This window comes from Ammospiza caudacuta, chromosome 10 (genome assembly GCF_027887145.1).
Source record: "Ammospiza caudacuta isolate bAmmCau1 chromosome 10, bAmmCau1.pri, whole genome shotgun sequence".
Taxonomy (NCBI): Eukaryota; Metazoa; Chordata; class Aves; order Passeriformes; family Passerellidae; genus Ammospiza; species Ammospiza caudacuta.
Genome location: NC_080602.1, coordinates 19759055 through 19877478, shown reverse-complemented (window position 1 = coordinate 19877478; position 118424 = coordinate 19759055). Strand labels below are relative to the sequence as shown.

At 43.3% G+C, this 118424-nt stretch overlaps 2 protein-coding genes and 2 long non-coding RNA genes across 4 annotated transcripts; 3 read left to right on the top strand and 1 right to left on the bottom strand.

The window, feature by feature from the left end:
• Window positions 1-951: 951 nt before the first annotated feature.
• LOC131561983 (uncharacterized) lies at window positions 952-7649 on the top strand. Its single transcript, XR_009275118.1, has 5 exons — window positions 952-1073; window positions 1386-1545; window positions 2364-2547; window positions 6770-6839; window positions 7536-7649. It is a non-coding gene; the product is annotated as an uncharacterized LOC131561983 (long non-coding RNA).
• Window positions 7650-8499: 850 nt separating this feature from the next.
• On the top strand, window positions 8500-10290 carry LOC131561984 (uncharacterized). The gene is made up of 3 exons (XR_009275119.1): window positions 8500-8703; window positions 10013-10144; window positions 10255-10290. It is a non-coding gene; the product is annotated as an uncharacterized LOC131561984 (long non-coding RNA).
• Window positions 10291-22691: 12401 nt separating this feature from the next.
• CEMIP (cell migration inducing hyaluronidase 1) lies at window positions 22692-99603 on the top strand. The gene is made up of 30 exons (XM_058811175.1): window positions 22692-22845; window positions 38049-38204; window positions 48911-49018; window positions 51894-52046; window positions 52678-52816; window positions 53581-53817; window positions 54173-54352; window positions 58293-58363; window positions 59110-59205; window positions 59832-59953; window positions 62145-62286; window positions 63113-63304; window positions 71216-71391; window positions 71958-72167; window positions 77272-77477; window positions 79568-79637; window positions 80509-80637; window positions 81314-81399; window positions 84041-84172; window positions 86044-86079; window positions 86286-86441; window positions 87708-87888; window positions 89738-89953; window positions 90873-91084; window positions 91539-91724; window positions 92417-92621; window positions 93380-93466; window positions 93775-93932; window positions 95375-95475; window positions 96088-99603. Exons 3-30 carry the CDS (start codon window positions 48943-48945, stop codon window positions 96213-96215), a joined length of 4083 nt encoding a protein of 1360 aa, XP_058667158.1. The 5' UTR covers window positions 22692-22845; window positions 38049-38204; window positions 48911-48942; the 3' UTR covers window positions 96216-99603.
• A 4409-nt stretch (window positions 99604-104012) lies between these two features.
• Window positions 104013-112868, bottom strand: MESD (mesoderm development LRP chaperone). The gene is given in 3 exon segments (XM_058811535.1): window positions 104013-107476; window positions 108189-108421; window positions 112674-112868. Coding segments are annotated over 3 exon segments (693 nt in total). The 3' UTR covers window positions 104013-107211.
• Between the last annotated feature and the right edge of the window lie 5556 nt (window positions 112869-118424).

Sequence of the window (118424 nt, the reverse complement as noted above, 5' to 3'; positions counted from 1 at the left end):
CCTGGGCAGCAGCGGCACCGTCCGCCCGCGCTCCAGGTGAGGCGGGGGCGGGAGCGGAGCCACCATGGACAGCTCCGCAACGCCGGGGGCTCGGCCCGACCCGGGGCGGAGCGGGGCTCGGACAGGCGGGGGGCGGAGGGGACCCGGGGGGATGCGGTGGTACCCGGGGAGATGCAGTGTGGTACCCGCGGGGATGCGATGGAGTACCCGGGGAGATGCAGTGGTACCCGGGGGGATGTGGAGGGTGCTCCGGGGGATGAATATGTACCGGGCCACCCATGCCAGAGGGAGGGGAGCTGAGCCATGCTGCACGCTTCCTCCTACCCAAGTTTTCTGCGGGGTGGAGGGCTTGGAATGTCACCGGTTTGCTCCTTCCCTGTCTCCTTCAGGCAATCCTGGGCACTGTTGGTGGGGATTCTCGGAGGGGGTCGGCTTCCCAGAACAGAAAAAATAAGCAGGAGTATCATGGGAATGGAACAACAGGGTTAGCCATGGCCCAAAGTGATTTCCTCACACAGGATGGCACCTGTTTTACTGTTTCTGCTTTCAGTGGATGGATAAAAGGTTCAGTCTTCCCTGAGAATTGCTCATCTCCTGTTGCTTTGCCCTGCTTTTCAGTGTGGCTGCTGTGAATCTGAACGGTGCAATGATAATCATACCACAGTCTTTGGCTCATGTGGACGTTAACAAAACTAACAAAAGTACTCTCTCTCAAAGTAAAGTTTTAGCTTTCTACCAAGAGCTGACACTAACACCTTTAATGGCCAGAGCACTTCTATCATGCAAAGGGTTATCTAGATCAAAATTAAATCAGCATGCTCTTCATCTAATTGCATGATTCTGCCACGTGCAGCTGTAAAAATAATTGATTGCTTCATTTTTCAGGTGTGCCTCATAGTGGATTTAAAGTGGAAATGTCCAAAGGAATAATTCTTCATCTGGTGGATGAGGTTACAAGTTGGTTACCTGGTGACCTGGTGCTGTCACTGCCAGCACAGATTATTTTATGCATCAGGCTGAAGAGTTTAATCTCCTTTCTTGCCCAAGGGAAAAATGTCAAGTGAAAATTGATGGTATGAAATATTTATTTATAAAATATATTTTTCTTGTCTTTTACATTTTACATTTATTTGTCTTTTTAAGTAGTTTTTGTCCCATAAACATAAGAGCATATATGAGAGATGAAGGCCCTAATTTTATTTTGGGGCTTGAAAGTTTCACCAGAGGCAGCAGTCCTTTGTAGCAGAATCTGGGATCAGATACTAACAACTGGCATGTCCCCAGACTTGGTGATTGCTTAAAGGAAAGGTGTGCACTTGGCCAGAATAATTCAATAATAAAAATGCTGTGTTCATCCTGAATAATAAGTTTTCTTGTTTCTACAGGCAGCCTACTTTGTCTTCACATTGGAGAAGTCATAGATGGTGTTGATATGAGGGCAGAGGTTTTCTTACCAGAAAAATACTTATTCAAGGAGAAATGCAAAATTCCTGTAATGGATGATATTAACACCAGTTTTTTGATACATTCGGAGGGCACATTAAAGTGAGTAATTTTTAATTTGCTTGTAGGTGGTTTCAGATAGTTCCTTTCCTAGTTTGTAAAAAAGTGATATAAAGCATCAAATTACCATTGTATGTATGGGAAAAAGTATATTTGTCTGTGAAAAAGGGGGGAATCTGTTAGACTGTCTTGCAAAACTAGACTTGCAATGAGACATTTTCCTCACTATGTCTCAAAAACAAGGGGATTCCCTTGGAGGGGATCCTTTGGCAGCACTGCTGTCAGTAGGGCCCATGCAGAGCTGGCTCATGAGGTGTCACTGGAGGAATTGTGGCTCCTGCAGAGCAAACCTGCTGCCTCCCTGGCTCACACAAGCGCTGGCTCTCACCCTGCTGTGCTTTGCCTCTCGGTTGTCTCACGTGTCCCAAGTGCAGCCCTGCTCCTGCAGGGGCTCTGTGCAAAGTTCCTCCTGCACCAGGTGGTGGGAGCTGAGGAGCTGTTCCAGCAGGTCTGGGCTGAAATCACTCGGCAGCAGGAGCTGCCAGGAAATGCAGCCTGGTGGCAAACGCTCCCCCTCTCTGCAGTTGGCAGGAGCACCGTGTCTGTCGCTGCTCCTGCTAAACTCTGCACATGCTGCCTGGCAGCTGCTCCCTGGCAGCCCCTGGCCGAGGTGTGCAGCTGCTGGCACACGGCTCTGCGGGCCCCGAGCTGCAAGCAGGGAGCTCACACTTCCTCCTGGGACCATCCTTCACCCTGCTGAAGTAATGCCTAATGAGAGAGGAAAAAAGCCCAAACCTGTTTTTCTCTCTGTGTGTGTTTCTATTGTAATGCCTTACCTGGGTCTGCATTTGTCTCAACAGATCCTAAGGAATTTTAGCTCTGTTCACGTGTCAGCAATGGAACTGAAAAAACATGGGGCAAAAAGTCCTGGGCAGTTATCCTGTGCATTTTCACCTGGCTGAGGATGTGGATGAGAGAGGAGGGTGTGAACATCCAATGCACCTCAATAACCTGGCTATCACCACTGCCTCTCATGGCCTTCTGGTAAGACACCTATTTTATTAGTAGCAAGTTCTGTTCTTTGCATAGCCAGGACTAAATAGCAAGAGCCATCTGTGACACAAAGATAAATCAGAATATTGAAATAAGGCATATTTTCCCCAAGAAATGTCCTGATTTCACCTCTGTTTGAGGTAGGACTGTTCCTCTGGTAGTGCAGCTGTTTGAAATAAATGTCAGGTTCTCAGCACAGCCTAATTAATATGATCAGATAGATACAGTGTGATCAGATACAGGGAAATCTTTGCCATGGTAATTCTGGACAGTTTGTGATAATGGGAACTTTCATTTAAAATTAAAGAAGTTAAGTATAAATGGGGCTGACTGAAGCAATGGACCTCTAATTTGCAATGAGATAAAAAAGACAGGGCTTGTTCAAGTCAGGATAAAATGAAATATATCCCAAAATGTTCATGTGACAAAGGGAATAAAATATGAACAGAACAGACCCAAATGGTCCCTTCAGTGCCAGGAAAGTCCTCAGGAGCTTGGCTTTGACCTAGATCCTCACAAGGGCATTCTGAACCTAGAATAAAAGGTCACAACAAAAGCCACACATGTCCCAGCTGGAAAAGAGAGATTCCTGCTCCAGTCCCAACATGTGCAGTTGCTGTGTGCTCTGCAGGACCCTGAGTGATATTTTGGTGTCTGTGAGCATTTCCTCATTCACTGGGTGGCTCAGGCTGACACTCCCTGACCTCCTGTGTTTTTCCTGGCAACTTTTCCTCAGTCCTTCAGTAAGGACTGAAAAAGCTGTGTAAAACACAAAATAGAGATGTGAAAGGGTCCCCTGAAAGAATGCATTAATGAAAATGCAATATAGAACCTGTACAGCACAGGAACACTCTTTGTGTATTCTAAACTTGGTTTATATTGTTCAGATCACTCACAATTTTTTATTGCCTTGTCATATTTGTGATTTTCTGTCTGTAGAGCCTAATTTTGTGTACAGAGTCCTTAAGTTGACGGGAGGCTTGTCCAGTATGTGGGGATGTAGTTTAACTTGCTTTCTTCTGCTTGGGTATTAAAGCTCTGGAATTGAAGTAATGTGTCTGGGATGAAAAAAAAAAAGAAAAAAAAAGCCTTATGCTAATAATGGTCCTTAGAAGAATGGTGCATGGCCTTGCTCTTTATCAGAAGGGAGGCACTCAAGGGTTTATCTGCATGTGTGGGGTGCAATAGAGCAATCAATAATCCAAGTGAGATCCAGCCCATGGTCATGTGGCCCTGAGGGCTTGGAGTACTTGAATCAGTGAGACGATTTTACAGTAAAGATTAAATATGTGATTCTTTGAAAGACTCACGTGGCTTTGATCTGTAGTCATTAAAATGAAGAGTAGTTAAAATGTAATAAGCAGCTCTGCTTTAAAAGAATTTAAAATAATTTGCAGTTCCAGAGAGCAGCATGTGTATCAGAGCAAGGCAGTTAAATAACACAGACAGGCACCTGCTTCAGCATCAGATCATGAAATTCCAGCCCTTGAGGCAGAGTGAACCAGAGAGGAGGTTTCCCCCCCTCCCATCCCGAGGTTTTAGAGCCTGTATGTAATTTTAGATGCGCATTGCCAGAGTGGTTTGTGCTTCTCTGTGTGTGGGTCATGCCTGCACTCCCTTCTCCATCTGCTGCTCTGTGCCAGGCTTGGCGAGCCAGCAGCAGCTGGGGTTCCTGGGGAGCTGGGAGCAGGCTGGGCTGTGCCAGGGCTGGGCACGTGTCAGGCGTGTGCAGCCTGTCCTGGCCAATGTGCGGGGCAGAAGGGTCACCAATATCGTGTTGCTGGACTATTTATAATTCAGTGTTTAGAGGTGCCTTGATCATCTGGTGTTGGCCACAGTGTTTCGTGTGCCAGCATGAAGCGCTGGTGCTGGGGACAGTGTCTCATGCTGGCACACACAGTAAAATGCCACTGTGACAGTGCTGCAGGTGGGTGCCTTTCCAGGCTTGGGTTTCCTATCAGTGATATGCTGGAATTGATCAGTTATTGGGGTTTTGTTCTGATGGCATGGACCCTTATCTCTGAGTGCTAATGGAAGTGATCTTTAAATCACATTAGTCCTGGTCACGAGAGTGATCTCTTGAAAGTGATCTCTGCAGTTTTGTGTGTGTGACTTTGCAGGGCTGCCCTGCAAGCCTGAAGCTGGGACTGGTCATATTAATTGAAGCTAAGATCTGGTTTTGGATACAAATCTGGTTTTTCATGCAGCCCTTTGAAGCACAATTAGCCAAACTGCAGCTAAATGCAGAAGAATGAAACCCTACAATTGAAATGCTGTTTAAAACAACGAGCAGTTTGTTGCTGCGCTTTTCTGTCCAGAGTTACTCTTCCATGGCCTCCTCCTGCCCTGCCCATCATTTGGGAGGCTGGAAGTGGCCAGGCTCACTGATCTTAGCAGGCTGGCAGGCACACTTGCATTTTTGTCTAAATCCGTTTCCAGTTTGTGATTCCAAGCCCCAGCTGGCTGGGAGGGACAGCTCGGTGTCAGCTCTCTGTTTCCCAACCTGCGGCTCACTCCAAGGCGCTGCTGCACCCCTCTGTAGGGTCCTGCTGGATTCCAACTCTCACTCAGGGGGAACTGGGTACCCGTGCGCCTCGATTTGTTGTGCCTCATGTTTAACTCTCTTTTGGACACCTCACTGAGGCAGAAACAAGAGCAGCAGATGACAAGTTTGAGGGGGGACTGCCAGGAAAACGATGAAATCCAGCAGAGCCGTACCTATGGGGACTGTAGTGTTTGTGACTCCAGATGTTGTGTAGAGTTGCAGCCCATCAAGGGGAAATTACAGGATATGATTCCATGAAATGGATTTATTTCAAGTGTCCCTCTGTATAACAAAAATAACCAAGCAGGTTAATATTAGTTAATCTTGCAGTCTTGCACAGACACAACTGACGTCAACAGGAATTTTGTATGCCTGAAGAGGGAATGTAAATGCTGGCAGGGATCATTTGAGTACAAAGTTAAGGTTTCTGGAAGATTTAGTAACAAATAGCTGGTATTTTAACTAGCCTGATTTAGTATTTACATTTAAAAGAAGGATTTCTGAATTTATCTTCATAAGACTGTACATCAAAGGAGGCTTGTGCTAAGCCCTTTTGGTCAAATTAGGGTTTAATGCAATATCCCTGGGCATGTCAATTAATATTAAATAGACTGAAATAGTAAAATACCATCTGTACCCAAGATGATCATTACAGGAAAGAAGTGGCCCTGCACTTTCTGAGAAAGTGAATCTCGTTAATATAAATGACTTTGCATGGTGCATTTTAAATAATATCTTATTTAATTTTGGAAATGTTGCAGTCATAAAGATTTCTAGATTAACCATGCTGATTTGTTGGTTTATCATATGAGACACATTTATCTTTATGCATCTTTGATATTTACTCCATGAGACTGAATCAAATATTCTCTCTGAGAGCTGAGGGTGTTTTTAAATCCAGTATTTTGCAATTTCCCCTTAATTATGCATGTAATCTTCCTCAGAGTAGTGTTAAGGTCAGTCCACAGTGGTGCACACTGCCTGTAGCTCCAGTCAGCTCCAGGACTGATGGAGGCACCTCTCAGTGATAGAGGGTTAGCAGTGTTTTTATACACGATCTTTATTAATTACTTGCAAAAGACGCTATCCAATGAAGTAAGACAACAGATGAAAATGCTTTCATAGTTATATCTGGCTTCTGTGTGTACCACTACTAAGCTTCCCTCTGAAGAAAAACTCCTTACTGGGACAAACATCAACATTACATCTCCCTAATCTTCTTCTTAATGGGCCACTTGGGTCTTGCAAGTATATTTGGGTTGTTTTTTCATGTAGAAGCTTCATAAATTCATAGAGAATCCCTAACTCCTGCCATTGCCCCTAAAGTTCAAAAAACAGACCAGAAGTTTCATTTTCAGACATTTTACAAATCTTCTTAACTTTAAAAAAAACCCTCAACCCTTGGATTTCCTTCAGCTGCATTGAACAGAGCTTGGATTTTGTGTTAATGCTCCCATATAATTCACAATAGGTTCAGCATGTGGCTCCATAGATGACCATGTCTGACATTACTAGATGGTTTATTTTCCTTAAAGAGTGTCATTAAAAGGTTGTGTGGAGTTTTAAAGTCAATAGGAGAGTTGTGGCTCAAGTCCAGGGCAGTGCTATGAAAATGTATCCCTTCCTGTTTGGTAACTGCTTAGGATCATTTTGATTTTGATTTTTCAGGGCTGTCAGCGCGTTCTGGATTGCAAATCCAAACAACAACTTAATAGAGAATGCAGTGGCTGCTGCTCAGGTAAAACCATTTAATGGCAGAGCTGTGCTTTGCCTCCACTTCCCAAATATTCTACATTTATTTATTGATGTCAGGAGCAATACGTTTTTACTAAGACATAGAATTTGGATATGTATTTCTGCACCCTTTGTTTCTGTTACGAACAAATATTTGCCTACACTTCTCCACTGATTTCTCTTACAATTATGCCTGGAAATGGTGTGTGATATCTCTTAGAAAATATTGACTTTTATTTATAGTTAATAGTTAAATTATTAACTATTAGCTAATTAACTATTAAATAACTAACTAAATAACTATTAAATTATTAACTAATAATAAAATTTTATATTTCTATATATGAATACATACTCTCTCCTTATTATTATCTCTTATGTTTACCCAAAACATGTTTGTGCTTTATATACCTGTACAGACCAGTTTTCTATAAACCACCTGAATTTCACCCACAATAAATGATTTTATAACTCTTGTGTGTGCCCTGGGGATGCACTATACCTGCCAAAGGCTAAGCTGGGAGGAGCAGGAGCTGTGGCTGCTGGTGTCCCCCAGGAGCCACAAGTTGGACAGGCTCAGGTTGGAAATCTGGCCAGCACAGTGTGGAAAGCATGAAAAATAAAAATTTTCTAGCACTCCGGGGTAGCCTGTATCACTGATGGCAGTGCCCCATGTCTCACACTTCCCTCTGTATTTTAGGATGTTGGGATATGGTGTCTCTTCCCCTGGGTCCTCACCAGGCCGTCTGAGGGGGAATATCCAGAGGGACAGGCTGAACACATCCCCTACAGCAGAGCCCACTCCAGTTTCAAGGCAAGTGATGGTTTTTATGTCTCTGTCAATATAATTGCATGGCACTGACTGTGTGTGCTGCTCTGTGATGCTTGTGGGTGTCTCACATTTTGATTTTTTTAACACTGTATTAAGACACAATCAATTTTTGAGGGCCCTGTTTGTTCTAAATATTGAAGATGGAGCTGGGGGAGTGCAAGTCCCATTCTAGGAGCTTCAGCTGGGTGGCTGTGTTAGAGGGAACATCCCAGGCTATGGGCACACCTACTCTACGTGGGGTTTCAGGACAGACAGGCAGCACTCTCAGCACTGCTGTTGGCCACAGTGATGCCAGGATCTAAGGGGATGAGGGAAAGTCATTTGTGCCAACAACTGCTCATCACCTCTGGAAAATGAGACCAAAATTTCAAGGGTAGTTCCGAGAAAAACACTTTCCCCCAAACATACTGTTGACGTGAAAACATAACCTGTAAGGCATAAAAAGCATTGTAAACTTATTTCTCAATATTCTCGATAGAAATGGGTTTTGTTTGCTGTGCTTTGTATGTTTTACCTCTTGGTCCATGCTGCTGTAGCCCAAAGCCTGTGAGTTGGCTGCAGCAGCTCATGTTCTCTTTGGCCTGTCGGGGGACTCATCACTTGTTATTTAAAGCTTTAATTCTTAACAACACTCTTTTTCCAAAAAGTTATCAAGAGCTTGGCAGGGCCCCTCATTGCTTTCTGCGAGGGAGGGAGGGAGAGTGGGAGTTCAGAGCCTTGCTTGGGTCAGAAGAGAGCCCAAGATGCTGATGGATAACATCTGGCATTGTGTCCCGAATTCAGCGTGCTACATCCTGTGCTCGTGTCCTGCTGAGCAGTGCCAGGAGCCCCAGAGGGAAGGGAGAGCCTGGCTGCTGCTGCTCCTGTGCCTGCACGCTCTGCCTGCCCACAGCCATTGATAAAATCCATCATCTTTGGTCCCTGTTCAAGTAATCGGAGGCGTGTGCATTTCCAGGCTGGGTTGTTTATTGGAAAAGGAGTAAAGACAACCAGAGCCTGAAGATCCCAGGGAGGATCTCACTGTGGATGATGCCAGGTGAGCACACGCTGCATGGCTCGGTGTTTTGGATACTTGTACTGCATCTTGGCTCCTGCACTGCATTTAGCAGATCATTAATGCCTCATTACGGCTGGAGCCTCTGAAAAAAACACACAAGCTTTCTCTGATGTGCAGAGGCAACTATTCCATAGCCATGCACTGGACTGTTTGTGTTACTGCTGGCCAAAAAGGACACCCATGCACTTGGAGTTGTGAGGACTAAGCAGTGAAGCATGTGGAAAGGATCCAGATCCTATTAGTGCATTAGTGGGTTTGTAAACGCTAATATTTATCACTAATTGCTTAGGAGAACTTCCATCTGAAAGGTGATGTGAGAGGCTGCTGAGACTGGCCTGGGATTAATGAGGAAAATAAATAGCCTCAAAGGTTTTGGTCAGCTGCCTTTTGCAGAGTGGAAGCAGGTAAATTAAGGCCAGTTTGGGTCTGTGTGAGGAAGATGAGAGAAATCAGCTGCTGCTCCTGCTCAAGCCTTGGGTTTTTCTTTCCTCCATCATACCCTATCCATATGATGTTCCCATAAGGCTGGAAGGAAAGGATGGCTGTGTGTCCTTTGTGACAGCCAGGGTCACCCCCTTGGGCACCAAGGAGAAATGTGCCTTTGTACCTCAGCTGGGAGAAGCAGGAGGTGAGGGCAGACTCAGAAAAAGTAATGGTCATTTCTCCCCAAACACAGCACAAATCTACCACTAACAGCCACTGTGACAAGAAATAGCAATTTGAATGCATCCTGTGAGCAATTTAGGTGCACCCAGTTCCCAGGGAGAAGCTTTTGGCTTTCAGCAGCCACAGAAGCATTTGGGGGTTTGGCTGTACATGCAAGAAGAGCAGCTCCAATTTCTCTGTTAGCTTTGTTGAATGAGATTCCTGAAAGTGGCTAATTGATTTTCCAACATCAACAGAGGGATTCTCAATGGGCCCTCTAGGGACATCCACAAAAGGATCTGAGTGATGGGTGCCTTGGGAAAAATGTTTTCTATGCCTCTAAATCACATTGAATCAAATTAAAGAGCAGCTCTGGGCCCATTGGTGTCTAGTGAGAAATCACCTGCTCCTTCACCTGGGCTAGAATTTAGTCCTTATGAATGTTTCTTGTTTTCTGCTTTACACCAAAGCTCAGAAGTGAAATCAGGCTAATATCCTGACTCTGATTCAGGACATATCACCTCTTTAGACTCATCATGCCAATGACTGGAAGACAAAAAAGATCTCTACAGGGCATTACAGCCTCTGTCTGAGGTTGATTCCTGCATCCCTTGTGGTGCATTAACTAAGATTCTTTCTTCAGGTTTTGCACACATCAAGATGCTGATCCTGAAAAGCCTCAAGTTCCTGCCATGATTGCTGGTCTTAGTGCTCTTAAAAAAAATCACCACAGGGCCTGGGCCAGTGATGGTGACATTATTATCTGCAGCTCAGGGTAGGTTACTGTTATATCATTCCCCCCTCAACAGGCATAAATAGGTCTGTGGGCCAAATTCACTGCAGACATTCCTCATCATTTGCACCCTTGTGTTTCCTCTGTCCCAGGTTTTCAGACAATGGAATTGGACTCACTCTGGCAAGGTAATTTCTTAAAATGGGTCTTCTATCCCTTTTTTCCCCCCAGTGTAACATGCTCAAGAGTGGAAATTGAGACATTCCCCTGTCAATTAGTGTAAGGCAGGAGAAAAGCTTCCATTTCCCCTCTGGACCACATCAACTCTTCCCTGGGCAGCCATAAATACAAGGGGCAATTTAGCCTTTCATTCTCTTAGCCTCAGCATGCCTGGGGAATACATGATAATTGCTGAACATTTCCTGCTGAACAGGAGCTCCTGGACAGCAGGTTCTGATGCTCAAGCACAAAGCTGCCCTGTCACTAACTTGGTTTAGAAATTAACTGGTTTCTAAACATACTTTAGAGCAGGCTCTTATAAAGCTGGATGCACTTCTTTCCAAATTAAAGACACAAATTCTACTGTGTTTGGGGTGCAATTAAAAGTGTTAATTAATTGGTGTGCTGTGCTGCATATTTACATGGTGTTTCTTTGCTTGCAGTGATGGGACTTCCCCAACAGACAGCAGCTCCAGCCTGGAGGTTACATATTCCATTTTTGTTGGAGAAACCAGCAACTTTGGTTCCCAGGGAGGCCAAAACAGCTACTGGGGAAAAGGGGCAAATGGAGAACACAGAACACTGCCCAGAAACAAGTGAGTTATTCTTCTGCCATTTCTTCTTGGCGTTAGCTTAAGGTAGAAGAAAAGCCCCAGGAATTAATGTGGCTACCAATGAGTAATTTATACCAGGTGCTTAAATTATTGTTCAGGCCAGAAATAATAAGCATCCAAATAAACTCACTCTTCTGGCCAGCAGCTTGAGAGCATTCTTGACTGAATGTGCTTGATTTAGTTTTCTCCTTGGTGTATTAGTCAGTGGAGAATGGATTAGGGAATCTGACTGGTGCCAAATGGCTCTTGTGTGGTGCTTCAGTGGTGCAGCATCAAGGTGCTTGTGTTTGAATCTCCCAGGACATTCTCTATCCATGGATTCCAGATTTATCATGGGTCTGTCAGGATGGCAAATTGACAGATACTGAAAGGTTTTTCATGAAAAATCCCCTATGAAATTTCAGCCCCCAGAACAATGTGTCACAGACCCTGATGGAGAAAAGTGTGAGTGAGAGAAGCAGAAATGTTTGCTGTTAGGTGTGATAGGTTCTGAAGTTTTTAGCAGTGGTGAGAGATCTATCCTAGAGCAGGATTTCCAGGCAGAGGTGTGTGTTGCATTGGTGCAATGCCATCAATTAATTTTGAAACCCTTTTCTTCTTAGTAATGAAGGTTATTTATAAGCAAGTAAAATTTGATATCCTATGCCTGGGCAGATGTACACAAAGAACCCTGCATTGGAGAAAGGTTTCACCTTGTAATCAGAACACCCAGAGCACAAGTCAGGGAGTGCAGCATTGCCAGCTGCTGAGGACCTGGTAGGGACCTGGTCTCAGAGGCTGAGAGGGTCACACAGAAGATATCAGGAGCCAATAAGCAGCAAAACAATTCTACAGAAATGGCAAATGCACTGAGAAGCAAAACCCAGTTTCTAAGATCAGCTGTGAAATTGCTGTTGTGCACAACAGGGACTTCCCTTGAACTGTGACAACAGAATGGGGCTCTGCATCTCTGCCCTGGCAGAAGCTGGAGAATGCTGAGCAATTCCAGTCCTTGTCCTGGATTCCTGTAGGGTTCATGACCCTGCACACTTGGCTTTGGAAATGATGGATTGCACCTGGCTCTCTCCAGGATTCAGGACCTCCTGAGCTTTTTTCAGATGAGGTCCATAGCTGTTGGGATGTCCATGAACTGCAGTAACTTTGGCCTGAGGTTTGCCTTTACCTTGAGGAAAATTTCCATTGCTCTGAGATTGACCAATATCACTCCCTCTGGCAAGCAGAGAGTTTATCTGTCTCCTCTCTGGTGCACTTTAGACCAGAAGATTTCCTAAATAATTCTGCAAAGCAAATTAAACCAGTGCAGTGTAAGCCTATTACAAAAAAAAACCCCAGAAACCAAAAAACCCAAACAAACCCTAATGACATGATCTCAACAATTACTTAATAATTTAATTGTTAATAATAATTAATTATTATTTGTATGTTTCCAAGAAAATATCAGCTTCTGAAGCTGGCACTTTGCCATCTATGTTTGTAAGCACTTGCATTCCAGCAATTTTCACTTTGATTCTATTTTATCTGGATTGAATCCAGATGTGCTACATCTGATTTTATACTTGTGGGATCACACACAGTTTATTTTTTTTGTTGTTGTTGGTGCTCGTTGCTATATGGGGTAATATATCTTTACCTAGTTAAGATAGAGCCTGTCAACCATTTGAATTAATTTTCCATCTCCAGGCTTCTTAGTTTTATTAGCCATTTTATTAGTTTTTAAAGGATGGCTAAGTACTAATTCCCTAAAGTACAATCATTTTACTGTTGTTCTTTAAGAAGAAATTAAGCATTACTGCAAGTTGTACAGTGATGACAAAACTATTAGTCATGCTGAAGGATAATTGTGTAATTAATCAACTAATCAGCAGATTGCTTAGACAACAAAATAATAAAGCCAGTCAGGTCTTGTTTAATTCCAGCATAAAAATAACAGTGAAGCAGAACAGAAGACCTAAACATCACACTCCACACAAAGGATTCTAATTGTCTATCCATTGACAAAGCTGAATCTCACATATTATCTATCCATTTACCCATTGCAATATTATTGCTGGGCTGGTTTGTTTGTTTTGAGGAGTGCTTTCAAAAAGTTGTTCCAAAGCAGTGAAGCAGCAGCTGGCTGTGGCCCAGCTGAGGGATCACTGATGGCTCTGGTCTCCTGTATCTCTGTCAGTCAGCAGGATGTGGAGAGCCCAAGGAGGGTGCCATAACCCAGAACCAAGCCATGCCCACACATGGTGCACCACTGCTTGAGAAGAGCTGACATATCTCTTTTTAGTCCCAAAACAGCCACCCATTCACCCCCTGTCCCTCTGAGGCACAGAGTGAGGTGAGGAGCAGGAACAACCACCTGAAACAGGGGCAGGACTCCCAAATTGCCCCAGCTCACACCCACTGCTGAACGTCCCTCTGGTCACTTTGTCCCTGCAGCCAGGAGTTCAGGGTGGATTCCATCCTATCCCATACCTGTGCCAACCCTACCTCATCTCAGGAGTTATTGCTGCCAAAGAAACCCCAGTGGGCTGTGTAGGGTGGGTTTGTGGTGCCCAGGAGAGCTCACAGGGGCTGCTCTGACCCCTGGCTATGGACTGGCAGCTCCCATGGGACTGCAGGCCAGCCTAGCTGGGAGATGGGCACCTCCTCTTGTTGACTTTGCTGTGTTTAGCCTGTGTTGTTTCAGTGCTGGGTTCCTGTGTCACATTTGCAAACAGCTCATGATGGGAAAAAGAAAAGCAGACAGTTAGCTGAAGTCTGTTATTTCCTGAAATAGAGAGGAGAAAAAAAACAGTCCCAGCCCTAAAGAGACTCCTGACCAAAGGGACTTGGCAGGGAGAGGGTTTGCATCATTCCAGCAGAGGAAAAGCCATGGGGACAGAGACCTTGGGGGGAAAATGAGAGGAAGATTGCTGCTGGATGAAAATGGTTTTATTAAAATTATAGTGAGATGTCTTTTGTTGGCAGCATGTGCAAACACTTGAGTGTTACAAGTCACTAATTATTGCAATGATTTCCAGCCCCTTATTGTTTTTTAACATAGAAAGTGCAGCCATCAGGGTTCCCTGCAGCTGTGCTAGGTGTGCTGCCTTTGGACAGGTTGAGTTAGCACATTCTTAAGAGATTACAAACTCTGTCAGCCTTCAGACAGGTAACTCAAGTATCCTTTATATGTGTCTCTCAGAGGTGGCCACACCTAGTGAAAATTAGGTGTCTGAATAGCAGTGTGGTATCCAGACATGACCTGTCTCTGCACCTTCTTCTCAATCATTCCTAGCTCCATGTGAACAAACCTAGGAGCAGAGTCTCTGTTTCTGTGTGCTCACTTAGGAAAAATTGTAAAAAACCACTGTCACAGCTGTAATTGCAAACTCAGTAGCACTCCTGCCCACAGTGTACCAAAGTAAGGTAACCTTGAGGCTTGCACAACAAGTGACACTGCTCATTAAAATTCCCACTTTAATTCTGACTTTCAGACTTTTTAGAGGAGAATGTTAGAGATAAGAATAAAATTAGCACCCAAAGTGTCTGGTGCTGGATGGAAACACCGAGAGTGCTGATCAAGTGTAGGATGTACTGGCTGTGCCTTGCTTTGGTTTGAAGTGCAGCTGGCTTTGTTCTCCTCCCCAGTGCAGGGCCTGTTCTCATGTGCAACTCCAGAAGTGCCATCATTGAGCATTTGTAAAGGAGTTTTGGGCTGCTGCAAGGTGTTTATATTTTTTAATATCTCATCTTTCATAAATTAAAATGAAGGAAAAATAACCCCACAATAAGTTTTGGGATCCTCCTAGGCCAAGGCTAGGCAGCCTTTTGGGGGAAAACTTCCTCTGGTGCAGCGAGAAAAGATTTTAAAAACCTCATAAATGCACCTTAAACTTCCAAGTGTTTGAGCCTCCTTTAAAGGAGACTGCCTCAGGTATTTGTTTATGAGATTCATACTTAGACAAGAAGGTGGCAGAAAATGGTTCTGGGCTTTAATTTCATTTTAAAGGCATAAAGACTTTTATTCTGCAAGTAGTTCTTGCTGCAGGGTTTGGTTTTTTTTTAAGGCAATGGACTTCCCAACCAACTCAGAGTCACAATAACCCTCCTATTCTCCTAAGCCCTTCTGTTTATTATTGTTAAAATAAAGCCTTTAAAGCCCTTAATAAACTTTCAGCCTAATCCTGCTGACCCTGATTCTTATTCATGTGCACAGTCCAATTAAAATGAGTTGGGGTAAATGGAACAAATGACACTCCTTTGGGTTGGCACTTTCCTGTGGTTATTTATGCTGTCTGCTTTGATATTCATTGCCAGCAGATTCATTCAGAGTGCTTGACCTGGAGTAATTACTTTCTTGATTACTTCGGAACTTAATCTTCACACCCTGTAATAATTTCATCTGCAGACATTAAAATATTCCACACTTTTTTTGCTGAACATCTGCAGTTTCCTTGTTTTGATGTATTTTCATATCAGGACAGATATTTTTACTTAGCTGCTGAAGAATCTTGAGAGCAGAGCTATGCACAATGAGGATAAAGCTTCTTCCTGTTATTTCTCTTTCCTAAAAATATTTTAAAAATCATGGGATATATTAGAATTTGCATGAGAGTCAATTCTGAGAATTCAAAACTTTTATAAGTTTTATGGGGGTTTAGGAAGAACAATTAGAAAAATAATGGCACTGACAGAACCACTTAAAAGGGACATTGAAAAGATATGAGAAAATTCCCCACATAGCTAGGTTTTTCTTTCTTTATTAACAGCTGTGATATTCCTCAGTAAATTTCATAATCATTCAGTATTTTCCTACACTCTCAGTCATCCTCTTCTTTTACCACTGTTTAGTTTATTGCTGTGTGATTTCAAACAACACATGATGGTGTGGGTGCACTTCAAAGAACCAAAATCTAATTTTTGTGGAAATATCTCCTGGGATTAAGAAATTAGAGGGAGAACCAACATGGCTGGCATATTTTCTAAACAGAAGAGGCAAACCAAAACCCTGCTCAGACAATGGAGCTTCCTAGTTCCAACCCTATCACCGTCAAAACAGAGTTTTGCAAAGTTGAATCCTTATTTTGAGCCAAGCAGTGATTTTTCACCTTATTTTCTTCTCTAGGTTGGACTGGAAGTGTTTTTTGGCAGACCAGGCCAGTGGTTGGGAAACAATGGCGATGGAAATGTGCATCTTCCATGGTGTGGGTAGCTGGGTGAGGGCATCCAGACACCTCAGAGGCGCAGCAGACCCTGCTGGAACGGGGTGATCTCTCCTGGGAATCTCACAGGTAATGGGGCAGCCCAGCCCGCACGAGGCATTCTGCTCAGGGGGGAGACTCAGCACCTCTCACACCAAGGGTGAACAATAAATTTGGTACAATTTTGTGTGACCGTGTTCACAGGCGTTTTCAGGTGAGGGAAGAGATGAGAATGTTGACTCCATGTTCAGAAGGCTTGATTTATTATTTTATGATATACATTACATTAAAAAAATACTAAAAAGAATAGAAGGAAAGGTTTCATCTCAGAAGGCTAGCTAAGCTAAGAATAGAAAAGACAGGAATGATAACAAAGGCAGCTGCCTCAGACTCTCTGTCTGAGTCAGCTCTGCTGTGTCTGCCCATTAATTACAAACAACCAAATGAGACCAATCACAGATCCACCTGTTGCATTCCACAGCAGCAGATAATCAATGTTTACATTTTGTTCCTGAAGCCTCTCAGCTTCTCAGGAAGAAAAAATCTCAAGGAAAGATTTTTAATGAAAAGATGTGTGCGACAATTCTGCTGCAAGTTGAAATCCAGTTGAGGGGAAGTTTGGTGTTTTCTCGTTCTGGGCATTTGTTCACTCTATCATTGGGGATCTAGTGGATTGTGCTGGTGAACCAGGTTTCAGTCATGGAAGATGTTTCTTCTCTGCTACATCCTACTTGTGTTCAGGGTGGTTGAGATGCAGACTCACACCAATTTCTCATTTCCCATGCAGAAATCACAGGCTCAGAGATGGCCTTGCCATCCTTGACATTCCCTTGCCAGCAGTGAATGTCACAGTCAAACACAGAGTATTCATGTCTTCTTAAGCTAAAAGAGCTGGATGCATTTGCTTTAGCTGCACAGCAGAGAGCAGGAGCTGCTATTTAAGTATCTAAACACTGGAATTAAAAACCCTGGTGTGTTTTGGCTGGGCAGAAACAGGATTGGGCTCCTATGAAACAGTCCCTTTGAAATAGGATTTTATCCTTGGCACTTTATTTGGCTCTGTGTCTCTGGAGAAATAATTGTCCTTGCTCTGGCAACCTAACAGTTAAATTCAGAGTTGCAAACAAGTAGGCATTTATATTTTTATTTCTATTAATATCCTCCTGGTTATGGCACTCTCCATGGTGAGACAGTTTTTCCACCATAGAAAATTTCCTTGGCTAGGTTTAGGCAAGCATAAACATTTACTTCTCTGGGATCCATTACTTACCAGCATTTTTCAACTAAAAAGCATCCAGCAGGATGAGTAAAGGTCATATTAAATGCTTCACTTTATGGCTTTTGGGGAGGGAAATATATGTATGTGCAGGGTAGAAGAAATTGGTCTTGTGCTGCAGGGTTTGATTAATTTGAAGAGGATAACTCTTAGAATATTTCAACCTCACTCTGATTCTCAGCACCCTTTCTGACTGGTGGCTTGTTTGTCTGCTAAATTCTGAGTGTCATACTTCAGAGCAAAAGCCCAAAAGAGTGAATCCAATTATGGAGAAAGATGGTTTGCTTTGATCTTAACAACTTTATTACAAAATCTGTTTTTCTGTTCTTTTTCAAGTAGCTCTGGCAGACAAGAACTTGTATTCTCCCCTAGTGCAAGCAGGTGAAAATATCCTTTCAGCTGAAGGAAATAGTGACTCCTGTGTTCCTGCTGAATGCAGCCCAAGACAGTCACTCCAGGGATGGGCTACTTGGCATGGAAAACTCAGATCCAAGTCCTTCAGCTAACATTGCAGGCAAATCCTTTCTGAGCTAAGTGCCTGGAGTACAGTTAATTCCTTTCTGCTTGGTTTCTTTCAGTCCCATTTCATGCTCCTCTTCTCCTGGATGTAATTCGCCCAAGGAAGGGAACGCCTGGGGAAAAACAATTCCTCTGGCAGTGTTTCTGGATCCAAAAATCCTGGGGATGGGCTTTCCTGGGGCGTTCTAATCTGGCTGCTCAGGCTGACATTCCCACCCTCTGTGGTGGGTTCGTGGTGCTGCCTCCTCAGTATCTCCAAGGAGCATCAAATCTCATTTTCCCTGTGGTGGCCAAGGGCTTCCTTCAGCAGGGAGCACTCAGAAATGCCTTAGTTTGGTTTGGGGGCCACCTTAACCTCATGAAATTCACTAAGCAAGAATTACCAGGTCTTCTAGTCCTCCCTGTTTGGTTCTGCAGTCTGTGGGGTTGTTGTTGTCCAAATAAGACCAACCCTTTTGCGCTTTAATGACAGCTGAAACTCTCATGTTGTAATGTAAATAAAGCAAGGCTTATTTAAAGGAGGAACACTAAATAGAGGGAAAGTCACAGGGAAATCACAAGAGCTGTCAGCACCACATCTTCTGGCAGTCTCTGAGTCACTCAGACTTCATCCCATTAACCTGATTCCCAGCTGTTGTAAAGGCCAATAAAGAAAGAAAAATGTAGAGAGAGGCTCCACAGTTCTCCCCATGCAGGTGTGTGAGATTTCAGTGGCACACAACTGGAGACTCCTTGACACTTGCAATACTTGTTACAATGCAAATGAGACTCCTAAACCTTTTCTGATTTATATATAAATTGTAAGACAGGCACCTTGGTTACCCCCAGGCAGTTGAAGCTGTGCATTTACTGTTTGCCTGCAGATTTCACAGCAGCACATCAGGGGAGACCGAAACTTCTCTTTTTTGGTATTAGTCTTTATTAAAATAAGTAGAGTTTTTGGCAGTAGGTGCTGTTTTCTTTAAGAAGCTTAAAAAGGTGTTAGACAGTCATAAGAGACTGCCGCACAGCCAAATTAGTGCCAGTTCTGAATTAAAAAAAAAAAAAATTGATGCCTTGCAATTCTAAAATACTGTAGGAAATGCTGTTGATTTTACACCTTGGCTTGAAGTAGAAATGATTCCATTTTTGTTAACTCTCTTCTTGCAGTGAATGTTTGCACTTGTGCTGATCCTGCATCTCTGGGTTTCACATCTTCAGCTGGTTCTGTGGCCTCAGGCAGTGCCTCTGTGCCTGCCTTTGGCACTGATGCTCTTAAATGTAAAGCAAGCAAGAGATGCAGCAGGTAGTGAGGTGAGCAGGGGCTTTCCAGCCACAGGAAACTGCAGGATATCTGTACCAGGATATCTGTGGTGCTTGAGGATTATCACACTGGGAAGAAGGAAAAGCCTGTGAGATGTGTTTCAGTTCATGATGTCTCTATTTGGATAAAGAGATTTAGTTCAAATGATGCACATCAGTTGAAAATCAAAGTAGTTTTCCTGATGCCAGTGACATCCCAGCATGTCTTAGAGAAAGAGAGACACATTTTTTTCTTTCTGCAAGAATTTTAAAGCCTTCACTTGGAAATTTCATCGAGAAAATGTTTTTCCCTGAGATGTTAACATTTTTTGAGCAGTCAGTCAACCAGAAAGGGAGAAGGTATGTTTTGATCTTCTCATTTTTAAGGTTTTTTGCCCCAACATGACAGCTGACAGCATGACAGGACAAAAGCAAGAGTAATGAAACAAGAAAGCAAGAAATCTTTTCTCAGAAATCAAGATTGTCATTCCAATACTTAGCATGTTGCTTATCTTCATACTCATTCTCCAGCTGAATAGCAGATCCCCCTGAATTGTAAAGAACTTACCTTCTCAATTTCACAATCTACTTGGGAAAATTGCCATGTCAGCATGGGGGACTCTGACACATCTCTTCAGCATGAAGTGTCAAGCAGCTAAAATGACAACAATGTCCATTAAACCACCCAAGCAATTAGAAGCCTCACATTTTATAATGTTTTAACCAGCTCTTCTTCTCCTACCACATTAATCTGTCATCATTTCTCTTATTTTAAAGTCTCTTTGTGACCCATTTTCTTTTAAAAAATTTGATAGAAGTAACCAAAAATTATGGAGATGGTTCTAAGGAAGGTGGATTTTTCATTCTAGAAAGTGGATGAATTTTTCATTCCTGTTGACTTAGTGATGCTCCGCATGGGCAAAACAGTCTCTACACATAGGATCTGAATTTCTTGATTGGGGCTGTAACCTCCTTTAGTAAGAAACACGTTCAGAGATCTGTCAGATGTACTGTTGTATTTCTATGGGACTGAAAATCACACTCTTGCTGTTTTGTACTTCTGGAGAGCATTCACTCAGTGGCCACTGTCACTGCAGGACACTAAATGACACTCTACAAGTCATTTACAAGTAAATTTGCAATGTTTGTATAATGCATATGTGGCATTTTCCTTGTTCTAATTATGACCATTTCATTCTCCAAACATCTGTGATCATTATCCTTAATGTCAGACTTGTGTCTTGGTCCTGTGACTGGAGGAAAGTGCTACCAATAAATCTCTGACCTCCTTTCCTCATCACCTTACTGAAGAATTCTGTAAACTATTCCAGCACTTTGGACTCATTCATAACAGCAAGCTGCTTAAGCCATGCATAGCTCTCTCACTCCATTTTTTTTTTTAATCTTTACACAAATAGCTTAAAGCACATAGGAATCTTTTTTTCTTGGTAGCCTGTAATCTAGGAATCATTGGGACTCATTGAGTGAATCTCCTTCCTTTCTTGGCTTTTCATTGGTGCATTTAATTTTGTAGTAAGTGCAATATAAGTGTTCATTCCAACTGGTTTTCATTAGAAAATGCTGTTTGGAGTGAGAACAATTAATATATTGATGGGATTTCAGGTCTGAATGTATCTGATGGATCCCCTGCTCCGACCTCATCACTATCCCATCCTGATGGGCCAAGTGAGATTGAAATGAGAGTTATTGTGTTGTGTTTTATTGGCGTTCCAACCATGGTTTGAATGTGAATGCAAAATAGGTTTTTCTTCTTGGTTTCATAGACAAAAAGGCTTTTTTTATCAGACTGTAAAATAATTTACTCTTTCTTGATCCATCAAGAATGAGCAAATGCATTACTGCCCAGAGACGTTGTTTGGGGTGAATTATTTGATCAATGGTTTCAGGCATCAGGAAAAATTTATGTTAATGTCATTCTGGGATCCACTTTAATCTTCCAGTATCTGCAGACACCACTCAGAATAGCTTCTCATCACTGAAGTGTAATGTTGTGAAAGGAGGAGTGGACTGAATATCTGAGAAACTTTCACAACCACTTTTGGACTGTTCCTTTGGCATGAGACCCAAATGTTTAATTTAAGCATTCAGCACGAGGCTGCTGGATCCAGGGATGGGAGGAGGGGTAGGCAAATGTGGTCCATCTATTGGAGATCCTTAGGAGCTCAAAATCAACACAGGAGCAGGAACAACTGCAAGATCCTTCTGGAACTAGGGCTGAACTCACTTGAATCCATAACTGAAATAAACTCACATACAAAGCAATGAGGGATAGTCTGGTTTTGCAGAGCTTTCAGTTTCTGCAGACAAGAGAAGGAAAAGTAGATCTGGAGATGTGAGTGCCCTGCATTAGCAGGCAGATGTCCTGATAGATGGAGTCTTAGCCTCTCTGCTAGTCTTGGCTGCACTTGTATCCTTGTGAAATCAAAATCTGATAAAAAAAAAAAAAACTGATTCCATTTAGATCTACCTCAAAGGCACAAATTGAGTTTAAAAATAATTTTGATGGATGGATGCTCATGTGGAAGCTTAGACATTTGTGAGCTACCATGGATTTCTATGTTGGATGTTTCAAGTTCTTGATGCAAAGAGTGTTATTCCACACTGTAGGAGAGTGAAGGCAGCAGGATTATAGATGTCCTCATCTGTCCTTTGTGCATCTGAAACCCTTCAGGGAAGATGACAAGCTGCCTGAAACAGCCCTGCATGCAGAGACAGATTTGTATGACTAGCTGTGCATCCTCCTTCTGCACTGGAATTTCACATGGGGGAAAGCAGGGCACTGTCAAACATTCAGCCTTAAAAAGCATGTTTGCCACACGAATTTGCCTTTGAGTGATGGCAGGGCAGAAAAAGCACACAGCTGGCATGTGGATTTGTAATTTTTCTGTAGAGTTGAGCTACAGGTCAGAGGCATCTCTTGGTCCCTGCAAGAAGAGCTTTGCTGAAGCCTTGGACTTCGGTATTTAGTCTATAAGGTCATGCAGTCAGGACATCAAGTTTTAGCCCCCAAAATTTCAGCCTAGTCTGCTACTTGAGAGCAAAGATGTGGATTCTATTAGATAACTGGGCCTAGTCCAAAGTCCATTGAAATAACTTCAGTTTTCTCTATTTTCAATGGAATAAGCCTGTTGTAAAGTGCAGTTATTTGAATTAATAAAAAAAGAGTTCCTTTGTGATGCTTCCTTGATTACCCTTCTCCCTGAAGATTTTGAATAGTGAGCATTTTTACGGCATTGTACATCTCATATCTCACTTCATGGTGTCCCTGTGGATGGCTGCAGATGCTATTTCTGGTTTACCTTTTTACTTGAACTGGAAACATTTCAGTGACTTTCCAAATGTTCGGAACTCCTCATTGGCAGAAACCATTTACAGGCAGCGATGATCAAATGCACATGTTAGGCTGTGCCTGGCTGGTTTACTGGATGTGTTTGTCATTTTCCTTTCACTCTCAGCTTTACATCCAGGCCAGATGCCCCAGGATCCTGACCTTGTCCTCTGCCAGAGCAGCATTCCCTTCCCATCCTGTGTGGCTGCAGGGAGTGCCAGCAGTGCCAGCCTGTTGTCCTGCTCCAGCATGATTAAATCCTCCACTGGAATGGCAGAAAATGTCATCCTGGACCCTAGCAACTTCAACAGGTACGGCCCTATGTTGATAGAAAATGTTCTGTTTTGCAAAGCTTTATAATTTTATCAAAATATTCATAAGTGACCTTTTGATGGTCTCAGCAATTTCTGAGAGTGTGGAAGCAAGGTTTTATACTTTGACACTAACTGATGCACAGAGATGCTTCTGCTTTCACTCTAGTCCAGCTTTTCTGATGTGCAGAGAGGTTTCTCTTTCCAGAAAGTTTTGAAATAGAATCCAAGTAAGTCCTGGCCTGCTGTCCCTGAAATCCCTCCAGAAGAGCTCTGGCTCTGGTTCATTTATTTGTACTAGTCACTGCTCACATAATTTATCTCCCATATATATAAAGTGCAGAAATGCATCAGAATGTGCACAAAACTTTGCATCTTCTGTAATTCAAACAGCACTGGAATTATTGTGTTAGAAAAACAGGTTTAAAATGTTAGGTCTGAGCACAGCAAGATTGCAGGCTGTGCTGTATTTTATTTCCCATGTTTTCTTTTCTTAGCATTGTATAAAGATGAGGAATATCCATTTTAGATGCTGCTTTTTCCCTTGTAATTTTCTTCATTTTGCTTGATTTCATTTATGGTTTTTAGTGCTGTTCTTACTTCAGCAAAATTACTTGTGCTCTGCACTGGTTCCAGTTCGGAGAGAGATCAGCAGGGGTGGGCATTGCCATGGAGCACAGAGATGCTGCAAGGGATGAGCGCCACAAAAAGCCTGGCCACACCACAAAACACCACAAAAAACCTTGGCTTCTGAGGCTTGTCTGAGCCCTCAGTTATTGTTCAAAACACACTGTGGTAAAGAACCAGAGGTATGCAAGTGAAACCTGACCCGATTACACACAACAGAGGCTCGGGTTGCCAGAGCAGGTTTGAGATAGTTGGCACGAAAGGAGGCAGAGGCACTGGGGACGTGAAGCAGCACGTTCTGCTGGAAACCCTGGAGGGCTCCCAGGTCCCTCCAGTAGGATCCAAACCCCACACCCATCACTGCTCCTCTGGCAGAGTGTCCCTGCTGGGGCTTGGGGTAGGAGAGCTTTGGCCAAAGCTTGAGCTCTGTTTAGTTCCCCTGATTTTTGGAGCTGAAAAAAAATCTAAAGATCTTGTCCTTTGATGCCCATGGGAATGCACCTGAGAATGGCAGTGTTTCCTCTTTATCCATGCCCATTCCAGAGTGACACACACCTGGGCCTCTTGATTTAAACATCTTGTAGCTGTAGGGCCATGACTGATCCTGCATGATCAGTGTCTGGACACTCCTGTCACAGGGGAATTATCAGAATTAAATCACTTTTATCTGTATTATTACATCTTTGTGCACTTTAAGGAAGAGGAAAAGCCACTAGTAGCTCATGGACAACCTGAGTTTTGCAATTATTATCTGTCTTAAATGGTGAGCTCTATTGCAGAGCTAAATCCTCTGCCAGGTCACTGATGGCCAGCTCACACTTGCCAAAGCTTTGGCCCACAGTCTTCAGGCATGAATTTAAATTTGAAGGCAGTACCAGGGCTTTGGTAAAGTTCAGCTTTAGCTCTTGTTCAAGCATCCATTTAACTGCATTTTACTATTGGAAACCACAATGTGGTTGTGGTTCCTTTTGTCTTGTACGAAACCAGTTATTTGAACTGGGCAAAGGTTTGTAGAGTTTTCTGATCCAGAAATTGCTGGCAAGGTAGCTGTTTTGAAGAATCACAAGCAAGAAATAAACTGTAACAAAGGAAAACCACAATTTGACTTTATTTCATTTGGGGCATCTTGCTAAAAAGTAATTGGGAATGAATTGAGTGGCTGCTCTGTCTACACCTCAAGTATGCTGGATGCTCACTGGTGTGAGACTTAAGGCTGATGCAACAGTGAAATCTCCAGACTGCCTGGAAAAATATGGAAAAATGAGATTTCTGTGGAAGGGTGAAGGAATTAAGGAGAAAAAGTGGTTTTTGGAGTTTGAAGGAAAGTAAGTGCCTGCCTAAGCAATTTCATGTATGACCCCTACTAAGAATTGTATTCCAATGATTTCTGGAATGAAAGAAATCTCAGATTGTGGAGCCCAGAGCAATCAGAGATAGAAAACCAGACTTTTACCTGTTTCAAGGGGCTTGATGTTTTATCTGTTCCTTTAAAATTCAAAATACTGCATAACCTCCAAAAAATCTTCTCTTAAAATAGTAGCATCTGTGCCAAACATGAGATGCAAATGAAATCACATTTGGATGAACTTTAACAGCAGTCTTCTAGGGTTAATAATTTCAGAAATAACCTGAGTGAACAGTTGAAGTGTTTTCAGTCCTGTCACTGTAAGTTGATGGATGGCTGGGTCCAGGATGCTGCCTTTGCAGGCTGCCCTCACACTTCCAGAGTGATCTGCACTGGGCTGGCTAAAGGAAGGCCAGAGGGGAAATAAGGAATTTATTTAATTCATTATTTATTTAATTTATTTAAGATACGTACCAGGATTTGGGTATCATCAATGTTGGATGCTTGCATGATTAACACTTTCTCTGCATCTGAGGCATGGCAGAAAGACCCAGCAGATCTTGTGCCAGTGCAGACATCTGTGAGAAGGCTGGAATACCCAGATTCCTGGGGTGGGCAGGAGCTGCTGGGGATGAATTCACATGACTCAGCTGAAATTGGCAGCACTGAGAGCTGGGAATCTTGTCCAGTGAGCTCAGAGGCACTGCTGGGGTGGGTTTGCTCAGGGAGGAGGACACCAGCTACAGCACAGCCAGCAGATCCTTATCCTAATCCTTCTGTTGTGCCCTTCCTTCCTTCCTTCCTTCCTTCCTTCCTTCCTTCCTTCCTTCCTTCCTTCCTTCCTTCCTTCCTTCCTTCCTTCCTTCCTTCCTTCCTTCCTTCCTTCCTTCCTTCCTTCCTTCCTTCCTTCCTTCCTTCCTTCCTTCCTTCCTTCCTTCCTTCCTTCCTTCCTTCCTTCCTTCCTTCCTTCCTTCCTTCCTTCCTTCCTTCCTTCCTTCCTTCCTTCCTTCCTTCCTTCCTTCCTTCCTTCCTTCCTTCCTTCCTTCCTTCCTTCCTTCCTTCCTTCCTTCCTTCCTTCCTTCCTTCCTTCCTTCCTTCCTTCCTTCCTTCCTTCCTTCCTTCCTTCCTTCCTTCCTTCCTTCCTTCCTTCCTTCCTTCCTTCCTTCCTTCCTTCCTTCCTTCCTTCCTTCCTTCCTTTTCCTTCCTTTTCCTTCCTCCCTAAATTCCTTCATTCCTAAATTCTATCCTAAACTCCTTCCTTTCTAAATTCCTTCCCTCCTTCCTCCCACTGATTCAAACCAACTTTAGAGTGATTCAAACCAACTTTAGAGTAATCCATCACTTTCTTTGCCTCCATCAAACTAGAATTCCAGTGTCTCCAGGTGCTGCAGAGTGGCTGCTCCATGGCTGCCAGCCTTGTTCCCAGGGAGAGAGGGACTGGTTTGTGTCTCTCAGGGGAATCTGTCTCTCACTGACTGATGGGCAAACACAAAGCCCTGGTGGAGACCTGCAGGTTGTGTTTTCAGGCTACTGGGGAACATTGCAGGCTCAGCAGAAATGCCTGATGAAGCTGCAGATAAGAGTTGTCTGTCTCATGCCTGGGAGCTTCTGTGTGAGGATGAGGAGGATGGGTATTGGTGCTTCTGCAAAGGGATGTGCAGGGCAAGGAACTCTTGAGTGTTTTGGCAAGTGAACAGGAGAGCACAGGCTGGAATTCTAATGCCTAGCAATGAAGCGTGCTCCAGAATCAGTCCAGATCCGCTGGGGGTTTCTTTCAGGGCAGAAAAAGTGTCTGCAAAACCTTTATGCAGCTTCAGATCTCCAAGGGTTTTGTCTTTTTGTTGGAGCGGTTTCCATGACTCCACCCTCTCCAAGCTGTTTGTATTTTTCCTTTCCTTGGGTGGTTGATTTGGTTTGCTTTCTTTTTTTTTTTTTTTTTTTTTTTTTTTAATTTTGGGGGGCAGTGTTGGCTGTGAGGTAGTTTTTTTTTTTGGTGGGAGTGGGGTGTTGGTATTTTTTTCTGCTTCACAAAAGTTTGAGAATTATCTGTAAGACTTATTAAGGCTTTCCTCAAAATTATTGTCCTGAAGCACAAAGGTCCATAGAGAACATCAGGCTTGTTACAAGATGGAGGAGAGGCTGGTAAGCCTGGAGGAGAGGATGCAAAACATTAATTGGTTGTAAGTGCCTACTTTTGGGTGCTGGAGAGCAGTGCAAAGGTTGGTATTTCATACAGTAATCAAAGTCAGAAATTTAATCCTTCAATTTAATGACCCAGGCATTGTGCCTGTGCAAATTTTCTAAGCAAAGGCAAATACTATTATCAAAGGCACAGGGCTGTTCAGTAAGTCAGCCAGGCTTCTTTGTGCTATCAGCACATCTAAAGATAAGAATTATATCTCCTCAAAGCACATATCTGAAGTATAGTGTAATAAGTCATGTTGGTGAGGCAGCCTGAAAGCAGTGGCAGTTAGATGAAGCATTCCTTGCTTTTAATGAGAACAGGGAAATACCTTCACACGTGCTCTGCTGAGGCTCAGAGGGAAGGGTTCTCCCTTGTTGGGGCTCTCTGCCGTGGTTTGACAGGGAGAATCCAGGGAAATGTGCCTGGAGGTGTACAGTGAGGTGCACAGTGCTCTTGATGAAGCAGTTGGATCCTTATGAGAGACTCATAAAAAAAAAAAAAAAAAAACCAAAAAAAAAAAAAACAGGGAGGGGAGAGCCAAATTTTGTGTCAACAGCAAACAAGAGGGCAGATGCCCATGTGAGTGCCCGGGCATGTGTTCAGCCTTCCTCCTGCTGTGCTGTTTGTGCGGGGATGGGCACAGGTTCACTGCTCAGCTCTATTTCATGGGCTAAAAACCTGTGCAGGGGCTTGTTATCAAGTTCACCAGTGAGCAATCTTAATTATCTGCAAATTCAAGAGCCCAGAATGAGCTTGTGTCTTAGCTTTTCTTTAAATATCCTGGACCTTTTTGACTTTGGGTGACACAAAGCCTCCAGGAGGCTGCAACCCATCCAGAGATGGAGATTTCAGTGCAGGGAAACTTCCACAGCCCAAGTCTGCACTCAGGCTCTGGGGGACTCATTATATTTGTATTGCTGTGTAGGTAGATCTTTTCCTATGGCTGATTATTCAGTGCCAGTCTGATTCATACTTTCAGCTACTTGTCATTTTTGCGATTAAATTCCTTAGCGGTGATAAGGTCTGGAGAAAAACAAAGATAACAAGACAAGGCTAGAATGTGCTTGTTGCAGTCTTGCCCAGTTTAGAGATATTTCCTAAATTGTTTCTTTTTCAGATTAGCTTTTCCTCTTGCTTCCCAGATTGATAAATGCTCAGGAATAATTAGTATTTCAAAGCAGAGTTCACAGTTTAAAGCTGTGAATGCTTTCTTGTTCTTGTACATGCATGAGTTCTGACCCCTCCATCCCCTAGATCTGGATGCAATACAAGGAACACCACCACTACTTCCAATAATAATAGTAAAGTGCTACTTGGGTTTCATAACCTGCCCCTCCTGATAACATCTGTGATTCAGAGTTAATCATCCACACAACACAGAAGTCAGCAGATCTATTTGAATTCCCTCCTGCCTATTTAAATCCCTTAAACTACCCACAGATCAACCCATGGATGAAAGCCACAAGATTTATGTACATTTGTTTTTATAATTGGAAAGAAGCTAGAGCACATGCCAGAACACCAGGCTGCAGATTGCAGCACTCAGTGCAGCTGGGTGAAGCCCGTGCTGGCATTGCCATGTCCAAGTGATCCGAAAGCCCTGAGGTTTTCCCTCCTTGCCTGCTCCCTTGCTGGTCTCTGCCCTCTGAATTACCAAGGACACTCTGAGGAGACACATCCTTCCCGAGATGATCACATTACAGCAGGAATTAGAGCAATCTGAGCATCAAACAGCCCCAGGTGCTGTGGCAAACCAGGCTGCTTGGCACTTTGCAGCCTGGCTTATGAAACCTGAGGGTTTTCCCTGCTTTCACCCTTCTCCTGGCCCAGGGAGTGGGGCTTGGGGGTCTTGAGGGAGCATCTGATGTGCATCCAAGGCACAGCAGCAGGAAAATGCAAAATACACAATAGCCTGTGATAGAGAGCTTGGGAAGACTTTAAAGAGATAGGAAACGAACTGGCATGGGATTCCTCCCATGAAACATGTAGGGTGGGAACAGAGATGATAGAATGATGTACTGTGCTTAAATGCAGGAAGTTCTTATTTTTGCTTGAATACATTTGTCTGCAAGCCAAAAGCTGTCTGAGTCAGACCTTGGTTTCATGAGGATCAGCAGATCTGTACCTCAGGGCAGGATCCCTCCTGTAATTTGTTGAGCTTCACAAAACCAAAATCCATTCTTTTTGCCTAAGGAGATGTGGATAAAAAATATTTAATTTGTATTAAGATATGGCCTATGCTTTTGAATTTTTAATGGCATTTCCTGAACAGCAGTATTTAGAAAAGGCATTTAAGTCTCAGCACACCTGACTCTAGTTAGCTAAACACACACCTGAATTGTTACAGTCCCTGCAAAAAGCAGTCCTCCAGAAGAGGCTAACAAGGCCCTGGGAAAATTGGCTGGGTGTTCATTCAATAGCCATATTTGTCATTGTGGAGGTTGGATGTGTTTACTGGGCTTGAGCTGAAGGCAGAAAACTTTAAAAGAGCCAAAATCTAAGGAAAGAGGAGTGAGTGACAGCTGCAGGGAGCTGGTGGGGAATGGGGGCTCGAGGAAAGCAGCTGGAGCTGGGAGAAAGGGGCAGAGGCATGGGCAGGTGCCTTCAGCCCTTGCTCTGCTCCTCCCAGCACCAGGGAGATGTGTGGGCAGCTCTCACTCCTCCTTCCTCACCAGGCTGAGGATGAGGTGCCTGTCCTGAAAGCAGGTTTTGTGCCAGAGGAGATTCTGCCAAGTGCTGGGCAAGTTGTTGGGAGAATTTTTGTGAGAGAAAAACCAGCTGTATCCTGAGAGCAAGAAGCACTGACCTCCTGATTTATTCTTGGGATGGGTTTGGAGGCTAAACAGGGGCTCTGCGTTTTTTATGGTCCTTTGAAGTTTAAACTTCAGTCTGTAAGAGACAAACTTACCAAAGCAGCATGTGGGGATTTCTGCTTGGTTCCCATATTATGAACAGGAAAGTTTGAAATTCCCAATTCTCTCACTCCCTTTGAAAGTTCAGCTCACGTAGATGTTGACCAAAATGTCAGAGGGGTTGTTTTTAAATAGGAGTAATAACAGTTGGGGGAGACTGACTCACTGGATGGAACTCTCTTGTTTTTTCAAGCCCAAGGAAAAAAAGATGTAATTTTCAGTTGTACTCCATGGCATTCCCTCGTTAGTTTACCCCAGATTTTCATCAGTGAGGTCAGGATTTGGACTGTGCCCTTCCATGTTCATCAGCTGTGTGACACACCATGTCAATAAATGTGCTGGGGCTGTTTTCTAGAAAAACATTCATCAGCTTAGAGATCCCCTTTACTAAAATACAGCCAGGATTGACCTCCAGGATAACCAGAAACCCCAAATGGATGAAACCCATTTGCACAGGGCTCACACTGCACCTGATGTAGCCAATATTGTGTGCTGCTCACAATACTGAACAAGTGTTATTCATCCTCTCCCAGGCAGTCAGAGCCCCAGACTTGCACTTTTTGTGTCTTTATCCCAGCCAAATCTCATCTCCAAGTTACGTGACTGGCTTTACATCCCCCCACTCGGGGCAGTCTCCTCTGCTTTGCTGCTTGATCACATTTCTCTGGTGTCTTTGCTCCTGAGAGTTCAGGGTTGAACTGAGGAGTGTTCTGAGGGCTGTAAATGAGGTATGGATGTGTGTACGTGCAGATCTCTATCTGCCACATGTTACAGAACAGGAGACCTCTCGCCTGCTTTTCTGCCTTTCCCTTGCCCTCTTTATGCTTTTGCTTATCCCAGGAAGGCTGTTCATTGCCAAAACAGAACTTTTTCAACACTTTGTCTGAGGTTTTTGCTTTACCTGAAAGAGCCAGAACTGCAAACGCCAATATCTTGGTGAAAAAAAAAACAAAGACTTCTTGGGTTTGTTTCATCCATCCATTTCCAAAAGAAAATAAGCAGGATAAACTCAATGGTAAAAATGCATGAAGTGCACTGTGGGGATTGTTGAATGACAGTAATAGAGGGGCAGAAATGTCAAGTTTTATACAGTCTGGTGTCAGCAGATCCTCAAAAATTTTCAAAGTAATGTTTGAAACAGTTGAGACCCACTAAACACTGACTTTTTGTGAGTTATATTAAGGATTTCTCCTTCAAACTCCAAATTTTTTTGTAAAAACATAAAAAATGTTGGCCTGATTAGGAACATGAATGAAAAAAAAAGACGACTGTTCCTTATCTATAAAATGAAATGAACCTTTTCACTAGAAAAGGTTGTGAACACAATTACTTAGTTTTGGGGTGCAAATACCTTAAATAGTTTAAGTTAGTTTTTTACACATATTAGTATGACTTTTATTTAAACTGGTAAGTTAGACTTTCTACCTAAAAATATTTTAATTTGTTTTTCTTGCAAGAAACTCCTAAGAATGAAGGTAGAAGACCAAAAACTGGTCCTGTGTGATAAATAAAATGTTCTGCTGGCATTTTATTTATCAAGCCTGACTTCTATCCCTTGTGTTTCAAGTCTATTTGTCTCCTTTGTTTGTGCTGGTTTTTAAGCACACAAGCATCTAAAGATATGTATGTTCCCCCAGCCTTCAGGTAGGGCTCTGAGATTGCTTTGAATTTGTAGTTTGGGGTCTCCCATGAATTCAGTGTTTCCATTTCTGGCCAGGGCAGATGAAGATATGCATGGATCTGTTTTACTTTGGACTCCACGCCCCATCCAACCTGTGCCCGATTGCTGCTCCTGGGTTCACTGTGGGTTTTGTGCAAGCTCAAGAAACAGAACTGAAGTGCAGAACTAAATAGGAAACTGTTAAATATCACTAATTTAAATAGAAAATAACCTCCTCAATCTTTCTAATGTTTACATAGAGGATAAGTTCTAAAACCTTTGGCTTTCTCTCAGGTCTTCCCAAGCCCTTTGTGGTGGGACAGTTTTTATTTCCATCTCCTCCTCCACAAACTCCAAATGAGGTGCTTTTCATTTGATCTTTTCAATGCTGGTGTAATTGATTTCATTGCTTCATTCAGCCTGCTCACCTGCACCCTGGACTGTAGCACTCCTATTCCCAAATGACCTGGCAGCTCAGGATGGTCACAGCTGTGGTTTTTAATTTTTAAAAAATTCTTTCACCCTCTAGTTTCCTTTTCTGATGCCCTTCTCATTCCTTAGGGAGGTGGCAGCCAGTGTAGCACAGCACCAAAGCTGGTTCCCAGCATCTGGGGGAGAGACAAGCTCTTTTTGTGACACTGACTTCAGGGGATGAAATGCGTAAAGCAATGCAAATCACCCTTATGAAACAGCCAAATGTCCTGGGACTCCATCCTAAAAATATTCCATGAATATGGCTCTGGTGCATTTCTTTCATTTCCTCTAGTCAGAGGCCAGATCATCTGAAAATATATCCCTTTTTGAGCTGTGCTGTTATGACACAGCTGGAGCTGGTTAAAATCTAGAGGGCAGTATCTGGCTTAAGCTGATGGGTCTTTGTGTAGCTTTGATTTATTATTTTAGAACAGCCTGTCCCCTCTCCCATCCTGTAGATAGCTTTGTTTTGTTCTGATGAAAAAAACAGAAAAAGGCCAAAATAGCTTTCCTTTATTGCTGTCCATGTGTAAAGCAGAGTAAAGGTCCAGGCATGCAGACCCCTGATTTCAGCACAATGAACTGGCTTCCCCTCATTTATTGCTCTGCAGGCAGGGATGGGTGGTGGGTCACTTCAGGGAATCCTCTGGAAAAATTCTGGGCTTTGTAGAATGCAGAGAGGCAGATGATGAAGGTGGCGCTTCCTTTCTCTAAGCCAAATTTATATTTTCCATTTTTACCAGGAATGCAGACAGCTCAAAGAACACATTTAAATCCTGGAAGGTTTTGGTGACACAAGGAAAGCAAACCATGGTTCAGGCATCTTGGTGTTACATGCTGAGCCACTTAAGAGGGGAAAAAGGAGAAAAAACCCCAAAAAGCTGATTATCTTGGTGTTTAGTTTTTCTTTTCATGTAGCTTTCTGCTTTGCACAGCACAAGTGCCTCTCTGACAGGAATGGATGTTGGGGTCTTTTGTGGGAGATCCTTTTTGTCAATAAAAGAATTTTACTGTATCTGCAGCTTTGCCTCTGAGGCTTGTACCAAAAGTTTCTAGTTTGGAGCCTTTTTTTTCTGAAAGAGGGTGGCAACAGGAATCACAGGATGAAGGAAAGACATAGGGGCAATTTTGCTGTAAATGTGTAAGCCGAAATTTGGGGAAACAGGAGTTAAAAGATGATTTAACTTTATCCTTAGTTATTCTAAACTGACATTGAAGAAACAGCCAGGGAGAAAATGGAAACCATAATAATAAACTTCACTGTAAAGTGGAGGAAGCAGGTCTCTTTAGACTGTGGCTCTGGTTCAAGTTGGAGATTACTTTTCTAATTCCTGAATCTGTGCCCCAGGAGAAATGTCTGCTGGATGCTGGTTCCCTCTCCTGCAGCATTGAGACAGAGTGGGTATGTGACTGGCTGTACCTCAGCCTTGCAGGGCAAGGAAGAGAAAATCCATGGTTTTAAGCCATGCTGGCACCTGACTCAAAGTTCTCAGAGGTCACCCGGGGTCCCTGGATCAGACCTCTGTAATAAGCAGCCGTTGTTTCCAGACAAAGCAAAAAAATCTGATTTTCTTTGGCTTTGAGGATTTGTTGTTTTTGTTTTTTTTTTTTTTTTTTAGAGCAGAAAGAGAACCTCAGAGGACATTTCTTTGTTTTCCCCTGAAGTCTGTACTCTTGGCTGCAGACCATCTCTCTGTACTCAAGCCCTTAAGTGTATTTTTTCCCTTTGCCCCTGCCTGCCCTTTTTGCCAGCAGAGGAGACTGTCTGTGTGTCACCCTCTGCCACCCCAGGGGACACTGGCTGTGTGTCACCCTCTGCCATCCCAGGGGACACTGGCTATGTGTGACCTTCTGTTATCCCAGGGAAGCTGTGTCCAGGTGGTGGCAGGTGTCCCAGCAAGGGACAGGGACAGTGCCCAGTGCCCAGCACATGGGACTGGTGAGTGGCTCTTCCACCCAACAGGGCTGAGCCCTGCTGTGCCCTGGCTGGGCAGCAAACCCTCGGGGTCTTTTTCTTACCCCAGCACCTCCTTTCTCCTTCTCACAGGTAAAATTCAGGTCTGTCTGCCTTGCATCATCTCCTCCCTGATTTCAGGCCAAAAAGGGTTTCCAAGCTGGAGTACCTGGGGTAGTTCTCTGTCTGTACCCAAGCTGAGATTGGCAGTGCTGCTCAGAAAAGGGCTGATTTCTAGGCTGGACTGGGCTCCTTGTGCATCCCTGCTGCTTACATTGCAGCATGGTGTAAATATTTGTTTAAACCCATTGTTCCCCAGAGGGCCATGACACAGTTTGTGAAGCTTCAACCTCCTCATATGCCCACAAAAAGAGATTTCTAAAATCATCCCATTCTAAAAATCAGATTTTGTGAAAAAAGGTGAGCACCAAAACACTTAATATGGAGGCATGAAGACTCCTGAAACTCTTGCAGTGTCTTTGTGAGGCTTGAGGACACCTTTGGTTAAAAAAACATATTACGAAACTGTGTTTCTCAGTCAGCTAAAATAGTTAGGCAGGAAAAAAAGTGTTTTGTGGTTTAACCATGAGTCCCATGATGCTTCACCTGACTAAGCAGCTACTTCAGGGATCAATCTACAGTTGCCAGATTTGAAAATAAGATGGGATATATTTATTCATTCAACCATAACACATGAGCAATCGAATCCCGGAATGCCTTCCCTGCAAACCAGGCTCCTTGATGATGGCCAGGTCTCTCTCATCACAGGAATTGTGAAACACCAATTTGGTAATTAAATCTCCTTTTACTAAAAAAAAAAAAAAAAAAAGGTTGCCCAAATTCTGTAAACATGTTGTTTACTACTAAATAGCAGGAAAATGGTCACACGTGTGGGGGGAGAGCCTTGAGCTGCCAGCAGCCATCTGGAGCTGGCACATGCAGACTGATGGGTCTAACCTGACTCAATTCTGGCAGTGTCAGCACTTTGCTTCTCTCTTCAGTTCAGCAGTTATTTTTTTAGCCTTTCAGAGTCCATAAGTTATGGGAATGGCTTTTTTCTTTTCCTGTTGTTGTTTTTCAGACTATTTCATGATGAGTGGGATGTTTCCCCTTCTTTTTTTAACCCCACATGCTGGATCCTTGGAAAGGAACCAAGCTTACTCAGTCTCTCTTCCAGACAAATAGAAACAAATATTTCGTTTTAAAAGAGGTAGAAGGAAGGAAGAATCCCTGTAAAACTCATGTATCTTTTTGATCCTGGAGCTGAACTGAGCTGTTTATACCATTTCCTCAGCCTGAATTGCAGAATGGACAGGATTGAACGCATACTTGGAACAGTTAGAAATAAAAACGAGCTCCAAAGGCCAGAAGCCCTGGCTGCCTTGGAGCTTCTTTCATGCATGGTTTGGGCTGAGCTGGTGCTGGTAACTCCAAGCAAACCTGTGTTCCCCTGCACAACAGCCTCAGCACAGCTGCTGCTCCTCCTCTGGTGGATATCACCATGCCTTGGGGGCATGGTGACCACCTGGGTGCACATTCATGGCACCTCTCCCCCTCATTCTTTTCTTTTAAAGCAGAAAGGACTCTTGGGAGGGCTTATTTTAGAAGAGCTTTGAATTGCTGCTGTGTTTCAAACCAGCAAGTAATTCCGGTTAACAGGAATAACTGAAAAACTACAGGCAGCTTTTCTGCTCATTTGCTGTAAATTCACCCCACTGTAAATCCTGCAGAACTGTCTCAGGCTTGTACAGATCTGCACTTGATTTTAGAGCCAGGCAAAATGTGTGAAATCCATGCTCAACTTACTTCAAGCCAGAGTGTTTATCAGAGGATCCCTCAAACTGCAACAGCCCTTTTATAAATACTGATATTGAACACTTAAATGTGAATCAGGATCACAATTTGAGTAAAGGATTCTTACTTGTGGGATCATGTATATCTGGGCATTGATAGCCAGTGTGGTTTTGCTGATGAAAACCAGTTAACAAGGCAATTTTAAGGCTGTCTCTGGTGTAATTTCAGGTTGCTATCAGCAGCACACCTGCAGTTGAGAACATAAGGATCCAGATCCAGTCTCTTGGCAGGACAGACATACAAACCCACTTTACATCTGCATTCATTAAGGTATTTTGTGTCTTACTGGATTTGAAGCAGAGGTTAAATAGGGGAAACTTTATCTCCAAGGAAAGTCACTGCAGAATCTTGCTGAGCCTTGGCAGAAGGAAATGGGAAGTTCCCTTGGAAGGGGCAAAGTACATTGTTCTCCCTTACAATTAACTCAATTAAAGTCACTGGGAGTTCCTATTCTATTCAGATGAGGATTTGAGCTCTGAGGGGGGGAAAAAAAGGCTTTTTATCACCTCAGAAGAAGAATTAACACCACTGCTCTAATGTAGAGGTAGGGGAGGAAAAAGCAAACTAGAAGCCATTGTTTACAAAGGATGTGGGGGAAAAAACAAGTTTGTTTTTCTGATTATCTCTGCTGGCATTGCACTAAAAGATAAAAATAACTATATTTCACTACTAAAGAGGTTTGGAACTGTCAGGTTGCCCCTGCATTTGCCTTATATCTGTCTAGACAGAGAAGGGTGACTGAAATAATTCTTGCAAGGACACTGCCAAGGCTTACAAGCCTGCGTGCTACTGAATTATAATTAATGCTAACAAATGCCAAGCAAAGCTGGTACAGCATCCTTAAGGAATATGAGCAGCCAAGGTTTCTTGCTAGTCAAAAATGTATTCCAAGCCATTAGCAAGCAGGTGTTAGTGGAGGCAGCATCCTGCCCGTGGTGAAGCACAGACACCTGTGTGTGCAGCACTCATGGCACAGGTGGGGAATCCTCAAAGCTTCTTTGTGTTTTCTGAGGCTTTAATGCAAAATGTTGTTTTCCTAAGGTAAGGGCAAATGGTAAAGGGTAGTGCCTAAAGGGGGATTCTTACCCTAAATCTTGAAAGGCACTGAACATTTGGAAAATGAGGGAGGACGTGTTTTGTTCTTGTGTTGCTGAACGAAATGCAAAAGTCAGAGATGTTTTAAATTTCTGATCCAAGCTTCCCCAAGGGCTGAGTGAGCTGGCTGTGGTGTGCCCTGCCCCAGGTCCCACCCATGGCCTGGACATTCGTGTTTCCCTTACCCTTGACCCCATATAGCACTCAGCATCCTCTGACATCTTGCAGAAGTCACTTTTTAACACTTGGCTCCCACATTAAGCCTGGCTTTATATTCCCTGGAGATATGCATGTTTCAGATTGATGGGATGTGAACTTCCTGGTGCCTGCAGGCTTTGGGAAACTGTGTGCACTGCAGTCTTGTGTACCCTGGGTTCAGTGGACTGACAGCCTGACCTTGCTGTGCTGTTGCTCTCCTTGGTGGAGGTTCTGCTCTCTCAGCATGGGCTGTCCCCAAGATGTTGGGAGGACACACCAGTGCCAGGCTGCTCAGGTATTTCTAAAAGTAAAAACCATGGCACATCTTGAGATGTGTAACCTGGGGAAGGAGTTCTTGCTGTAGGAGAGGAGCAAGAGCTATTTCTGCTACAGTTTCAAGGCACTGGGACAGGCCTTCCAAGAAGGAATAGTTTGGTTTGGATATTTACATTTTCAGGGAAAACAACAAAAAAAGCATGTGTAATTTCTATTCCTCTGTCTGCTGTCTCAGCACCTCTCCCTTGGTCCATGGGCAAATCTGCTTTTCCCAGTGACAGTAATTTTCCCCACATGAAAGGAAATTGTATTAAGGCTGAACTAAGCATTTTACTCTCAGGATTCTTGGCTTCCTATATGCGTCTTACTAATCCACAGAAGATGCTGATGACCTCATTGCTCATGGTTTTGTACCCCTTTGAGAAGTGGTTTTGCTTCCTCCTTCCACTGACCAGCAATCAATGATGTCACTTCATCTGTGCCAATGATACATTTAAAATTATAGGTATTTTTAAAATGTAGATGTTTTCCTTGCTTGTAACTCCCTTGTGGAGGAGCAGGATCACAGTCTAAGGCTCCTCAGCCTGCTTCTATATAACCTACCTCTGCTTTTCTCACTGCAGGTAAATGGCACAGTGCTCCTGCTCACGAGCACTGGGATATTCTTTGTGGTGATGAATGAATGTTCAGGAGTCATGGTAGGCAGCACTTTGACACAGTTACCTGTGAAACCCTGCCCTTGCAGTAACTGAAAACGTTCAGACATCCATAAAAGAGAGGTAAGAAAACTGCTGAGACTCCACTTCGTGTAGCAACCTGTGGCTGATAGACAAAGAAAGGAAAATGATGTCATTTCATAACCAAACCTGTGCTCTGAAGAAATCTGGCACAAACTAAAATGCACAAATCCCAAGCATCAGCCAGATAAGAGGAGCAGCATTTCTCTCCCAGGATTGTGCAGATTAGAGCAGACAAACAGGTTTTCTAGAAAACTGGCAATTTCTTCTAAATAAGCCAGTCATTTTCCAGCATGGAGAGATAAGATCCTTGCAATGACACTTGCACCCATCCCCATGCCCAGCCACTTCCTGGCAGCCAGTGATTCAGTTTTCCATTTTGGAAACAAGTCCATTTCTGTTTATTCTTGCTGATTGTTTTTGTCTCCTGTGACAGATGAAAACCATAGGTGTGCCAGATTTTCCAGTGTGATTTTCTTGGGTGAGCCAGTGACTGCTCCTGCCTGCCTGCTGGCTCTCCTGCCTTGTGTGGGCCCTGGCCATGGCCTGGACCATCCCTGTTTGTGTCTGTCCCACATTCCTTGTGGTTTTCTGTGCTGCTGCACAAACATGGAACAACAGAATTGGACAGATATATTCTTGGCTGCAGGCAGGAGCAGGTCAAGTAGCCAGAAAAGAGATTTTCAGTCCAAGGCATTTCTGAGCAGTTCATGGCCAGAGATTTGAGCACTGCTGAGTTATACCTGAGTGTGTGCAGGTATCAGATGTGCATGAAGGGACACAGACCCATGCAATGTCTGTGCATTCACTTTGCTTTCCTGGTAAAATTTTGCAGTAAGGCATTCAGTTAAATGTGACTGCTCCATTCCCTGCAGGTACAACTCACTGGAGGCTGAAAGGACATCTGTGAGACCAAAGATTGAAAATTGATTGAGAATCAGGGCCAGGATATAAATGGTTTCAGAGTCTCAGCACTCCCATAAGTCACAAATGCACTCACAATCATTTGGGCTTGTTTTGATTCCATGTGAGGGACAGGTTTAATCTAGGACCATTTAAATGGAGGTTTAAACTTGGGAGAGCTTTCATGGGATTGAAATTAAGGGGATTTAGGTGTTCTTACAGTCAAGCATGCTCCTACATACTTTTCAGTATTGGAGCTTAAAGGTCTTGAAGATCCTTAATGAAGGAATATTTTGCATTCGTGCAGTAATTACTGTTCTTCTTTTCAGATCACTTATCCTTGTGTGCTCTAGAAATATCACAGACCTGCTGGGCATGTCTGAAATGTCAGTTTTTGTCAAGTTAGCTTCAGAAAAGCCTATTATCTTCCACAAGGGAGGTAAATGTATTTATTCTATCATGTTTCTTTGGCTTTTTATTGCTTTCCATGTTTCTTTGGCTTTTAATTAGGTTGGAAAGCACAGAAGAATTACTGCTGTGTATCCCACCCAAAAATGTACAGCAGTTAAACAGTGCTTATCAATATCCTTCCCACCACAATATGCCAGTGTAACCCAGTGGAAACCTCTTGGCTTAGGGGTGGTGAGAAAGAGGAGAGTTATTTCAGGGTTTTGACTCCACTTTGCCAGTGAGAAGTTGTGTGCTGCAAATTTTTCATCCTGAAGGGAGCTTGGTTTCCTAACAAAAAAAAAAAAAAAGAGAGAATCATTTGATAAAGATTCCATCTTGAAAGTTCCAATTCTTTGTGAGGAAAAACAATCATAACCTGAAAAGTTGATGAAAAAGAAAGCAGTCTGCAGTGAAATAAGAGCTATTTATTGTTTTGGATAGAAGGATGGTGAAATCCATAGCTTGGGATAGTCCTTACAATTTTACCTTGTATTACTGCAGGAAATCCATTGGTATCATTGGTCTAGAAAATCCATTCTGGGTTTCCTACTGGAAAACTAGAGGCTATTGAGTTCAGGTTTGGATGAATAATGATGAGTGATAAGGAAATCAAGAAAACAGCCACCTAACTTGATGCAGGTTTCAGAGATCAGATGCAAAATTGACTGTGTTTCCAGCTTCTTGTTTTTTGGGATGGAGGTAGGAGAGCTGGTTGCAGGCGGCTGGAGACTTTTTCCCCACTGCTTTACTGAAATTCATATCAATTTCTGGCTGAAATTTCAAAACTCATTGCTATGACCATTCCAGGGGAGGACAACACAGTCTTTACCGCAGAGGCAGTGATTTCATTTTGGTGCATGTTTGATTCGTGAGAAGCTGCTTCTTCTTTCATCCTTTGAAAAGCAAAAATTTGATGTTTTCTTTTTTTGCTTTTGTCCTGAAACATTATTGTTTCATTCTTTCATCAAAGCCCTGAATACTTTTGAAAGGAATTTTTTTATTAAAAAGGCATATTTTCATTTTTTGTTTGCTTGTTTTGCCGAACTTTGTTCCCTGAACCACCTGTGCCATCCTCTTGGCTGTTTTGGGGGCTCGGTTCAGGCAGGGCCAGCACCACCCTGGGGACACTGGCTGGGGTTTTGCCCTGTCCCTGCCACGTTGGTGGCATCCTGGTGCTGGCAGTGGGGCTGAGCTGCTGCTGGCTGATCCCAAGCTGCCCCTGCTTTGCCTTTCCTAAGGGCAAGGGTGCTCACCCGTGTGCCTGCCCTGATTTCCAGTCTGGGGAATCATGTCCTGCTCATGAGCCTCCTCCTGCTGCTTCAGGTATTTGGACTATTTTGACTTCACAGCTCCAGGACTGCATTTCAGGGCAGGCTGGAGCATTTCTCCCAAGCACACATTGCTTCTGCCAAGGATAATGCAAAAAAAAAACCCCAATCCTCTCGACCCCAGTGGGATCAGGATTTAGGGTCTTGTTTCCTGGTTTTGCAAAACTTTATTTAAATTAGGAGTGTTTACAGGAATAGTCTCGATCCAGCCAGCTGCAAATAGCCTTGGGAGTCTTTGCAATGAAAAACATAATATAAACACAAGACATTATTATTAAAATGGAAGAATACATAATGCCTTTGTACTTTGGGACAGCAGAGGACCAGAGAAGAGCTGGCATGAGGGATAGTCAAGGCATAACAGGATGAAACAGATGTAAACTAATAAAAGAAGGATTCAAAGTGTCTAACCATTTTCAGGTAGTCAAATAAGTAGAAGTAACAGTGTTATTTAAAAATACAGAGTAAAACAATATTTTTGCTAACTGACATCTGGGTACCTGGCTTAGCTTGCTGAAACACCAGCAGATCCATGAGGCAGCAAGTTTACAGTTTCAGTGAGGCTCATTCCCAATTCCATCCGCTTTCTCTCTCCTGTATGTTCTGTAATTTTAATTCAAGAAATGAAAGAAGGGCTAAGAAAGGTCCATGATGTGTGGAGGGATCCCAGGCTGTGCTACTGGTGAGTGAACTGCCACACCCAGAGGGTCACTCCTCTCCTTGTGTCTGCTTTTCAGGGAGTCTTGCCAGGCTTGGCTATAAAGGACAAGCCAAACCATCCTGGATTAAAGTCTTTAATCATGCTGGTTATCAGAACTTATCTTCACCATTATGTTCTCTTGAAGCTGTAAGAATATCAGTGTCCTGGTAATACTGTTGAGCCACTAAAATTTGCTTTTTCTCAGACCTGCTTGGAGCACATCCCTGCAAAGGCTGGGGTGCCCTGGGGCACTGCTGGGGAGCACCAGCCAGGCAGAGCCCAGCAGCAGCACCACCAAAACCTGCTGTTCTTAATGGATTGTACCAAACTGATGTGTTCACTTGTATATTTTATAACCAATAAATATATTCTCCCCTGGCCCTCTGTGGTAGAGCTTTATTTTTCAATCTGTGCCTTACAGAGAAGAAAAGGAGCAGTCTGTGGGCTGCCCTTCCCTGGGGGAAGTGTTTAAACATATCTGTGATTTGGGATCAAAAGGTAAGTTTTAAAGGCAAGAGTTGCTCTGTGGTAACTGTGGGACTACAAATGAAATTTGGCGTGGAAATTTAGCAGTTCCAGGGAAATATAAGCAAAGGTAAGGAATTTTCCCTTCATTCCTGCTTTTACCCATTAATGTCTGCTTTTTGAAAAAGGTGTCCATCTGCTGTGGCATCTTAGGTGAACTCAGCAACCTCTGCTTGGTCAGTGTGCAGTGATCTCATGGCAATGTCTTCTAATCAAACTGAGCACAGAGCACAACAAGGAGTTACAAATGTGTTTCTGTCTGAAACTAATGACTACTCAAATGATGTTTGTCTAACTGATGTGAGCACTTAATTAAGGGCCTACAGGAATAAAACCCAGGATAAAGTATGTGCTGCTTAAAGTTTTGTGTTCCTTTCAGGCAATGCTTGTGTTGACTTTTGGCTCCCATTGAGGACTGAAATATTGTCAGTATTATTGGTTAATTCTCTTTGCTTTATGTTTATGCTGCAGATGTTTGAAGTAAAAACAAAAATAAGAGATTTATATGCAAAGTGAGAAAAAACTGGTGGCCTCACTGACTGCAGCTAGGCACAAGGTGACCCTGAAATGATGAAAGAGTCACTTGGGTTTGAACATGATGCTTGGAGACAATAGTGAAGGGACAGGTGATTTCAGATCATCATTGAATAACAAGGGCTGCTCAAGCAGGTGGGTGAAGGTTGTGTAACTGATGTCCTGTTGTTTCTCTGGCATTCTCAGAAATGGCCAAACAAGTTGCTGCAGGGAAAGGTTAGAGTTTTGTTGGCCAGACTTCTGCTCCCTGGTGAGTGATTGCTCTGGCATCCATGTGCTGGCCAGCTGACTTGTGCCTCTGAGTGGGGATGGGACACTTGCCTCCATCACACCCATTCTGCCATGGTCCTGGGATGTGTTCTGAGAGGACAGCCAGAAGGTTTACAGGCAGAAAAGGAAATTCTGGCTCCATCCCCACACCAGGTGGGAGAGGTGAGAGTTGGGTTTGCCTGGCTTGCCAGAGAGTGTGAAGAAATCAGTGATGCTGCTCGGTAAAGGTAAGATAAATCATGATGCATGGGACATCATGGGGCTGAGAATGGTACAATAGCCTGAGCAGCTGGAACTGACCCTCTAGAGAGATCCCTGAAGTCCTTTGGAACTCCTATTAATAGCTAATTGTTGTGATTTCTGATGCTGCACAGGGGGAAAAAGCAAGATGTTTTTGGCTCATAAGCATAAGCCCAGTACTGGAACAAGTACTCACAGAGCAAGCTTTTAGCTTCTGGGAGATTTATTTGATAATCTGTGACATGTCCAGACCCTGGATCCCAATAAAACTTTGCAGAGCTCTAACCCCAGGCTGAGACTAAACAATTGGCAAAGGAAGAGCCTGGTGAAGGAAGGAGAGGAATGTGCCTAAACCTCTGAAAAATCTCTATTCCTCCTCCCGCCCCAGAAGGAGAGCAAATGGCAAATGTCCTGGAGAGGAAGGCGTGGAGTCGTGGCGAGCCAGATGCAAACACTGAAGTACCACAAAAGCAAAAAGAAAAATATTTACATCCTGATGCAGTTATTTGGGTAGTTAAAAGCAGCAGTTTGAAGAGGATTCAGGATGCTGTGATCCTCTCCAGCCACAGCACTCGCTTTCCTTACCTTGGGAGGGACGCAGCCCTGCGACCAGGGACGCTCTGCAGAGGGTACTGTTCCTCCAGTGACTGCAGGGACATCCAAGGGGATGTGTTCAGAGGCTGCTGCTAACTTGGCACGCACCAGGAGCCCGTGCGAATGAAGCTGTGGGGTAAGTGCTGCATGGCTGTTGTGTTGGAAGGAAGCTGCCCTGTTCCTCCTGGGGTTTCCTGAGGATATCCAAACACTGTGCTGGAGTCCACAGGGACTGTGTGTGTGTCCTTGTGGACTCACCGCTAATCCAGGTGTGCATTCAGGGCGTGTGGCCATGCTGGTCATCCCCAGGGCATTTCTGCATTTCTGGCATCCCCTGGCAGCACAAGCTTGGCTGGCAGCAGGCACAGCAGAGCCAGTGCACCCTGAGCCTCAGCAAAAGGGGCTCAGCTTCCCACTCCTCCAAACTTCATGTGCTGGAGGAGGGTTTAATTCAGTGAAATGCTGAGCGCTTCGAAAGCATGTGAAACTGGGACTCAGTCAGCCTCGGATGGGTGGAGTGATGGGAATTGCAAATGATTTTTGTTTAAACAAAGCCAAAAATTGCTTCCTTTCCTCTTCAAAGTCTGTAAGCCTCTGAGAAAAAAAAAAAAAAAAGTAAATTCTTCAGAAAAGTATAGCTTTAAAAAAAGTAAATTCTTCAAAAAAAAAGTATAGTTTTATTTTCCCCCTTTTATTTCTGTCTCAAAATAGCTTGCAAATATTACAACAAATTAGCCAACACCTTCTTTTTCTTTAATTTATTCATCATAAAAATTTCCTCTAACTCCTGCTCCGCATTCAGAATCTATTTTTATGGACATTAGGAACCAAGGAATTTGCAGCAATGTTTATACAGAATATGTGAGCAGAACCTTCTTGTTGGGAAAGTTATTAGATAAATTTATAAGAAACCAAGGTTCACTGGGAAAACAGTCAGAATGTTGCTTTTGACTCCAGTATTGATTCATTGAGAATTAAAGTCTGTTCCTGAGTTTAATCCTCCTCCTCTTGCTAGTAAAAACGAGCAGCTGATGTGTGGGTGGCAGGCAGAAGAAAAAGATGTGGAGCAGAGGCAGCTTTGCTCTGCCATGCTCTGGGACTGAACAGCATTTCCATTAGCAATCCCCAGAAATTCCTGTGTTTATTTTCTGAAGGCTTTAGCTGTGCCTGTGGCTGGGTGTGTGAAAATCCCCTCTGTATGTCACTGTAGCAAGGGCTGGCATGTTCTCAAGTCAGAAAAGCAAACGTGCACCTCAAATCCATCTTCCCAGCTGGGGCTAAAATGCAAAATTCCACGAGCGGGGCGAGGGGACCTGCTGCCATGCAATGTCAGCAAGGAGGGAGCAGAGGCGTTAATTCAACAGCTCCTCCCTCTCTCGGGAGCAGCTTCCAAATCTATGTTGGCCTCCCTGCATATGCATGAGGAAAGATGCAGCAAGGCTTCAGACCAGAAACTGCTGCAGCCTCAGCATCAGTGCTCTGGGCTTGGTGCACTGTGGCCCTGGCACGGACCCCTCAGGGTCTCTGGGAGCATCTTCCTTGCAGAGGGGCCCTTGGGGCACTTTAGTGTCTGCTAGGAGTTCACTCCCCATCAGGTAAAAGGTTCCTTTTCCCTGTGAGCTTTTCCTGTTCTCTGGGAATGGTGCTGGATCCCCACTTTGCCCCCATGCAGCTTGGTGGTCTCTTTCTCTGGGCAGTAGCAGCAACAGGAGCCACATGGTTTGCTGCCCCTGTTTGACATCTTTTTCAGGAGAGATCAGGTAACTGCTGCTTTTTTCCAGTCCTTGCCTCATTTTTTAATGGTTTGTGAATGATCCCTTTATGTCCTGCTTGACAAACTGAAAGGAGCAGCCTCCAGCAGATGCTGAAGGTGCATCCTCCAAAGAGAGTCAGGTCAGTCTTAAAAAGCACTTCTAAACCAGTATTGGGAGAAACCAGTACTTCTCCCAGTATTGGGAGAAACCTTAAAAAGTTTTGTTTCCAGGTTTGGGTGGTTGGTCCAGAGCTGTGCAAGGGGGCGAGTCACGGTGTTTGTTTCTGAATGACCCTGGAAAGCTCTGATCTGACCCTTCATATTCAGGGTGTCTGTGTGACCCCACCATGTGAGGATCCAGCTTCCTCAGAGCTTTTCTTCACTGTTTTGTTCTCAGAATTGTCCTCAGTGTGTTTCCTCCATGGGCAGGGTGGTGGAAGGGATTCCTCTCTGCAGCGTGCTTTCCAGTGCAACATCGCTGCTGACACCTGGTAGCAGCCAGCTGAGGACTGATGGTTTCCTGCATCTACTTTTAGCATTGTCTGCTGCTATTGTTCACTTTTTTGGAAAGGTTCAGCAGCTGGGAATCATTTGAGAGAGTCTGCCTTGCCAGATCCAAAGATATGAGTCCCACTTGCCATTGCCAGGCAGCTTTTAATGGCTGGATAGAAAAGCTTTTCTCACCCAAGAGAGAAGTCCCAGATGGTATTTGAGGAAGGCTGGAGATGTGAGGCTCAGGCAGCCACTTGCATGGCCCTGAGAGCCTGCAGGGAGATTGGTTGACACTGGTGGTTACATCAGAGCTGGAGCCTGCTCAAGGATGTGTGGTTGTGTCCCCTGGGCTCCCAGTGCTGAGCCAGGGAAGAGCTGCCTGGCAGGAGATATCTGCTCCTGAGCCTGCTCCTGCTCCTCAGGGACCAGGCAGTCACTATCTCTTCCTTCTCTCATACTGAACAATCAAACCAGACATGCCTGGACCCAGTATTTGGGAAAGATGCTGAATGGAGAGGTTTGGAAAGAAAATTCCTGAGATTATCCTCCGAGCAGCATTTTTCCAGCCCACTGTTAGTCAGAGCTGAATCAGAGGAGTCAGATCCTCTTGGCCCTCTTGGCTCCCAGCCTTTCCAAGGCAAGTGCCAGTTCATACTAACACTGCAATGAACTCAGAATCAAACACCCTGCCTCAGTCACAGAATAAGCAGGATATTCTGTGGACTGGGGCAGATCAGACACTGTGAAAACATCAGAGCCCTGGCGCACAGCTGATGCCTCTGAAAATGACATGTCTTCCCAGTGTCTGATTACTTGTTTTGAGCTCTGCTGATGAAGATGGATGCAATCAGGGAAGGAGTCCCTGGTGAGCAACAAGGGATATAAAATCAGAAGCCATTTTCCACAACCTGATGGTGAGTGCTGTGCAGTTCCTGGCTCTAAAGAAAGCAAAGCCTGAGAAATTTCTTGATGTAGTTTCCTACTAGTTTGCTACAGGTCTGTGTCAGAGGTAAGGTTTCAAAAAAACTACTTTGAGCTTTTAATGAGCCAGAACAAAAACATTTCTTTGCTACCTACACAGCAATAGGAGAGCAAATGCATGCCACTGTCAAAAAAGCAGTCCCTTCTTTTTATTCCTGTGAAACCTTATATCATCTGAGAATATTTTATGGGCAAAACCTCACTGATTGGAATCTGACTTTATGGAGCACTAACACACAGTTTTGTCCACACTGTGAGAAATGCTGTTTATCTGCAATGACCATCCTGTGGTATTACCTCTTGTTTAGTTCTTCCTCAATCATTCGAGCAGAGCCTAATGACTGGGTCTGCAGATCAGGCTGTGCAATAATCACTAATAAATCCTGGCATTTTAATGGTGACTGCTGTACTTTGGGTGTACCTCTAATAATGTTTCTTTGAAAGAGCTCTGGCTTATCCAAAGCTGATGGTTGATGCTGTTAAAATGTCAGACACGTGCAGCCTGGCTCTGGCACGAATTCCATGGCGACGGCGCTGCTCTCTGATAATGTGCATTATTCAAAGTTATAGCACTGCTAAGTGCATTCGTCTCTTCCACTGCTCTCTAACAGCATTTCAGCACCTGATAGACTCCACCAAGCCCTGGGTCTATGCTGCTTCCAGAGCTCAGGGCTGTCAAATACACTATACCAAAGCAAACAAACATTTCCCTGGCAAAATATTTCCTGTAAAATCTGGTCCTAGAGCTGTTTGTACTGCAATCATTGGATTACATGTTTTGAACCTGTCATTGTACTTTGAGCTGTGGCACCTTTATGAACAGTACAGATGTATTTTACATATACACCACAAAATTTGCTCCAGAATAAATCCTGGCTTCTTTCATTCTTTTTCTTGTGTTTTTGTTGTTGTTTAGCTTATATTAACAAGTGACATGGAAAACAACATTTGTTTTTGCCCTAAAGGGATTGGAGTACCCTGGAATTGTTTTTCAGTGTTCTTTTTTTGTGTTGAACTAAACTGTGTGATGCATACATTTATCCAGTTTCAGCAGTGGGATGTGACATGACAGCTACAAATAAATGTCTTTGATATTCCTCATACACTGGCTTATATGATAAAACCTAAAGACTCCAAGGACTACATGTGAATTTTAAACAGTGCCTTATGAATACAGAAGTGGGTGTCCTTGCCTCCCTGTGAATACACATGTCAATAAATTGTCATGAGCCCGGGACAGAGATGCAGAATCAATCACTGGAGACCAGAGAGAATCACATTAATTCTAACTTTGACTTTCATGACACTGCTTGTTTGTTTTTGCTGGGGGTTGGCTACGGAAGAAACAAAAACAACATTAGGTAGACTGGTTTCAAAAGCAGCTTTTGGTTTTTGCAAGAAAATTCTGAGCTGGCACACTAAACAGACAATATTTTCTTAGATCTGAAATCTAAGAAACTGCATGCTTCAGGTTGGAAGTGTGAGTACAGTTTATCTGGGGGTTACACAGAGCACCACTGCTAAAAATGTGTGGGTATTTCAGGGGGGAGAGAGGTGCCACTGAAAGGTTACTCCAGGAAAATTTGTCACTCTACAAACACCTTCTCTGTTGTGTTTCATTACTTTCTAGCACATGTGAATATGCAGCCCCAGAGAGCCCTGACACTGGATGTGTTTATGCCACATTCCTGAGGCGTTTTTGGTTACAGCTGGTGGCTGCTCTCTCAGTGTCTATTTGGATTCCCGAGTGGGTTGATCCTAAACCAAACAAAGGGTGAGGAGCTGCCCATGGCTCCTTGCTCTGCTCAGGCTGGTCCTAAATCAGTGCAATGGTGTTTTCAGCCATTGAGCTGAACAGGAGTGGATGTGGTCTGGCATAAAACTGGATTTAACCTCTTCTTTCTTTTTTTAATTTTTTGTGCAGTGAATAAGCTGAGGAAAAAAAAAGTGACATTTTCTTGATTTTCTTTTTTCACAGTTATCCATACAAAGAATTGAAAGTCCTGAAGAATGGCTCTACCTACCTCCAAGTGTCTGGCTGGAAGTTTGGGGTTTTTCCTGTTCGTAGTCTCTTCAGTAAGCACAGGTAAGTTTTCTTGCCATGGGGAAAAAGCTACAGTTTGTAATCCTATTTTTAATAAGTTTAAATTGATCAGCTTTTCACTCTTTGTATAAAATCAGTCAAGGAAAGAGTGAAAAAACTCAGGAGAAAAGCAGTTTCCTGGTGTGCCAATTTACTCAGTCAAGGGCAGCTGGAGTGGCAAAGACTGAAATTTCTGGGCAGGTGAAAGTACCCTCAGCAATGCCTCAGACTCTGCCACACATCCTTAAACCAAACACAAACCCAACAAACTGCCACAAAGAAATAGCAAGAGAAACCTCAGGTCTAATAGCTGTGGCTGAGGGAAGTGAAGGCAAGCATTCTCCTGCATTCCCCAAGCCCAGATGTGGAGCACAAAAATCTCTGACCTGGGACATCCCTGTCCCTTGGGTTTTGTCTCTTCCAAGCTGTTTTGTCACTAAGCATTTTAGGGAAGGGGGAAAGGGGAGCTTGATTTACATATTCTATATGCAGCTAGTTTGGAGGTTTGTATTTGTTTGGAACAAAGAGCCCATATGTCCTGCCACAAACACTGCAGCTGCATGGAGCAACCTCTCATTGTCATGCTCAGGCCCTTTTGGTCAAGAAGCAAACATTCAGCTAATTCCTTGTGCTGGGCAGAATTTGCACTTTTATTTAAAAAAATGACAATGAAGGCAGTAATCAAGCTGTCAAGGTAACTGGACCAGCTGGCAGAAGATGCTCAGCCTGATGGTGCCATTGGCACAGCAGATGCTGGTGATGTGCAAAGTTCCTGCTACAAATTGGTTAATGAAATTGGGAATTTGGGTCCTCTGCTTCTGGTTTGTTGGCTTTTGCTGTTTGTCATCCCAAACACCAGCCTGAATTCCTCTTGATTTCCCCTTTGGCTTCCCTGTGTGCCTCTCTGTTTCAAAATAATGAGTTTGGGGGCACAAGTCATCTTTTGAGACTGCAGGAAGCTCCTTGCATAGCAGCATATTCAAGCAAATGGAAAAATGAACAAGATTTTTATCCTTTACATTTGAATTGGTTAATTAAGGTATAATTGATAAATTATACCTTTACATTTGAATTGATTCTCTTGGTTTATATCACTTCTCATCAAGAGCAAATTTTTTCTATTATCCTTATTCTCAGGGAAATTACAGACCTTTTTTTTGTTTTTAATTGTTGTCAGTGTGTATTGCAGTTATATTTGAACATCTATTTACAATGCAAGCCCCATTCCCTGTCTGAAATATTTATCTTTTCTAACTTTTATTAATTCTGTGTGGCTTCTGGTAGGAACCCAGAAACACCTCCTCATTTTTCTCAATTACTGTAAATCAGAGGGAGTGCCTCTGACATTATTAATGCAATTCCAGCTTCCAGCTGGCACAGTGGTATCAGAATCAGCTCCTGAATGTTTATCTGACTTGCTGCCTGGTAGATTATTGTCCCTCTCTGATTTTCTTCATGTATATGGGAAAAGTTTGCAGAGAGACAAGTCTACGCAGCCCACAGGAAACATCCCTCACTCACCTTGAAAATTGATATTTATTTGGGCTCTGGAGACTTTAAAGCCATGACTGGTCCAATCCTATTGTTATCTTAAGATATGAAGCTGGTGGAGGAATGTGAGGGGAAGCTGAATGCAGATGGACAGATTTTGATTTTGTTGCAGTGGAATTACAGATGTCCTTCAATTTCCACAGTGGCAGCACAGAACAGCTGCCTGTTGACTGCACCAGTTGCAGGAAATGTTTCATAGCTTGGATTCACATCACTGTCCTTTCCATTACCTGTTGGCTTTAGTCCCTGTGGGTCAAAACCCACCCAATTTACCATACCAAGTTCCAGAGACATAACCCTGCTGAGGCCAAGGTGTTAATCCCATGCCCATCATCATTGATTTGTTGGTCCTGTACTTTTCTCCATGGTGTTTTCATTTTAAGGGATAAAAACTGTAGAGCTGGTGAGAACTCCCAGCCCTTTCTGAAGGCAAAGGGTTCATTGTTCAAACTTCCACTGACCTCAGCTTCCAGGGATTAGAAAGGGTTCTACCCTCAGAAAATATGCATCACACTTGAGACTCTCGCTCACAGCTTTGTTGATTACATACCATATTTGTTGATTAGAGGCTCACATATCAACTGAGGTTGTACCAGGGAAATATTTTATCTGAAATAAATAGTTGCAACATGAGACTCTTGCATGTGGTATGAGAGCTGTTCAGACTAGCACGTCATGGCAGCCCATCATCAAATTGGTGTGTGGAGACTGCAGATGTGTGATCCCAAAGTGAATGGATCCTTATTGCTTCTGCCTGGAAAAGCTCACAAACCCAGACACACACTTGTGAGGTTCCTGCTGCTCTCTTTTACTGGATGTACTAGTAATTGGTGCTTGGTGCTTCCATGTTGGTTTGATCTCCTTTTCTTTCTATCTCCAGTGAAAATATATAATGCAAACATATTTTAGCATTTTTATATTAAATAAAATATTTGGGGGGGGATTTTTAAAGGTAGTAGTTCTGTCCTTTTATAAACACCTTCCCTGAGCTTTATGTAGAGATGATATGAACAGAGCTACATCTCACTGCAGGAAGGGCTCAGTGAAAGTGTCTTTTCAGTACTTTTCTAGAAACTGCATTCCCTGCAAGGCTCCTTTGCATTGGGTTTTTCCATTCTTCCAGAAAACAGAAAGCCATCAGTTTAAGCTGCTGTTTGTTTTCTTTTGGTGGTGACCCACATGTGCCCTGGTGCACTGAGGCACTGCTGTGCTCCAGGGAGTCAGCCAGAGGCTGATGCTGAATGATATTGTAAAGATGCCCAGGTTCAGAGCTTCCTGTCCCCCTCCAAACAAACACTGACTGTCCTCTCTCTCCATCTTTGCCCAGCAGAAGCTGCTGTCACATGTCCTGACAGAGAGCCTGAGCTGGAAGTGTGGAACCCAGGGCACAACGAAGAAAACCGCGTAGAAATCCGCAATGGCAGGAAGGTGCTGCTCTCTTCTTCTGCGACTGTGCACTCCATCCACATCACTGATGGAGGTAAAACCTGCTGCTCCAAGGCTGCCTGCACTCTGCTCTCCACTGGGACTGCTTAAATCACTGGGAATCATGCTGGGAGAGAGAAGGGGGTGGTGACTGGGAAAACACACCTCAGTACAGGGCTGGGTGGTAGCTGAGGTGCTGAGATTCTTTAGCCATGGTAACCAGCCTAATTTCTGTCCTGTCTGGAGAATTTACACAAGTAGCTCAGTGTAATGATCACTTCTACTTCTGCAACTTCCTTCAAAAACAATTTTTTTACCAAAGCATTGGCCTGATAGCATCATACTGCGGTAGTTGTGTTATCAGAGCCTCAGGACAGGGCAGATGCTTATGTCCCTCTTTGTCTCCAAGGACAGAGCCATTGTGCTGCTGGCATGAATAGCTTTCATTCATCTTAACTCTAGATTTCTTAGTTTTGAATTGGTCCTCTTCCATGTAAATTTTATTTGCACTCTTCAAGACCTCGACTGAATAAAAACCAATGTTTTCAAGAATTGTATTGAGACCTGTTTTGGGGTGTATGAAGAGAAAAATTTCAAAAACTGAGATGTCAGTTTAGCACAATGATACCACAACCTCACATGAGCTGCTGGGTGATAAAGCAAATGTCATAACCTTCTCTATTTAGGAAAACTGGTGATCAAAGATGATGTGCAGCCCATCATTCTGCGTACAAGACACATCCTCATTGAGAATGATGGAGAGCTGCACATTGGCAGTGAGCTGTGCCCTTACCAAGGCAATGTGGCTATCATCTTATATGGGCGGTATGTATGCATGGTAAAATACTACCTTAGAACCTTCTGGCATCTCTCTTCCATGTCAGGGAATGAAAATGTTCCTTAAAATTGCATGTTCTCATGTATACTTATCATCAGTGCTCTGTGGAACGTTCAGTAGCTTTTTAAACAATTTAAATGGCCCACAAAATTGATGCAGGTTTGGGATTTTTTCTGTTCTACTGGGATATGAACACTGGGGTGTTTGGGCATGCTAGAGAATCAGCAAGCACCTTCCCACAACTCAAACTGATTTTCCAGAGTAGGCTTGTTTTTGTCTGAAAGTTCTCCTCTCTAAACCTCCTTTCTTTCTGTATGGGAATTGTGAGCTGAAGGATAATACATTTGTCTTGCAGATTGGTACAGGATCTCTTAAAATTTCAAGGATGCTAAATTAATATTTAACAACCGCTGGACCTCTTAGCTCCTGGCTAGGGTCTTGCCTACCTCCAGAATTAAAAAAACACAGAAGTGCCATTCAGTCTGGGCTCCAGGCCTCCTCTGGCCTGGATATAATGAATATAGCATGTATAAGCCATGTTTCAGATTGCTTTTAGCCCTTGATAGCTGCTACTATTTTTTAGAAAAATTATTTTCTGTAGAACTTGGGCAGCTCCTGATTCTTGGAATACCTGAAAGAAATGCACAGCAAACTTTGAGCCTTCTCTCCTTGGGTCATGGCAGCACAAGGAGAGGGTTCCTTGACTCAGAACAAACCCAAACCTGCTCCCTTTCCTCCCTTCCTGCCCTAGAGCGGATGACGGCAGCCAGCCAGATCCTTACTTTGGGCAGAAGTACCTTGGAGTCAGCAAAGGCGGCACCCTTGAGATCCACGGAAAGAAAAAGCTCTCCTGGACTTTCCTCAACAAGACTCTCCATCCTGGTGGCATGGAAGAAGGTGGCTATTACTTCGAGAGGAGCTGGGGCCACCGGGGTGTCATTGTCCACGTCATTGACCCAAGGACAGGGACAGTTGTCCATTCAGATCGGTGAGTGACCCTCTGGCTGCCTGGGTGAGAGGATCTGGGGGAGCAGGCTGGGGACAGCATCTCAGCAAGCCCAAGCACACACATTTCAGCATCTTGTTCAAATGGGTGCAATTGCATGTCTGTACAATTCCTCCTAGACCACAGAGTGAGCAGTGTTATACCTTGCAGTTTGTCAATTAGGGTTTAATCAATTTGGTTTCACAGACACCCTGGTAGACAAGTGCTTTTGCAGCAGGGTAACATTACAGTGAGCAGCAATACAAAAGAGTACTTTCTTTACAGCACTTGCTTTTCAGTACATAAAGGTGTGGTGATTGCTGCAGTAAATGTTTATGGGTGTTTTTGATCGTTTCAGGTTTGATACCTACAGAGCAAAAGAGGAAAGTGTCCGCCTGGCTCAGTATCTGGGGAGAGTTGCAAATGGCATGATCCTGTCGGTCGCAGTGAATGATGAAGGATCCAGAAACTTGGATGACTTGGCCAGGAAAGCAATGACCAAACTGGGCAGCAAGCATTTCCTCCACCTTGGGTTTAGGTATGTGCCAGTCCTGCCAGTTCTCCCAGCACAGAGGCTTTATTATGTTCCTGAGATGTCCAAATAGTTCCACTCTTTCAAAGTCACAAAGTTCTTTCACATGGGAAAAAAAAAAAAAAAAAAGAGGGAAACATCTCAATGTGCATTTTTAGCAGTTAATTGGATAGTTTCAGATGCACTCAGAGTCTATATTGGGTATTTTTATTAGCAGATTGAGGAATAGCATATGATTCACATTAAAAAAGATGGTTTTCCAAGACATTGTTCCCACAGGTTGCTTATCCAATTTATTTTCAAGCCATCCCCCAAAGATTTAAGAGGCATATTCATACACACAGGGAGGATTAGATGTGCTGAGCATTAAGGAGGGTACAATAATTGCTGTGTAGCCCTGGCTACATACAAACACACATACAGCACATTTCTCTGCTTGTCCAGTACAGGTCTGGGAACTTGTGCAGCACAGAAATTCAGCAAACATGGATTTATGGTGTGGACTGTAAATACTTCTGTGGCCAAAACAGTGTCTGTGTTGGCACACAGACTGTTGAGAATATTTGCTATTTACCCAACTGTAGCCATTATATTTTCTGTGTTTATCTGAATTTATGTAGGCTTTTTTTTATGAGGCACTAAGAGAGTGTCTGCAGAACACACACACACACAGAATCTGCCTTGTAGGGAGAAGTGTTTCAATACAGGAGTTTATGGAAAGAGACATCTGTCAGCTGGGCACACACAGATGGAGCAAGATCTGGGGTGGGTGATGGAGAGGTTGTGTCAAAAGTTACAGGGGCTCCTGGGCACCAGACAACACATTTCAAAGAATCAAACAAGGAGGGCAGAAATGGTCTCCAAAACCAGGCTCTCTCCATCAGTGCAATTCTTAGTCTCAAATCTAGACCCCATATTAGAGCCCAGTAGCCTGCTGGGTGTTTTTTCAAATGCTGGAATTAAAGAAACAGAATATGAATTTTGAACATTATACTCTTTTTTCCCCCAATGATGCTACAGGAAGGAATTGATGGTTTTTGCATATGTTTATAAAAGTAAATTGCACTTGATATTTTTTAGGCCGCTGTGGTGTTTTAATGCAAGTTTCTCATCATTTTGCCATCAATGTTTTTAATGGAAATACTGCAGAAATTCATCCATGGAAGTGTGACTTTCAGTGTTACTATTGCTTACAGTCAAAAAGCTAATCCTTGCCATGCTGTTATCTGAAATACCACAAAATTGCATTCCATGAATTATAGAGACATGTGGATAAATAATGAGGTAGTAATTGGCCAACACTGTCTTCCACCAGCACACTGGCGTGTGGAAAAATATCTGGTGCTTTATTTAAAAGAGCATATTTTTAGGAGTGTTCTCAGAGTTTAAGTTCATCAATTCTCAAAAACCACATTGTCTGGATGGCAGCTGGGGCCTGACTTAGAAAGGAGTTTGATGGCACAGTGGAACACAGGCAGCTTTAGGTGTGTCCAGGCTTTTCCTCTAAAGAAAATTGAACTTTCCCTTCAGTGTAACAAGATTCAGATTATAGTGGTTTACATTTCAGGTACATCTATGACTATGAATTAGGATGTATGCACTTGACAGGTACTTTTGGAAATTTTTTTTCAGTACCTTAGAAAAAAATTGTTCGGAATGAGAAAATTACACACGTGTGTACACATTTCACCCTCTGTGGCCATGGCAGGCTCTGACTGAGCAGAGCAGATGGATTTTTATTTCTAACACTCCTGTCAGCACTCCCTGCCCAGCACTGGGGTTTGCTGGCTGCTCCTGCTCAATCCTGGCTGTCAAATCTTCCCAGCTCCTGAGGATGGCTGGGGCTGGCCATGGGCATCCCTGGGAGAAGAACATTGCGATTCAGTCGTAGATTGTGTTGGTTTCTGGAGGGGGTGTTGGTGGGGGTTAATGGGCAAATTCCTGTCCGTCTCCACTTGCTCAGTGCTCAACCAGATTGTAAAGTTGTGCAACTCCCCCTTGCTGTAGCAGAGCCGATGCACAATGCTGATTTATTCAGAAATGTTTCTATGCCCCTGGAATCTCTTTTAATCCCTATTTGCTGGGACCAGAACATTCATTAGGAATGAAAGGAAAATCTTGCATTCCTCTCCTATTGTTTTCTTTCTGAAAAGTGTGTTTACTCTTTCAGTGTGAGCCATTTTCCCCCCTTTTACTAATAAATGAAGAGAAAGCCTTTTTGCACTTGATGACATAGTTATTCTCTTTGGAATTCCACATAAATATCTCCTGCTTGGCTCTGGATTTCCTGGTCGCTTCATTTCATACAGCCCAAACAGATTGCATGTGTCCTTATGTGTCAGGGTTGAACAACTTTAAAACAATTTTTAGTGGCAAAATAACAGGGAGAAACAAGTATTTTAACACACGAAATGGGGCCAAACCTTGAGCTGCAGAAGTGAATAACTCCTCATTCTTCAAAATTTTGAGATTATTTTTGAGGCATCATAATATTTTGTCATTTGTTTCAAATTTGGTTTACCAAAGTAATAATAATAATAATAATAATAATAATAATAATAATAATAATAATAATAATAACATCTATCCTGAGTGCTGAGTGATAAAGTGTCCTTCCTGCTCCCATCCCCCTCTCTCCCTGGATGGAGATCACAGCCTGTCAGTGCCTTCAGCAATTGGCACAAAGGCAGATTTTCCAGCAGGAGCATCTGGCCGGCTGGCAGCTCCTGAGGCAGTGGTGCTGGCAGCTCCCACCCAGCCTGGCCAGGGCTGGGGCTGAGGATGCTGCTGGGACAGTGTCCCCTTGAGCAGCCGTGTCCGCCAGGGCCATGGCACAGCCTGGGCTGCACCAGAGCTCACCCCGAGCCTGCCCCTGCTGCCCCCACAGCAGCAAAGCCCAGCAAATCCCAGCTCATGATTTGGGTGTGTTTTAGTGGCTCTCTGTCAATGTCTGTATGTGTTTTATTCTAGAGTTCCAAACCACTCTCTGGTTTGGAACTTCACTTGCACCAATGTAAGGTGACCTGCAAGACTCCTGATGCAATTGAAATGACCAGATGTTTATAACTATAGAGACATGACCTAATCCATGGGAGTTTTTGGTAATTCAAGGCAGTCTTCCTACCACCCTAAAAGCATATTTTTTATTCTCTTACTCATTAAGAGCAGATATGCCTGAACTACCTCTACTTTGAAGATAAAAATTGCCCCTGACCCCTCCTAATTGGGTTCAGCCCCAAGGCTGGGAGGCACTTTAGTCCCTGTCTCCATTGTTTTCTGATCCTCCAGGGTGGCTTATAGCTACTGAACCCACTTGATCAAAAACCATCAGATGATAATGAACTGAATTCTGGCTTGGGATCAGGTTTGAATAGACAATTCAGAGCTGTAAACCTTTATCCTTGTTCAATGTTCAATATTCAAAGAAGGAAACCAGATATGCAGAGACTATCTAAGAATTTTTACTGTCCTTTGCCAGCCAGTCTGTCTATTAGAAATTCTCATGGGTCATTCCAAAGACAATTGTCATATACAAGGTTTCAGCATGAGCTAAATTTATTTAAGCAGAAGTGGCTTCTTTTCATATTCTTCAGTGTATACACACGTACACACACACAGAGGATTTATTTTCAGGCTCCCCAAGGAGTTGTCAGTGTCTCTTGGGTCTGTCATACACAAGTTTCTTCAAACATTCATTTAAAAAACAAACACACTTGTTGCAGGCATGTTTTAAGTGGGTATTTGTCTTCAAATTTGCTTCTCTTCTGATATATTTACTGAAGAAATATGGAGTGTTAAGATAATATTAATTTTAACTATTCTGCCTGTGACACTAATGAGACTGTTTTGGATGTGGTGCCTTTGAGAAATTTAGGACTGTTGGGCTATAAGAAATATCCATCTCATACTTGACATTACTTGATCATTTCTCATTTTCATTTTCCAGGCACCCCTGGAGTTTTATTACCATTAAAGGAAATCCCTCCTCTTCTGTTGAAGACCACATTGAATATCAAGGTATTTAATGCACAAAATTCTGTCTTGACGTGATGTCTGGGAGTTACTGGAGTTATAGCTGAGATTAATTTGGTCAATGGTGTTTTTTACTTCCCACTGCATTACATCAAGGTATGAGCAATTGGTGCTTTGACACATTTAATTGAATGCTCTCTTTATATATTGCTTCTTCCCACTAATGCATCTGAAGCAGCTGAGTGAGGGATAGCTTAGGTTATCCAAACCTCTAGATAAAAGGTGAGATCCTGCACCAGTGCAAATCCATGTAACTTCACTGAGCTCAGATACTGCCTCTCTTAAGACACAAATCTGTGGAACAGACCCAGTTCACTCACACCAGCTGAAAATTTAATCAGTGTATCCTGAATTAGCAGCCTCAAGTCCTCCTGTGAACACTGTTGACTCTTCTGTCTTCTTATGACATGAAAAACACAGCTTGCTACAACATTAAATAAAAATAACAATGTAATAGTAATATATAACAAATAATTGTGGGCTTTATCCTCTCTTGATTTTTGAAAGTTTTTCTTCCTCATTATCCATGCAGTTACAAAAATATCTGAAGCCTCCTTGAAGATTAGTACATTTTTCCGGAAGTTGTGCAGGGTAAATTTTGAATAATGTAGTCAAAGCATGCAAATAAGCACAGAGACGGTTATTTTCAGTTCTTACTCTTATCAATTGCACTCAATGATTTTTCCAATTGATTTCAATGATTTTACCAAATATTTTGGTTTTTTTAACAGGTCACAAAGGTTCAGCTGTGGCCAAAGTATTCAAACTATTCAAAGCTGAGAATGGAGAACATTTCAACGTCTCTTCAACGAGCGAGTGGGTTCAAGGTGAGGGGTCTGTGGGTTATTTCACTTGGTGCTAGGCAGCTGACAAATAGGGTGAATAATCCTTTTTCCTGCAATCCTTTTCCATTTGGGAAGAGCGGCCTTGCCAGCTGCTATTTATGTCATCACTAAACCAATTAATGAACACTTACAGATTCTTCCCCCAGTTGTCTCTAGGACCCTCTGAATAACTGGGATCCTTTTTCCTTTTCTGCACTGGGTATGAAATTCCATCTCCTTTGGTCTCAGAGATGACACACAAACTCTTCTTTTCCCTGCACAGTCATCATGTCCATGTTTCAGATAAAACACAGTAGCTGGTGCAACTTGATCTGAAGATCAGAGGAGGCAGCTAGGGCAGACACAGATCCAAAATCTGTATCTATTAATAATGCTTACAGTGCACACGCCAATTATGAAGCTTTTAATAACTCTGCTCTCCCCTGGCTGGTTGCACTTCACAGCATCATTAAAAGTGGCTGACAGACTGGCAGGAAGAGGCATGAATCAGATCATCAGTGAAGAAACTTGTGAACGATATCCGAGATCGCATTTATGCTTCGTGCATTTTTGCTGCACTCATTAAGCTTGGCTTTCAAATGTCTATACTTGTTTGCACTTGTCTCCAGATGTAGAATGGACAGAGTGGTTTGAGAAGCCTGACAAAGCGAGATCTAAGGACATGGAGAAGCTGTCTGACTTCAAAGCTGCTCATCCTGACAAAATCTGCAGGCAGCCCGTTGACATCCAGGTAGGCAGGCTAACCACTTGCTTCAGAGGGGCAAGTCTTCTTTGCACTGGCACTGAACTCCCAAAATAATTGTGCTTGTCAGTAATTTTTGTTTCTAAATAAAATACACCAATTATTTTACCACTCTAATATATAACCCATGAGATCTTGTATACAGTCTCGTGTTGTTCTGGGACAAATTTGATGGAATTGAGTTCCTTTCAGTAAATTCCAGCTCCTGGCATGAAAAGGTGTACAGATGGGTCATGGACAGCGCAGATGCTATAATGAAATATGTGGTTCCCTGCTGGATGATTAAAAGGAGAAAGCACATGAAAATTTCAAAGGTTTTAAATGGTCCTGGAATGGACCCGACCTAAAAAATTAATCACAAAATGCAACAAGATAGTGCATCTACCAGCTGTAGCAGGTGGTCAAAATTATTGGTGAGCTTTCAGCCATTTCTTGAAACCAATTGTTTTATCTCTGTGGAAAGAAATTTGAATTCTGTTTGGAGCTAAGCATTATAATTACGCCATCAGGCCAGCACGCTGAGGAACACTGAGATATCTTTTGTGACACTGCATAAAACCTCTTTAAGGACAAAAAAGCCTAGCAAGAAATGAGGGTATTTTTTTGTATGTATTCACCATATACTTTTTATGTCTACCTGGTAAAAACACTATAGCAGAAGCATTGCCCAGAAAAAGACAATAAAATCCTTCACATCTGTGTGAGGCTGAGCCCAAAGTTCCTGTGTGCTCTGAGCCAGTGGAGTTGTTCTTATTCACAAGAATGTGGCTATTGAAGTAAATGGGAATGCTGACTGTATGAGTGAAAGTTTCCAGGGCTAGATGTTATAAAGGATCTCTCTTGAACAGAAAGGAAAAACCTGCCCTATAATTTTCTGCCAGGTCTTACCAAATCCACATTCATTTCTGCTTCCATATACGTGTATTAGAAGTGACAACTTAGTTCAAAACAGGGGTCAGATTTTATGATACATCCCCTTCTAGAATGCATGTTAAAACAGAAAGAAGATATTCTTCTGCTCTAGAAGCAAACCTTTTTTTTCCCTCTTCTGTGAAATAAGTTATTTTTTTCTTTTTTTCCCTCCATGTATATTAAAAGCGAGACCTTTTTCAATTTATCCTGCAGATCTTAGGGCAAATCCTTAGGTACTGTAATCTGGTGCTGCTCATTGCTTTTACAAAGCTGCACTGATTTATAGCAGCTGGCCTGGCCCAGCTCTGGAACATGGGAGAAAATTGAAGATATGATGATGATAATAACAGCAGAACAGCACAGCCAGAGGCACATTCCTCCAGCTGACGGTGCTAATTCCACACATGGCAGCAGGGGTGGGTTCATTAATAAGGAAAGCCTGCATGAGTGAGAGAATCAGGATCAGCCCCTTCATGGAAAGATGGCTTTTCTCCTGCTGCCTTGCCAAAATGCACGTGGTATTTGGATTGCCCCATGCAGTGCAACACATTTTTGTGAAAGGGTCGAGAGAAATGCAAGCTCTGGAGACAGAATGTGAAATTTGACATGACCCTGAGACGTTGCCCCAGCAGGAACAGCAGAGAGGTTTCATACCTCACTGCTTCTTGGCATGATACAGCTTTGAGAAGATAACAACTTCTCAAGGCAGCTCTACAGGCTGGTGCTTGCCTGTGAGGAAAGGCCACTTTCTCCTTGTTTCTTTTGGAACAGGCAGCAGTGTTGCAGCACCCTTGGGATTTTTTTGGGAGACTGATCCATGCAATGGAGAAATGAAACCCCTAGCCCCTCTCCTCTGCAAGGTTCATCCAGAGCCCAGCCACAAGCAATGGAATGAGAGCAGTGCAGAGGCTTGAAGCCATGGGTTCATCTGGGTGCAAACATCCGTGTTCAACGTTTCCATCTGCCCTCAAACCAGTGGCAAGAGAAAATCCAGGGCACCGAGGCAGCTGTTTGTGAAGCTCCCAAACTCCTCCCAAACAGCCCATGGTCTCATACAGACACAGGAAAAGGCGTGCACCGCAGCAGGAGCTGTGTGTGAGCAGCAGCTGGAAGTGCTGCCTGGAGGGCACAGACACAGGGGTTTGCTAGGCAGTGCTTGTGCCACCACCCAAAACAAAGCAAAGGCCTCTTCTGATGGCTCAGATGTTTTGGGCAAATCCCTTCACCTCACAGCAGCACCTGAGTTGTATTTCCATCCCTTTTCCAGGCAATGACTCTTGATGGAGCAGATTTAACCACGGAGGTTTTCTACAAGGGCGGCCACGATTACCAATTCCTGTGCCACGGCAAGGACCAGACAGGAGAGGGCTGCCACAACTACAGAGTCAGGTTCCTGTGTGGCAAATCTGGTACGTGCCCCATCACTGAAAGACAGAACTGAGAACAGCAGAAATCCCTCACGGCTGGCTCCTTCTTGGTGTCACAACTACTTCTGTAATTTTTCCAAGCTAAAGCTTTGGGCTGGGCTATGGACACGAATTCAGATAGAATAGCTGAAGATTTATCTCAGGAAAAGTTCCTGAGCACTAACAGAAGCAGCAGGGTGGTTTTTCAAATACCCAGCAAGTCTGTGAGAAATGTTTGACAAGTTCTTTCCTGTAAATTCCTTGTCTTTTTCAAAAACATTTTGGGATGACGTAGGATTAGTCAATCAGAACCTGTGAAGACAACAGGGTTTGAAACTGTCATTTTGTAGTTAATCATTCCAACACTCCTGTCCTTACCCTGGTCATTAGACAGGTCACTAGGATATTTGGTGCTGGCAGGAAAAGAAGGGTGGCAAACGTGTTGTTTTGCTGGAAAAAACCATCATTAGGTTAGAGACCACTTGGCTGCTGGAAAAACAACAGCACCCAACGCCCACAGGAGCTGCTGCTAAGTAGGTGTGGTGAGAATGAGCCACTAAGAGCTACATTTAAATTTATCCTGGTGTTAGTGGAAAATCCACCTGCCTGCAACTGAAGAAAAGTACTTTCCTGTTTTCTTGCTTGTCAAGCCAAAGCCAGTAAAAAACATGTTTGAAGGAGTTAACTTTTTTTTTTTCTTTTTAACATGAGAAAATAATAATTTTTGGTGGCGCTCCAAGGAGGGCTTGTGGGGGGAAGAAGAAAGGAAAGAACAAACTTTTTCTGATGAGATTGTCTGAATTGCCCACCATGCATTTTGGGTTTTCAGTGAAACCGAAGCTGACGGTGACTGTGGACACCAACGTGAACAGCACGATCCTGAACCTGGTGGATGATGTGAGCTCCTGGAGCCCTGGGGACAGGCTGGTGGTGGCCAGCACTGACTACTCCATGTACCAGGCTGAGGAGTTCCAGGTGCTGCCCTGCAGAACCTGCAAGCCCACCCAGGTCAAGGTAGCAGGTGAGCTGCTTCATCTTATCACTCTGGTGTTGCAGTTCACAAATTCTGTCATTTGCACTGAGATAGCTCCAAGAAAAACTGAAAAATGTTGAAAGACACCTGGATTTGATGGCTGGTTGTTAGATGCTTTTGGGATACATAACTTTCATGCTTGATAACGACCTAATTTGATTTTGGTTCCTTTCTGCCTTCTCTTTTCATAGCTGACTCCATTTTTGTCCCCAAGCGTGCTATTGAGTGGGTGAATTCACTTAAGAGGAACAGATACATGTTATGAATTTGGGATTTGCAATAACTGCATTTGAAACGACACTTCCTAGAAAGCAGATGAGCACAACTGATGGGAAGAGGGAGCAAGGGCAGGAGCAGCCTGTGAGACACTGTAAGGCTACGAAGTAATTTCCAGCTGGCTGCTTTCCTAAATTCTATTTAACAAGAACTGTAATCTTACGTTTTAGAAACACTGTTTTGTACTGCTGAAGCTACTGTTTCCCGTTCACTGTGTCTCCAGAGAGTGTTGCTTAGAGGTGATGTGTTAACCAAACATTTCTGGCAGGCAGTGAGTTTTCCTGAGCCTCTGCCCTGGGGAGATGGAGTGCAGGGTGCTGCCAGGGCCAGCCTGAGAAGGAGGAGTGGGAGCCTTTGTAGAGCCCCAGCATTTTCCTCTTGTAGGTAACCAGCTCAAATGCAAAACAAATTGCTTTTGATTAATGGATTTTGTAGTCCAATAGTTGTATTGGACTCTGGACACAGAATCCAATTAAGAAGCATAACTATGATGAAGCACAGACTATTACCGGCACGAGCATGAAACTAAAACCCAGAGTGTGAGATTAAATCTTCACTTGAGTCTGTGAAGTTGTCTTTCCCTTCTAGAACCTTGTTTTGGCACACTGATAAGCAGAGCATGGAAATTGCACATGAACTGCCCCTTATCTGAATAGATGAGGATTATTTTGCTACTGTAATTTACAAAAGCAAACATTATTTTACAGTGTAAAAGTCTGTAGTAGGTGAGTCTGTCTTTCAGAGGCAGGATCTGCCTGCTGGTAAATCATGCCTGTGACTTTATCTTTGCTTGCACACTGGCTGTTGCTCTCGACAGAGGTCTTGCTGCATTTACAGTAAGACCTTTCTGAGAAACCATGGGGGCACTTGGAACATCCGATGCACCAGGGAGTTCACTTGGTTCTCTGAAATGAACCACTTCAGCGTTATCTCTGATGCAACCTCTTCTGGCAGGTACCAGCACACTTCCTTTGGCAGCTGCCTCCCCACAGAGCTTTGGCCATCATTGTTGGAGATGTGCATTAGGCCAAGAAAAATGTTATTCACAGTCTGAATGTATCATGGTCTTATGACTTCAAATGTCTAGTGCTTTCAAAGAAGATGCATTTCCAAGCTGAATATTTTTCTTGAGCAACTTTTGAGCTGTTGGACTCAGACTGGTATGATACAAGTCACATAGTAAAGATGGTCTTGAAAGATTGCCAGTGAAAATAAGGATGGTATAGGAGTCCTGGGCTTCCCATAATCTGAGGGATCTGTGGAATTCATGTAGTTGCATTCATCTTCTGCAACAGTGGCAGCTAGGTTAGTTTAAGGAAACAAATAATGGGTTAAAAACAACAAAAAAGTTCATGTGAATTTCAAGCAAAGAAGCAGTGGAAACACTTGTTAAAGTAATTGTGCTCTTGGTCTCCAATTTCTCTTTAGGAGAATTAGGACATTCCTTTTATTACCACAAATGACATGAATACCAGGGCCAAAGTCTCTCCTCTCTTATATCCAGGCAACTCCATTGACGTCAATGGGATTTCACTGATTTATAAATCCAGGCAAAATTTAGTCCAATTATAAAAATCACTTCCAACTTTCTTGTAACAAAACCACATTCACACTAGAAAACAAAGCAATCTGCTTGAATCCAGGTTCAGTCTAGATGAAATACAAGCTGGCAAGGCTGAGATGTCCCCTGCCTTAGGGGCCAGGAGGTCCCTGAGCTGCTGTGCCTGGCCATGGTGCCTCTTCGTCCCCTGTGCCATGGCAGGTAATAAGCCAGAATAAGGATCACTAATGGCCCCTGCTCTTAGCACAGGTGTAATTGGGTGTAGAATAACATTAATCATAAATGTCTGCCTGCCTTTTGCTGTGGAGGTAGGCAAGATTGCTTTGCTCCTCCTGAGAAAAGCCTTCCACACGTACATTTGTACACAGGATCTCAGAGGGGGTGTCATTTGTAATAAGTGAAAAGGCTTAATTTTCCTAAGAGGTTTAGTTTAGCAGCTGAGAACTCCAAAAGTTTGCCCTTCGAAAGACAAATGATAAAACCATTCCTACCCGTGATGATTTATTTCCCTTTTAATCTTTATTTTTCTCCTTTCTATTTATTTTTAAAATGAAACGTAAATGTCAGATCTGAACTACTTAAGAGTCTCTTTGTTATAAAAAAAGGGAGAAAACCTCTGCTTTGTGGACAGCCAGTTTGGTGTGGCAGCCACTTGGCATACCAAGGTTTAATATAATTTATGCTCTCATAATTTAATGGTATTTTAATAGACATGGTTTAGCATATTGTGCCAAAAAAGTCAAACTCATTAGTTAGCTCATGTCCTATTTATATTTGATACTTCCTGCTGAAACTCAGACTTTCTTTACTGCCTAGAAATGGATTGATTAGAGCTTTTCAAAAGAACTTAAGGGAGTTAATACTCAGTTGCCATCAGGTTCTAGGAGGATTTAGTTATTTAACTATGGACATCTGCAAATCTCAGTGCAGAAAGTGAGGGAGGGCACACAGGCTCTGATCTTTTGCACTTTTCACTGGAGTAACTGCCCTAATGTACAGACTGTGTCTCCCATGGGTAAGTGTGGTTTGCATGAGGACCCAGAGCTGCAGTTCTGCTCCCAAATGCTCACTCCCTTAAAGGGAGCTTTTCCCTCCATGTGCTTTCTTTGTTTAACTCTTTTTTTTTTTTTTTTTTTTTAACTCATCATTTTTTGTGCCTAGATAATTTTCACTGTGGGAACAGATTAAAAGTGTTTGATCTCCCAACTTCACAAGGTTTGGGGAGGGACAACAGTGCAGGGCAAAGGGAGGGAGGAAGGAAGGGTTGTGTTGTTATGATAGAACTGGATAGTAGGAAAGATCAAGTATTTTGTCTAGTTTCTCTGGGAAACAAGTCTTATCTTCATCTTGGTTGCTCTGTATGAAGTTTCTACTAATGCTGATAAGTTTCACCATGGAACAGAAATGATGAAGTGCTCTTTTGTGCTCCTATATGCTCTTGATAAAGGATGAAAAAACTGTTTGTGCCTGGCATAATTACTCCAATTATCCCACATGCTGGGGAACCTATGAATTCAAGCACACATCTCTTCAGTCCTGCTTATTGGGTTGCAAATATTAGAGAGATAAGGAGTTTACTGTGATCTTGTTCATACAGAGAACTTTGAATTAAAAGTATAAATATGTAGTTGTCTCACAAATTCACAGCCTGTGTCAGCATTCATCTGGTGCTGTAAGGATGGGAAAATTTACTCCACTATCAAAATTCAGATATTTTTAGAGATTTAGGGTGTTCTGTTCAGAAGTTGGCATCATTTTGGCTGGAACTTGACAAAGGCTCTTTTTTTAAGGCAACCCTGGTGCTTGAGGGCAGGGCAGGGAATCTTGTGAAATTATAATTTCCAGCAGTCTTTCAGAGCTCTTTCTACCTTGGGGCATTGCCTGGGAGCTGAGCTGACAGAATCTAATTCAGGTTTACATAGATGTTCATAAGGGTAGAATTTGTGCCTGATTGCTGTTATGTCTATTTGCTGAAAACTTAATTTTCCATGTAAAAATTATTAATTGGAGGAATATTTGTTGATTAGGACATCAGTTTGTGCTGTGTGGCTCAAGGAGCCAGCCAGCTCACCCAAACCATGCTGAGTTACAGGCTTAGGGATGCAACAGCAAACCCCAGCAAGATAATTCAGAATAATGAGGATTTGAAAGATGCCAGCATGAACATTTGTTTGTTATTAAATATAAGCCATAGGGGCATTACCACCAGTGATGACAAGTGCTTGGCAAAAATGATAAATCTGTCAGATCTGGGCTGGCATCTGCAATGAGTTGAACTGACATTAAAGATGCCTTGAAGGAGTCGCTGTCACTGGATTATGGGTTGAGCAGACAAATTGTGTTTGGAATTTGCCTTAAAAACTTGATTAGGAAACATCAAAAGACCATGAGGTACTGGGTCTTATCCCTAGAGAGCCCAAAGGAGAAGAAAAGACACTTCAGAGAAAAAAAAAAAATACTCCAGGAGAATCCCAGCTTTACTTATCTTCACCAAATCCAGACCTTCAAGTGCTGGTTTCACTTCTCAAAGGCAGATTTAGCAGTTTGGGCCATTTAGAGCCGAGGGATTTAGGAATGCATGAGTGTACCTGGGAGGGTTTTCTGAGAGATCTAACCCACCAGATCTGAGCACTCTTCCACATTTGCAGCAGTTGAAATAGTTTCAAAATCCCACCCTTCCCAGGTTTGATAAGGCCAAAGACCCAGGTTTTATGGCTGGCTTCACATGTGGCAAGTTTTCCTTTGTACCATTTGCTTTGAATTGCTTTGTGTACATAAGCATGCCCTTGCTGAGTGGATCATCTTATGTTTATTTTAATGTACATTTCCTTTTAATAATTACCTTATCCTTACCAACAACTGACTTCAATAGCCACTGCCTTGAGTAATGAGCACAGGAATGTGCTCATATTTTGCTGAATCAAGACTTCCACCAGGCAAGCCCATGTATGAAGGAAGTTTTCCCTGTGAATTGGTGTTGTGCTGACTGGAGGCACTGCTCTGACACATGCAGCAGCACAGCCAAGCTGCTTTTCCTGTGGCTCTGTGGTGGGGAGATGTGATCTGTGCCACTGCAAGGCTGTGTTTGGTTTAGATTACAGCATGGCACAAGGCTGGCAGGGCAGTCTCTGATCTGTGCCACTGCAAGGCTGTGTTTGGTTTAGATTACAGCATGGCACAAGGCTGGCAGGGCAGTCTCTGATCTGTGCCACTGCAAGGCTGTGTTTGGTTTAGATTACAGCATGGCACAAGGCTGGCAGGGCAGTCTCTGATCTGTGCCACTGCAAGGCTGTGCTTGGTTTAGATTACAGCATGGCACAAGGCTGGCAGGGCAGTCTCTGTCCATGAGGGATGCAGCAAACCCTCACCCAAAGCAGGAGAAGGTGAATCAGTGGCCTCAGGGCTTGGTGGTGGTTGGGAAATCACAGCGCTGCCTTTGATGCTGAAGCAGCAACACATCCCTCCCGCTTTCAAAGCACAGGGTTGCCTTTTTAGCATCAAACCACTTCAGTGCCCGTTTGCAAACCCCTGGCTGGGGTTTGCCCGTGGTCAGTGCTCAGGGTCTCAGATCTCCTGGCTGCTCTCTGGGAAGGCCCCATGTGCCAGCTGGGAGCAGCAGCCAGACTCCAAACTTGTGGCTGTGCAGAGTGAGATGGTGTGAGCTCCCTAAACCCTCCACAGAGCAAGCAGACTCTTCTGTGGGTTTTCTCCCTGCCCACCACCAGACATGCCCCAGGCAGTGCCACATGTGTGTAAATGCCCCTCACAGTGCTCCAGGTCCCATGGGAAGTGCCCAGTGTTGTAGTGCTGGTTCCCAGCACTCATTTACAACACACAAGGGCTCCCATGCCAGCCTCTGTCTCTTTTCAACCCTGTTTCTGACGGGAGCTTGAATTTCTGTCTGCCTTGAGAAGTGGTTTGTTTTTCAGAACTCTATTAAAGGAGCTATTATTCAAAATCTGCTTTTACTCTGTAAGGGGATTGCTTTCCGTCTCTCCTTTTATCTCCAAACATGTCAAATCAGCAAAAGCATGGAGTGAAAAACATGCACCCAAGAAGTTATATTTAGAAACTGGTTAGTCTGTATTTAACATTCCTGTCAGTGCTTACCCTGTTTTGCATGTCTGGACTGGTGTTAAATTAAATTAAATACATGCAAGCATGACATTTATTATTCTAGAGCTCAGCACAGGAATAACAAAACTGCCTATCTAATTTCACTGCCACAAATCCTGGAGATGTGGCTTCAAATTGTATGTTCTTATGATTATCTAAAATCCTTCCTGCATTTCAGTAAATCAAGGAGGGGTCAGCTCTGGGGAAAACTGAAAAATAACAGCTTAAAAAAGGTTCCATAAGGAGAAGGCTGTGCTCCTTTGCAGATTCACTCAAAGCTCCAGCATGGGGTATCCTCATGTGGAGGGCACTCACTGCAGTGGCTTTTTTCATGTATATGGATAAAGGAAGCAGAGCTGCTGGTTTTTGGGTGGGTTGAGTCTGGTTTTGGCCACACACCTGATGAGGCTCACTGGCTGCAGGGCAACAACATGGGCATGGGGAAGTCCAGGATTTTCTAGGGAGACAATTGAAAAAGTGGGAGAGGTGCAAATCCAGGGTCCCTTGCAGCCCTTCATTTCTGAGATGAGCAGGCAGCTCTTTGGCCACCATCACTGCCCTAGTTAACAGAGAGTGTTTTTCACAAGATGAGATGGTTTTGAAGGCAGAGGTGCACAGGCAGAAGGCACATTGTGGTGTGAACCCAGTCCCACAAGGCAGCAGTGGGAGAGCAGGGTGGAGCACTCACCCTTCCCAAACCCCAGTATTGCCATCAAATTACTCCTGCTTCCAGACGAGGAGGGAGTGAATGGTGTTTGCTTATCTTTTTCATACATTCATAGCATCATATTTTGGTTAAAAATAATATTGGTTCAGTGTTCAAAATCCTCCCCTTGACTTGGCACTTCTGCTGAAGCATAAAGTGCTGTGCAGGGATAGCCAGGCTTCAGGCTTGCCATTTGTTTCTAATTAAGGATTTGAACGATTCAATGGAAATTAAATACATGCAAGTGTAGCATTCCTCAAAGTTCAGTGTTTACTTAAAGAGTTTATTACTTATTTTTACTGGAATAATACAGAATGGAGTCAGTAAGGTGAACCTTTTCCCAGCTGACTTTTCTCTGCAAAAACCTGCGGAAGGAAGGAGGTAGTAGGAATATTTTTGAATGAAATTACAGCAAAGAGATACTTTGCTTTCTAGACATCCCCACTGCTTGGACTTCCCCCCTTTTTGGTCAGGCCAGGGAAAGTTTTCTGTGCTTTTAACCCCTCTGTGGAGGAGGGTGTGTGTGGAAGATGTTATTAACAGCTTTGCTTGGCAAAGAAAGGTGTGGCTTGGGGTAGATGGAAGGTCCCATTGACTCTGCCTGCACTAGGGCAGGAGGAAGCCTTGGGAGCAAGTTGGAGATGTGAGGGTAGATCTAAAATGGAGAGGTTTGGGAGGCCAGGGAGTCTGAGGTTTTACAGCCCACAAACTTGGTGCGGGGCTGTGATTGTCACAATTCCTACAGGGCTTTCTGCCCACTCTGCTCCTTGCTGGCATCAACAGCCATGGTGTTAGCAGGATCTGGCTGATGCCTGCCCAAGAGCAGTACTGTGGGGTTTGAGCAGCTCCCCGTGTCTCACTATGGGAAATGTTGTGCTTACCTTGGTGATTTACACTTTCCACAGCTGCATCATCAGGGCTTTTTTGCACTTGATGTTCACACACAGCCACTTGTAATCCACAGTTCCTTTTCAAGGTAGGAAATGTGTTTTGTCTAAGAGACTGTTGGTTTAACCCCCTGGACAAATGAAGTAACCCAAGACCAAAAATCCCACTTCCTCCATTGCAAACATCCCACCAAGACCTTGGGTGTGACCTGTGCTCCAGCCTTTCCTCCTCTGAGGTGTCAGCCAGCACTTTGTGCTGACTGGGTTGCTCCTTTCATGAGCCCCACCACAGGAAGCCCAGGGAAGGCAGCAGCAGAGGCAGAGTAACCTGAGAGTGGATCTGGTTCCTTTAGGGAAGGCCACGTACCTGCACATGGGCGAGGTGGTGGACGGCGTGGACATGCGGGCGGAGGTGGGGCTGCTGAGCCGCAACGTGCTGGTGATGGGAGAGATGGAGCAGCAGTGCTACGAGTACAGCAGCAAGCTCTGCTCCTTCTTTGACTTCGACACCTTCGGCGGACACATCAAGGTGAGCCTGGAGCCCTTGGCTTTGTCCTTTCCTCCTTTCAGCCACGCCTTCACATAGCAAGGGAGGCGAGACACAGGAAGGGAAAAATTCCCCATCAGCCATTGAGCAAACAAGCTCTCCCCACAGTACAGCAGATCCACCCTCTGGCTGCTGCCTGTCCTTCAGCTTCGAAGTGCATGTCATGCCCCTGCAGACATTGAGGCTGATGATCAATACACCTGACATGAATTCTCCACATCCCAATCCCAGTTTTCCCTAGATTTTTGTGGCACTTAGCCCAAGAAGTTTGATTTGAACCCAGCTGGCTAAAACACATGGAAAATGATAAATATAAATTGCTTTCCTTCTACAATTAAATGTGTCTGAGTCAGCAGTGGGGAAATCAAAGAGCAGCTCTGGTCTCCTTAGCCACCCTGCCCTCTCTCCCTCACCCTGCAGCCCCACACTCCCCTCCACACAGTAAATCCTTCAGCAGATACAATGCAGCCCTTTCTATGCCTGTGTTCCCTCTCTTTGCCCTCAACAGATTTTTTGTGTTTCTTGACTGCTGTTCTTTTGTTCTCCAGATTGGTCTTGATTTTAAGGCTACCCACATTGAAGGTCTGGAACTGAAGTACATGGGGCAGCAGACAATGGGGCATTACCCCATTCATTTCCATATGGCTGGAGATGTGGATGAGAAAGGAGGCTACAACCCTCCAACCTATGTGAAGGACACCTCCATCCACCACACCTTCTCCCGCTGTGTCACAGTCCATGGATCCAATGGTTTACTGGTAAGAAGTTCCAGTGTCTGCCTTAGAGATGAAGACAGCAGGGAAAAAAACTTCCTCATAGCATGAATGCAGCTTAATTATTGCAGAATGATGTGTTTTATTGTTAAAGCCAAAGCCTGGCTCTTCCCACCCTGCATACACAAGGAGTATCCCAAGCTGCCAGTGTGGCACTGCAGGCTGTGTGTGACTCAGAGTGGGCAGAGCATTTGTCTGGGCACTGCAGACCAGCCCATCCCTAATGAGTGGTTGCATCTTTCTGCAGACACGGAGTTTGCTATTTAAAGAGGATAATCAGAAGCTTTAAGTGTGTGCCTCATCTTTCCTGTAACAGAGGTTTGGGCTTGTAATGCCAGTCATAGCATTAAGCACTCACAGAGCTGTGATTTGCTGGAGTTGCACTCCATAACAAGAAATCCTTTAGGATAAATCTCTAGAATGACTGATGGATACTAGACAAGACACAGCACAGCATAAATGTCAAGAACATGTTCAGATTCTCCCCAGATCTAGGGGTGGCTTTGTTTTTGGGGTAAGCATGCTGGACCTGTTGTTTGTGAACAGAAAGGGACTTGTGGGTGATGTGATGGTTAGAGGCTGTCTTGGGCATGGTGATCACAAAATTGCAGAAGTTTTCTATTCTTGGAGAAGTAAGGAGGGGGGTCAGCAGAACTGCTGCCCTGGATTTCCAGAGGGCAGAGTTTGGCCTGTTTGGGAACCTGGTTGACAGAGTTGACAGGCAGGTCCTGAAGGGCAGAAGAGTCCAGGGGGAGTGGATGATCCTCAAGAAGCAAATCTTAAAGGTGCAGGATTTCTCTGGGCAAAGGACTCTCACCAATTTAGTGAGAGTGAGAAATGGCAGTGTATTCCGAAAGAAAAAAGTATATCCAAGCCTTGAAGAGGAGAACTTGTACTGTCAAGAGCCCTGCTGCTATATATAACAGAATTTTAGTGGAAACGTAATTGGCAGTTGCAACCTGGATGGTGACTGTACATTAGGAGTTCATACCTCTAGAAGTGCCAACACTTGAAGGGAGAGTCTCAGGATAATTAAAATGCACAGAAGTTGAACAAAGGGCACTTAAATTGCAGTTCCAGAAGCAGACCAGCTTTTATCTGCTATTTATGAATCTGAGGTTTTGGGTTTGACCTCTGTCCTTCTAAGTTTATAATGTGATCTTGAAAACTTACCATGAACATGCTTCTGAAATGGAGAGACATTTTACTGTATAAATTATATAAGTCACTTAGGGTCATGTGGCATTTGCCCAGTCTGAAGCTGCCAGTAGAGGGGTTTGGTACACAATGAATGTGCAGAGTTGGTTTGTGCCAAACCAAATACCCAGAGCCTGGCATTTTTCTTGTCAGTCAGAGGGATGGGTTCATGCAGAGAATTTGGAAATAGTTTTGTCCCTTGTGCTTTCTCTGGGCAACAACTGTGCCATGGGGGATCTGTGGTATAGGAGTCTATGTGCTCAGGCTTTTCCAGCTGAGGTGGCAAAGTGAAATTCAGACAGGCTGATAGAACTGATGAAAGTGACCTGATTCTGTTGCTGTTATTGAACAACCACCATTCCCTAAATGATCATACTTTGCCTCTGTGACAAGGCACCCAAGAGAAATCTTGTAATTTAGGACAGTATTTAGTCAATATAATCCTTCTTGATTTTAGTTTCTCAAAATGTGTGAATATGAAGCTTTAGCTTTACTTGTTTTGGGTTTTTTTAACCTCATCATTATTGCTGATGGCTGAAAAGAAAGCCTCAGTGAATTAAAGCAATCTGATCAAGTTTGTTCAGTTACATCACAGAAAATGTGCTCCAAATGTTGCATCACTTAGGTGTTGTTCCATGGCTCCGATACACATCTGCAGTCAGCAGCTCCATGCCTTGATCCATCAGGTGATCCTACCACAATCTCCTCATCTGCTTTCTGACTCTCATTTCCTTCCTTCTGCACCAGATATATTCAAAGACACCTACAAGGGTTTCTGATGACTACAGTAGTAATTGTACACATTTCCCAGCTGCCTATTGTCTTTTTACTTGGGCAGCACCAGCTGTTTCTACATGCAGGAGCACCACTCATGCAAACAGAGATGAGCTCTGTCTTTCCCCAGGTATCATCCATTCCCTCTGACATCAGGTAGATCCAAAGTGCCCTCTGCTGAGGGACAATTTGCCTTTATGATGTGCACACTTTGGGAATAGCCATAAAAATTCTAGCTGGATTATTAAACCTCAGCATAGCACAGCACTGAATGATGTCCTTAACATTGAGCTGTTGATTTCAGAGCTGCTTCTTGCATGAGTGTTGTAGAGCCCCTGTGAAAATGTTTTTAATAAATGGGAGAGGGGCATCAGTTGTTTTATACTGTCATTAAAGCAGGCAGGTAATTTACATACAATTTCTCCTGCTTGCTTTGCTGTTACTTTTCTCACATCACTTCAGAGATACTCATAGATTCTGAAAAGTCTAGGAGAAAAGAGTATCCAGTTATTTCTGATGACAGGTATTTTTCTGTGGGTCTGCACAGTCTGTTAGAAGTCTCTGTCTCAACATTAGCTCTCCTCATTGATGGGTTGCACTTGCCTGTAAATTCATATTAGCTGAGAGGCACAGAGAGTCCTTGTCTGTAGAAATTAGTTTCTCACCATAATTATTGTTTTAATATGCAATAGTTACCCAATGTTTTCTGCAATATATTGGCTAAAAAACCACCTAGTTACACCACTGCAATCCCAGGGATGGAACTTTGCTCTGATTCCCATTCTCCATTGGATCCCTGTGTGCAAGCTAAAGTAGAAGCAGCCACTGGGGAAGGAAATTAAATGGGGGTCAGTAAAGTCTGGCAGGATCCAGGGGAGACCTGTACTGCATGGAATAAGAGGTTGTGCTATCTAACAGCTTCAGTGGTGTTGCTTTTACTAATCCAGCTATGCTTCACAGCAATTGTTTTGCCAGGAAGGGCATTATCTGGCTCTAAATTGCTCATGGTTAATGTAAGATTATGGACTATTAGCAAGGTTTTAATCAGAGAAAAAATTAAATACATTAGAAGAGTAATTTTGGAACAAGCATCTTGTTTGCTATGCAAGCATTTCAGCAGTGGGCTTGTGCATGAAACAAATCAGAGGTGACTGAGTGATGGCCTGTGGGGAAATAATTAATCAAAGAGAAGGTGACAAATGCCTAAGGGACCAGATCCCTGGCTCTAACTCCCTCTTGTTCTGTGGACTTTCAGGGATGAGTTAGGAGAACAACAGGCATTTGCTGGCTCTGAGCCTCTCTGCCAGTGCCCAGCTCTGTCTCACCCTGCTCTGTTCTCTCTCACTGCCCTGGGAGAGGTGATTCCCTGGGATAGCATCCCTGCTTGGCCCCAGCTGAGTCTGGGCACTGCAGGTTTCCCTGTCCCTGTCCTGGTGCAGTGTTGTGCCAGCTGGAAAGATAAATGGCTGAAGTGGCAAACATTTCTCTAGGGAAACTGCTTCCATCATCTAAATGTCCAAACACAATTGCTTATGTGTCTTTTTGGTATTGCTGTCCTGTGAGAGAAAGCTGATAGGATTTGGTGGCAGTTTCTATGGAATTCTGAGATCTCTGTGGTTAAAAGACTTCCTCTACATGTTGGAAACCTTCTTCAGAATGATGCTTACTCTCTTGAAAAGTTCTGTCCTGTAAACCTTTATCATAACAAGGCTGGGATAGTTCATTCTTCTGAGGGGGTACCATTTAGTATATATGTTTTACACCTAAATGAAGAAGACTAAACCTTGCAAAAGATATAATTTATTAGAATGGGAAGTTAACAGTGAATTTCAGTGAGGTAGCTTAATGGAATGTACCATTTTGCAGGTCATTTTAGCAGAGTTTATTTGACTGTGATGACTTGTGCTCAGAGATTAGAGTATTTACACTGGAGCATGGATGCTACATAATAGAAGTCTGTGTGGTTGTAAGCCAGTAATAGATTTGGCAAGCAAAGTGTTTGTTCTCATGTGAAAACATATTTGTAATAATTTCAACACTAATACTGGGATTTTATTTGAAATTGGTGCTCCTTGCCCCAGGAATGAGGTGTGAAGGTGACAAAGAAGTCTCAAGCCTGTTTACAAAAGCAATTCAAGCACTTGGATGCCCATGCACTTGGTCTCTCCAAGTGACACCATGATGAACAGGGCTTCTATCATGGTTAATACTGTCCCTTGTCCCCTGACAATTACTGTTTCATCAGAAGCATTTAGAGGAACACTTCTGTGGCAGATTAACCTTTGCTGGGGAGGTTTCCTGAGTCCAAGGTGATTGATGAGTGGTGGCTGATGGGAACAGCAAGGAAAGAGCCCAGGAGATCCAGACCTTGCCCTGGTCAATGGAGACCTGACATTAATTTTCTATATTCCAGATATATCCACTGACAACTGATGTGCTGCTTCCCATCTTGTCCCATCCTTATGCTTCAGACTCACATTCCTGCTCTCAGATATTCCAGTAGTGTGAGGGCTGTTGTTCTGTCCAACCAGCAGTGTCCTGATGTTACCAGCATCCAAACCAAAACCAGAGCAGCACTGATTAACACCAGCTGATTTGTCTCAGGGTCAAGCAAAGCTTCTGTCAACAGCTTGAAGAAAAAGATCACATTAAACATAAAGCAAGCCAGCCTGTCTGGAAAACAAATTTCTGCCTCTCTGATAGCCTGGAAAAATATTTTTCATCTCAGCTGCATTTTTGAGCTGCATTTTATGTAGCTGCCCATGTAACTCCACATGAAGATGAATGAGCCCAGATGTGATTTGAACATCTAATTCCTCTCCTCATCCCCCACCCTGTGTTTTTTCCAGCTTCATGCTAAGACAGTCTCTGATTTCTCAGGCAAACAAAGGAATGGAATGAGCATTTCCTAGGTGATGACAAATTCTAATTAAGTGTTAGAGTTATTGCTTTGACTATAAGCCCTGAAGGGTCTGAGAGGAATCTTGCTTTTGGTTTTGGTTCTAGATCCTGAGTTCAAAAGGGAACTGAGGCTCCTATGTGCCATCACACTGTTTGTTCTAATTGTGCAGTGGCTGAGCATAAAATCTCAACACTGACCCTTGTTTTGTTCATGCAGGTGAAGGATGTGGTGGGTTATGATGCTCTGGGCCATTGTTTCTTTACGGAGGATGGACCAGAGGAGCGCAATACATTTGAGCACTGCCTGGGGCTGCTGGTGAAGCCCAGCACTCTGCTCCCCTCCGACCGCGACAGCAGGATGTGCAAGCTGATCACTGAGGGAGCCTACCCGGGCTACATCCCTAAGCCCAGGCAGGACTGCAGGTGAGTGAGAGCCTCTTCTCTTCTCTTCTCTTCTCTTCTCTTCTCTTCTCTTCTCTTCTCTTCTCTTCTCTTCTCTTCTCTTCTCTTCTCTTCTCTTCTCTTCTCTTCTCTTCTCTTCTCTTCTCTTCTCTTCTCTTCTCTTCTCTTCTCTTCTCTTCTCTCCATCTCCATCTCCATCTCCATCTCCATCTCCATCTCCATCTCCATCTCCATCTCCATCTCCTCCATCTCCCTCTCCTTGCAGGACTTAGCCATAACAGACAGCATTCTGTGTATGGGATTATGTAGATATCTGTAGAGATCTGGGCTGTTTGCCCCAAATTTGGGAGAGCGTTTTCCTTGGGGTCTTTATCCTTATGCTATTCAGATGCCTACAGACCTAAGGTGTACTTTTAACTTTTTCTTTATAAAGTCCATTGAGATGGTTCCCACCTAAAATATTGTAAATCTTTCTTTCAAAGTGTGCAAGCCCTGCCTTGTGCTTTGTAGAGTCTTGAACCATAATTTTGCTGATGGCTCAGCAAAAAGTTGCTGAGTTCAGAGTGGGCCACGTTCTGACATTTGTGCTCATCTCAAATAGCAGCTGATGTTGAAAATATTTCAGTATCACCCATTTTGTCCTCAGAACAGCTGAGGTTTTGTTCAAACAGAGACATTTTTGACTTTTAGTTTGGCAAGGGAGAGAGAAGAATTCATGCAATGCTCTTTTTCACATCTGTGTTTGTTTATAAAATACACCTAGTGTCCCTATTCTTAAAATAAGGGTTAATTAGCCAATATGCTCATTTTCCACTGATAATTTGTTTAATAGTCATAGGGACATATTTTTTTTGTAATTTTGAAGACTGTTGCATGAATGAGTGCTTTCTAATGGAAAGGTGTTATGGTACTTTGATCTGCCCTGTCTTCCTTTATGAAAGAATTCAAGATCTGGTCAGAAAAAACAGCTCAGCTTGTTTTGCACTGGGCTCATCCAGCCTGGAAGTGCATGAGTACACCAACACTAATCCCAGTGCAGAGACGGGATGAGCACCAGCTGTGGCTCCATCAGCTTGGGAGAGGCAGGCAGGGAGCTGCTGCTAGGAATTCAAACAAAGGATTGTGCCAAATGACTCTGTAACCTGCCCAATCCATGTGGCTCTGAAGAACAGATTAGGCTGAAAGGCAGGTCGCTGTGGAAATACACTGTCCTTGCCCTTGCCTACACAGCCGGAGGTGGTCTATAAATAATCCAAATTTGTTTATTTCCAGGCCAGTCCCACGCCCAAAATAGAAAAATGTTGCTGTTTTCATCATAAAGTCAGTCAAACGGAAATGCATCAGCAAAATCAGTTGGCCTAAAGCCCCTATCCTTCAGGCAAGATTAAAATAAACATAGGGGTTCCACAGGTTTATATCCTGCAGAAGGGCAAATCTCACCCAGCAGATCTAGGGGCCAATCTGCTGGCTGTAAGTGCTGGATGTTTCCCTGCCTGTTGGTTAACAAATTCTCTATGTCACAGCATGGACAGTGATGGATGGATTGATCTGTCCTCCTTGATGGGAATCTTTCAGTTGAGAGTCTTTTATGTGCATTAGAAAAATGGAATGCTTTTGTCCCAAAAGAAATGTGCAGGAGGGTGGGAGCAAATAAAGTTAATCAATCCCAGCAGCTCTTGGAACAGTCAGATGGGGGGTACACTTGGAAAGCCCTTAGTGGGCAATTCATTGGGTTCCTTGATTAAACGAGTCTCTAATGAACCCAAGGGCTTATGTGGGGGCAAAGTTCTTTTCTGTGACTTGTGCAACAACATATTTACCTTATCATAAACCATGATTGACATCTGACAGCTTCATAGCAGGCTTGGAATTGCAGTTGAAATTCCTCATTTAATATGTGGTGTTTTAAAAGATAAGGCCATGTTCTCTGTCAAACCACAGAGGACATGAGATATGAGAAGAGAAGGAAAAAACACATTCCTCTTGCCCCTGGGCAGGGCTCCTTATCTGGGGAGGTATCAGCCCTGTCTGCACTGGGGGAGTTTATGGGTGACTCTGGTGTGTGCTCAAAGTGTCATTTTCATGTCATTCTTTGTTTTTCTGACCTGCAGTGCTGTATCGACCTTCTGGATAGCCAACCCACACAACAACCTTATAAACTGTGCAGCTGCTGGATCTGAAGTGAGTGCACAAGTTTCTTATTTGGTAACAGCCTAGGCCAGTGACAGTCCTGCAAGGCTGAGGGAGGCTCTCACTGGAATAAAACCTGCTTTTGTGACACAGACATTTTAAATTTGCTTGATTGAGACACACATTAATGTGGCTGGTGCCACCAATAAAAAGAATGGTTTTACTTTTCCTCCAAACTTCTTGTCACTTGCTGTTTCTAGAGCTGGATTTAACAAAATTCCACAGTGTGCAGCCTGAATAAATTAAATAAATGTGACTGTGGAGTCTCAGAGAAGCCTTTGGCAATTATATTGTTGATTGCAGTACAGTAATGGTGCTCTGAAATTTCAGGCAGCCCTAATGCCAATTCCACAGACATTTTTGGTCACATCAGGAGCCCTTATTGTTCTGAGAAGACATAAAAACAAGAAAACAGAGAGGTGTGGTCTTTCCAAAGCTTTCAAATCTTGGGTACCTGTATTAGTACTCCTTGTTAAATTTTTAGGCAACTAAACAAAAACTATTCGATTTTTAAGTTTGGAAAGTCTCACTTATGCTCCAGTATTGATGCCAAAACTTAACCTGAGGCACCCTGAAGATCAGAAGGGTGAATATCGATGTTCATGTGCGTTAAACTCTTACATGGGATACAATGTTCTTACATCTTCATGTGCGTTAAACTCTTCATGTGTGTTAAACTCTTACATGGGTTACAATGTAAGAGCAAGTTCGTGTGTGTTAAACTCTTCATGTGCGTTAAATTCTTCGTGTGCGTTAAACTCTTCCATAGAGCGTTACATGGATCAATGGCTGTGGTTTGTCCTGAAATCCCTGGGTGTATGTTCTTGTCAGCAAAGTCTCAGCTGTCCCTTCTCTCTCTCAGGAAACAGGCTTTTGGTTTGTGCTGCACCACGTGCCCACAGGCCCCTCGGCAGGCATGTACTCCCCTGGCTACTCAGAGCACATGCCCATGGGGAAATTCTCCAACAACCGCGCGCACTCCAACTACCGGGTGAGTCTGCAGCAATGGGAATGGGAATGCTGCCCTCAAAACAAACCCCATCCCTCCCTCCAGCTACACAAGCTATTAGTGCCTGTGCCTTCTGTTTCCCTTGGAGCTCTGCTCGTTTGTGGCTCAGATAAGGCAGCTCGCGGGAGCACTCGCGGCCAGCCGGCACCTGCTTCGCTTGGCGCTTGGGCATCCAGAGCCGCTCTCCCCTCTGCTCAGGCTGCTTCCCTGCCTCCGTGCTCCTGAAATACTGCCTCCAGGAGCATCTGCTGGCAGCCTGTCTAATGATGCACCTCAGCTGCCAATGCTGGCAATTACCTGAACAGATTCTGGAGGGATAAACACGGCTGCTGTGTCTAATCGCTATCTCTGCTGATTTGCTCCTTAGCGTGCCATGTTGTGTTACTGAGGGCTTTAGACTGAAGCTGAAGTTTAGGTGTGTGGGAATACATGCAATTATGAGAAAAGTGCAGCTTTGGAAATTTGCAGCAATTTTGGGGGGTATATGCAAGTCTGGATAGTCCTGGCAGCCCTCTCTTTCACGTGCTATTAACAGAAGCTGTTCTTACCACCATGTGGGTGACTTTGGCTTAGAACAATTGGAGGTAGAGTCTGGAGATGGAAAGAGCTATAAAATTTATAAATATACTGTGATAATTGCATTTTTGTTCTCCTTCAGGCTGGAATGATCATCGATAATGGCGTTAAAACCACCCCAGCCTCTGCCAAGGACAAAAGACCTATCCTGACACTGATTTCTGGGAGGTAAATTGTTTTGCATAGCTTGATTTGGAAAAGACTTCTCTAAAACACTGACTGAAAGCTATGAATTTGCCCCTGGAAAGCTCACAAGAATCATTGCAATGCCTTTGGGGTGGCTCTTTTTGAGGAAAGGTCTTCACTTAGGTACACCTTGCCATTTCTGACTTCATCTCTCCATTCTCCTTTATAAGGGACCCTCAACACCCACACCCTTCTGGTTTCATCCTCGTTCTTTAGCTCTGAGCTGAGCTGGCTTGGATATCACATCTGCTGTAGGGTGTTCCATTGATTTTTGAATTTTTTAGATAAGGAAGAAAATTCACTGCCTGGTCAACAGTCCCTCTGGGCAGGAGTTGCTGCAAGAGTTTCTTAGGAATAAGAAATTCGACTATTCCTTGGGAATGCTATTAATTTTGTTCATTCTTTTAGAACCTGCTTGAACAGGGAGTGCTTATGCCATGCTTTGATTTCAGATTTCAGTCTAGTTCCAAATCTGACACTGCAGTAACAATCACAATTAAATACACAGAGCTATTCTCCATTTCTGCTGCTGTGCACAGCCTCTCTGTGGTCTAATGGAGTAATTTAGAAATAATGGAAACCTCTCTGTAGACTGGATCATATCAGCAGACCTAGTGTGGTCTGGTGGCTTCTGAGAACCCACTCTCTCCCCAGAGCTGGCCCCAGAGGAGGCTGATGAAAGGGCTGCACTTGCATCCTTATATCTCATCAGAGGTTAAGTCTGGCTCCTAGTTACCAACCCCCAGACATGTAAAAGGACTAAATATTCTCAAATTTCATAGTTTCTTTCCTTACAGACCAATTGCCTCCAGTTGCACCCTAACTTACATTCCCCCACAACTGCATTTCTTGACAGGAGAAACCATGTAAGGAATAGAAACCTGCTGAAAGCCTCTGCTCAACAGGAGAGAATGACAACTCTATCTCCTTCTCATCTCTGGGGTGTGGGTTACCCAGACTACTGTAGTAAGCATTACTGGGGTGGGATCCATCTTCCTTCCCAGGAGAGCTCAGCCAGGAGCTCAGATATCAGTTATCCACATCACCCTGGCTAGCAGCTGATGCTAAAAGATGTTCAAAAGGAAATGTTATTTACATTATTTAAATGCTCAGTTAATTGAAGTGATTAATTCAATGGTAAAAGTAGCTGCTAAAAAAATAATTTAAGAGCAGCCTGCTCTTGGGAGCCTGATGCTGCTTTTCCAAGCAGCTGAACACATGCCTTGGGGAGCTGCCTGCTGCCACAGGCACAGTTAGTGGTTAGAAAAGGCAATTTCTCCCCTGCCATACAAGGGCAGGAATGGCCCTTGGAAGGCAAACAATTCATAATGCACTCATGGTTGTGCTCGGGGATTACCCAGCAGCACAAACTGCAGCTCAGATTATTTATTCCATTTTCCACCTTTCACGTGACAAGACTGAACTGAATAAATGACTGAAGTTGGGCTGGCTGGAGCAAACTGTGAGCTAGGCTGGACAGTGACAGAATTGGAGAGATTATTCTGCATTCAGTAACAGTATTAAATGTCCAAGTCAAATTCTGGACCCTGTAGTTATCATGGATGTGAATGAAATTGGAATCCATCTCAAAATATGTGTACTTAACAATGCCTGGGGAATTCATAAGAGCTGATACTAAATCTGTCTCTGAAAGTAAATTCACAGTGATGAAGCTGCCAAAGCAATATTCATTTATTGGAACCCTATCAGCCTGATGCTCAGTTTTAGATTGATATGATGGCTTATTAAGCAAAGCAAAGTGCTATTGAATATCTGTTAGCAATTTGACAGCTTGGCCTCGCTTTCCATGGTGAGGAATGAATTTTAATCTCTGGACCATCCTTTACTGGCACTGAGTTGGATACTCATCTGTCAGGTTTTCTAAGCTGTGCAGTGTGATGGAGGATGCTCCTCCAACAGCAGAAAGAAGCCTCAGGACAGGGGAAATGACAGCCAAGCTCAGCATCACCTTGCTCAGATCCTGTGGCCCAAGCAGTGGCTGTCAGGGAGCAGCTGAGGGCACACATTGCTGCAGTTTCTGCTTCTTTCTGCTTTTTTTCACCAAATCAGGCCAATATTTCATCATACTGAGAACTTCAGGGTCACTAAATCTTGTACGTGTGTCCTGTGTAGTGGGAGTAGTGAAGGACATACTCTCAGCCCCTCTCCAAGATTTTCAAATTCCTTTCCACAGCAAGAAAAATTTGGCAGTGGTACTCATGGCCACAGTATAGCCAGAGTTAGGAGATAAGAATGCTCAAAAGGGAAAACAAAAGGATATTTATCTAAATAACAGGAACATGCTAAAGGATAGCTGTAAGAGATTAAAAATAAATATATCTGGAACTTTTGGGAGCAATAATAAACTTTCCATGCTTTCAGCAATATATCAGCAATACAACACCGGAATGGTGAAAGGAAACTTGGAGCAGGTCTTTACAACTGCCTTGCCTGGACCTTCCTTCCCTTGGCAGCTGGGCCTGGCCACCACAGCTTGAGCAGACACGCTACGTGGATGGAGAGTGGTCCCTAAGCTGTTCCTGAGTTACCATAAAGCAGATGTTCAGGCAGCAAGGCCACCTTCCCTCTCCAACCAACCTTTCCTCTCTCCCTCTGCTTGCAGGTACAGCCCCCACAAGGATGCTGATCCTCTGAAGCCCAGGGAACCTGCAATAATTGAGGGCTTTATTGCCTACAAGAATCAGGATCATGGGGCCTGGCTGCGAGGTGGAGATGTGTGGCTGGACAACTGCCAGTGAGTTTTGCCTTATTTCAACTCTCAGAGTTCAGCCTGGTGTTTATGGCGAGCATAGCTGTGGTTCAGACTATTTATATCGCTTTGCACCTTTCATATGGCCAGGATTGAAATGAAGATGAAATGTTAAGCCACCACAGGCATTATTTTACACAAACAAAACCTGCTTTGTCTGAGCTGAGGATGCCTCAGGTTGTTTCTCTTTGTGATGCTGACCAGCAATAAATCGTCACAATACAGACGTAAATAACTAAAAATAAAACCTAATTTTTTAAAAATATTAAAGATGAAGTGCTTTGAAAAGAAAACAGTGAAATGCACCACCTTTCCTGGCTCAGGCTGGTCACAGATCAGTTTTATGTGGTTCAGTGTAATGCTGAATAAGCAGGTACTGATGGAGCAGACATAAAACTATGCATCCCAGCAGCAAGGGAGAGTCTGGGCAAGTGTGTGTTGTGCTCTTTGAAGGCCATTTCCTGCCCTGGCCAGAGCTGATATTTGTTTTGCACTTGAAAACAGATGATCTGCTGCAGTTTCTGTTTCTGAGCCAGGCTCCTGATATCAATCCTAGCAAAGAGGAGAAGAAGGAAAAAGCCCCTTTAGGAGGGGTATTGTGATAACCCTGGTGGGAATGGCTGCCACGCTGATATCTGGTGTCCAATTCCCAGACAGAGCTGCCTTACCTTGGAGTGACCCAAACCTCCTAAAGCAGCCAGTGGGATAAGCTGGCAGCAGAGACCTGGTGAGAATGGGGCTGTAGCAGAACACTCACAAATGTCATATTGAGCAGTGCAGTTTGTGTTTCTTATGAGCCACAAGAATCCACCAGCTCCAGAGCCAGCAAGTGTTGTCCTCACAGATCCCACTCAGGTCACTGGGACATTTGCATTGCTGAATATCCTTTGCCAGGGTGCTAAAACACCAAGCTTTATGAGTTTCCAGCAGCAAATCTCTGAACATGTGTGAATTGGAGGAAGCAGCCATCAAACTGTAATTGTCTTTATAGCCAGAGCCATTTCCTTTTCTATGGCTAGAATCCAATTTATGTGTCTCATTAACAGGGCCAGATAACTGGTTAATGTGGCCTGCAGGGAAGCAAGGAGGCCATAGGGTGGGAAGGGCTGCCACCTACAGACAGCAGCACAGTGAGGGGATCTGCTCCCAGCCACTGCCAGCATCAGTGACAGACGTGGGAGGTGATGCTGGTGTGAAGACACCATCAAGACTGACTTGAACTATCAGGTCATAGTGGCATTTCTCTGAGCAGCAGTCAAGGACCAACATCTGTGATTTATCTTATGCTGAAATTTCAGCAAAATAGAAAGATACTCTAATTTTTTTGTTATTATTTTTAATAAGGAAGCTCTGATCTCTGTATTCCTGTTGAGCAAAGAGAAGCCAAGCTGCTCTTTTTTTATCACCTTGCAAAGCTCTTTTATGGAAGCAGTTTGTGAAACATGAAGAGAGGGGAACATAGTGTGTAAGGCAAAGCACCATTAAATAATAAAAGCTGGTTGGAGTTGGAGATAAGCATGATTGTTTTATCTACCAGAGAAAAGCGTGTGCTCATTAGACAAGGGGATAAAGTTTTATCAGGCAAGTAAACCATGGCTAGTAATCACCATCTTAACCCCAGCTGGAGCAGTCAGGTGTGTGTCTGCTGCTTCACGTGATCTGCAAATTCTGCAGGATGTGCCAAGAGAGAAACATCTAAAACTGGAATGGGAACAAGTCTGGAAAAACCCAAGTCCCCCTGAGCACTGTACAGTAATTAATCCCTGTTATTCCCCACCAGTTTACCTGTTGTAGTTTGACATGACAAACCAAAGTGACCGCAAATCTCTTCTGAAGGATCTCTCTTCTCTTGGCAGGTTTGCTGACAATGGCATTGGGCTGACCTTGGCGAGGTAAGGGTGGCAGGGCTGGGCACAGGGCTGGGCACAGGGCTGCGTGGCAGGGTTGTGTGGCAGCAGGCAGGGATGTATGGCAGGGATGTGTGGCAGGGCTGGGTGGCAGCAATGGGTGACAGGGATGGTTGACAGGGATGTGTGGCAGGGCACAGGGCTGGGGCTGGCTGTCATCAGCCCTTTCACTTCCAGCCCTTTCTTCCCAGCGGTGGCACCTTCCCTCACGACGACGGCTCCAAGCAGGAGATCAAGAACAGCCTGTTTGTGGGTGAGAGTGGAAACCTGGGCACGGAGACCATGGAAAATGAGATCTGGGGGCCTGGGGGCCTGGATCACCGGGGCAGGACCCTGCCCATCGGCCCGTAAGTTCCGCTCAGCACATCAAAGCACTCCCTCACAAATCCAGCCCAGTGTGGTTTCCCCAGCGCTGCTCAGTTTAATAACCATTACACAGAAAGGATTTAATTTCATGTTTCCCAATCCCAGGGTCCTCACTGTGCAGCTGCTGCTGGCAGGTACATCCTTGCAGGCTGCCAAGACAGATCAAGCTCCTCTTTCCTTCCTTTGCAAGGGGATTTGAGAGGACAGCAAGAGTACTCTGTGCTAGCAGGGCACCTCTGGACGTGTGATCAGCAGTGCTGAGCAGTGAGCTGAGCTCCATCAGCTGCCAGGAAGGTTCATAGAAGCCCCTTCCTAGGCTTGCATGTGCTCATGTGTGTGCTCAGTGCTGTTACTGAGCACAGTGAGCAAACAGCTCAACTGATGCTTTTCTGCCATATTGCAGGCCTCAATTTTGCTGTCAGCAGTGATGCTGGAGACTTATTATAAACTATTCCAATAATGAAAATCCATTCTGCTATGACTCTCCTAATATCCTTTACACATATGTGGACATATCTCATCTTGGATGTTGTATGCAGAAACTCAGAGCAAATGCACTGGAGCAGGCAGGAATTCTCTAAGGGATCATATGAGGAAGGGATCAAATTTATTTATCATAAGTGAAATTTGAAATGTCTTATCTCTTAAAGATCTTAAGCATCTGGTTCATTTAATTGGTATGAAAATGCTGTCTTCTTTACCTTGCAGCTGATATCAGAAAAGGCTGGTAAAGATTAATTAATCTGCCCCGTTAACTCTTCTTAGCTCTATAGATTGTAGGACCTTTCCTTGTTTTCAAAAACGTTTCTTTTATTGCAGTTGATTTGCAATGCTTCTTTCCAAATCCCTTTGAAAGATGTGGTGGGACTTCTTTTAGCCCCACCATTACTCAGCCCAAGGAGTCTGCACAGCTCTGCTGAGTTTCAGGTTTCAGTGCTGCAGAACTCATTTCTGATGGCAAACATGAATTTATTCATCTTTAGCTCAGTCCTTTGGCATTGCTGTTACTTCCTTCCCTGGAGAAGTGCAGGCTAAATAAAGATGATCTGTTCAACACGAGAGAACTTGAGCTGAACTTGCAAGGATAAGAGAGCTGAAAAGAAGGGAAATCCCCTCTCTTCCAAAGCAGGAACTTAGGAGTCATCCTACGGCCTGCAAGAATTGGAAGTTCTGTGGGACTGTGCGTGTCTAGAACACATCTCCTGATGCTAACGTGCCATGACCAAGTCTCTCTGAATGCATTCCAGGGATTTCCCCATCCGAGGGATCCAGTTCTACGACGGGCCCATCAACGTCCAGAACTGCACGTTCCGCAAGTTCGCGGCGCTGGACGGGCGGCACACGAGCGCGCTCGCCTTCCGCCTCAACAACGCCTGGCAGAGCTGCCCCAACAACAACGTCACCGCCATCCGCTTCGAGGATGTGCCCGTGAGTCCCCTCCTGTCGGGACCCTTAGCTTGTCAGAATGACCCTGAGATTGTTAAAAGTCTCTTTTCCCAGCCCGGCGCTTGAAGAAGGAGTCAGAGCTCCTAATTTCTCAGTCTTGAGGTTGTTTGTTGTATCTTATCTATAAAGAATTTTCTCCTGCCCTGCCGAAGTCCATCCAGCAGGACAGTTCCAGGCACTCTGCCTGCCCCCGGGGCGGTGTTATGTCTTTATACTAAAAACTACATATACAATGTTTGTAATTACTTTCCAATACCTATCACCTATGTTAGACAGTGAGCTTCTACTCTAAACCAATCTGTAAGTGCCAACATCACAGCAGAAGATGGAGGCCAAGAAGGAGAAGGAGAAAGGCTGGACACACCAAGTTCCCTCCATCTTTCCTCCTGAACCCCCGTACCAGAAACCCTAAAATCTACTTTTCCACCCCATGATAACTTCATTAATAATCTACCTAAACTGTTGTGGCTTGCTGATCTTCATGTAAGGTTGGTAATTTGCTCCATGGGTCATAATCAAACCCCCAGGTGTTTTGGGCTCTGTGCCAGGGCTTCTGAGCCCCCTGGCAGGTGTCTTGGCTGTCCTGGATAGCCAGAGGAATGTCCTGGGTCCTGACACCCTCCCAGACAGCCCTCCCTGCCTTGGAGATAGAGCTGTGAGCAAAAAGCAGAAAATCTTGCCCATTGTCTTTGCCAGAAGTTTAACAACAATTAAATGTGACGGGTGCAATAACAAGAAGATCCAAATGTATCCATCAGGTTTGCAGCAAAACAGATGCAGGGATTGTTTAAAAAAAAACCTCATAGCAACAGTGAAGTGAAAATAATTTCCATTTCTGTACGGCTCAGAAACTGAAGAATCAGCCCCCCTTTATTTTCAACAGTGGTATAATATTAAAGCAACAGAAGGAAGTCTGTTCTGAAAAGCCTGACTGACCTAGAAGCACAAAATACTGATTTTGGGGAACAGCCAGTGAAACTGAGCTGATGCAGGATAATTCTGCAGCCCTGCACACTAGGGTAATTCCAGACTCCAGTTCTGCAGACATAAATGAGAGCAGAGTCCAGCCAAAAGGAGTTTGCCAAATTTTGAATTACAGTATGAACCTCTGGGTGCTGGTCTGAGCCCATCCTGGGGCCTGTTCTTTTGAGTTATTTTTGTATTTGCCTGCACAAATACATGCTAACTGTTTCACTGAGGTTCACCTTTAGCAGCTGTTAAATCCAGCTGCCAAACATTACAAACAAATAAATAAATAAAGTGGTTGGGCTGAAATGATTTGTGTTGCCTAATTTTCAAAAAATTAGCAGGCTTGCTCACAGGTCAAGAAAAGTGCTGACCAGTGCCAAATATGATGGGAAAGGCAAAATTCCCCTAAAAGTGTTGGTTGGTCACTCTCACATTGCACAAGGCAGGCTGGTGACATGACATTTATTTATGCTGGATAAAAATATCGGTCAGAAGTTGCCTGAGCAGCCATTTCCCAGGGCTGACTGTTTCCCACATTGGTATGACTTCACATGGCTTGGAACTTTGAAGCTGTGTTAGCAAACAATGAGTGAAGTGGCTCTCGCGAAATTGCCCCTGAACCTTTGTCTAGAATTTTCAAATAAACCTTCCCAGTGGTGAGGCTGAAATTGTGATTTTTGTTTAGCCTTTCCCCCATGGTCAGCAGGGAAATGTGTGTCTGCTCTGCCTAACAAGTCAAACACACCTTTTAAGTCAGAAAATGGGTAAATTGAGCCAGTAGGGACCAAGGGCATCCTTTTCTTGTACTCTAAGTGATGAATTCCTTTCTGGAGATGTAAATTTGTTCCACTGTTTTGTTTAGATTACCTCAAGAGTCTTCTTTGGAGAACCTGGCCCGTGGTTCAATGATCTGGATATGGATGGTGACAAAACATCAGTTTTTCATGATGTGGATGGTTCTGTGTCAGAATACCCAGGCTCATACCTGATCAAAGAGGATAACTGGTTAATCAAGCACCCTGACTGCATTGATGTGCCCGACTGGAGAGGCTCCATCTGCAGTGGGCACTTTGCACAGGTAAGGCTGCTCACCTTGCAGTGTCATTGTCACTTTGGTTTGTTCAAAATTTTGTTGGCACTTTAAAGCTTGACCTGTAGAAATGGACTTTCTTCAGAGTGCTCAGTGTTTGTTTATCAGCATGTCTGCACAGGTGGCTTTGAACATGGGAAATACTGTGGTGTATTTTCTGAAACCTTGGTCTTGGCTGCTGACAGCCCCAACAACTTCTGCCTGAAGCCTCCTGAGAGCTCCGTGGGCATTCACAGATTAATATTCATAAATCCATGGGCTGTCAGCTGGTTATTTTTCCCTGATTTATGGAAGGAAGTGTTGCCCACAGTGTTATGGGAAATGTGCTGATGAGTCGAAATTAGACTTCAGCTTTCATGGTCTTTCATCCTGTGTGTGACCACCAAACCATTCTTCCCACCACAGGAGCCCTGAGTGCTGCTGCCATGAGAGCCCTCACTTTCCTCTGCTGAGAGGGCCTGGTTTTGTCTTGTGTTTTGCAACAGTTGGGGTTTTTTTGTGTGCAGTGCCCCTACAGCCAATTTCTAACCACTGAGCTGGGTTTCAGGCTTCTGAAAGCCAGACAGAAGGATCCTTGTTCAGCACAAGTCAGATGTCTGAGGCAGATACTGTCCTGCTGCTGAGGGTTGCAGGGTGCTGTGGAATATCTCAGCCCTGTTGCAGCCTCTGGCACATCTCAGTGGAGGAGGAAATGAGTCTTATTTTTTTTTCCTGAAAACAGTTTGCTTTGTTGAAAGGGAAGCCTAAGAAATTGAACATAAGTGCACAGCCCACAGGTTCCTGCCCAGCACACAGGACATGCTCCAGCTCACATCTATTGAGTATCTGAACCTTTCACTGTAGTTCATGAAACTCTTGGTGATCTCTTTTTTTGTTTGGTTGTTTTGTTTTTTTTTTCCCCATCCAGATATACATCCAAGCCTACAAGCCAGCCAACCTGAAAATGAAAATAATAAAAAATGACTACCACAATCACCCACTCTACTTGGAAGGGGCTTTGAGCAAAAGCACTCATTACCAGCAGTATCAGCCAGTTGTAACTCTGAGGAAAGGCTACACCATCCACTGGGACAAGACAGCCCCTGAAGAGCTGGCCATATGGCTCATCAACTTCAACAAGTGAGTGAACTGAGTCCCAGCATTCCAGCACAATCGTGTAACTGCACATTTCTAATGGGTGAGGTCATCACCTCATGAGCTCTTCCAGAAGGAACATGCCTGTTCCTGGAAGTCCATTCAGTTCATCTTTTCATGAGCCATCTCAGGTTCCTGTTTCCTCCCCCAGGAAGCTCTGTAAGATAACTCAGTTCATTTTTGGAGGTTCAGAGCTAATTCATTCCTGGTGCATGGAAGTCACAGGTGTAGAAGGCAGGAGCAGACCTGCCCTACATTGCTTAACTAACACATTGTTGTTATGTCTAATTTGTTTTGCATTAATCCATTCTAAACCACGAAAATTTTAACTGGACAGGAAAAAAACTTATTGCAAATTATTTAGTTTGGCTTCTAGCATGCCCAGGAAAATAATAGTTATGTTATAACTTGTTACAATGTGGGTCTTTGCTATTTTTAGGAATGACTGGATCCAAGTAGGGTTTTGCTATCCTAAAGGGACAACATTTTCCATTCTCTCAGACATCCACAACCGTCTCTTGAAGAAAACATACAAAACTGGGACCTTCTACAGAACCTCCCAAATGGAGAAACTGGAGCACAGATACCCTACCAAGGGGTACTACTACTGGGATGAGGACACTGGGTAAGACAGCAGGCCTGGCTGGTTTGGACATTGCTGCTTTGGGAATGCTGCTGGAGCTGGGAGCTGTTTGCCTGATGCCATTAGTGGGGATTGAACCAAACCAGGAAGGATTTCTGGGGATGTGACCAGTGTTTAATTTTCCTGGGGCTCCCAGGCCTGCCAGTCACTCACAGCCTCTGCTGCACTGCCAATTACTCTGGGAAATGCTTTTCCAAGTGAATACAAATTAGAATAGGAAAAAAAAAAAAGGAAAAAAGCAAAGTGCTGACCACAAAACTTAACTGAAGACATGCACAGCCCTTATTGTTTTGAACAACAACTGTTTATAAACACCATGACAGGGATGCTCAGGAACTAAGTGCAAAGCCTGTTATTTTAAAGGATTAAAATAATGGGAAAGAAAGAAAGACCTAAAATACAAAACATGTATTTCTATATATGTGTGTCACTATAGAATAGAGCTCAGAAGGTGTTCAGGTGCCATCTGATTTCTTTGTTTTACTTTCCATGAGTTCCTCATTTCTGGGATGAGTTCGCTTTTTTTTGCATGTGAGATGTTGGGCACTATAAAACACAGGGACGCGGCTGCAATGAAAATTATTGCAAACCACAGAAAAGAGTCCACCAAAACAATATGTTTTTGCACAAAATGTTTGAAAGATGCTGTTTGTTTTTTTTTTTCCTGCCTACAGGTTACTGTTTCTGAAACTCAAAGCTCAAAATGAGAAGGAGAAGTTTGCTTTCTGCTCTGTAAAGGGCTGTGAGAGAATAAGAATCAAAGCTGTGATCCCAAAGACAGCTGGTGTCAGTGACTGTGAGGCCACAGCCTACCCCAAGTACATTGAGACACCAATAGTGGAAGTGCCAATGCCAAAGAAGCTCTCCAGTGCACAACTGGTAAAACAGCTGATTTCTTATCACATAATCACTGCTCATGTAAATCTGGCATATATTGAGCCCACAGATTTAGTAAAACTTTGTGCCAGGGTCGGCATATGCCGTGCCTGATTTTCTGGAATATTTCAGGCAGGTGAAATAATATGAAACAGATTCTTGCAGTATGTGGAGAGCCATTGCAAGCTCTATGCTTGTTCTTTTTGGGCTCTGATGTGATGTGCTGTTCTTGAAAGCACAGGGTGAAAACTGATGAGCTGGAAGACAGGTTGGTCCAGTGAATGTGATTTTGGAGCCTCCAGCTCCTCCAGGCTGTAAGGACAGCAGTGACACACAGGGGACTGAACAGTAAAGCTGAATTATTCTCATTTATATCATGCATAACACAGTCTCCAGTATCCAGTCTGGTTCTGGGGGAGGAAGTGAGGTATTTATCTGTTATTTGGGTTTTTTCACTCATTGCCCTTGAAACAGGAATACACAGCAAAGCCTTGGAGAATTATGTGTCAGTTCTGCAAAGTAAGAATCACTCTGCCATTCAGTGAAACAGCTTAACTGGTGACAGAATGAGCAGAGAGGTTACCATTGTGCCCAGTTTCATTACCAATTTAATTTGGCAGGTCAGTGCTTATTATGTAGCTTCCCTTGTTGATTGAATTGCAGGGTTTGAAATGTTTTCAATTAAAATGCAGCATTCAGGTAATGGACATTCTCACTAGAAAATCTGTCGGGTTTTTTTTTTTTTTTTTTATTGTGAACAGAAGACCAAGGACCACCTAATTGAAGTGAAAATAGAAACTTACAAGAAACAGTACTTCCACCTGAGGGATGACTTTGCATACATTGAGGTGAGCAAATCCTCTCAATGAACTTAATGGGGTGCAATTCTACACCATTTGCTTTATCTTCATGGAAAACTTGCTTACAAAGTTACCATGGAGAGTTAAATTCGAGTAATTTCTGCTTTGTATTTTGGGGGAAATAAAAAAGGGGTGTATCTTCTCCTGATAGGCAGGATAGCAGGATCTCAGAGAGCTGGAATTCTGCCCTTTGAGGCAAACAGCAGCCCTGTGACTCAAGACTATCAGTGCTTCTCACAGGCGGTTGTTTGCAATTGTGTTACTGTGAAATGAAGGATGTTTTTCCCCCTGCCCAGGTTGATGGTGTCAGGTTTTTCCTCACTGAAGAGGGAATCCAGCTGGTAGTGATTGATGGACACCATGGAAAAGTTGTTGATCGAGTGACATTCAAAAACTCCATTCTACAAGGAATCCCAGCACAGATAGAGAATTATGTCAACAACATCAAAGATCAGTGAGTAAATAATCTGTTCTCACTAAGGTGCAATGTACAAGAATGCTGCATAACACTCATCTTTTTCTTGGACTTTATCACCCAACATGGGCACATGTTGGATTTTATCACCCAACAGCAGAGCAATACACCCAGCGTAGTTTTGTGCCTGATGGCTCCAAAAGAGCCCAAATGTGTGCAGGGCATGCAGGCAGCAGCAGGATGCACTCTTTGATTCAGGCACTGATTGAGCCCCAGATAATGTGCAGGGCTGCATGTGATTATTAAACTGCAGAGCTACATTTATGTTGTGGGTTATAGACAAATTGCAGAATTAAATTCACAAAGCACTGATCCATACACATGCACACAGCTTGTATTTTTTTACTGCATGTATGCTTTCTCAAATTGCAGATAATTCCACTAATAAAATACATTTCCCTTTGCACATTCCCTGCCCAGGCCTAAAGGCTGGATTATTTTGTATTTTAAGTATGGGCAGCCAGAAATGAAGAGTTTTGGAAATAAGTGATAAGTAGCCAAGAGATGTTCCTGCATCTTGGAGGACAATAGCTTCTTTTGCTGGAGGGAGAATTGGAACCACGTCAGAAACCCCATTAACCAAAGGGATTGTTCCCACATTAGCTTGTGGAGTGCTCGTGGGAAGTGAAGATATTTGTTATTAAATCTGTTTGGAAATCTGATTTAATAAAAATATGAGTGCTTTGTTGACAAATGATCTGAAATAGCTGTGGGCAGATTGACAGGATATTGTTCTGGCATTTACTCCAGAGACTTGAGGGAAGCTTGAGCAGAGTGCCATGCAGGTGCAGGCAAATGTGTTTCTACTGTCTTAAATAATTCTAGAGGTTTCAAAAATCACATCACATAGTTACTTCAAAGAAGCATGGTAATTTCTTCCTTTTTACATATAAAAAACGTGTAGTCTTTTCAGAGAGGCCATCATCCTGCTTTACAAAAATCTCAATCCTGGCTAAGTCCTGTTCCTGATCAGGAATAGTAGTAATAATATTAACACAATTTTTTAAAGAGAAGCACGCTAAAAGGAACAAAAAAGTAAGGTCAACAAAAGTCTCATGGAAGTGAATTTATTCAGGTTTAATCTGCTAATGAAAGAACAAGAAATTGCTTGAGACTTGCTAAGGGCATCCCAGGGAGAAGATGGGTTTCTCTAAGCAAAGCAGGATGGAACTGCAGGTTGGAAACATTTAAATCATCCTAGAAAACCATGTTTAAAAATAAAATTAAAAAAATTACTTTTGTCTGCTTTCTAATGGGTTTTGCATGACTGGAAAAATAATCTATGACCAAACTGTTGGAAAGCATTGAGAAGCATTAAAACTGAAGCCACACAGAGGCAGGAGTTACCAGTGCTCAGGACAAACAAGTGAGGAAGGTATTCTGACTTTTCATCCATTTACAAACATCTTTGTTCCCTTCAGCTCCATAGTGCTGGTGACATCTAAAGGAAGATTCATTTCAAGAGGACCGTGGACTAAAGTACTGGAGAAACTTGGAGCAGGAGAAGGTTTTAGGTTAAAAGGTAACCAGTTTTTAAAAACTCATTTCTAACCTCCCATTATTCCAGTAAAGGGACCGTTTTTCTGCTTCTAAACTTTGCCTAGCTTGTTTCTATCAGCATGTGCTCAAACATCCTGGAACCAGTAATTTATTTATTCAGAAAGGTTGCATCCACTGCAGCTTTGGTTAACATGCTCCATTTAAAACTGTAAATAGAAAAAACACACTAGCAGTTTTTCTTGGAAGTAAATAATTTATGTGATTTCATTTTCCAGATTGAGTTTTGATAAAAAGACCTTTTAATAATAGAAATATTGAGCTTTTTCACCCACTAAATGCCCCAAACCAGGATTTTTTACTTGTCTGAACTTGTTTTTAGCTGGCTTTCTCTTGAAACATTCTGACTTGATGGCACAAAGCATATTGATTTCAGAGCATCACATATTGCATTAGAATACAGCTTCACATGCACATTGCTGCAATCAGCTCTAGGAGCTTTAGGGATGATTCCATCTGTGCGTGTGTGTGTCACACACATGGCTCTTGTGCACCTGCAGCCCTCCAGCCATGAGGTGTGGTCATGCACACAGGTGGGTTTCTGGCACACTCCAAATGTATTTGCTCTGATTTGCAGAAAAAATGGCTTTTGTGGGCTTCAAAGGTGGCTTCCGCCCCGTCTGGGTGAGGCTGGCCACCAGCGAGGACTCAGCTAAAATCTACCAAGCGCTGCCCATTCCTGTGGTGAAGAAAATGAAGTTGTGAGGACACCTTGCTGTACCTGCTGGCCGCCAGCACCGCCCCGTGGGACGGACGGATGGACGGACAGACGGACGGACTACTGACCGCTCTGCGCAGGCCTCGCCCGCCTGCATCGCCAGCGTAGCATTTTGTTGTTGTTGTTGCTGTTGAAAAAGAAATCTCACTGTAAGTAGTAGAGTGGCCACACGTGACAGAAGAGCCACATGTGTGACTGGCGTGTGCTCGGGGCTGGCCAGGCCAGGCTGGCTCAGGGGACACTGAGCGAGGCCTGGGCTGTTCCTGCAGGCCCTGCTCCTGGCACAGACTGATCCTGCTGCTGCCTCTTGAAGGGGAGCTCTTGGTCTGAAGACCATCAAGGATTGTTTCTTCCACCATCCTCTCTGAAGACCATCAAGGGTTGTTGCTACCACCATCCTCTAAGTTGACTTTTCCTTTTCCGTAGTGCAACTAGCTGCTCGCGTAGACATGGGATGCCAGTTCAAAGACTGGTTGGCAATCGGGTTTGAGTGATTTCCTGGATGCTGGGAAGTGGAACTGGACAGCAAGCACTTCCCCATAAGCTTCTGTGAGGTTGGATCAAGCTCTTTTGGGGTGTGTGTTGTACATGCAGCCCACGGCACATAGCTGGGGAAGAAATGACAGAAGGAGTGGACAAAACATGCCAGCAGAGACTGATGGAACCACCTATTCCTGCTTCCTCAGAAAACTGCGTTTTTCCTATGGGTCAAGGTGTTTTAATAGTGGCTGTGCAAATATGAAATTTTCCTTCAACAAACAGCTGCAGGCTAGAAGGAGAGCAATGTCAATTAGCACATGTATTTTCTCAGCCTTTCCCATTCAGCCTTTCCCTCTGTACAACAACATCCAGGATCAGTTTATGGCTGCCAGCTAATGCAGTTCAAACCTTCCAATTTTTGACCAGGAATACTGGGATTCATCTTATTCAGCATCAAATAGGGTGAGCTGCCCTCACCTTTCCCAGGACATCAGAGGGAACAGGATCAGCCTGCTGTGTGCTGCTTTCTGATCTTGTCTTCAGGCTTAAGATATTATGTCCTGGTCCTCCTGTAAGGGTTACATGAAACCTGGATGAGATCTTTCCAGGTGACTGAAGAATTAAAATGGGAATCCCAATGCACTAGTTGGATGTCTTGTACCTCCTTTCCCCCTGCTTCAAACAAAGACCTGGGTAATGATGGCAGATCAGAGTGGATTAGGACTTTACAGGGGCATCTCTTGAAGCTGGGATGTTAACATTATATGGTAAAACACTGAAAGCATTTCTGGTGTTCAGTGATATTTCTGTCAGTTGCCCCAAAATACCACACAGGCGTTTCTGGAGGCTGTGGCTGTTCTTAGAAATCTGAGGGCAGGGGGAAGTGTGAAAGACATCATGACAAGCTTTTAAAGAATGTCAATCTTGCCAGTAAGACTTGGGTTTATTTCCCCACTTTATCTCTCCCTGTCCCTACTGCCACATAAATTATTCCAATTGCTGAGGGCTACTTTGTTTATTAATTAGGTTTTTCTTTTTCCCCACAGTATCAAAAATGCTACGTTGAAATTAGACTAAAAAGCAAGGATTTTGTTTGTCATTCCAAAGGCTGTGCAGATACTGGTTTAGATAAGTTGCTCTGATTGTTAAAGCAAGCATGAACAAAATTTAAATATACTGTAGGTTACATTCCACTCAAGCCTCTTCTGGGTTTTGAAACTGGAAATGTTCTTTTCAGTCTTACTACAAAAATGTTTTGCATTCACTGAATGTCATGTGTATTGTATTTAACAAGGAAAAAAAAAGAAAAAAGAGCCAAGTGTTCCTTCCCAGCTTCCCAACAAGAGCCTGGTAATGAATGTTCCTTAGGCATTTGTGCTGTTTGCAGAGTGAATGGGCAACATTTGTAAAAGGCAAATGAGCTGGGTTGTTTATTCCTGAAAATTCTTATGATAGTTTGGGGATTTTGCAAATTATTCTATGAAAGAGTCAGTCTCACTGGTGTTTCAACTGTGATCATCCAGAATGTTTATCTGATGTCCCATGATGGCCACAGCAGTGCCAGATCCATGAAGTCAAGGGAAGAGACTAACAGGAATTCCCCTGGGCCTGTCATTTTGGGTTATCTAAACCTTTTCCCTGCCCTGAGCCAGTGCTGTTGATTGCAGCAGTTTTGGTGGAACACACTTGCTTCCAGGAGATGGACCAAAGCAGGAATATTTCCTTTCTGAGCACTTAGTAGATGGTGGGCAGGAAAGCCAGGCTTGGGATATGCCTGGAGTGGGATTTGCTTTGTACAAGCCCCATTGCTGGGGTTGCCCTCTGCAGTGCTCCACTGGCCACAGCCATTTCCCCTTTCCTCTAAGAGTGCAAGCACCTAGGAGCATCCCACCAGGTGGGTCTGTCCCCTGGACTGCTTTGTTCAGCTTCCAGGAGCATGTTTCCTTTGTGCTGAAGTGTAGCTTCTGATTTTGCTGTTTTGGGACTTCTCAGGGTGAAAGCATAAGACTTGGCTCTAGGAAAAAGCATTTTCTTTTCCTTTCCTAATAGATCTCACCTTATTAAGAGAGAAAACTTCAGCAGCTTGTGCTGTGATGCTGAACCTGGCAGGTGGGGCCTGTTTTGGAGCTGGGGAGGGTCCTGTGCTGTGAATTCCTGCAGGGAATCAATCACACAGCCAGCAGAGCATCCTGGCTGTGTGCAGGGAAATGCCCAGGGCTCCTGGTGAGAGGTGACATCCTTGTGTCCTCTGGAGACAGAATGGAGCCTGGTGCCATCCCAGTCACAAGAGCTCTGTGCCAAGTGACTCCTGCTCAGTCTCTGCCTGTTCTAGAAGCTGCAATGAACTCGACCAGTGAATTCCCCAGTTCTCATCCCCTGCACGAGCTGCAGTGACCCTCTCTGTAAGGTTTTATTACTGCAGATGTTTCCATGTTTGCCTGCACAGTTGCCATTGGTGGAGTGGGGTTTTCTTTGGTTGCATTTTGTTTGTTTGTCTCTTTGTTTGTTCGGATGTTTGGGTTTTATTGCCTCTGTTCAGTTGCTTGTTTTACCTGTCGCCGAAACAGCTGGTCCTTTTTCGGAGTTAGATGTTTGTACATTTTCTTATAGACTTTCCAATGAGAAAAAAAATGATATATTTTCTATTAATTTATTACAATGGCACTAAGACAACTAAATTGCAGACATATGAAGCATTTTTACTGGAGTTGAGCATTGTCCAGTTTGTTAAGGAGGTTGGCAATGTGTCTTTTCTGATAATCTGCTTTGCACTTGAAAGCTCTCTATGTCCACAGACCGTGGTGGTGCATTGACTGTCAGGTTTATGATGACAAGAGCTCTTGGGACGTCGTTTCCAAAAGATTGTGGCTTACAACTGAAATAACACGTAGTTGTTTGGAGTACACAATGTTTATCAAAATAAATATTCTGTGCAAATTTCTTATTTTATTTTTGTCTCCCTACTTATTTCAAAAGACAAACCCAAGGGGCCAAGAAGTCCCTGTGTGTATTTGTTGGCCAGTCCACACAGACCAAAGCACCTTTCACTGCCCGGTCACAGCTGCAGGGTCTGAGAGAGGGGGACAGGAAGGGAAGGAGATGGGAATGGGAAGGGGGATATTGCAGCCATAAAAAGGCCTGTATTTGGGGCACAGTGGGGTGACAGGCCAGGAAAATGGAAATGCACCCCACTCTAGGGACTCAAAAGGAGATTTGAAGAGGGTCCCCTCCACCTCAACTTCTGCCAGGACACAGGCAGACATCACTGCTGCCCTGTGTGTGTGTGTGCATATGTATCTATGCGTTTGGGACCAGGGATGGCTGAGTGGATCTGTTACCTAAGATCAAAAAACATAAAAATATTTTTTTTTTCATAAAATATAACATGATTTAACATTTAGATTACATTATAAAGAGAACATAAATTATTAAAAGAGTATTATAGACTAGAAGATAATGGAATAGTTTATTTTGGAAAAGACCCCTAAGGTCACTGAGTCCAACAGTCATAACCAAACATTCCAAAGTCCACTCCTAAACCATGTCCAGAAATGCCACTTTATAATATATTATAATTTATTATATTATATAAAATATAATAAATTAACATAATATAATATAATATAATATAATATAATATAATATAATATAATATAATATAATTAATATACATTATAATTATAATATATTATATATTAAGTAATATATCATAATATATAATATATAAATATAATATTATGCATAATTACATTATGTAATATATAAAATAAATATTTTATATATTATTATTTATATATTATTATTTGTATTTTATATACTATTTATATATAATATATTATAGAGTATAATATCATGTATATAATTATAAAATTTATTATTATAATATAACAAATATATTGTTATATTATATTATATTATATTATATTATATTATATTATATTATATTATATTATATTATATTATATTATATTATATTATATTATATTATACTATATTATATTATATTTCTATTTTTCTATACTTTTAGCCGGAGCAGGCCGTTCCCTGTCCGCGGGCGCCCTCTGGTGGCCGCGGCCGGTATCGGCTCCCGGCGCTCCCGGTCCCGGCCGAGCCCTGATGTTCCTGCGAGCCTCTCCCGGGCACCAAGGGCCAAACGGAGCTGTCACCGCTCCTGCTGCCATCTCAGGGTGTAGGGGTGCTCCCTCCGCTGCCTCACAGAGCTTTGCTTATTCTCCCCAGCGCTGTGGAGCACAGGAATGTCTGTCTGTCCGCGTCCCCAGATTTAGCGCTGTTTATGCAGCGCTTGCGGCCTTTGGGAGCAGCCGGCCCATCACTGTGTCCCGGCTTTCTCCGCCTGGATCCCGGAGCTCTCTCAGGGGCTGTTCTGCCACCCCCATCTGAGCAAAGGGTGGGGAGGGATGTGTACAAAGCAGGGCTGCAGCCACACCTGTCCTCTTTCACAGAAACCCTCCAGGAGCTGCTCCCTCAGCGCGGAGCTAAACCCAGCCCGTTCCTCACTGAATAACCTCACCAACAAGGCAACAATAACCTTAACAAAACGGCAGCGAGAGCTGCAACACTTTGCAAACGGATCTATTCACAATTTCACAGTGTAAGGCTCAGCTGGAGTGTCTCAGCACTGTCAGGACATGGGCAGGGGCCTGTGATAAGGAAACAGTGACAGGATTCAATAGGAAATTACTCAGGAGGAAGCTCCCTACAAATATTTCTCTCTCTTCCTTTGCCAGAGGTGTAATGTGAGATCACAATGAAATTACCAGCCCCACCATAACCCCATCTCCTCCCCTCCTGTGTTGGTGTAGGATTAGTATAGGATAATGTTTCTTAAAGCACAGATACCTCACCTGAAAGCAAGGGGCCTGCCAGCTGATAGCAACACCTAAGGAAATGAATGCAGCTCATTTATTTCTGCTTTCCTGTAAAAAACTCCAGTATTCAAGTGCTACAGCTCTGTCTCTTGAACACAGACTGCTTTACAAATCTAAAGTTGATTTTCTCATCACAGACTGTCCTGGCTTATTCACTAATGCCAGAAATAACAACATGGCTGAAATAATTTCAGGCCTTAGTTGGGTTATCTGAGCACTGAGCAATATGGCTTAAATTCTGATGTTATGTGGGAACAGAGGCTGAGAGGAGTGGTGATAAAAAGGAAAGTGGTCTTGCCCTCATTAGGTTGCACAGCTCATTAGTTCACAACAAACTACCTGTACCCACATTAAAGGCAAGACAGTTGTTTTTTTCAAGATCTTGTGCTCAACTGCTGTCTGAAATGCCAAAGCATTTGCATGTCTGTGCTTCCATTAAGGTCCTAGCAACTGCATCCTATTATAAGTGCAATTATCTAAAGTCCACCCAGTGATTAGCATGCTGTACAGCACCTGAAAGACAGCAGCTGGCTATCAAGGGTTGGCAAGGCACAGGGTATGGCTGTTGATACAACTGGCAGGATGAATAATAAAATACTCATATAAAAGTCTCATATAATTTCAAATATGTACTATTTTGGACACTTCTGAAATATCATTTTAGATGAGGGGATGAAAACGGACTCATTTCTAAATTTTTTGCAAAAAGAAGTTGAATGAAATGGAGTTGCAGGAAGGACAAGTTAAAAAGAATCCCAAATATACAAGATGGTCTACAGGCATGAATCTCAGAAATAATAGCAATTGTCACATAAATACAACTATTAAACCTTTTTGTTTATTTTTATATTCACTCAGCAAGAGCTCAACCATGACCTTGTTTTCAATCTTGCATTACAATTATTCATGTACAATTCAGTCTTCTTTACTAGAGAGAAAACTTTATTATATATAAAGTTATAGTAAGATCCAGCTCACATCATGGTGTGTTCAATCCTTGCACCTTGCAAAGCAAATTCCAGGGCCTTGCTGTTCACCTCTTTCCAATGCACACAGAGCCCTGATGACATGTAACTCTGCCACCAATTAAGGCAGCCAACTAATTTAAATGTTAATGATTTAATGAGTGCTCAGTGCTCTGGTCAGTGCCTCCCACAGAACTGGTGGGCAGGGTGCCAACACCAAAGTCCAGCCTCTGTTCAGACACAACTGATTAAAAAACCTGATAAAAAAAACTTTAAAAGCAGCAGATGTTACAGGCAGTAAAGATGGGCCCACAGTTTTGTTTTAGAGGTACCAATAAATTATCTAAGGGGAAAAAAGTTTGGGTTATAAACTCCATGAATTAGAGCATTGCAGTTGCTCTTCTGCAAAAAACAAAGATGTCTCTTGTCCCACTTCAACAGAAACACAATTCAGGAGTAAGAAAGAAAAAAGGTTCTGTTTCTGAGAAGTTGTAGCCTTTGTCCATAAAATGGGGAAAAGACTGAAGCTCTAACTGTCCCCTCCCAAAATACCAATGTCTATGTAATAATAAAAAATAAATTAATGAATAAATGAATGAATAAATAAATGAATAAAAAACACCTATTAAAAATAATTATTACTGTTAATTTAATTGATGTTTAACAGATCTGGTTTTCCTATCACACTGATATAATGCCACTAGTAACCCAGCCAGTATCAGCACTGATCTGTTGAGTAGCATCACACCAAAAAGGAACAAAGCATTTCCCATCTGTCCCTGGCTAAAGGCTGGCACTGTGCAATGCCTGATTGTTGTGTGTTACAGCAGCTTTTTAAATGCTAATCAAAAACTGCTCCAGAGCCACAGTGTCCAACCCCTTCCACCACCTGACTACTGCAGGAGAAAAAATACCATCATCCAGAAATCCAAGTGGAGTGATTTTCCTTCTTTTCCTTTCTAGCAATTTGGTACTACCTGAATTCAATGGGATTTGTCCTGTTAAAGGGGTACAGTATAAAAGAGAAAAAATAGTGATATTCAAAAATAATTCATTTTATCCCCTCTAAGATAAAATATTCATTTCGTTCAATATCTTAGAATAAGAACTATCAAATAGCAGGGTATGAATGGACCTAGTGGGATGGCAATCTTAATAAATAAAAACATGACAGTACCAATGAATTAGGCATTTTAAAACCAGAGGCATCCCCTCTATTTAGTCACTAAGTTCTTTGAATTTCTATAAATATCCAATGTAATTTAAAATAAAAGCTCTGGAAAAGACAGAGGGGAGTAACACTTTTTTTATCAGTGTTACACCCTGATTAAAAAAGGAAATGAGCCACATGTAAAAGAATGGAAATAATTTATAAGTCTTACCAGCAACGAACGCATGGAGAACGGTAGCCAAATATCAGATAAAAGTAGGTTGCTCCATAGCTTTACAAAATGGTGTTTTAATTTATGATTTCCTTTTTGGGACAAAACTGAAAGAGCTCAGAACAGTGACAGATAAGTAGATTCTCTAAGAAGTCAAGGCTGACCTGACTGTTCAGAGAAGTGCTTTGACCACTCTAAGTTAAGATCAGAAATCCTCTTGTAGTTTGTGTCAGAGCAGTTTGAAGAAAAACCCAAATCAACAAAACTCAGAATATTTTTTCCAGTATTTTATTACATGAAAAATTGATTGTCCATAGGAAATTCTTCACAAAGTGCAACCACATCCTGTGTAGCATCACTGACAAACTGTTTTTTCTGAGTAGGACAGCTGGGTTAAAAATTTAACAGTAGCTCAGAAAAGTTAGTTCTAGCACTAGAACAGAGAAGCCACTATGCTGGGAGGAGAAAGGCAGCAGATGTTTCACTGTCATGAAACAGATGATTTTCCATGTACCTCTGTATAGAAATGGAAAAAAAAAAAGGAAATAATAAGAGCTATAATTACCACCCTACAGGCTGAAATTTGTTTTAAAGGAGGTATCTCAATGTCCTGTATGTGGAACCAAAAAATCTGTTATTGAAAGCCTAATAAGCCTCCAAAGAATTCATCTTCTGAGGTACTCATGGAGCATTCCTGAACTCATGTAACTTTTTGAGGATATTTATTCATATATATATATGTATATATATGTATATGTATATATATATTCATGTGTGTGATAGGGTTTAATTATGTAATGCTGTCCCAGGACAAGTGCAACTCTCTCAAAGACTTTATCAGTTTAAAAGGCAATTCAGGTCATTCTTGAGTAATGAACTGTGATAGCAGAGAAAGACTGGCTGGGGTAAAGCAGCCAGACTGCCATATTACACTTACTGGTATATTTCAGTATTTGTTTAGTGTATGTAAAGCATGAAAAAGGGAGAAGAAAAATGGAAGAGTAAAATAAATTTATTTTGTGAAGGCAGCATTTTGTGTTTTATATCAAAAAGCAACTGTCAAGTCATCACACAGATGAAAACCTAAAAAAAAAACAAATGAAAAAAACCACCCAAACACTTTGAAATTTGATTAAGCTATGTGGCACAAGACCCACCTGCATTTGGCATGAGAAACTGACCCAGAAACAACCAACCAACAAAAAAAAGTCAATTGGCTGGTTCAATTTCAACAAAGCCCCTTTTAACTACAAAGGGGAAAGACCCAATCTACTGTAAATGTAGATTTATGAATGACTGAAGTAGCTGTACTCAAAAGCTGGGCTATAGCTATTGTGTAGTAATTGTTTCTCCAACAGTCTCAAACCAAACTTGATCAAAAAGGAAATAACATCAGGAGGAATACAAAACTGCACTTCCATGTCTTTCTGATCAAAATCTGAACAGTCACGTCTATACCATAACTTTGAAAAGTAAAAAGTCATTAATATTTCATTTTTCTAGTTTCATCTGACCTCTGTTCTTTGTTTACAAAAGGTGGTGCTAATCCAGATGATAAATTAGTTATGCACAAAAATTGGACTGCACAGCTCGACTATCCAAGTATCACTGAGACTCTTCTCAACTCTGCTGCACATCTGCATTAGTAGTAGAATGGAAAAAGTAATAGTTAATCCTGAAGAAAAAAAAATTAATTTTCCACTCAAACAGGTACAGACCTGTTTAATGAAGTGTAGCTGCAAAGGTTTCTTTAATCTAAATTCATACAAATATAATTAAAATTAAATAAAATGAATCAACTGGAATCTTCATCAACATGATTTAGTCCTTTCATACAGAAACCAAAGGTGAGTCAGTCTGCCTCTTGAATACAGAACCAAATGCAGATCTATTTAAAAGGTTTTACTACTCCTCAAAACAGTAAGTTTAGTGACATCTTTTATTTTAGAACAAGGACTCAGTTACAGTTTCATACTTTTGATACTGAAGTATTCCACAAGATCAACCATTATGGTTCAATCAGGACTTTTTATCCAAGACACTTGGATTTTAGCACCTTAAAGAAAAAGTAACACCATACCAGTATTGAATGAGGACAGCTGGTACTGTGCTCATCCTCTGCAAAATGATGTGGACCACACTACTCGGTGCCTTTTGTCCCTAACTGGTAGTAAGGCAGAAGGGAAACAATTCTAAGCAAAGCATTTGACTGAATACAATCTGAGTAATAATAAAACCTCCTCAATTATACAAAGTATTGGCTCATACTTCATTAGTATTTGAATCAAATGGTCACAATCAAGTCAGTCAGGAATCTGTACCAAGAAAAAAACCCACCAAAATCTAACCAGATCAGCATCAGTAAGTGATATGTCTGACTCAAAGTTTAACTCTGTGCTAGAGCTTCTTCAAATATTTAAACAAACCATTAAATCAGTAAACCAAATTAACTTCAGAGCTAGAATGTTCTTCTTCCAGCTCACTGCCTGAGTAATGGGGCACAGGAACAGGTGCTTGCACAGGCACAGTCCTTCAGCAGCTGGAGCAGCCTGAGTGCCCTGGATTCATCTTCACTTTTCACCCTGACACTGCTTGTGCAGGTGCTACAGTTCCATTCACCTCTGCAGGGCACAGAGTGTCCCTCCTGAACAGATCTGGAGTGCATGAGCAGAGTTCCTACCTAGCATCCATCACACTGCTAAGCACAGATTTCCTGGGACACGTGGGTTGAGTTTATTTTAAAGAAACAGGCAGTCTAACCAAACATGTCCTAAACCCTGTAATTTCAGGCATCTTTGGCCACTATTCTTTGCTACTTTGGGCAGTTTTGTGCCAACTATGTCTATCAAACCATCATCCAAAAGAATCTTTTCACACTGCACTTGGCTCTCAGCAGCTGTGAATCCATGATTTGTACACCCAAGATGGGCACAGCTACTACAGATGAATATCAGTGTATTCTGAGACCATAATTCTTCTTTGCCACTTAAATTAAGTTTGTGATGTTAGACACACAGATTTGTATGCTAGTTTTAAACAACAACAAAAGCATAAAAAAATTACAAACTAAAGCAGTCAACTGCTGCCATGAAGCATTACCTTTCCTGTAACTAAACAAATGGCCGACAGCAATGAGTAAACTGGTGAATTTCAACATAAATTTAAACTTCAGTAGTCTCTGCTTCCTTCCTCCCCAAAAGCCAGGGCTCATCAGCAGATTCCCTTCGAGGAGCAGCAGAGCAGGATTCAGTCTGGGCACCGTGGCTGTCATAGCTCCTCTCTCTGGTTGGTGGCTCGGTTGTCCTCTTTGACGCCGTTGGATTTCTTCTCTGTTTCTTTTTTCTTCTTTGCTTTTTCAGGTTTTGTTTTGTTTTTCACTTTCTCACTTCCGTCTGCTCCTTTGCCAGGATAAACCTGACCTTCCAGAGTAACATCTGCACACCTTTCCTGACTGATCAGGAAGTCTTTGATCTCCCAGGCATAGCCACCATCCCGCAGCATGAAGATGGCTCGATTGGAGCCAACAATAAACCTACAGGAAAAATCCAATTTTTTTCTGTTAACTCTGTGCTTTTCAAACACTTCAGCATTTGCTCAGAGAGCCTCCATCACTGAGGCACATGTTTAAGAGCAAAAAGCTGGTCCAGTTGTTGCTTGGGGATGGGGACAAGAGAACAATCTTTTATGACATTTAAGAATAAAATGTATGAAGTATATCAATAAGTAACCAAGAAACTAAGAATAAGGGAACAGATTTAGAACAAATTTAGCACTATGTAAAATCCACTAATGATTAAATATGCTTTATAAACTTATTGCAACCCTTCTCAGCCTCAATAAAGAGCACAACATTCTTCTGTTTCAAAATTATGCTTTCTCTCAGAGAGAAAAAGTGTCTCATTTTTTAACAGGGGAACAAAATGCCTTTTGTGACGACAAGTCTTCAGAGTGTGATGTTTCCCATCAAGCACACAGAGGCAAACTACTGCAGCTAGAACTGATAACTAGCTGAGCCATAGTGACATAAAAAGAATTGGGGCTATACACACACACAGACAGTGCACAAGCATTGAAGAGGTTTCTGCATCACACCACAAATTTTGTCACAACTGACAAAGAAACAGAAACAGTAATGAATTATGGAGATGGAGAACAGCAAAGGATGAAAAGTTGAAAAGGTTTTCAGGTAGAAAGAAAGAAAAGGTTCTGCAAAGGCAAGAACTTTATCCTTGTGCACAGCTCACCTTTGCACGTCGTAGTTTGCGTTGAAGAGGCTGCCCTGCCACAGGCTGGTGATTTCTTCTGTCTCCTTTTCTGTTGGATCTCCTGACACTGTGACAAACATCATCAAAGTCTTCCCCTTCTTTGTCAGCTTCAGGATGCTTTCAGGCTTGCCTGGATCTATTTTTGAGAAATCTATTGGTGCTGGAGGCCTCTTGTGTTCAGGGAGATCTCCCTCCTCAATGTCATCATCTTTCTGTTTTGAAAATGACAAGAAAGCTTTAAACTCAACTGTTCCACAAATATATTTTGGGTCTATATTTTTTTTAATTTCTCTTTGTTTAGAGAATAACTGTGCTCTGATAAAATATTTTTTAGCTGAATGATGGAGATCGTGAAACCAAAAGAAATAGTGGCTGTTGTTTCAAGATACTTCACCAAGAATGCTCTTTCCATTTATAACCCTCCCCTGAAAATGATGCATTTTCATACTGACAGGTAGAATCTCATTTTATCACATACTGAGAAATATTTCAGCCTTAAGGCTAATTCAATACAATTCCATCTATGAAACTCATAAAATGGCATTTTTTCTTCAGTTTCACAAATATTTATTATGCATGCAAGATGAAATGGGAAAGTTGCAATAAAAAGTCTCATACACACATATATGGAAAAACATTCATCTGATGCTGCTTTCAGAGGTCAAAACTCACTTCTGGGAATCATGTGATTGCTTGAGAATTAAAGTTACCTTATTTTGTGTCTTTAAACAATTAAACCCACAAGAATTCAGATCTTCTGTGTGCTTATGCCAAGAAAGACTTTGATTAAAGGTTTCATGACTTTTCTAATGCACAGATGCAGCTCCCAGCCTGACAACATAATCACCCAGAGTAAATCACTCCCACAAAAAAGAAAAAAATCAATCTCTTGATGCCTCTACTGAGGCTGACAGCCATTTAAATATTTGGAAAGGCACAATCAAACTGCTGTCCCTTAAAACAGTTCACAACTCTGAGCTGAATATGGTGACAACTTACATGAAGCCAGAACCTGATTTCTGTAACAGCAAACTTTAAAGTTTATGCACTACAGAACAGAAGCTGTAGGAGGCTTAAATTTTATCCTTTCTTTCCTTACTAATTATGTCTTGGTTTCAATTTTGCAAGACTGAAACATGCTTCAAGTAGTTCACATACCTTGAAATTTCTGAAATGAGTGAACTGGGAGGAAAGGAGAGCCCAAGAAAGTTCCTGCCCTCACTAAGTGGGAACATTATCTTACAAGAGGCCAGAGAATGGTCAGATTGGTAAACTACAGTGAAAATACAAATCTTGTGTGATTGACTGAAAAACATCCTCCACAATTAAAAGAAGCTTAAGTCTGGTTTTAATAGAGCAAGCCAGCTTTGCTCTACTCCACAGTTCTGAAAGAAAAAGGCAGAAACATTTCCAAATACTCTGTGTGAAATACAGAAACTGAGTTTGGATTTAGTGACAACATGAGCTACTAACATGTATTACCTATTTTTTTCCTAACTATTTCTAACTAAACGCTCCTGAAGTTGTGTTCTTTCACTTTGAATGGAAATATTATCAGAAGATGCCAAGAGCTCCCCTAGATGGCATTTATTATTTCCTGTACAAAATGTCTTGCAGCTGTGCTTAAAGCTATCTAAAAGGAAAAAAGTGAAGGAAAAGTGTAAGCTTTTGCTTTGAAAAGTCTAGCAGACTGTCCTGGTTTAGGGCAAATTTGGGAGGAAACTTCCTAAGGGGTCCCTCTAGAAAGCAGATTCAAGTGGCCTCTCTCTACTGGTTCAGGAAAAGATTTCCTTGGAGAAAAGTGGAAAAAAACTTTATTTAAGAAGCAAAGTACTCACAAGCATAAAAATTAATAATATTAAACAATAGATCAACTCACTCAGTCTCCTCTCAGTCCCTCCTGCACAGGAATGCAGTGTCCCAGGCCCTGGTGGTCACAGGCCTGAGCTCCAGTGTTTTCAGTGCAGAGCAGGACCAATCAGTTTGAAGAAAAAGAAAAACCAGTCTGGGGAACTTCTCTGCCCCAGCTAGCTATAAACTAACTGAGAGCAAAGGAGAGCTCTCTCCTGTCTGTGAGAAGGAAGGCTGAAACTCTTATCTCTGTGTTTTTGAATACAGACAACCCACTGCTTCTCCTTCTCCTCCCCCTTCACTCTCAGACCTTGCTTTAAGGGTGCAAAACTTATTTCTGGGCTAAACAGATGAATGGGGATACAACTCAGCATCATAAAGTCACCCCAGGACACAGACTCCCTCACTTAAACAGTAACATGAGGTTCCAGAAGAAAAGCATTACACAGACACAGGAAAAACTGCATATTCCTTCACTTGCTCCTCTCCTCAGCCCCCATTTTCAGAAATTTCTCATAAATACCCTGTGTTTTGATTTTTAAAAGCATTAGTAACATATCTCACTTAATTGCTTTGCCTGTTCAATGATCAGAGTCAAGCCTGAGAATCCCTGAGCTTGTAACAGTCATGAACTATTTAAAGCACTTGACATTTCAATAACTAAGAGTCCTCCAGCCCAGATTCTCAGTTCTGTGTCCAGCTCCCCAGGACTCCAGGCTTCAGGAGAGTCTCTTTGCACAAGGAAAACCCCTTGGTGGCTTCCTCCAAGCTCTAGCTGTGCAACTGAGCTGCTGAAGCTCCTCTGCCTCTTTGCCCATCCCTGTTTTCCGCAGATCCCTCTCCTGGATCAGCAGGCAGTCACGCACAGGGTGCAAGGGGCAGCACCAGACCCTGTGCAGAGGTGGCTGCTCCTGCTGGGGAAGCTGCAGGAGCCACACGCACAGCCTTGTGGCTGAACCCAAGCAGGTCATAACCACCATCCTCCAATGGTTTTAGACTAATTGCTATGGAAATAAAATATCCTTGGAGTAATTTCATTCAGTTGAAAGCAACGACATTTGATTCTGTACAGATCATCCCTGTGTCCCTCACTCCCAAGTGCAGTTCCTGCTCTCACCCGAATTCACAGTGGCCCCTTTGTGTCTCATCCCACTCCATCAGTGCACTCGTGCCCTTTCTTCTGCTCCACCACCCCCTCGAGCCTTCCACGTTCCCTGTTTGTCCTGACTGCCCCGGAGACCAAACAACCCCCAAGAGTTGAGCTCAGTCCCTGCTCTGCTCCGTGTGCCTCTCCCCAGGGACACCCCAGCCCCAGCAGTGACTCCCCAGCTGCTCTGCCCCATCTGTATTTGTGCAGCACACCCTGACCTGGATCAGGGACCTGCTCCAGCTGAAAAGGAAAAACCCTCCAGAGCCTCCTGACCTGCCCACTAGGGCTGGAGCAGAATATACAGTCAAGAGTTACAACAGCATTAACTTGAGTCTCCCTTTCAGCCATCTCATTAATAAGAGATGCTCACCTTTTAAGGTTTTTTTCCTACAAGGCCAAATTTGGTTCAAGTTGGGCAATAGGAAGCATTGATTTTTGGAAGCTGGGCCTGCTGGGTCCTTGGCTGATACTACTAACAGAAAAGTGAACTTGGAGCCTTTTATTAATTTTATTTCAAATTTTAACTCAATTTTCTAAGCACTGCCTTTCCTAAAGGGATATATGGAGTAACAATCCATGGAATAAGCAAGTCCATAACATGCCAACCAGGATCAAAGCAGGCATCCATACTTCCTCTTACTTTATCTATAATTCACATGCAAGACACACTTCACCTTGACTTACAGCTGCAACTGGTGTTACATAAAACACAAGTTTTCTCTCTATTACTTCTTTCGGGGTTTTTTGCAAAATATTCCAGGAAAAAACCTCATGGGAAAGAATAAATGACAGTGAGGAGTGCTCTGGCATTTATCAGAAGATGATGGAATAAAACATAGTGAAAAGAACCCAACAGTGGCATGACAACCACATGGAGAAAAGAATGATGGGAAGCCGCCAAGGAAAGTTAAGGCAGCGGGCTGATAAGGATGCAGGCGACGAGATAGAGCTGGAATTAGAAGTTGTTACTATGAGGAAAGATAGGAAAGAAACACCAAACCAAAACAACGTATCTACCCTGTAAACGCGAAATTAATACTCCTTCTGATATCCACCCCTCAGTCACACAATGTGTATCGCTCAATACTTGGAAAGAACCAGACTTTTCAGGCAGGCGAGGCTGCTGGCAGACACCAAGCACCGGGCTGGGTGCTGGGGCTCTGGGAAGGCGGGACAGGGCCGGCCGGGCAGGGCAGGCTGAGGGCCGCTCGCCCGACTCTGAAACCCCCACACACGGATCCGGAGCCTCGGAGGGAGGAACACAGCACCGGCCACCCTCCATCAGGCTCGGGGCTCCCTCCCGCCCGGTCCCGACCAGGCCCGGGGATTCCCCCCTGCCCGGGACCGGGCAGAGCGGCCGCTGCCCCGCGGAGCTGCCCCGGCCCGGCCCCGCCGCCCCCCGGCTCCGCGGCGCTCCCTCCGCGTGCTGCGGGCGGACACTGCCGGCCCGGCGCCTCCCGCACCTCCCACTGCTCCAGCAGCCGGGCCATGTCCGCGTCGTTGTAATCCCGAATGTCCTTCTTCTTGGGCGGCCGCTTCCCCTCGGAGCCGCCGGTGGCGGCCGCCGCGCTCAGACACAGCGCCAGGGCCAGCAGCGCCCAGCCCGCGGCCGCCGCCATCTTCTACCGCTGCCGGGAAGGCGGCCCCGGCTCCCTCATGGGCGGGGGCAGCGCGGCCGGGCCGGAGGCGGAGCTGGAAATGGAGCGAGGCAGGGTGAATCGGGCCGGGAGGAGGAGCTGCAAGGGCAGCAGGGCGGGATGGATCGGGCCGGGAGGAGGAGCTGGAAGGGCAGCGGGATGGATGGGTCGGGTCGGGAGGAGGAGCTGGAAGGGCAGCGGGGCTGATCGAACGGGGAGGAGGAGCTGGAAGGCAGCGAGGAGGATCGGGCCGGGAGGAGGAGCTGGACAGGCGGATCGGGCCGGGCTGGGCGCGGCCCGGGCCGGGTCCCCGGAGCGGCCGGCGTTGACGGGCACTGCCGGCCACCCCCGCCGCCTGCCCGGGTGCCGCTATCCCCGCACCAAGCCCCGCTCCAAGGCGGAGCAGCCCCCGGTGCGGTCCTGCAGGGCCCGGGCAGGGAGTGAACGCTGGGCACTGAGAGGTTTAAACGAGTAAATAAATGATAGGCCTGGCATCTAAACTGTGTGATTGCTTCTTTAAAAAAAAAAAAAAAAAAACAGGATGAAAAGTATCTGGGTTTGCTGATCTGGGCCCATTGCATCAGTCTTCTGATTTTGACTACTGTCTCAGCAATATTAAGTTTCTAAAAGAAAACTATTAAAATGAACACTGTTTGCTACTAAAATACAATTCCAGAACATCTGACCACCACAACAACGTATAAGATACGGGTTTTTCTTTGTACAGGCTGTTTTTCCATTATCTAAACCAAATTACATGCATGGATGTCTGCACAGCCTTATTTCACTCCAATCTTCATTTTTTCCTCATGGCAGCATTTTAATTACAAATAGCACAACCTTCTCTTCTACCTTTCACCTTGAATTCCAGTAAGTTTAAACTTGGGAATTCAGGGAAGCATCACAGTTATTGCTGCTGGTAGATATTAAATGCAGTCAGGCTGATTAGTGAAGAGGCTGCTTTTCCATTTCAGCATTGAAGGCAGACCCAGGTTCAGAGCAGAGGAACTAATTCTGTTGAGAACTCTTCAGCCCCAATTCTGTTACTGTATCATGGAATGCTGTAATTATAGAATGGTTTGGTTTGGAAGGGACTTTAAGGATCATTAGTTTCAAACACAGATGATCCAGTTCTGGTCGTGTAATGAACCAGGAGCCCACTGCCTTTATGGGCAAGGTGTGCACAAAGAAAACAAAAGCAGTGAGGAGACAGAGGTGTGGGTTTGGGGGGCTCTCCAAAGCCTGGCTGACTCTTGAAGTGAGCAGGGGGAACACCACGGAGACACAGCACCTGAAGGAGCAGCTTGCCAAGCACATGAACCATGAGAAACACCAGAGGAGGATGTGGGATCCAAGATTTCAGCACCCCCAGAACCAACCAGCCTGGGCTGCAGCCTCCATGTGTTTTATAACGTTTCAGATGCGCTGCCAGTGCCTGAGGAACAGGAAGCAGCCCAGAGCTATTCGTGGAGCTTGTTAAATGTACATAACTGAAACAGGGTTTAGACAAGTACTTCTTACAGAGCTGTCCAATACCAGAGCCACTAATGAGCACATTTGCTCGGTGATCTCTCATTAAATATAATGAACATCAGGTATACTATATCAGATTGCTGTGATTAATGAGGTTTTACTGAAATAGGTTTCTGCTAACTTTTGTTATTACTGGATCGTGCATACATTCACTGGAAAAAAAAAAGATTCTATCTTGGAATGCTGGACTTGAAGTGTAAAATATTTTCCTTGAATTTCTACTAGGAAATATTTTCTTCAATTCTGTTTTTTCTTGTTAGAACAAACTAAGCCAACTTACTTTCTTTAATATCTGATACTATATTCAGATATGGATCTCAAAAGTAATCTGATTCCCTTTGGTAGGTGAACATGTTGTTCAGTATAGCCAGCACTGCACCAACAAAACGATACATTTCATTGTCCTGCCAATAAAAGCTTTAATTTGAAAAGGAGGTCGTTTCCATGCTTGGCTCTGACTTTGCAACTACCTCTGTTCAGGCAAAATTCTGTGTCTGGGAAGACTCGTTCAAGTCTGGAGCTTGTGGGGTCAGCTGCAGGACAAACACCTGCTCAGCCCCTGCCCTCTGCTCTTCCTCTTTCCCTGCAAGAAACAAACACAATGCAGCACACACCACCAACAGCAGCAAATTAAATTGCATTCTCTTTTTATTGAAGCACAACGTGTTTTGATCAGAGCATCTACTGAATCATGCCAATATGCTTTTTATAGCTTAAGCATTTTCACATTTCTTAACAGTTTCTATAGTCCTAGCAGCTAACACTATTAGGATTGCAATACAGAATATCAGAGAATACATGGCTACTTTCATTGTAGATTGTGAGTGTAAGGTGGTAAATACTTTACCTTGTAGCTGAAAGTCCCATCTGGTCATGCCAGGGAAGGTCTCAAGCAGTGACTGTCATTTTTGCTTCTGCAACACTCAAGTTGAATTAGTATTATACTTAATTATAAAGTTATATTTTACCAGAAATGCAAATCTACCTTCCCTTGTAAACTGTTTTCATTATGGAGTAGGGCTGGGTAAAGCTGTAATATGAGAGGTTTCAGGATGTTCTGTTAATGAAGTTTTAAATTATCTCTTTTTTCCCATTTTTGGAACTATATTTGTGCAAAATGTATTTTCCATACCATTCTTTCTTATGAGTTGGGAGAAAAATGTGAATTTTTAACTGCCAAAAGCTCTCTCAAGTCTTAGCTGCTGGTGGAGTTTTATATGCAATTCTCTATTTTAAAGTGGATTTGTATTTGTCATATTTTACTTTTCTTTGCAAATACAGTGCAGTAGAATCTTAAAGCTTGTTCCTTGACAATCCTTGGAATTAAACCCTAGAAAGAACAGAGAACTTGACTTCATTAAGGAAAAGGCAGCGCCTGCCGTCCTGGAAGGACATACAGACAATTAAGACAGAAGATCAGCCCTAAGCATGCAGAAGGGACAATGAACATGCAAGGGCTGCCTGATATCAGCATTTACTGTGTCAGGCAGAATCAATTCATTTCAAGAACTCTCCTGGCACAGAAGGATGTTTATAGAAGCCCACAAGAATCAAGTGTTGTGCAAGGCAGCCTTGCAGTGGTAATTTTGGATGCAAGTTTTGAGATGTCCCAGCATTCGGCATATTCTTCCCTGTTTAAAAGGACTACCATACATTTTACAGAATGTCAGGCTGTTATGAGTTATTTGCAGCAAAACATTCAAAATTATTGTTTTCATAGGTCAAATTATCTCAAGTACCTTAAATGTTCCCCTGCAGAGAGAATCTAATGCCCGAGCTCTCATGCACAGACAGTGCATTTGTAATCCAACCCTCTGAATTTACTCACAGGCAGAATTAAACTTGAAGAATCAGACCTGAACATGCTATCTTTAAAAGCAAGAAAATGTCTTGGATAAAAAGCAGCACAGCAAGCAGAATATGCTGTCATCTAGAGTGTGAACATTTGAATAATTCAGAATAATTTCAGTCCTCAATTTAATTTCATGCGTAAGACAAGCACACTTACTTGCCATCTATTAAAAGAACACACATTTTTGTTCCACAGCTAGTCAGATCTTCAATTCTTGAATCCAATTAAAAAAACTAAGTCTTTAATTCAAAATTTTCCCAGATTAAGGATTAACTATGATGATTCCGACATGAAATTCTAATTCGGGTACTAACCTTGAAATTCAGATTCTGACTTGAGCTTTGAACATAAAATAAATCTTTACCCTGAATTTGTGTTATCCTCTGCACATGCATTTTATAAATTAAAATTCATTGATGGGATGGAGATGTCTGATAAATGACATCACAGCTTTGTGTCATTACCTACCTGCTCAGAGCTGGGGAAGGGGTATGATGCCTGACTGTCTACTCAACTACATTAAAAGTATGCAGTGTGATCCTTAAATTCAGAAACACCACAAAATGTTCCTCTTAGTACTCACCTTAATGCAAGATTTGCTACAAATCTGGGCTGGTTAAAACTATGTACTAGTTACACAATTTAAAGTTATCCTATTAAAAGAATTACATTAAATCAATGTCAAAGAAGATTTACACGGCTCCCATAGGAATTCCATTTATAGTCTAATTTTCAGAATCTAAATGAAATTAATTTTTAGTCCCAATTTCATTTTAGGTTTACAGGTCAGTTTTGGCACCTACATCTAATGTAAGTAATACATTACATGAACTTCAGATGAATTAGAGGTGCTAAGCTTAAATTGTTAATGACCAGCAGCCCTGCTCAGAGAACACAGAGAGAGGCACAATGAGAGCAGTGTAGGACCAGAGGCTCCTGTGAAAACATCTATTAAACTTCTCTCAAACACATTAAATAGGGCAGGGAGGGGAGAAACCCAAACCCTTCTGTAGAGTGTTACAGCTGCAGGACAGAACATACAACCAGAAGTGCAGTTCAGGAAGGGTGGGCCCTTGCACATTTTGTTCAAAATACCATGTTCTCCTTTGATGTCAAAAAAACCCAGACATAGGAGTCTAAGGGAGGGTCCTGGAGTCCTGTTTGTGCTGGACCACTGGAACCAACAGCATTTGGCATTCTTGCATTGAGTGCTCCTGAGTTTCAAGGCTGCAAACGTGCCTCTGGCCCTTCTCACCTGCTCCAGGAGGGAGAAGGGACACAAGGAGCTGCATGGCACCTCCTGGGCACCAGCCCTGAGACACACGAGGTGCAGGATGGATGTCTGTGTGTGCAGATGGCAGGCAAGAACAAGGAGCAAAAAGCCATTATTGGCTGCATTCACATAAAATATGGCACAGCTGTCCATTCAGTGCAAGAGGAGTTTTGTAGCTGCATTTTCCTTTTCATAAATATGTGTCTCTTCTCCACGTTGATGTATTAAATATCCATGGTAACAGCAGGGGACAACCGATTGATTATATACAGCAAGTGGTGAAAACAGTGCAATAAATAATGAATAAAAGGACAACAAAAGAAAACCTCTTTTGCTGTATTACCTTTCAGCTGAGAAACAGGAACTGACCAGCATCCCACTACTGGGATGTTTACATTAATGTTGTTTACATAATAAATTTGTTCTTACCTTTGATACTGTGGTTTTGACTATGCCATGTTAAAAAAAGAACAAACACAAACCACTACATCAGAACACCAGATTAATTAAACCTGTATGTGAAAGCCCACCCACTATCCTAAAACCTATTTATTTATAGACAAAAAAAACCCCAACAACTTGTAACTGTGTTTGCACTTTGCTGTCTCAAGTGCCTAGTTAACTGTTCCCCCAGATCTGTGTTTTTGGCTACAGGCAGATCAGTTCTCAGGTTGCATCCCAGTGCATCGACCATGGCCACCTGTGCAGACCCCAGACAGACCCAGACCTCACAGCTTAATCTCTCATGAAGTAATGGCTGTAAGCACTGACCACAAAACACTTAGCACCAAAGCATTTAAGACAAAATAGATGTCAAGAACAATAAGCTGGTCATTCTTGGAAACGTGCCTTTCCTTCTGTGTGACTTACACTGCTGCAGAGAGGAAGGCCCATCTTCATCCACCCTCTTCTGCAAACT

Bases quoted from the DNA above. Each gene is read 5' to 3' on its own strand.
- CEMIP (XM_058811175.1), top strand. From the start codon at position 48,943: ATGGCTCTACCTACCTCCAAGTGTCTGGCTGGAAGTTTGGGGTTTTTC. The intron at 52,817-53,580 runs GTATGTATGCAT...TTCCTGCCCTAG, and splicing joins GCTATCATCTTATATGGGCG to AGCGGATGACGGCAGCCAGC. The intron at 79,638-80,508 runs GTGAGTGCACAA...TCTCTCTCTCAG, and splicing joins GTGCAGCTGCTGGATCTGAA to GAAACAGGCTTTTGGTTTGT.